This window comes from Anolis sagrei, chromosome 2 (genome assembly GCF_037176765.1).
Source record: "Anolis sagrei isolate rAnoSag1 chromosome 2, rAnoSag1.mat, whole genome shotgun sequence".
NCBI classification, from domain to species: Eukaryota; Metazoa; Chordata; class Lepidosauria; order Squamata; family Dactyloidae; genus Anolis; species Anolis sagrei.
The window spans coordinates 111708657-111823368 of NC_090022.1; the positions used below are offsets into that span (position 1 = coordinate 111708657).

At 42.7% G+C, this 114712-nt stretch overlaps 5 protein-coding genes across 7 annotated transcripts; 2 read left to right on the plus strand and 3 right to left on the minus strand.

The window, feature by feature from the left end:
- The first annotated feature begins 4794 nt into the window (after positions 1–4794).
- On the plus strand, positions 4795–39706 carry HOOK2 (hook microtubule tethering protein 2). Its single transcript, XM_060764939.2, has 22 exons — positions 4795–4902; positions 13013–13098; positions 13511–13583; positions 16184–16234; positions 17172–17304; positions 17796–17863; positions 18135–18197; positions 18410–18490; positions 20413–20570; positions 20684–20824; positions 22367–22568; positions 23033–23143; positions 24294–24381; positions 25550–25619; positions 26563–26700; positions 29480–29567; positions 32499–32533; positions 34033–34115; positions 34352–34455; positions 34607–34714; positions 36775–36846; positions 38338–39706. Exons 1-22 carry the CDS (start codon positions 4855–4857, stop codon positions 38509–38511), a joined length of 2175 nt encoding a protein of 724 aa, XP_060620922.2. The 5' UTR covers positions 4795–4854; the 3' UTR covers positions 38512–39706.
- A 1118-nt stretch (positions 39707–40824) lies between these two features.
- Positions 40825–66848, minus strand: BEST2 (bestrophin 2). Of its 2 annotated transcripts, none has more exons than XM_060764938.2 (10): positions 66766–66848; positions 53920–54097; positions 51307–51401; positions 49195–49428; positions 46221–46375; positions 45251–45328; positions 43709–43861; positions 43379–43459; positions 42411–42565; positions 40825–42013 (listed from the first exon to the last, which is right to left on the minus strand). In XM_060764938.2, the coding sequence occupies exons 2-10, from the start codon at positions 54069–54071 to the stop codon at positions 41428–41430; spliced, it is 1689 nt and encodes a 562-aa protein (XP_060620921.2). In that variant the 5' UTR covers positions 54072–54097; positions 66766–66848; the 3' UTR covers positions 40825–41427. The 2 variants fall into 2 exon arrangements, with proteins under 2 accessions (XP_060620921.2, XP_060620920.2); XM_060764937.2 differs by lacking the exon at positions 66766–66848 and adding an exon at positions 60614–60852.
- Positions 66849–75766: 8918 nt separating this feature from the next.
- On the minus strand, positions 75767–91114 carry GET3 (guided entry of tail-anchored proteins factor 3, ATPase). The gene is made up of 7 exons (XM_060764934.2): positions 90664–91114; positions 88975–89122; positions 85648–85796; positions 83935–84085; positions 83599–83706; positions 79166–79363; positions 75767–78109 (listed from the first exon to the last, which is right to left on the minus strand). The coding sequence occupies exons 1-7, from the start codon at positions 90840–90842 to the stop codon at positions 77978–77980; spliced, it is 1065 nt and encodes a 354-aa protein (XP_060620917.2). The 5' UTR covers positions 90843–91114; the 3' UTR covers positions 75767–77977.
- A 210-nt stretch (positions 91115–91324) lies between these two features.
- Positions 91325–98716, plus strand: TRIR (telomerase RNA component interacting RNase). Of its 2 annotated transcripts, none has more exons than XM_067463737.1 (3): positions 91325–91619; positions 95109–95232; positions 96552–96640. In XM_067463737.1, the coding sequence occupies exons 1-2, from the start codon at positions 91362–91364 to the stop codon at positions 95229–95231; spliced, it is 381 nt and encodes a 126-aa protein (XP_067319838.1). In that variant the 5' UTR covers positions 91325–91361; the 3' UTR covers position 95232; positions 96552–96640. The 2 variants fall into 2 exon arrangements, with proteins under 2 accessions (XP_067319838.1, XP_060620919.2); XM_060764936.2 differs by having other exon boundaries at positions 91331–91619; positions 95155–95232; positions 96552–98716.
- A 1331-nt stretch (positions 98717–100047) lies between these two features.
- Positions 100048–109735, minus strand: LOC132768745 (RING finger protein 11-like). Its single transcript, XM_060764933.2, has 3 exons — positions 109531–109735; positions 102514–102683; positions 100048–101698 (listed from the first exon to the last, which is right to left on the minus strand). The coding sequence occupies exons 1-3, from the start codon at positions 109669–109671 to the stop codon at positions 101527–101529; spliced, it is 483 nt and encodes a 160-aa protein (XP_060620916.1). The 5' UTR covers positions 109672–109735; the 3' UTR covers positions 100048–101526.
- Positions 109736–114712: the final 4977 nt, after the last annotated feature.

Sequence of the window (114712 nt, forward strand, 5' to 3'; positions counted from 1 at the left end):
GTAGCCCTAACACTGAAAGAGGTGTCAAACTGCATTAATTAACAGTGTAGATCAGGTATAGGCAAACTTGGACCCTCCAAGTGTTTTGGACTTCAACTCCCACAATTCCTAACAGCCCCAGGCCCTTTCCTTTTCCCCCTCAGCCGCTTAAGCTTGAGGGGGAAAAGGAAAGGGCCTGAGGCTGTTAGGAATTGTGGGAGTTGAAGTCCAAAACACTTGGAGGGTCCAAATTTGCCCATGCCTGGTGTAGACGCACGCCTAGTCACTATCTCTCAGCTCTGTCATGTTTATACACCCAGTTCTATGCAGGAGCGAATCCCAATAAATGCGACGGGATTTGATCTTAATTGCGAATAGGATAACAGGCTTATGTGTCTGTAGACTGAGGCTCAGATCAAGTAAACAACTTAGATGTCAAGCGGCTGTAACCTAGCACTGAGACAAGCCAGAAAAACAAAACCCTCACAGCTGACAGAACGTGGATTTTGGCATCCCAAAAGCTATTTAACCAATTAATATTCCTGATCCAAAGCAGCCCAGCAGGCCCTAAGGAGCAAGAGGCAGTGTGGAAAGGGACTAAAGGGCAATCAACATGAGACCATTTGTGATCTGTCTCCTAGGCTCCATTGAGTCTGAAGAATGGAGATGTTGGATATGCTATATGCTCGTATAAAACACTGGATTCATCTAGAACTAATACAGCTTGGCACCATTTTAATTGCCCTGGAATGCTATGGAATCCTGGGAGTTATAGTTTTCTCAAGGTACTGACTTAGCCTTCTCTGCCAGAGTGCTGATGCCTCCCTAAACTACAACTCCCAGGATTCAGTGGCATTAAACATTAGAGTGGGGTCAAACTGCACTAATTCTACAGTGATACCAGGCGTGGGGATTATTCCTTGACTGTAGACACGAAGAAAAGCTTGACAAACTACAACTTCTCCCATGGAAGAGCTGAACAGTTTCCTGACTCTCCAGCAGAGATTAGCCTCACTTCAAGGCGCTTTGCTGCCCTCTGGCGGGGATCCGTCTCCCTGCAGCGCCACAAGGGTTTGTTTCTCCACAGCGCCCCCTTGAGGAGAACTAGAGCGGCGCGGTGGCTTGAGCTGTACATTAGAACTCCAAAAAGCCAAGTCACACACTCTCAGCCTCAGAAAAAGGCCGCCACCACCACCACCACCACCACCAACAACAACAACAACAACAACATAATAAACTTTATTTATACCCCGCTACCATCTCCCCAAGGGGACTCGGGGCAGCTTACATGAGGCCAAGCCCAACAATACAGCAATCCAATTAAACACATAGGAATACAACAGTAAAATATAAAGAAAAAATAAATAAAATACAAGAAACAATATAAATAAGCACAACAAACAATATAAAATCGCAATAATTGAGCACAAAAAAAATGATCACAGTGGGCAGGGCCGGTTGCAAATATTAAAAGTTTAAAAACACTGGGTGAGAGAGCAATGTAATGTATCTGGACAGGGGATCCAGGGGACGAAAATAGGGTTTAATTGCACTAGTAGGTAAAATAAAGGACATTTTTGCAGGATTTGATCAGGTCAGGGATTCTTGTTCATTTAGTCATTGAAGGCACACTGGAACAACCAAGTGTTCAAGCTCTTCCTAAAGACTGCCAGGGTGGGAGCTTGCCTAATTTCTCTGGGGAGCAAGTTCCAGAGCTGAGGGGCCACCACAGAGAAGGCCCTCTCCCTCGTCCCCACAAGTTGCACTTGCAATGCACCTCTCCGGAAGGCCAAGCCCCCAAACCCCTTTATAACATTGGTTACCAAGAAAACCCTGTGACAAGTTTTCTTTAAGGTAAAAAACAAAACAAAACAACCGCCTAGCTAATATTAGAAACCAAAATTATAACAGCAGAGTTTGCTTAAATGTTGCACTTTGATTTTAGTGTCTAGCGACTCCCAAAAAGTGAAAATAGAACAATTATGCCGTGTGTGCCTCTGAGCATGTCGAGTGTATCTGCCCTCCCCATGCATTGCAGAATAAGAAACAGGGTGGTTGGCGTGCCTCTCAGGTTGACTTGTCTAAAAACTGGGGGGAAGGGGGGGGTTATAAACATGATTTGGCAGATGTTGATTAAAGAAGCACAATTAATTGAATTTAAGCAAGCCCTAATTGTACATTTGACAACTTGATGGGGAGAGATCATCAATACTTGGTTTTGAAGAATAGTAGATGTTATATACAAGTAGAACAATGTAGAAAATTAAAGGAAGATAGATAAGGGATTAACTATTACCATAAACTACCATATATACTGGTGTATAAGACTACTTTTTAACCCAAGAAAATCTTCTTGAAAGTCAGGGGTCGTCTTATATGCAGGAGTAGTCTTGTACATGGGAGTAGTCTTATACGCGGGGGTAGTCTTATACACGTGAGTCGTCTTATAGAGCGGGTGCTGAAACTTCCAAGCTCAAAAATGGCAGTGGTAGTGTCCCTGCCGTATGCAGCGACTGTATGAAAGCATTAAGGGCAACGCTGTACAAGTACAGTATAAGAAAATCCATTCATCAGGATTCGTGGACTTAATGCGATCCCAATGGTGAGGTGAGGGGTGCCTCACCGGGAAGGTGTAAGTGAAGGGTGGAACAAGCTGCAGGCTTCTGGGGAATCCGGGGTATGGAAAAAAAGAGATAGAGTGGCTCTGGGCCCAGACAAACACACCTCTTTTACCTGTCTGGCCCACCCTTGTATCCTATTACCATACCTCCTCCTCTGCCTCTCAGATCTCGCTCCTGAGGACTGCAGTGAAGTGGTGCAGGTGCGCATGTGCGGGATCTGAGAGGCAGAGAAGGAGGTACAGTAATAGGAAAATTACCATATTGAAATCAAATCTGATGCTTTTAAAAAAAATTATATGGTGTGCGTTGGAAGAGGGGTAGTCTTATATGGCGAATATATCCCAAACTCTATATTTTAACTGGAAAAGTTGGGGGTCGTCTTATACGCCCAGCCGTCTTATATGCCGGAATATACGGTAGATAGTTAGTTGAAACTTGTCTCTTTACTCCAATTTTTGTTATTATTTTTTCCTGGAATGACTTTTTTTTAGCTTTATATTATGTAGTTTGTAAGTATGCATTTTTCCTTATATGTAACATTTTAATTGTTTAATAAAGATAAAAAGGTAAAGGTTTCCCTTGACATTAAGTCTAGTTGTGTCCGACTCTGGAGAGTGGTGCTCATCTCCATTTCTAAGCGGAAGAGCCGGCGTTGTCCATAAACACCTCTAAGATCATGTGGCCAGCATGACCTATTGATCTACTCACATTCACATGTTTTCAAACTGCTAGGTTGGCAGAAGATGGGCCTAACAGCTCACCCTGCTCCCAACCGCTGACCTTTTGGTCAGCAAGTAAAGCAGCTCAGCAGTTTAACCTGCTGCACCACCGGGTGCTCCTTTAATAAAGATACAGTACTTCAATAAAGGGAAGGCTGAGCGAAGGAAGATAGATGCTTTTGAGCTGTGGTGCTCGTGGAAAGTGCTGAGAGTGCCTTGGACTGCGAGAAGATCCAACCAGTCCATTCTCCAGGAAATAAAGCCCGACTGCTCATTGGAGGAAAGGATACTAGAGACAAAGTTGAAATACTTTGGCCACATCATGAGGAGACAGCAAAGCCTGGAGAAGACAATTATGCTGGGGAAAGTGGAAGGTAAAAGGAAGAGGGGCCGACCAAGGGCAAGATGGATGGATGGCATCCTTGAGGTGACTGGACTGACTTTGAAGGAGCTGGAGGTGGTGACGGCTGACAGGGAGCTCTGGCGTGGGCTGGTCCGTGAGGTCACGAAGAGTCGGAGACGACTGAACGAATGAACAACACTTCAATAAAAAGGGGGTGGGAATCATGCAACTTTGGAAAGCCAAAGTCCACTTGCAGTCACTTTTGGAGGGTGCATCTGCACTGTTGAATTCATGCAGTTTGATACCACTTTCCTTAGATGATCCCTTGTAGCCCAAGGATGATGGTCCTCTAAGTGTAGTGGAGGTGGTGGATATGTAGGTGTCGGTGGATACGAAGGTGACTGTGGAGCCCTATACTTGATCTTCATGTTCTCCTGCAGTGAGGACATTGGTTTCCAGATGGAAGATGCTCCTGGATTGTGTTTTTACAGTATTCCCTCTTTGTCTTTTGCACTTTAAGCAGTTTACTACTATTGACTTCCCTCAATGTTGGTTCTTGACTGCCTTTCACATAATCTGCCAGTGCATGTTTCTCTTCTTCTACTGTTTGTTTCACTTGCAGAAGCCCTCTGCCTCCTGATTTTCTGGGCAGGTAAAGTCTGTCAACATCACTACGCGGGTGTAATGCGTAGTGGATTGTCATCAGTTTTCTTATTTATTATTATTATTATTTTTATTATTCAGCGAAGGTGTTCAAAGTGGCTTGTAGATCTTCTGAATGAGCACAAGCTACATTATCATCAGCATATTGGAGTTCTATAATAGAGGGATTGGCTGGTGACTGCTGGAAGAGCACTTTGGCTTTCTCCATGTAGAACATCGGTATTCTCTTGAACCCCCATGACTCAAGGCCCAAAAGGGTTGAGGCCTCACCCAGGTACATCGCTTTCATAGCATTGGGCCACGGAGATTAGGGAAGTGTGACTGTCAAGAGGGAGGCACCCTTAGTGGTAAGACTCAATGAGATGTAGCCCGCCTTCCTCTTCGCCCTTCTTCCGCCCGGCTTACAAATGGCGGAGAGGGGAGACCCGGGCGCCACTGAGGCTGCGCGAGTGCCGCGTTGGGCCGCTAGGGGGCGTGGCGAGCGCGAGGCGCTGAAGACGCCGTGGGTACCACCGCCACCGCCGCAGCTATGAGCGCGAGGGGCCCGCGCGAGCGTTGCGGGGCGCTCCTCACTTGGGTAACGTTCGCTGGGCCTGGGCCTAGCCATGGCCGCCCCCTTCCCTTCTCTCCCTTTCCTCTCCTGCCCGCCTTCCCCCTTTCCGTGCCTGGGAAGACCCCACCCCGGGCTGCAACAGGTGCCGCCCTCCTCCCCCTTCGCCTGTGGCCCCGCTGAGGGGCAGCGAGGGCAAAGGGGCAAGGCCCTGGTAGGCCTCTCCGGGCCACGTCAGCTCTGGCGGAGAGGAAGGCCAGGGAGGGGGAGGTGGCTGTGCCAGACTTCAGGTCAGCCCTGGCCAGGCCTTGGCGAGGGGGCTCTGGGGGCATTCACACCCTGGAATTGGTGCGGTTTCGACCCCACTTTGGCTGCCCTGGCTGAGTGCTGTGGAATCCTGGGATTCTCTTTGGCAGAGAAGGCTGAATCAAGGCCTATGGGAACTGTCTCCTGGGATTCCGCAGCAGTCAAAGTGGGGTCAAAGTGTATTCATTCCACAGCGTAGAACTTTGGCTTTTCAAGTGTTTTGGACTTCAAGTCCCACAATTCCTACCTCAGGCCCTTTCCTTTTCCCCTTCAGCCGCTTAAGCGGCTGAAGGGGAAAAGAAAAGGGCCTGAGGGTAGGAATTGTGGGATTTGAAGTCCAAAACACCCGAAGAACCAAAGTTTGCCCATGCCTGATCTACACTGTACATACACCCTATTTTGGAATATTTGCCTATACATAATAAGGTATTTCTTGAGGTGGGGCAGGGAATTCATGTATATTTTGTATTCATCTAGCCTGAAGGTCCTTTTATGCACAGTGTGGCAGAAGAGGTACTCCTATCACAACCTATTTTTCATACTTTTTTCATATTTTTCAGTATCATGTCCCAAATGCACTTTACCAGAGATTTAAGATTGCCTGCACATTGCACCTACCCTAAAATCCTTACATTTCACCTGTCATGTCCAGCACTTTTAATTTATTCATTACATTTGGCCCGGCCCTAGTTTTAAATGTGTCATGATGTATTGTTTTGATGTTTTACTGTTATTGCTTTAATGTTTATTGGTTTGCTTTATGAGTTTTATTGTTGTATTTGTTATGCTGTTGTTTTATTGAGGGCCTTGGCCTTTGTAAGCCTCACCGAGTACTTCGGGAGATGTTAGTGGGGTACAAATAAAGTTAATAATAATAATAATAATAATAATAATACTTTTTGTACATAAAACAAAGAAGGCAGTGTACATAGAGCTAGCAGAAAGCAAAGGTGTCACTACATCAGCTGCACATGTGGACAGTTTTATACTTTGGAGAATATTTCTATTTCAGTTATCCAGATAAGGTATGGTCCACCAGCTTTTTTGTGTGTCAGGAGCAATTTGAGAAACTGGTGTGAGAGAATTGGCTGTCTGCAAGTTACCCAGGGGACTCCCAGATGTTTGATGTTTTACCACCCTGTGGGAGGCTTCTCTCATGTCCCTGCATAAGAAGCTAGAGCTCAACAGACGGGAGTTTACCCCGCTCCCCAGATACAAACCACCAACCTTTCGGTCAACCAGTTCAGCCGGCATAAGGGTTCAACCCATTGCACCACCGGGGGCTCCTTGCTCAACCAGTTGTGGGTTTTTTCCATATCAGGAGCAACTTGAGAAACTGAAAGTCACTTCTGGTGTAAGAGAATTGGCCAACTGCAAGGACGTTGCCCAGGGGACGCCCAGATGTTTGATGTTTTACCATCGTTGTGGGAGGCTTCTCTCATGTCCCTGCATGGGTGATAAAAATGCTCTGTTAGGAGAAAGTGTGTCTAAACTCTGTTTCTCTCACTTCCACACATGATGTGAATTGTATACACTAAGGACTTTGTCAGACGAAGCTGGGGAAAGCGGGGGAAATAATCTTTGCATGAGATTCCATCTTTAAAGAAAATGAAGACATTACCCCCATCACACAGAATTGCTTCCTTCTGCCTCTAGCTGAACCATCCATAGAGGTAGCAGAAGGCATTGTTCTTAAGGCAGACACCATTTCTTTCCATGGGCTCCTTTTCTTTCCCTCCCAATTTTCTTACCCTCAATCGTGGAAGTCCGAAACCTACTAGGCACTGCAATTCGACATGGGCAAATTTGACAGATTCCACCTGATGTGTTTTTCCTGTTTAGTCCCATTTCCACACAAATCATGAGCTCAGAAGATGCTTTCTAGCTAGCTCCAGGAACCCCCCCCCCCCCCCCATGAAACAGCATGGGCGAGAGGCAGAAGTTCTTTTGTGTCATATTATTGGATCCGTGTCATATGATTTAGAGCTGCAGTCGCGCAGTGGGTTAAACCCTTGTGCCAGCTGAACTGCAGACCTGAAAGTCGGTGGTTTGAATCCGGGGAGCGGGGTAAGCTCCCGTCTGTCAAGCTCTAGATTCTCTTGTGGGGACATGAGAGAAGCCTCCCACATGATGGTAACACAACTGGGCGTCCCCTGGTCAATGTCTTTGTAGACAGCCAATTCTCTCACACCAGAAGCAACTTGCAGTATATTCTCAATTCACTTCTGACACGATAAAAAAATCAAGGGATCTATGTTTCTTTGTCTATGAACTGTTTTAGTATTGTGTAGAAAGCCCGACTGCTCACTGGAGGGAAAGATACTAGAGACAAAGTTGAAGTGCCACATCATGAGGAGACAGCAAAGCCTAGAGAAGACAATTATGCTGGGGAAAGTGGAAGGCAAAAGGAAGAGGGGCCGACCAAGGGCAAGATGGATGGATGGCATCCTTGAAGTGACTGGACTGACCTTGAGGGAGCTGGGGGTGGTAACGGCCGACAGGGAGCTCTGGCGTGGGCTGGTCCATGAGGTCACGAAGAGTCGGAGACGACTGAACGAATGAACAACAACAAGAAAGGGGGAGAGGGGGGCGGAGGACGGAATCTTGTGTGTCATGAAGTTGAAAAAGACTGGTATCATGAGATAGTGTATATACACTTTCTCATTTTCCCCCTCCCTCCCACTCACCCAAGATCTTTTCAAACAATCTTCACTATAACTAAATATGTTGGCCCTCTTCCCACAAGCCATAACGATTGTGTTTTCCCATGCCACAGTTTACTCTGACCTGGCATCGTTTTCGCAAGACTTGCACCTCCTCTTTTGCCCTCGCTGCTGTGACCCTGGGCTGTGCATCCACTCCCAAAGCCTCTTAAAGGTCTCCCAAAGTGGCATGCCTGCATTAAAATGTCGGGCTATTTTTATAAGGCTCAACTTGGCACATCGTGACTCTGCATTTATATCACTTTTCCTGTCTCTGTGGGTGATCTTTGTTTCCTCCCACATACACCTACTTTCCCTTAAAAGAGCTAAATTCTTTCCTTTTTTGGGGAGGGGGGAGCCTTTCCTCCATTTGACAGAATTGGGGGGAGTGGCTGCCTCTGACAATTTGTTTGTTGAATTCCTGAGGTTGCCATATGTTGACAAAGAACTTAAGTGCACATATACATGCTTTGTGGAAGGGCAGCACAAACTCACTTAATAAATTCAGTAATAGGAACTAACATGAAAATTAAATTATGAATTATTTTAGAAAGTTGCCAGTGAAAAGTGGCAATCAATTTTTAATTATTGTCTTCAGTTGGGAATTTCAGCATTAACATTTCCCCACAATTAAGACACATTAGTAAATTAATTGCTCAAATATGCTAAAATGCCAGTGCTTTTGACATTGCTTAGTTCATGCTTCACTCAAAGTCTGGCTTTCTTAGATTTTTGCAAAACTACTTGCTATTCTTGAATTGCTCAGAATTAGGATTCACAATTAATAAGAGCAGCTTGAAAGCAAGGCAGTCTTTGTGCCTCCTGATTTCTACCTTGAACACTGCTTAACGAATCCTATTCAGTGTTTTTAACCTTTGGACTGTTTTCTGAGATCCATCAGTTGATTTACTGAGATCAGTAAACTAAAGAAACTCTTGGGGATTGTTATAAAGCGGAGGGGAGAAAGGGGGAGAAAAGGAAAGCAAGAGAAGGGTTTGCATGGAATAGTGAGAAATATGATTTTCATTGTCAGCATATTCACTGTAGTGGACGCTTGGGTTTTGTTTTAGAACTCTTTGTTGATACCATAGTAAAATGGCATTCCTTGTAAAAAGATAGCAATATCAAGTTTGCTTTTGGGGGGAAATTGAGTATCTTCAAGGAGTGATTTAATCCAGGAGACCAGAACTCATGGATATGGAGAATCAACTGTACTCTTGAACAGAGCTCCTTAGACTTTAAACAGTTTAAGAAGCACTGCTCTAGGATATAATTTTGTTTTAATCCCAGCCTGATGGAATTCTGAGTTTTCAACTGACCTTCGAACTATGTACCAGTATTCATTGGCTATGTCTTACATGGTATGGGGCAGAAAAATTCTTCAATTGTTTCAATCTCTCCAAAACACAATTCAAGCACAAAGGGGTTATGAAGCAAAATAATGGATGATACCTTCAGGCTGTGTGTACTGTCTAAAGGTTGTATGAAACATGTTGTTGTTCATTCATTCAGTCGTCTCCGACTCTTCGTGACCTCATGGACCAGCCTACGCCAGAGCTCCCTGTCGGCCGTTACCACCCCCAGCTCCCTCAAGGTCAGTCCAGTCACTTCAAGGATGCCATCCATCCATCTTGCCCTTGGTCGACCCCTCTTCCTTTTGCCTTCCACTTTCCCCAGCATAATTGTCTTCTCTAGGCTTTCCTGTCTCCTCATGATGTGGCCAAAGTACTTCAGCTTTGTCTCTAGTATCTTTCCCTCCAGTGAGCAGTCGGGCTTTATTTCCTGGAGGATGGACTGGTTGGATCTTCTCACAGTCCAAGGCACTCTCAGAACTTTCCTCCAACACCACAGCTCAAAAGCATCGATCTTCCTTCGCTCAGTTTCACTTATGTATGAAACATAAGTGAATTTAATGTTTATACTTGGGTCTCATCTTCATGATGTCTCATTATATATGTATAGTATATGCAAATACAGGTATTCCAAAATGTGAAAAAAAAATCCCAAACACTTCTTTTAGATAGGGGATACTCAGCCTGTAATTACATTACTATCTTAATCCTTTTTTCAGTGATTTTCTCAATCTCTGAATTTATTGTTGTCTCCATGTCTTGACATTCTAATGCAAAAAAATGGGAAAGTTATATGTGGGGGCTCTCTGGCATTAGTTACCAAAATAACTTGGCTGTACTGTATTTGGGTACTATTTACCTTGTTGTGGATGCTTGTTATTTTGCTCCAGGCTCAAATTTATTTATTTGTTTATTTACTTTATTTGTATACCGCTCTTCTCAGCCCTTAGGCGACTCAGAGCGGTTTACAACAGTTTCGGTATACACAATACAAAATCATTAGGCATTTAAAAGCAATAGCATCACAAATCATTAGACATCAGCAGCAATACATCAGTACATCAATATAACAAATCCATCAGGTCTCATCAATGAAATCAGAATCCAAACTCGTTATCCATTATTCCGTGTTCCGATAATCAGTCAATCAATCACACTGCTTAGTCGAATGCCTGTTCAAACAGCCAGGTCTTCACTCTCCTCCGGAATGCCAGCAAGGAGGGGGTCAATCTGATATCTGCAGGAAGTGCGTTCCACAGCCGAGGGGCCACCACTGAGAAGGTCTTGTCTCTCGTCCCCGCCAGGCGTGCTTGTGAAGCTGGCGGGATCGAGAGCAGGGCCTCCCCAGACGATCTTAATGTCTTGGGAAAGTACCAGTGCTCGTAAAAGTAATGCCCCCCCCCCCCCGGCTTACAAAGTAGAGGCTGTACTGCCAAACATCTCTCTTCTGTATATAAGTGGTAAACATCCAGGAATCCAATTCCATCTGACTCTAGCAAGGCTAATAGGGTTTGTTAGTAATAGTCCTGTGATTGGTTGGAAGCTGTAAGCTAGCAGGAAAGGATTTCTCTTTAAGGGATTTGGATATTCAGGAAAAATATTTCCAATTGCAAAATCTCTGGTACTTCTGCCAGACCCAGAGTGGGATTGTTCCTACCAGGATAGTTTCTGCTGTGAGAAGTAGACATGTTGTTGGACCTGTGTGAAAAAGCTCGCAGTGATAACTAAAACACTTCTGAAGGGAAGGAGAGTGCCTGTCCATGGGATGTCCTAGATTGTCTTAGGCTCCCTGACAGTTCACTTGTGCAATGTTTTCTTGTATCAAGGCTTGTTAAGACTGCCCCCAGTTTTAGAATGACCTTTCAATTCATAGATATGCTTAGGTGACATGTGGAAAGTGGAGGCCATCTGTCTATTCTAATTTTATTGTGTCTTAGCATAGAGATTGATGCATTCTCTCTTAGAGTGACAGAAATTAATACAGATGGAGGAAAAGCAAGTGAAGAGGGAACAGGCAAATTCTGTTTCCCAAAGCTTGGATATGCTTGGCCTAGACCACTGGTTTCCAAACTTGGGCCCCCAGCATGTTGAACTACAGTGCCCATCATCACTGACTAGCTGCAGGCAATGGGATCTAAAACCCAATAGCATCCAGGGACCAAGTGTTGGGAACCACTGCATTGATTGCCATGTATAAAAAAACTTTTTACTATATCCACCAGTCCAAAAGGAAGACTGATCTTTTCCCTTATATAATTTGTCAAAGATATGGAATGTGATGACAAAAAATACATTAATTATGAAGGATAGTCCTACCTAAAGTAAATTTACCGCCATTTTAAGCAAGATAAATATCTGGCTTAATTCTTTTATAACTAGAAAATGCAAAATGCTGAGTTTGAATAGTATCGAATAATTTTGATTCCTTTAGTGTTATTTTAAGTTTTTAATTAATGAAGAACCTAGCATTTTGTTAATTGTTTTGCAAGTCATGGAAAAATAAGAAGTGGGAACTATAACTATTTGCAGGAGAGACTCCAGATCACTCCCTGGAAGTCTTGTACAGCATGAAGAAACTAGAAAGTCTGGTGTTCAGGGTGTCCCATTAGGAATCGGAAGACCTGTTCTTCAAGAGCCCAGATCCTCTGGGTGTAAAACCCTGTATTTGCTCTCTAGGCATCTTCTCCCTTTAGAAGGGGCCTGTGTGCCATTATAATCAGAGATGCTGTGAGCATCTAACTGTGAGCGTGACAGTTAGGCTGCCTCTTCTTAGTGATTCACCCTGTGTATAAGTGCCATGCCAGGCATGTGGGAGTACTCGTGTTTTGTTCCCTTTGTGGGTATGTATGACAGTGTTGTCTTGCTGTAGATTACTCTGTTGACTTTGATTTCTTAATGGAATTTAGTGGTCTGCAAAGTTAATAGAGCTGTCATGAGCCTAACAATTGGAGGCTGCCAATTAGCTTCCGAGCACAATTCAAAGTGCTGGTGTTGACCTATAAAGGCCTAAACGACTCCGGCCCTGTTTACCTCTCGAACGTATTCTCCCCTACGAACCATCAAGATTATTAAGATCATCTGGAGAGACCCTGCTCTCGGTCCCACCGGCCTCGCAAGCGCGTCTGGTGGGGTCGAGGGACAGGGCCTTCTCGGTGGTGGCCCCGTGACTGGAACTCTCTCCCACCGGAGGTCAGAACCGCCCCGTCTATCCTGACATTTAGGAAACGGGTGAAGACGTGGCTGTGGAGTCAGACTTTCGATGAATGAGACAACACCCTAGGATTCTGGATGGAAGATGATGTAGATCTTATTTTAATACGACAACTGACCACCATAGTTTTATATATAATGTTATTTTAAGTCTGTTACTGTAATAGTGATATATGATATTTTAATGAGTGTATGTGTTTTTATGGTTGGAAACCGGGCTGAGTCCCTCACTGAGGTTGAGAAGCTCGGTATAGAAAACTCTGAAATAAATAAAATAACCATTGGCATTAATCCCATATAGCTCTGTTTGGAATTGTTCCCTTAGACAGCATAGATAAATAAATTGTGTAATGTTAGAATTTTAACACTTGTGTGTGTACCTCCATCAAATGGGAATTATCCAGGAAAGGGTGTGTAGCTTTTCCTGGGATCAACATTCTGGAATCACACCCCCTGTAGGATGTCAAATAAAGCCACAACTCTTGATTTGTTTCTGAATGGGCTTCCCCTTTTCTCATGGGAGAAATTCACTCTCTTTTACCTATTGATTTGGCTTCTTTCTTTCAGATGCAAACATTCCACGTTCCATCTCCATGCATCAAGGAGGAGGATTTGGCCAGCGGGGTTACAATTGCCCAAGTGCTGCACAAGATGTGAGTGTCATGGGACTAAAGCCAATGATGGAGATTTTGTAAATGGTTCTCATAGAGTTAGTTTTGGGACAGTTGGACAAAAAATATCTCTGTATCTCTCCCCTCTTCTTCCCAACCCTGGTTAACAACTCAGATTATGTGGTGCAAGATATTAGACTTATTTTCCTTCTTGATAGTTATCTTGTAGCTTGGCTGCTTGTGGAAAAAGCTGAACACAAGGATAGGCAACAGTGGTGGGGAAGAGAGTGTTTTGGTAGTTTTCATCAAATTTCATCAAATTAAGACCACTCAAATGTAGTTTCCATTTGTGAGGTCCAGAGTGGGCAGAGCAAACTGCTATAGAACATGTCACTTTCTGTGGGAAATTTTTAGATGAAACCAAGGACAACAGTGCCACATTTTTCTTTTCCAGTGACCCTTCTTGGTTCAATGAAACATGGCTACTACGAATTAAAGATGATACCGGTGACAATTGGAGGCTGAAGGTATGATGTGGAATGTGCCAAGATGTATAGGAACCTCACCACATGACGATAAAACATTGTGTTGTGAATATTGCATGTTTGTATTGAGGTTTGACTACTTTTTATGTTTGGGGATTAGGCTCTTATGGAATATGTATCTTGTAAAAATTTGCCTTAAATATATAATACACCGGAGCACCCAGTGGTGCAGCGGGTTAAACCATTGAGTTGCTAAACTTCCTGACTGGAATGTTGGCCATTCGAATCCAGGGAACAGGATGAGCTTCCACTGTTAGTCCCAGTTTCTGCCACCTAACAGTTTGAAAACATGCAAATGTGAGTAGATCAATAGGTACTGCTTTGGTGGGAAGGTAACACCGCTCCATGCAGTCATGCTGGTGTCTACAGACAGTGCCAGCTCTTCGACTTAGAAATGGAGGTGAGCACCACCACCCCAGAGTTGGACACGACTATGTCAAAGGGAAACCTTTACCTTTATATAATACACCAGGGGAGCCATCCTCAATGTAACTCTTGTCTTCAATCTGTTATAAGAGAACTACCTATCTGTCCAGAAAAGTTGATCTAAAACTAACAGCTTTTAACTGAAACACATGAAACCAAGCATGTATGACCAGTCTTGTTAATTGTGGGTTTGGGAGTGCTCTTGTAAGCTACCTGCAGGAAGGCAGTGAAATAATTTGAGCTTTTCCAAAGATTATAATACAGCAGTTAAATGGCTATCTTTCAGACTTTCCAGATAATTAGATAGAGAAGAAAGTTGAGAATGTGTTGGTTACGTGCTTGTCTTTGACGTTAGAAGGAGGAGGAACTACAGTTGGAGAAAACAGGAAAATAGATAGCCTAACACAGGGAGAAGAGGAATAACCACCTTTCCCGGTTCTGCTTGAATGCAGCAGAAGAGCCGTAATGTTCTGTGCCAGTGAGCACTGGTTTGGAGCTTTCAGACATAGGAAGATTGAGATTTACAGTTGAAGAGAATTCAAGAGGAGGCAAGCATTAGCTTATATTGTGATGTGCTGAGGTGGTTCTCAACCTGGGGTCCCCAGATACTTTTGACCTTCAACTCCCAGAAATCCTAATAGTTGGTAAACTGGCTGGGATTTCTGGGAGATGTAGGCCAAAAACATAGGGGGACCTCAGGTTGAGAACCACTGTGCTAGAACCACGGGAGATTTGACTGGCCTTCAGGGTACACAAAGATTGTCTTGAACATTTACTTCCAGGTGTAACCAATGAGAACTATTGTCTCATTTCTCCTTCACAGATGAGTGGGATGTACTTACGGTAGAGAATGTTTTTTCTTTGAAGCTTTTGCAGCCAGTCCTGTTAGGAATGCAGTGAAGCTTGATGGTAACACAACAGACAGGAGATTGGCTGTGTACAAATCCTGCATTTAACACATAGTTGCTTCTGGTTTCTCATGTCGCTCCTGACTCACAGACACACACACACAAAACACCTGGTGGGCAGAATTGCTTCCTTATTGATGTTAGTAAAGTTTTCATTAGAATATGTTAACTTAATAAACAATTGTCATCTTTGGCTCTGCATAACTTTAATTTTCCAAGCTAAACAAAATGGAAATGTTTTGAGCCAAGATTATCTTTGGGGTGACACGTGAAATAGTGACAGTGCTTTGTTTTCTTCATAAAAGTAGAGTTTATTTATTTACTATATTTGTACCCCGCCCTTCTTACCCCGAAGAGGACTCAAGGCAGCTTTACATATAGGCAACAATTCAATGCCATAAAACAACAAGCAATTAAAATAGACACTTAAATTAAAACTGTAAATTAAAGCATTTAAATATTACATTGACTGTAAAAACCACACCATCCACAGTTATAATCTGGGCAATTCCAGCAGTCATTGCAAATATTCCATATCCATTTATTGCACTACAATTATTATCCAAAGGCTTGGTCCCAAAGCCACACTTTCACTTTCTTTCTGAAGGCCAGGAGGAAGGGGGCTGATCTAATATCACTGAGGAAGGATTTCCACAGATGAGGAACCACCACTGAGAAGGTCCTGTCTCTTGTCCCAACCAACCACACTTGCAAAGGAGGTGAGACAGAGAGCAGGACCTCTCCAGACAATCTTGGCCTCCAAGGTGGTTCATAGAGAGAGAGATATTTGGACAGGTAAACTAGGCTGGAAACATTTAGGGCTTTATAGGCTAAAGCCAGCACTTTGAATTGTACTTCCAATTGAGTTCTACAGTCTTTGAATTGAGATAGGATGTCCCTCTTTAGTGTTAGCTGATCTGAGGTATTTGACTTTGTACTGAGACAGTTTGATATTTTGAGAGTAGGGCTTAGTGGTGAGGCATGTCTGCCCCCCTTCCCCCACTATATGAGGTCTCTCCTGTTCTAACACTAGTTTTGCTGCTTGTTGAACTATCTGGACGTTTCTACTGTCAGTTTTGAAGCCTGCTATGGAAGCAGATCAATGGTTCTTCTCTTTACATCACAGCATAAGATGTGTTAAGTTCTGTCTCAGTGGCTGTAAATGATGCTAAAGTTGGCCTTGAAGTGGGAGCAGTAACTAAACAGATTGGCTGATTTTCCTTTTCCATTTCTCCACCTTGTCCCTAGGTGAGCAACCTGAAGAAGGTCCTGCAGAGTGTGGTTGAATACTCTCAGGATGTGAGTAATTTCATTGAGTTGGATTTTCTTGGATGGAGGAAAAGGGTTCCCTGCATTGTTGGCTGTAGCATAAGTAAGCCTCCTATAAAAGTTGGAACAACAAATAATAAAGGGAAGGTGAGGCCCACCAAGCCAGATAATAGGAAAATCTGAAATTCCTACCTGGCCTTATTAAAGTCAGCATGGAACATAAATGTTTAATGAATTGAGCCAGTATTCCTTATTTTCTCTCAAAAGTTTTAATGAAATAATCTTGTTCCAAAAAAGCTGGGTATTTTAATAGTTTTCTGTGGAGGTACCTTCTCCATCTTTCTCCTTCTGAAGAGAGTTAAGATGGTATAGTAGTAGAAATAGTAGACTCATGCTAGAAGATTCAAATGGAGTGAATTAAAATCTTTGCCAGTCCAAAAGCAACCTTAATGGTGACCTTTGATAAGCTACTTGGCCTACCCCTATTTCATAGTGTGGTTGTAAAAATGCTATGGCATGAAATGTCATGCCATGACCTCTGATCACATTGGAGGGAAGGGTAGAATAGAAATGTAAAAAAAAAAGTAGTAGTAGATGCTTCCAGGTAAAGGCGAGCTTACAAATGTGTTGTAAAAATGCTAGCCTTCAAGTGTTTCTTAGTCTCACTTGTCTGTCTCCACAGTTTCCTCATTTTTCTTACCCTATTAGCACCCTGAAATTTTCTGATACATCCTCATATAGTAACCTGGAAGCAGTTTCTGCTTGTCACACTATCCTGAGTAAATGGCTTTAACTCAAACCTGTTAGATACTTAAGCTTTGCATCTCTCGTACAAACCACCTTTGCCCTCTCCTTTGTCTCGTCATTGGCGTTGCTACAACACGCTACGAGCTGGGGGTGCAAGTGGTAGTAGGTAGGAAGAACATTGGGACGTTCTTATCTCCTCCTTGCTCTGCATGTGTTACAGGTCCTAGGCCACCAAGTCCCAGAGCAGCTTCTTCCTGATGTAGCCCTTGTTGGAGAGCTCTCTGACACAGCTGAGCTGGGCAAGTTACTGCAGTTGGTACTCGGCTGTGCTATCGGCTGTGAGAGGAAGCAAGGTATGTGTCTGCAAGTAGATAGTACAGTCAGGGAATGTGGCCATGGAACCACAGGGGAACCTGTGCCAAGAGAATATTTCTGTGGGGAATGCTTTGGTTACTCAGCAGGTGGGAATTAGTACATGTGCCCCCATTAGTTGTGTTGTTGATAACCTGCTAGCAGGAACTTAGTATTGTTTTTTGTTAGTTTTCAGCCTTGGTGACATCTGTCTCATCTCGCCCGTTGAGTCCTCTTGTGTTTCCTTTGGTCTAGTTCAAGCTGTTTGAAGTGAAGGGGATTTTTGTGTGTGATGTGGTATCTGGCATTTTGCTTCCTCCAGAAAAGTCCATCCATTATCTGACTTCCGGCCCCACTCTTGGAGGCTGTGCGCCCACACCACACTCCTCATAACTTCATGAATCAAGTGAAAGGGAAGGAGTGCGGAAGTGGGAAGGGAAGGTAGTTAGGAACTAGTCAGGTATAATGAGTGTACAACCTCATATGTTTACAGATCACATCCAGCAGATCATGACCCTGGAAGAGTCTGTACAGCATGTTGTCATGACAGCAATACAGGAGGTGAGTATAGTTACAGGCAAGAAACAATTGGGCTCTGGAAATAGATACTTGGCTAGCTATTGACCATTTTTGGGGTCTTGTATTGACCACCCCCCAAGCTGGTGGTTTCTTCTCTCCTGTATAAACTGAAATAGTGTCCCTCTGCCATACTAGCCCTGGTCCTCAGTAAAGGGAAGCTCCATAAAGTGTGCTCGTCAGGCTTCCATCATTTCTGCTTACAAGTCATTTGTATGTAGGCAGAAATGAAACTGTTTCTTCTTTTGTCTTGCAGTTGTTGAACAAAGACTCATCAGATACGCTGAGCTCAGAGACTTATGGGAACTTTGACAGCCAGGTACTCATGACTGAATATATATTGTGGGTGGATGGCTGGATAGGTGGCATAAACCTGATGGTGCAAGTGAAGTAGGATGATGCTGACATGTACATTTTTTGTGGGGAGAGAAGAGGGTTGGTCAGATGGGTAATGGCCTGAACCTGTGGAGACGTAGGCTTCTGATGACTTGGTGCCCTTTTTCGTCACTACTGATCTCTTTTGTGTTGTAGTCACGGAAATACTACTTCCTCAGCGATGACTTAGAGGAAACAGATGACATGCGGCAACGCTGCCATGATCTAGAGCAACAGGTGGGTGCTTTGGAGAAAACAGGAGGCCCTACAGATGACAACCAATTTTGCTTGCTCTTAACTTACAAGGCACTTCCTGATGGGCTTCTGGTGGTGGCAACAAGGCAGTTCTTCAATGTTTGGCCAGTGGGAATGGCTGGGCAGCTTGAGGTGTCAGCTGTGGATGATGCATTCTGGAATTTGATTGTCCATGAAATGTAAATATTTGGCTGGATTTTCACAGGTGCCTTCACAGGGCCATTTTCAAAATGTTAATTTATACAGCATCCCCCCAAATTCTCAATCCACTGGAGGAATCTTAGAGCTAAAGGTCCAAAATACATTTTTTCACAAGCTTTACCTTCTGGGTTATATTCTGCACCTCTCCCAGCCAGTGTTCAGGGTTTGCAGAGCCAGTCCTACCCCACACATTGATATCAAAGTGATCCCCTCATGCACCTTTTTCCCTAAAAAGGTACAATTCTTTGAGAATGGTGTGGACTTGCTGGGCAGCATGGGATCAGCTGGGCTTGCCTGCTTTGTTGTGTGGTGTGCAAGGACTGCCTCCATCTTGGGATATGCAAGTGTTCTCTCCTTTGCCCCTATTATTTTGAAGAACTTTGAATGGAAAACAAGCCCCATTTTGTATTTTGGGTTTGGTCCTTGTTCTTTCAGATGACCCTGGGCCTCTCCCTTGTTTTATCTTACTAGTACTGGGAAGAAGATCCAGTTTAGCAGGTGGGCTAAACTAAAATACGTGACTGTTTACCTGTGATACCTTTGTGACATGCAATTAAAAGGAGGCTGAGTGGGGAGGGATCTGTGGAGGGATCTGCTGATTGCTCTCCCTTAAACCCCTCCCCCCTTTACTCCTCCAAGGTGCTAAAGTGCCCCTAGGGATGCAGCCCCTTCCAAAAAAAGGTGAGTGCCCTCACTCTGTCTCGTTCCCGCCCAGCTCTTGCCTGTGATAACAAAGCTGTTCACCAGCAGATATGCCCCATGCCTGGTGAAGCTGACTTAACCTCCTCTGCATGCGTATGAGCAGTGCTGACAACTTAACAGCTGCTTTAAAGTGCCAGAAAGGATTGCTTGCATCAGGTACAGAAGTGATCGTGTCTCTGGCATGAGTTACGAGCACCTTCTGACTCCTGTTACTAATACTGCTATGAATACACATTTCCTCACCTAGGTTCTCAATTATTTACAGGAATTTTTGGTTCATTTAGACAGGAGACTACCTGTCTAAATGCTACCTAAATTGTAGGAGTCTAGGACTCTTGCAACAGGCAGGCATTGCAGTGTCTTAAGGAAGGGAACATAAGCTTTGGGATGAGCCTGTTGAAACCGCAGAGTGGGTGAGTGGTCCTACCTGCCAGCACTTCCCTGCAACAGTTCATACACATTTGCACAGCTCTAGTGTGGATATTCAGATCCTTCCTCAGAAGACAGCTGATGCAAAAAGTAGGTCTCAATAGGGCTAGTTTAAGGAGCTGTTAACCTAGGATAGGAGTGCATATTTGGATGCTGCCATAGGTGTTGACACAAATGCCTACATATCCCACTTTGTTACCAACTGCATGGCTTCCTTGTTCATTAAAATCTAGTAATTTAGGGCCTGGATATAAACTGTTATTGTGGGAAGCCACTTGTGGATATATACAGCAGTCAAATAGCATATAAAAGGCCAGCATTCATTTCCTTTTGCTTTTAAAGCAAAGGGGTCAATGGTAAAAGCTTCTGGAGCTCTGCCCTGACCTCTTGCTTTTAAATGCATTTGCAGAATGAAGTTAACCCTACCAGACTGCTGGGCTTCCAGAATATTTGATAAGGTGCCGATTGCACTTAACAGGGTCTAGGCAGGATTTGCAGTAGTTGAAACTCTGTGATCCAGCTGCCTCCTGTAGCACCTCATTCTCATTCTCTCCCCCCGGCCCCCTTTTCAGATCTCCATCCTGGTGGATGAGAAAAATACATTGGTGTTGGAAAACAAGACCCTTCGGGAGCAGAAAAGTGCTCTTGAATCAGATACTGCTGGGCTTACTGGCAAGAAGCTCCTTCTTCTTCAGAGTCAGATAGAGCAGCTGCAAGAAGAAAACTTTCGGTAAGGCAGGCACTCGGAGGGAAGGGGTCAGGGAACAGACTGTCTGGGGTAGATGTCAAAGCTGGCCCCAGCATATTTGAACCAGAGGTTTGACTAACCACCTCTCTCTTCAGACTGGAAAATGGAAGAGATGATTTCCGTGTGCGCTGTGAAGACCTTGAGAGGGAGATGCAAGAGTTGCAGCATCGCAATGAGGAGCTGACCAGCTTGGCTGAGGAAGCACAAGCCCTCAAAGATGAGATGGATGTCTTGCGGTGAGTGCATCCTGGCTATAATACTGCTTTTTTGTGCCTGTGCAACTTGATAGCTTAGGAAGTGCCTCAAAGTCTAACCTGGACCTGCTATGTATCGGACTTTGCTCCTCTGTGAGTTCTTGCTCTCCATTAGCAAGGTGACAACTATGTTGGAATGGCATGACTGTAGCATCAATTTGGGGTTTGGAAGATGAGGTTTGACTGCTCTGTCCACTCAGAACCATCCTCCTTCCTGGCATCCAATGCTAGATAGTTTTCTCAGTAGTTCATCTCTTTGTTAATATGCAAACAAAGAGTTAAAGAGAAGAACTGCGTAAGAAGAAATAGTTGCCACTTGTGTGCTTCATATGTTCCTGGGGTTTGTGCTCTCTTTACTGCACTTGGATTGCTAACTCAAAGCAGTTGAGTTCTGAGCTGCTGCTACAGAGGAAACATTCTCACTGAGGAAAAGACCAAGACTTTGTGGACATGCCCCCATGATCTGGAGCATTAGTGAGTAATGTCTCTTTCCAGTTGTATAAGAAAATAGCTTTTATGGTAGAATGCAGGTTTTGGTAAATCACTGAAATTATGCTGTCTTAGGTTGAAAAAAGGGACTACAAAATTGATGGCCTTTAGTTTTGTTGGAAGAGCCAGGAAAGTTGTTGATGGCTTTTTCTTCTTCAGTTATTTGAATTATTTGGAATGTCTTGGTTGTTGTAGGTTTTTCGGGCTATATGGCCATGTTCTAGAACATGGCCATATAGCCCGAAAAACCTACAACCACTCAGTGATTCCAGCCATGGAAGCCTTTGACAATACATTATTTGGAATGTTTAATCATTCTTGGGAGGTGGACATCTCTACTGGAACAGTTTCTGTTATCATTCATAGCCCATTTTCTAGAGATTGAAAACAGTACTTTTTTGAAGTCAGAGAAGGAATTAGAAGTTGTATTTTAAATGTCTAACTACTACTACTCCTCATTTCTATTGTTACTATTATTATTATTATTATTATTATTATTATTATCGGTCACTCCACATAGATCTGCCACTGTCTCCTGTCATATTGTTAGGATCAATTTTTATGTGTTTGAGTTTTCACGCCATTCAAAACATAAATTCAAGTAACATGTCCAATTTAGTTCAGTTACAAATGTAAAACATATATTCTTCGCTGCTTTTGGACTGAACACATCAATCTTTTGTACAGGAGAATCCAAGAGTGAGGTCACCACAAACTTTTTTTGAACTCTCAAGCCAGTTCTGTGAACAGTGACTCCTGAACGCAAAATGGGTGGCTGAGTGCCCACTTTGGCTAGAGAAATAGCAGTTAACTTCAGTTTGAGAGCTGGAGCACAGGGCATTTGGTTTAAGAAGAATGGAGCACTTGTTTCTTATCCACTGTTGTTTCAGAATTTGCTGAACTGTGACCTTGTTGTAACAAGTCTTGATGCTTTGTATAGTCAGTCAAAATACTTTGATAGGTTAAAAATGGAGGAGGGATAGATGAGAGCTGAAGTTGATTTGATGTGAAAAAGTCCCAATATCTTCACTGCAGCCACTCATCAGACAGAGTTGGGCGGCTGGAGGCCATGGTGGATTCCTACAAGAAGAAGCTGGAAGATCTGGGAGACCTACGACGGCAAGTCCGGCTACTTGAGGAACGAAACACTGTCTATATGCAGCGCACTTGTGAGCTGGAGGAAGAGCTGCGGCGCGCCAATGCTGTGCGTTCACAGCTGGAGGCACACAAAAGACAGGTGAACTCGGGGTGCAGGCTATACCTGACTAAATAAAGACCCATCCAAGTGGATAAGAGCAGGCAGGGCACTTGCAAAAGGACAGTATTGTAAGCTGATTTTAAGGTGCCCAAAAGACAGGTTAGAGTTAGACTAAAGCATCAGTGGACTTGGGTAACTGGTACTGCTGTTGATATGTGGACATAACCCACAGCTTCAGTCAAAAATTATACACTTGGCCACAGCAGAACTGGCAGTGGTATTTATGTTCTGGCCAGGCAAAATAATTGTTTTGAATAATCTTGTGGTCAGCCTCATTTTGGCCTGAAGGAATAGCCTGTAATAAAGCCAGGGTACCTGTTATCAGGAAAAGGGTTACTGATAGATGCAGAGCAGGAAGGTAGGAGAAAGGAGCAGAAAAGGAGGCTGGTGGGAGAGCCAATAAATCGAAAGTGCATCTAGAAACCTCTATACCTTCCCTTCAGGTGCAAGAGCTCCACAGTAAGCATGCGGAGGAATCCTTAAAGTCGGAAAAGTGGCAGTTTGAGTTCAAGAACCTCAAGGAGAAGTTCGATGCATTGGTGAAAGAAAAAGAGGTAAAATAGATGTCCTGTTCAAGATGCGTGCCTCCCCCCCCCCCCCCCCCCCCCCCCCCCCAGGCTTGTGGTCTAGTAGTGTGAACAGGGAAATCTAGACAGTGTGCAAAGAGAGAGATGGATTGGTCTTTTTTGCTTTGGCAGTGAAGTACAGTAATGGATTCCATTATGGGCTGCATCTTTATTCAGGGATGTGTCAGGGCCGTTGTGGCCTGTTTGGGATCCAAGTCCAGCTTACAAGATTCTTCACCTGTTGCCTTCAATCAGTGATCAGAGATAAGCCTAGGAAACTTCTGCACAGAACTGAGGTCTGCTTTGCTGCTTGGTATCCAGATGTCTTAAGGTCTAGAACTCCCTGGAACTCCCTTCTGGAAGAAATAAAATGCCTCCCATCCTTCTTTCTTACAAAAAGCTACTAAAAATGTACCTTTGCACTCTGGCATATGGGAAGGAGGACGACTAGAGCACTTTAGTAATGCCATTGAGAAACAAACTGTCCTATCTGTACTTCGTGGCCATTATGGTACAGTTAAGAACAGCTAACAGCCAAAGGCTTACCCAATTTTTATCTGTGCTGATTATGCTAGATGTTTTAATGGTTAACCATGCTTTTAAATGTATTTGTTTAGTGATTAGTTGTTTTATGTTTTTATCTTGATATTTAATTTTATTTGATTAGTACAGTCCTGTTATTATTCTGTATTATGTTTTATTGTTGTAATATTTTGGTACACGATATGTTGGACATTGGATGTTTGCCTTTGTATGTGTAAATCGCCCTGAGTCCCCCCGGAGAGACAAAGAAAGTCTAAAAATAAAGATTATTATTATTATTATTATTGATTAGATATTAATGGAAATTAGCTGCACATTGTATGCTTGGGCCGAAAATGTCTTGCCTGACTACGTTGTTACAGTCTTCTCCCCATGCTCTTAGTTCTAAGCCGCTCTGTGTCCCCTTCGGGGTGAGAAGGGTGGCATAAAAATGTCATAAATAAATAAAATAAATATTAGAAATGGTCCTAGAATCTCTTCCCAATTTAGAATGTAGACCCTATGATGAAAAAGATTCCCCACCCTGTGTTAAGAATTTTATGAGTGTGAATACAGGGGGTGGGGTTCTAGACATAATGACTGGTTCTTTTTGCAGAGGCTGATAGAAGAACGAGATGTCCTTCGGGAGGCTAACGAAGAACTGCGTTGTGCTCAGGTGCAGCAGAAGTTTCTTAACCAAGCAGGTAAGCTGAGCAAAGTTTTTCCATTCTTGCTCTGGAAGACTTTGATGGACTTTGGGTGCAGGGAGGGAGAGCATATTCCAGAGAAACCCAAGTAACACTTGAGGAGCCACAGGAAAGGCAGGAAATGTGGTATTCGCCAGAGATGGTCAGGGCCAGCTCTGTTGTGGTACCTTGACAATAGGGTGCCATCTTTCCCAAAGGGTAGCTGTTTTCTGAATGTTTAGATGTCAAATTCAGACACACTTCTTGATTTGTTTTTCTGATTAATTTGAGTATTCCATTTTATTTATTGGAATCCTTATTATGCTGGTTAGCTGCACAGAATGTTCCATTTGTAAGCATGCAATATTAATGTTTTTATGCATTTCTTTTTTGTATTTTATACATTTTTTGTATTCATTTTCTCCAGCTATGGGCAGAGATCTTGAGAACTTTAATCCTTTGTTGAGGGAGCTATAAGAAAAGGATTTTAAGAGTTCTAAGTGATTACAGTGTTATCTTATCTCCAAAAAGGTTGTACATGTAGCAGCACTGGGAAACTACTGGCCCCTAAATGGTTTGAACTAAAACTTTGCTTTTGGAAAGACTGGTTGAGATGTTGGGAAACTGAAGGCCAGAGGTGTATATATTGGTTATTATTGGTTTCATGTTGTCGAATTTCATTTTATGTGTAATGTATCTTATGTATGGCATCTTGGTGTGCTATTTTGTGATCTGCCCGAGTCCCTTGTTTTTCTTGTTATTATTATTATTTCTTCCTTTATCATTAAATGTTCTGAATTTATAAATCAGCCACTGCATTAACTGATGTATTACTCACAGGCTATTAATATAAAATGGGTTGTCTTTCCCAGGCTACATTCCTGCCTTGCCTAGATTCTTCCTCTTGGCATGATGGAAAACAGCTGGCCTTAACCACAAAACATAAAACTTAATATAGCACAATTCATAAAACTTCGTTTTTAGATTGAAGCTGCCCAGTCCTTCCTGGGATGTGTGACTTGAAAAGCTTTAGTAATTGCTTCTTGGAGGGTTGCACTTCTAGCAATACAGTATTTGGGGACCATAGACACTCACCCTTCCTATGCCTGCAATAACAGTACCACCTTTGAGCAAGAAGGCTGGGAAAAAACAGTAATCTCCTGTTCTCTCCCTCTCCCCATTATAGATACCATGTTAGAAGAAATTCCTTCTCCTGTGGATAACTTAGCAGCTGAGATCATGCCAGCAGAACTCAAGTAACATTTCATTTATTGAGCATTCTGTACTATAAGTGGGAAGGCAAAATGTTGTAATACCTAACCTGGATCAGTGGCTTACTGTCCTTCATGTTTATATTTGCCTGCATCCATCAGTGAAAGGCTTAAGTTAACATGCCCAAAAGATTCAAACTAGGAGGGCTGCAAAGTGATAAGGGTTCCAACCGATTCCCAATGTTTTCAATTCATATTCAGACAGGTGTTCCAGGTTTCCCTCCTCCGATCCTATAGACAGAAAAAATGTCTGTCCCAAGATATCTTAACTTGTTTTCCTATGCATGTAACCACAGCCTTCCCTTACTTTTTGCCAGTAAGGGCTGGTGTTCTCCCTAGTCAAGTTCAGAAGTGTATGTTCCATACAATTGTTGTTTGGAGAAGATTACTCTAAAGGAGATACCATATATCCAATCAATCAATTCTTTATTGATTAGTCAATTTTGACCATATCAAAACATACAAAACATACACATACAGTGAGGGCAATCTGGCTGCGACATCTGTCACCCCATTGATCGCCAGGGTTGATTCGGCTGATCTGGCTGGCTAGGCGGGTGTCCCCTTCCTCCCTCACCGCTCCATGTGCGTCCCTCCCGAAGCTGCGCGCTCGGTGGAAGAGGACGACGTCCCAGGTATAGAAGGAGTGTACCGAGGTCTCCAGTCTTCGGTCCCGGGTTTACGATAGCTGCGCTCCCCTGCTAGAACCACCATATATCCAAATGCACACTGGCCTGTTTCCCTAGGAGTGTGATCTCAATGCAAATAGCTAGTTTCTAGAGTCTAAGAACAATTCTGCCTTTTAAATTCAGCTTTGAGGGAGAGGAGAGTTGCGCAAAATACTGTCTGCCCTGATCCATAGCATCAGATGATACTGCTTTACCTTTGCCTTTCCTGACAATCCCAATGTTCTGCTTCTTGTTTCCAGGGAGACCATTGTGCGACTGCAGCATGAGAACAAGATGTTATGTGCCCAGGAACAGTCATATCGCCAGCAGCAGACTGAGTTACAAGAGTTGCTGGAGGAATCGAACCGCACCAAAAGCCAGTTAGAGGCACAGCAAAGGTATCCAGCTGAAATCAGTTGCTCTTTGTGATCGTTGAGATTAAAAGACATGATCTTTCTGTTCTAGGGCCTGAAAAAGAAAGGAAATAGAATCGGAAGCAAAAATGCCAGATAGTTATATTGGCATAACATTGAAGTCAATAAATTGGATACTTCTTCCCCAAAATGTTTTCATTTCTGCTTAAAATGAATGTACCAACTCTAGACTCCTTGATCATAGAGTGAAATCATGTTCATATCTTTAGATTTAGCATAAGCTCACTTTGATCTAATATCAACTTAAAAGTAAATAGGACACTGCATTTTCTTCTAACCTCCCCTTTTCTAATTAGAGGTGAGTGAGTCCCATCCACCTGACTGGATTGGCCTCAGGAGTGTGGCAAAGGCTTTTTACACACGAAATGGGAACCAAAAATTGGTCTGTTTTGGAGAACATTCAGTGTCATAACTCCCTACACTGAATGAAGGAAAAATTGTTTGCACTTGAATATAATGGACTCCAAATAGCATCTCCTCAGTTGTGGAGTCATTTGCAGCTTGTGTTTGTTCTTGTGATTTCCCAGGGGATACTTTGGGCTTCTTTTAATATAAAGAAATTCACCAGAGTTCCAGTACCTCTACTGCTGCTTTGAGTTTTGTGTGAACAGGAGAAGCTCTGCAGGTGCTTGGCAGCTAACAATTGGTGAGGCTTGGAAGCCCCCCGCTATACTTGACTCTACATGTGTTTTTCACCCAGGAGAGATCTCAAAGAAAGATAGAAAGCTCCTTGTGTCTGGGATGCAGAATTAAGACTGAAAATTGGGTTTTTGAACATCTTATTGGAGATTTTGGAGTATGCAGCTTAGTGCTTTGACTCCTTGAAGACTAAATGCAAACTCCTCAAGTTTTTGTAGCATCTCTTAATTTTGTTAGCCATTTCTTCTTTGGATCCCTAGGTTGATTGTGCAATGATAATGTATAGTAATTACTGTTTAGAAATTCATTTCATGCTTCACATCATACAGAACTTTTTACACACCTTGTGTTTCCACCTGCATATCAAAAACAAAAGTTGCAAACAAGGCCAAGCCTAACATTACCTGCAAAGGTGTCGAGCTGGCCTCTTTCTCTATGTATTTAAAATAAGAGATGTCTGGGAATTAGTGAATTGTTTGACAGTGCAGCTTTTTACATACCTTCCCAGATGTAAATCTTACTGTGTTCAGTGGGCATATTTGCAGTTGTCTTAAGATAATAATTGTTATTAATATATTTATTTATACCTGTTTTATCTCTCCTGCAGGAGACTCAAAGCGGCTTAACATAAAAGCATCAGCATACAATTTAAAATATACAAACATTAAAACAGGATTAAATATAAACAATATTTAAAAATTCCAAGTTAAAAACCATTAAAACATATTCAAAGTTGAAAACTAGAGTACCCCCTGACTTGATCTTAAAAACCTTCACCTTTAAAAGCTTGCCTGAATAAAAAGGTTTTAGCCTGACACCAGAAGACAGCAGGGAGGTGTTCATTCTGGCTTCACTGGGAAGAAGGGAGTTCCAGAGGGGCAGTCACCAAGAAGGAAGGCCCACTCTCCTCTCTCGGTCCCACCAATCAAGCTTGAGATGGAGGTGGGACTGAGAGAAGGGCCTCTCCTGAAGATCTCAGGCCCCAGGCAAGTTTGTAACAGGGAATGTGGTCAGCCAAATAACCTGGACCTGAATCATCAAGGGCTTCAAAGGTCATAACCAGTACTTTAAATTGTGCCCAGAAAAAGACTGACAGCCAGTATTGCTACTGCTACAGGGAGGTTGTCCTCTCCCTGTCACCATCCCCAGTGAGCAACCTGGCTGCAGCTCTTTGGACCATCTGAAGTTTCTGAGCACTCTTCAGAAGCAGCCCCACATAGAGCATGTTACAATAATCCAGATGGGATTAACTAAGGTGTGTACCATTGTGGCCAGATCTGACTTCCCAAGGAACAGGCACAATTGTCGCACAAGTTTTAATTGTGCAAAGACTCTCTTGGCCACCTCCGACACCTGGCCTCCAAGTTCAGCGCTGAGTCCAGGAGTACCCACAAAATGTGGACCTGTGTCTTCAGGGGGAGTGTGACCCCATTCAGCATAGGCTGGATCCCCATTCCCTGATCTGCCTTACGACTGGCCAGGAACACCTCTGTCTTGTCTGGGTTAAGTTTCAATTTGTTTGTCCTCATCCAGTCCATTACTGATGATAAACACTGCTTTAGGGTCAGGACAGCTTCTTTGGCATTAGGTGGAAAGGAGTAGTAGAGTTTTGTGCCTTCTGCATACAGGTTGCACCATACTCGAAAACTCCAGATGACCACTCCCAGCAGTTCTATTATTATAATTATTATTATTTATAAAAAAAATTTACCCGCCTCTCCTCGAGGTTCCTCATGGCTCGAGGTAGGTTTCAGCATAATTAAAACACTTAAGCATTGTAAAAAATCTATAAATATACATATTTCTATAAAACATATATTAAAATACACAGAACAGAGATCAAACACAAGAGACAAGTTTAAAACGCATGTTTAAAATTAGCTGGGTGCACTCTTAATGCCTACTTTGTTAGAAGTAAGCACTGCTGAATGAAACGGAAGAAACTTCTAAATATACATGCATAAGATTATTCTGTTTGTTGTCATCTCTACCCATATTTTATTGCTAGATATAATTATACTTACAACATGAGGGTGAGAGTGGCTGATTATTAGTGGGTGGGAGTGTCTCTTCTTTGTTTAATTGATTGAATTTCTTTATCTAGGCTGAGCCAGCAACAGATCTCTGAGCTTAAAGCCCAAGTGGAAGAGCTCCAGCGGGCCCTCCAGGAGCAAGGAAGCAAGGCAGAAGACGTGAGTCTCTCTAAAAATGAGCTTTAGAGTTTCTAATGGTTTTGGAGGCAGGTGTCAAAGGAAACTTTTTTTATAGAAGCAAGTAACACCGCCTCTGTCTTAAAGCTGACCTCTATATAGAAAGACAGTAATAGGATTTGTAACCCATCTTCCAGTTGTATAGTAGATACTTAATGAGAAAAACCCAGCCTGTGCATGGATGCTTGATATTTCTGTGTTGCACCCATTTCACTCGGGATTGTATGTTCTGAGAAGCTCAAAGCAAGAGAACAGAATGAAGTAAGCCATGTGTACTGCTTTACAAAATGCTTATAAAGTTGATGGTAAATATTCTTTAAGATGATGAGACAATAATGGCAAACGGCTTAGAAAACTGGGGAGCTGCTGAGCCTCACTTTGGAGCAGCCATGCTGTTCAACTAGAGCAGTGGTTCTCAACCTGTGGATCCCCAGGTGTTTTGGCCTACAACTCCCAGACATTGCAACCAGTTTACCAGCTGTTAGGATTTCTGTGAGTCGAAGGCCAAAACATCTGGGGACACATTGGTTGAGAACCACTGTGCTAAACAGTGACACTGCAGATCCTAGATGGCTTCTCCAAATGTAACTTTGTATCAATGTTGGAAAACATGGGAAATAAGATGGCATCTATTGATATTCCCATATTATATAAATATTTGTATTTATCTTTTGAGATTCCCATATCATATACGTAAATATTATAGTCAAGCAACAGCCCCACAGTACCACCTTCTGGAACTGGTGCTCCAAGAAAAGTAGAACAGTCAAAACCAACATGCCTACCACCTCCAACTCAGGAAAGCCTGTCCAGAAAGACCCACAGATTGAAAATCACTGAACTAGAGTATTATTTGTTCAGAGTCTGAATGTAGTGTGATTTTGGTGGAGACTCTTGTGCCGCCTTCTTCAGCTTGCTCTGAAATTCTCCATGGTCCCCTGACATCTTGTCTCCTACTCCCTCCTAATCTCACTTTGCTAACAGCCATCTCTCTCTCCCCTTTGACTTGCTGCTGTCCTGTCCAGGCCATTGTAAGTATCTTCACATTCTGTGTCACTTTGTCCATCAGCCCTGCTCTGTTACAAACACACTGTTGCATCTCTTTTCTCTCTGTTTGTTGTATCTAGTACAGACAGTCCCGAAGTTATGAACAAAATAGGCTCTGTATGTTTGTTCCTAAGTTGAATTTGTTTGTAAGTCAGCTTTTCATGGCCCAGGGAAGGGCAAAACACCCCTGTGGTGTTTGCTTTGCTGTCTGTGCCCCTGTTCAGAAGATTTCACCTTACTTTCTGTCCCTTTGATTTTGAAAAAAAATGGCTTGTTGTAAAAACAAGGATTGGTGAGAAAGCTTCAGTGGAGACACCTTTCCCCCATGATTACTCTGTCAGGAGTGAATTTCTCTTCCTGGGAGGGGTAGATTTTTCTCACTTCCAGTTGTCTCATCCTTGTTCTTAACTGTGAGTCATTTGTAAGTCAGAGGTTTGTAACTCATGGACTGCCTATACATCAAGGAAGGCTGGCCACTCTGAGTCCCCAGGAACATATCTGAAATACAGAGTAGCAAAAGGCATTTGGCATGTGTACCATTTCCTGGTTGAAACTTAGAGCCGCCGCAAACTCTGTTCTTGCGGGAGCAAACCTTGCTAGCACGTCCCTGATGTCATGAGCCTGCGCCTCTCGCCCCGCCCCTTTCTCTGCCCCTTTCTCTTTGCCAGCGTGGTTTTTCCTTTGCTAGGGCAGCATTGCCCGCATTTTCTCTCAGTTGAATTCTGCCAACTGAGAGAGTATGCTGGCAATGCTGCCCTAGCAAAGGAAAAACCACTCTGGCACGGAGAAAGAGGCTGAGAAAGGGGCGGGGCGAGAAGTGGAGTCTCATGACGTCAGGGACATGCTAGCAAGGTTTGCTCCCACAGCAACAGAGTTTGCGACGGGTCTTATGTTAATGGAAATACCTGAAGATCTCAATAGCCATATTGAAGCTGAGGCTAATGCCCCATAACTAGCTGAAGTATTGACTGTATGTGACAAGCAAAATACAGTTAAAAGAGAAAAATTCTGCTTTTCCTAGTGCAGGATTTTGATTTCTCTGTGTACTGTTGCCTGTTTTTAGATTTAGGTAGATGAGAAATGAGGAAGGCCGTATCTTCAAAATGGGAGAGAGAAGGAATGAGTTCATGGAGTCTTCATTCTTGTATATTGTATGACTGCTATGATGTTGTATAAACAATTTTGTCATGACAAATTCTGAACAGTTGTTGTACATCTGATAAAGGCTCCAGTAAATTGTCACTCCAAAAGGCATGCTTTGGATTGCCTGATTATCTCATCATCCCTTAGATGTCAAAGCGAGAATGATTTTGGAATATGGGAAATGATTCCATCTTTTGATAGAAGTGGGTTTTGAAAGAGCAAGGGAATATTAAGTGCTGTAGACTTGCCATTTTTGTTTTAGGGTTGCAACTTCAACCTCTGACATAGGCTTTTGCTTTCGATTTCCTCATAAGTTTGATTCACATACATTCTGGCTGTTGCCTTTTGTAGTAGCTATACACCCAGCATTCCCTACCCAAGGATTCTGCATACACAGGTTCAATCAATTGAGATAGATAGATAGATAGATAGATAGATAGATAGATAGATAGATAGATAGATATCTCGCCCAAAAGACAGCATTAATTTTGCCATTTTATATAAAGGGATGTCATTGTATATAATGGGACTTGAGCATCCATTGATATCTACAGAGGCCCCTGAAACCAAACCTCAGTGGATACCAAGGACTCACTGTATAAATAATAATACCCACAGTGGATTGTTGCTTTCTACCTTAACTAATGGATTAACAAGCAGCATAAGCTGGTAATACAGCAGAGGAGTTGAATAAACACTAAGCAGGCATTTTTCTCTTTTCAGTCATCTCTGCTGAAAAAGAAGTTGGAGGAGCACCTGTAAGTAATTCTGTCCAATATCTGGGGCATAGTTTATTTATTTATTTCGAACATTTTTACCCCGCCCTTCTCAACTCCTAGGGAGACTCAGGGCGGCTGGAATGTGGCTGCTGCAAACCAAAAATACAAGAGGGGTGTCTTGTCGTACTGAACAGAAACACCATCTTTTGTGCATTCTAGCTGTGATATTTCAGCTGCATCTGTTTTTTCGTATCTCTGTTCCAGGGCTTTTGCCCTTACCCTTTGAGTCCCGCCCTTATTCAAACCAGCAGAAAAAGGAGACTGGTCTCCACATACTTTTTGATGGTCTGCATTTATTATTTAAAAAGTCCAATGAGGTTTGTCTTGTCTGTAAAGTGACTGGCCTTCTTCATGGTCTACAATATAGATATACATATGCATACACACACACACTTTTTTTAAAGGATAGCATAAGAATATAATATTATAAATACTAGTTTAGTGTAAGATTACATACCTGCTACTAATTAATTCAGTATCAGAAATTTCAGGGCTTACAAACATGCTCTCTCCATTAGCTGGACTAAAAAGCAGTGAAAGAAGTTGATCTCAAATGTGTGAATGTATAATACATTTCAGCAGATGATCAGAGATAAAGAAGAGCCTAGATTCAGAATATGATGTAACCAGTTTCAAGAATATCTGACGCAATCTGGCTGAAGAATTACCGTTTTTTTATGAAGGGGTTGAGTGGCCTTGCAACAATGAAGGGAAAGCTACATCTTCATTGAGCCTGATGTGGTCAAGGATTTCACCTTTAAAACCTTTTACACTTATTTTCCCATCAGAGCCTTTTCACCACCTAAGATCTGATGCAGGGTGTTTAGCTCCTCAAAATCACTAACTCAAGGGAGCAACCATTCCTATGTTCCTTAAATTAGAGATGTTTCCCTGTTTGTTTTCTTAGGGGCCTTGATGTACTCCCCATGTACTGAGTGGCATATATTTGAAAACTGCTACCAAAAATGCTGAAGTGGCCAAAGATGTATCTCTGTTGGGCATTATGATTTATAAAATCAGTCTTTTTGGAAATTTATGTGAAATATATGCAATGTACATAGGGGTTGTGTCCTGTGGGTCTAATTGCATCAATTGCAGTATTTTATATTGGTGTTTGTTTAGCTCTCTGAAATGAGTATTTACCACAATGTCTCTGTTGTTTCTTGGGGTTTTTTAAAAGGGGATCTGTGACTTTTCCTTATACCGTGGAATGTTTTTCTGTTGTAAATCAATGTTTTTGATGAACTCTTGTATATTTTGTGCATTGTGATTGAATGTAACACAGCAGTGGAGACAGTTGGTCTGTGCTGTTTTTGTAACAATTATGAATGGGATGTAACAGCTGCCTTAGCAAATCCCTTGGATATGGTATCTGCTGAATCCGCTGGTTCACAACACGTGCTTTTCAGTATCTGTTCTTGCTCTTGATTCAAGCCAGCTGAATGCCTCACTCCCCTTTTCTTTCATTCTCCGGCCAGAGAGAAATTGCACGAGGCCCATGCAGAGCTTCAAAAGAAGAAGGAGTGCCTTGATGAGCTGGAGCCCAAAGTAGACAGTACCAGTACGTAGTTAGACACCTGGTCCCTTGCTTTGCATTCCCACTGCCTGGTCTTTCCTATCCACTTACTGAAAGGAGAACGGCCTGGTGCCAGAATGGGGCTCTAGGCTAGACTCCCTCTATAAATCCAGAGACTTCATTGATTCTGTGAATGATTAGTCTTATTTCCACCTCACCCCCTTTCTCACCCATCCAAATTTGGGATTTTGTGCAACTGACATCCCTGCATTTTTCAACAGCTGCCAAGAAAATTGATGAATTACAGCAGTCTTTGAAGAAGAAGGATGAAGACATGAGAGCAATGGAGGAACGATACAAGCGCTATATGGACAAGGCCTGCACCGTAAGCAGATTCTTTTATGTTGCATTGTGTTGTTGGGCGTATTTGCACATTAGCTTTATAGAGCAGAGGTCCTCTCCTGAGCTCAATGTGATTCAGTCAGGAATTATCATGTGTTCTGGTAATTACTGAAATGGTCTATGATTTTAAACAGGTCATCAAAAAGCTAGATCCCAAGCAGCAGCCTCATGTCGTTCCTTTGGAGATCCAGGCTTTGAAAAACCAACTGCAGGAGAAAGATAAGAAAATAAGTCACCTTGAGGTGAGGTTCTCTATTAAGAGCAAGGGTTATGTCTGGTCTTGAACTTTGGAGGTCTCCTTGGGTGAAGCCTGACACCAGGGTGTTTCTTTAGTGGCTAGGATGGCTGATAAATTGGGTGCCTGGCCTTGTAATAAGCCAAAGTAATTACTGTGTTTTATGTGGCCTGGCTGTGGATCACCTAATGTTCTGATCTTTTCATGGGACCTCGTCATACTGAGGCCACATAAGTTACTATGGAATGGGATGAGCAATAGCCATTGCTGAGAGCTGGATCTCCCAAGTTCTCCAAATTAACATAGGTGTATGCAGTGTAACCCGATATAATTTTTTTGCATAATTGTCTTTATTTGAATTTCCAAATTGTCCTATTTGCAGCCCTTTCAGGTTAGGTCTGTTGTTGTCAATGTTGTTTTCACTTGGGATTATCTACTTTATGGGGCAGGTGCAGCCTGTAGTCCTTGTGAACGCCGCCCCCCCCCCTCAAGTTTCAGGCCCCCCACTTAACCATGGAAACTCACTGCAAGTCACATAACCTCATAAGAGGAGAACAAAGGCAACTCCCTCTCAACAAATCTTGCCAAGAATCCCATTATAGGGTTTCCTTAGGGTCATTATAAGTCCAGAACAACTTGAAAATGTGACGTATGCTGATAATCGCAAAGATGTGGATAAAACAAGTATTTATAGTAGTAATATTTTTGTTCGTAAACTCTTGGCAGAGTTTTGTTTTTCAGTGCACACGGTATTGCAGAATTTGGAATAAGACTGTCTTTCCTATTTTACTAATTTCTGATAGTAATAACTTTCCACTGTACCTTCTTGGCTTTTTAGCATTTTTTTAAACAAACAGTTTAGAGGAATATTAATTTTAACGTGTAAAATCATTTCACATCTAGAAGTATAAATTGCTTTTTCTATATCTTAGACATATTTTTCAGAAATAAAGCTATATGACATCTGTATAGAAAGTAATGTTAACTTAGAGTATAATATTTGGATGTCATGTGGTTAGAATAGGTGGTAGCAGATTAATTGTGCCTCAATTAAGAGTGGAAAAAATGATCAATTACCCATTACTAGGCTTCTTGGTAGTTATGCTGAATTCATGGCTTTAGCCGATGCTATTGATTGATATGTCATATTAAATATTTCAGTCTTACGTCTCTAGAAACAAAAGCAGGGTAATAGATTCTGTTGTCTGAATTAATAGACATTAATTTTATGTTAACTTGCCTGTATTTTTTAATAAATGTTTTTGTATAGATGTGTATATTTTACTAAGTGTGCAATTAAATTTAGCTACTAAAATAATAATAGTAATAATAATGACTTTATTTTTATACCCCGCCTCCATCTCCCCAAAGGGACTCGGGGTGACTTGCATTAGGAACAAACCTGAAACAAACATGGTTAAAAATACACATGCGATTATAAAATACAACAACACAAAACAGAGTAAAGCAACAACATTGTATATAAAAGCAACCATCAAACCAACAACCAATGAACCTGCAATAATAAACACTAGCAATTATTTTCGGATACCATAAATTTTAGCAGTGAGCAAATGTATTTAGCAGGTATCTGCCTTCTGTAGAAATCAATACTGTTTTGACCCACTACTAACTATTGAGAATGAACCTTGCCCAAAACTGAGATCACAATCTACTCCAAAATTTGAAAAGTACTATCGCTAAAACTTCTAATCCTAAGGACTTTATTCCCTACAATGGTTCAGTTTAAGATTGACTGCCCTCCTCTGTTGATTCACATTTCTTTATACAGGGTTAGTCAAAATGCATAGGCCAATAAGCCATTCAATTGAATGGCTTATTGGCCTATGCATTTTGACTAACCCTGTACTTCACAACAAATTTTGGCAGTTGAAAAAGTCTTTACTTTTCCATTTGCTATACTCAGTGTGATAAATACATAATAAAATAAAAATGCCTCATAATAATTAATTCCTCCATTTAAATCTTCATCTCTGTTTTTAATAGATCTGATTTTCTTTTTGGTAATATAGTTATTTTTCCATTATTGCTTTGTTATTGCTTTAGTCCGATTTTGAGAAGACGAAAACTCAGCAGGAGCAGGAAGAAAAGCTGATCATTACTGCCTGGTATAATATGGTGAGTTGGAACTTGGCTTGCAATCACTGGAGGGAAAGTGGGCACACTACTTACTAACAGCAGAAGTCAGGCTACAAAGGTGTATTAGCAATCTGCTTTGGACAGATAAACAGCCTTGCAGTATCTAAAGATTTAAACATACTAAGAATTTCACTCTTCTTGAGTACCTGATTCTAGCTATGGTGGTTGACATATATTTTCAAACATAAGGTATCCAAGGGCTTGGCCCTATAGTTTGTATCCACATGGTCAGTGGCAAGGGATTGTGGCCACTGGGGCCCAAACCCTCTGGAGAGCCAAAGGTCTCTCTTTCTCAGAGGATTGTTCAGAGTGAGACATCAGGGGTTCCTTTGCAGGACATCGACTGCTGAAAAACCAGGACTTGTATCAACTGGACACTGTCCTTCCTAGTCTGGGCAAAAAAAGCACATATGCCTTTTATATATTTTCAACATAGCCTTATGTATTGTATTACACACTGCTCTAAGTAGCACCAAATAGTGCAGAGGACCAAATATTAGTTTCACATTTTTTCCCTTTGGATCTGGAGGCAATAAGCTGTTGAGTGGTTTAAAGATCAAGAAAGACATTTATTGGAGAAGCAGGTATTATAATAGAGTCATAGAAAAGAAATACAAACCAAGCAAGTTTCTTCAATCAGTTGGTGGGAGCCAGCGAGACAGCAATGAGAAAGATCCCAGTTCTGGCCAGCATGCAACCCCTTTATCCTGCATCAAGGGTCCATTTTTAAGCTGATATATGAAGGTTTTTTTATCTTGCCAAGTGAAGGTGCTCCATGCTGCCCAGGACAACCTCTTAATCACACTTGTTTGCCTCAGCTGTTTTGACTGTTGAGTAATTTCAAAAAGGAAAAGCATTTAAAATGTAAATCAGCAACAACAGTAGCAGCAGTTTTAGCAAACCAGAAGCTTCTTGAGCTAGTAGTAGAGCAAATGAGCTTCAGCAATTCAGGAACATGTTCACAGAGAAGAGCAAAATGAAGGACTCAGGGCCTTTCCATGTGGCCCGGAAAGCTTTGAACAAAAAGAGGCCTGTCCCTGAGAAGTCAGTAACAGGACATGACAGGAGAGAAAGCAGGAGAATAACAGGCAAAGAGGGCAATGGGAGAAGGACTTTCCCTGCCAGCTAACTCATCTGCTTATTTCCTTGATGAGGACTATAAACTTGTGCTGGATGTGGTTGAGTTCCATCATGGTGATGGCTTCCCGTTTCTCCCAAGATAAACCAATGCCATATTATCTCAATTAGTTCTCGGACTTGAAAGTATGCATACCAGACCTATCTCTTCATTATTACAATAGTCTTTCACAAGTTTCGCCTACACATCACATTTCTCTTCATTCAAAATGTTCTATCTTTGGTCACATGGTATGTATAGCCATGGCTAGAGCCTCATAGAAAAGATGGTGAAGTATAGTTATTTCCAAACCGGAGGGCCCCAGTCAAACCCCTTGCTTGTCTCCTCCTCAGGGCCTGGCGTTGCACCAACGGGCCAGTGAGGAGCGGTCGTCCACCCCGGCCACAGTGCAGTCCTTCTTGGCCCAGCAAAGACTAGCCACCAACACACGACGAGGCCACCACACCCGAGCCCAGCCTCTTCTGCTTCGATATGTTGGAGCAGACAAGCCTTCCCAGTTGTCATGATCTGGAAAATGCCTGCTGGGTGCAGTGTATCTAAGGGAAGTGAAACCTTACCTCCTGCTTTCCCTGCAATGGTACCTCTTTTTTGGAACTCTAGTTTCCATCTGTGGTGTTGACATTAATTTTTCAATTGCACAAGGTTCTTTCAATGCCAAGGCTACAGTTCTCTTGTTTTACTAAAAGGAGTTGGATCTTCTCTTATGAATGTAGACTTGTCTGTTTCGTTTTCCAACACAGCTGGGGCCTGGCGCAGAGGTGGAGATCCTGTTTACACGTCCCTTTTAAATTCTGGTGTTTATGTGGCTTCTGCATCATCCTGTTCATGCCAAGTTAAAATGCTCCCCACCCCCAGAGTCCTTACCTTGATATAAGTTGGGGCCTTTTTCTTCCACTGCCATTTGTATTTCCCCTGTTGGAGCTGTGTTACTCTCCTTCTGGATTATTTTGGCAGGGCTTGGAAATGCTAACTTTTGTGGATTGCAACTCCTTGCACAGCCACTGGGAGATGCTGAGAGTTGTAGTCCAAGAATAGCTTTTCCCAGCCCTGTTTTGTGGTGCTGAATGTAGAAGGATGAGTTGGCTGCTATCATCTTGGTCTTGTGTTTGGAGAGTGACTCCCTTAAGCAAAGTCGACTGCTCTGCCTGAACCATCTGTTCATGGCACCACTGACATGGCTTTGTGGAGTGGCTTGTGGCTCCCTTCTGAGAAGGGGCATGTCTTCAGTGCAAATACAAAGACATCAAAAACCTCTCTGCTTGGCACTGTCTGAACACTAAAAACTAGCTTTAAATTTAAGGGAGTGGGAAAGGGCCTGCAGTCCTGTCCATTATCAATTGGTGTGCACAGCATTACTGTCTTCACAGCAATAGTTGGTCTGGTGCTTTGAAAAAGTGCTACTGGGTTTTTATTCCCCATTAATAACAATTTGTTTCCTCTTTATCAGTTATCTTCCCATTCTGGGAGGAATTAAAGATGCAGTATCGTTTTAAGAAGAAACTGTTCTTTAAAGTTTGGTTTTTAGTAAATATTTTAGTTTTAATGCTGTAAATGATCTGTTTTGTAAAGCTTTCTTGTTCATCCAGGCAGGTGTCTCTGCCACTTTATTTTTCTATTGGACAGAAACCTGGCATGAAGCGATGCAGGGAGATATGTCTGTAGAATCAACACTACAAATAAAATACTTTAACATTTTTTATAGTCACTAGTCATTTGATTTTTCTGATGATACTGCTTGCTCTAAGCTTACAGAAGTTTTTTACTCTGGCTTTTGTAAAAAGTGGAAATTACGTTTTCATGTTTTGAGGTGGGATTTCTCTCCCATCACCGCTTAAGTACACATCTATGGGCACCTGATACCATTTTTCAGAATTTCAACCTGCAGCTACCAGTTACTCATGTCACCAATAGTTTTCTTTCCTAGGTGGCCAAACACAACACTTCCTTGTAATGACTTTTTGACTGGCTACTAGCTTTTAGATTTGATGATCCAGTCATGAAGAATATCCTCTAGTAGTTGAAACTGCTAGCTAAATATAAAGATTGCTAACTCATTCAAATGAAATTTGCAACAAAATCAGATCTACAACTAAAGTTATAAGTACTCAGATCCTGCCCCCAAATTGGAATATAAATGCCCTCCATGGGGAGCATATTTCACAAGGAGCAAACACTAACTTCAGTTTGGGTTTTCATTTTAATAGCACGTGTCAATTTGACAAGTACATTTAGAGAAAGTGCCTAAAGCAGGCATGGGCAAACTTTGGTCTTCCAGGTGTTTTGGACTTCAACTCCCACAATTCCAAATTGTGAGAGTTTAAGTCCAAAACACCTGGCGGGCCGAAGTTTGCCCATGCCTGGCGTAGGGGTTTGACTATCAAAGAGTTAGTGGGTTTGGAGTAAAAGGGGGAAATAAAGGAATTCTTCTTTGCTTTTATCCAGCACTAGGCAATTTAAGTAAAAATAATCATTAGGAAAAATCGCTTGTTTTGAAGAGACCTGGCTTTAAGGCACAAATCAGTACTAACCCTTTGTGTGGGAGGTTTTTCATTCCTACTATAATGAGATTTGTGTTCCCATGGTGCTGCAAAATTTGTGTAACTATTGTAGGCAGCTAGCGCTGAGGCGCTCAAGCAAAGAGTGGATGCCACCAGGAGTGCTCTGCAGTGATCCCACTGCTTTCAAGTGTGATGGAGGATATTGCTGTCTTGTCACTCATGGCTGGTCATTACATCATTTGCACATAGAATTGATTGTTCTAAAATCTAGTTTTATGAAAAAGAAGAAGCTACATTTTATTTAAAAGTAAAATTAGCACTTTTAATAGTTTAAGAGGCTTGGAGAGTAGCATTGTGCCAAGACACATACACTGCCCACAAAATCATTCTTGTGTTTCAAATACTGTTTCATAAAATTAAATGAATGACTTTTAGGAAAAAGGTTCTCAATTTTCCCCAATATTTCCTCCTGCTCATGATTCAATGAGAGTATACGATGAAGAAATGAAAGACAATGACCGCCAATAGCTGTGAGTAGGCTTGAAGCGGGATATCTGCAAAAACAGTTTGGTGTTCATTTCTACTTCTCTGCGCACATTTAGTGTCTTCAGAAAAACAAATTAATAATAGTGTTTTTAGTCAAGATGGCTGTTCATTTCACTCCTTACTTGGTGAGTGAGATACACAACACATCATTAAAGTCAGATGTTCATCAGGAGAGTCATTTTTCAAAAAAGACCTTTGCCCAATGGCAGCAGTAAAGACAGTGCTTACAAGGTCTTGTTTTCAAATTTCCCCAAACAGCACCTATTCCACCAGTCTGATTTCTTCTGCCCACCCATTTCAGACCCTGCATCAAAGAGTACCACTAGGGAAGACCACTCCTTGCAATAGCTGCACCCCAACCTATAGAGGTTGAAGTCCTCACGCCACATTTTCCTCTTCAATGGGACTCTGTAGCCAGGGAGGGTAACCTGCTGGTGGAAGACATCCTTTGCTGGTAGTCTCCTTTGAGCTGTGAAGGAGGGAAGAATCTGAAGAGCCATGTTCCAGGAGAGGCTGAGACATGTCATCGGCTGATTCAGAAGTAGATATATCTGCAAGAGACACACCATCCTGAGAATGAGTTGCAGTGTCCTCGTGAGGCGGATCACTCAGCCCATCTGCCTGGGCCTCGGTGTTCGTGTCAGTTCCTAAGCCAGTGGCGTTGTGGTTTTGGTTTTCTTCCACCTCAGAGCTGAAGTGAACGCTGTTGGGGAAGTGCTGCACTGGAGAGCCACAATTGCAGTCAGTGGGGTGCGTGTCCTGACAGAGGCAGCTGTAGGTAGTGGACGCTTCTGAAACACAGCTATTCTTGCGCCTCAGGAGAGAGAGTCGGCGACCAAAGCCTCCAGGAGCAGGGCCTGAGAAAAGCAGGCGGTTCAAGAGATGGGCTGGGACATTGCGTCCATGTTCAAGGCCTTCCGAAATGTCCTCGAGAGGCTGGAACTGCATGTCTTCCTTGGGCAAGCTAGAAATCAAGGCAGAGTTGTTAAAGAAAGCAACAGATTGCCCAAGAAGAGCTTCAACACAGCCCTCTGCCACCCATACCCTGTCATTTTCACTGGAAAGAATATTGGTTTTATTGGGTACCATTTAGCCAGCAGTCAAGAGAGATTTCATGACCTGACTCCTTCCCAAACAAGGATGGAAGTGAGGTCAATATGAAAGAGTAGACACTGGGTGGGCAAAACACCTCCACAGTACATTGTATTTCTTCCATGTGTGTTAGCCATCCTGAGTCCCTCTGCGGAGGTTGAGAAGGGACGGGATATAAAAGCCCTAAATAAATAAATAAATAAATAAATAATGCCCATACTCAAGCAGGGAAACTGTATTCCTTGCTCTACAACAAAGGCAATCCTTACGTCATGTCAAAAGTGGAGCCCTGGAAGGATGGCTGTTGCAACTGGAAAACAGTGGCTGCTGTGTATGGAGCCCGAGGGTTTGAAGCATCCCAATATTGATCCTTCTCCAGGAGAGGCAGGTCGCCATACATCTCATCCACAGCCATCATTGAGACCTGGAAAAGAACGGAAGAACTCCAAAGCTGGAAAATACAGCTGGGGGAGGGGGGCAGAGATTGAGTGCTCATATACATCAAGGTTGGAGTGGTATGGGAATTTAGGTCTTGAATTTGCAATTGACAGGTCATTACATTATCTCACACATTGGATAATTTTGAAGAGGTGGGTCCTCCAGAGGTGACATCAGGGGTGTAACTATATCGGAACAGTAATTGGGTGAGTACTGCAGAGGTGACATATGGAGTGCAGATATTTCAGGCCAATGGCATCCAGAGTTCTTGGCTTAACCCCTGATCCCAGGCGGAGCTTCTCCATAACCCTGACCCTTTTTCATCTTGCAAAGGAGTAGAAACAAAGCCTGGCAGCGTAATCTACTATGTTCCTCCTTCCTCTTTCTAGTGCCTTCCACTAAGTGGTCAGAGATACTGGAGTTAGAGATGCCATTCTGACTAGCCCCTGAGGTAGGAAGTTGGGGAAGGGCTCATGGGGGAGATGGGACTCACCTGGGGGCCTTCAACACAGCCATGCAACCCAGAATATCAAGGCAGAAAATCCCACAATATCTGATTTAAAGTGGGTTATCTGAGTCCATACTGCTATATATTTCCACTTCAAAGCAGAAAATGTGGGATTTTATTCAGCTGTGTGGAAGGGGCCCTGGAGATTTCTAGGAGCCAGATGGGAAGTTTCTAGGGACCAGATTAAGTCCACAAACTAGAAGGTCCCCTCCCCTTCCTGTTCAGAAAAGGGCCTATCTATTTAACAAGTATCACTTTGAGTAGTCCACCACTGGGAGGGAGGAGAGTTACCTGGAAATTCCTGTCAATCAGTAGATTGGTTTCAAAGTCGTCGTCATCTTCCCCGAAAGGGTTAATGAGCTGCTCAGCCACCTGCAGAGTGTATAGAGCAAAAGTAAGCAGGAGGGGCACTCGTTTTGCAAATTGCCTTTTCATTTGTTGCCAGTGGCAGAATAGATAACAGAAAAAGGAAGTGGACTCTGTCGCTCTTGCAGTTTTCAGGACCCCTCTTGAATCATTCGATAATAATCAATAAATATCTATCTCTCACTCTCCTCCCTGGTTACTTCCATGTCATTCCAAAACCATAACATGCCATGACATACCTCCCAGCTGTCATACCTTGAGCCATCCGACATAAAAGAAGAACTGGAGCAGGGTAAAAACAGGGACCCATAGATCCAAGTCGTGTCCCTTATAGTTCTGGCTTGGGTCAAGAAACTGCCGTCCAATGAGACAAGAAACAAAGTAGCTGTACACAGCGATAGTAACCACCTGTTAGGGCAAGACAAGAAACAGACAAAGAAACTAAGGCACCAGACACAGCAACTAGGAGCCCTGGCCTCTAAGGAGCAGCTTAAAGCTTCAACTAAGCCAGAGGTATAGTGAATCCATGCGAGATTTTATTTTAGATCTCAAGCGAGCTTTCCAAGGTATTGAACCCCTCCACCAACCAGACTCAGGACTTTAAATATATCCTTTAACAGTTGTAATAAAAACTAGAGTGGCTTCACTGCCCAACTAATGGAAAGAAATCTCTGCTTGCCCCTGCCACTTGTCCCTAGAGATTAGCAATTCAGCCAGGGCTATTAGCAATGATCTTTTTTACTCAAAGTGGAGGTTACTGCTGAACAAGTAATAAAATAGGTTTTCCACACTATTCTTTCTAGTAAATCTCCTTACAGGAAAGATAATGACTGTAAACATGAATGCCCAGAGTTACAAGCCTGTAAATCCAGCTTATGATCTGGTGGAGCCATATATTAAAATCTTTTTAGGGGTATACATATACCCCTTACTTCATAGATTTCCAAAACCTACCTTTCAGCCACACAGCAGTCCCCAAATGTGAGGTTTCTGGAGTGCTACCAATCAGGGCACTATGAAATGGTGTCTACCACAAGGTTAATGGATTGAGACCTGAAGGTACAGCAGAACCCCATGGATTCTGACAAGCTGCCTGTTCTCCATGCGTCCTGTGACCAAAAGAGTGCTACAGCCATCTTTTCCCTGCAGCCCAGTATCTCAGAAACTCTTCATTTAGGGTGCTGCCTGACTGAAACTACCAACATTTGCAGGGGGGGGGGTGTAAGACATTGCCAAATACAGCTACAAAGATATAATTCAATTGTTGTTTTTAGTAATCAATCATCTGATAGATCTTTTTAGTTAATTTATGAACCACTACCTCTCCTCAGTTGGACTCTGAGGATGTAAGGCTGGATGGCAGAGGACTGTAGCAATAGGTTAGTCCAAGGGCAGTTGTGATGGTGGAAGAGCTGCATAAATGGAGGGTTAAACACCACTGCCTTCCACCAAAGGTTCCTTTCATACACACCCCGCACGCCCCTTATTGAACTACAAAATCTTTCATTTCTCATCATGGGCAACACTACCTTGGGATACTTGGACATGCATTCCAATAACATCTGGAAAGCCCCATGATTCCAACCCCTGGCCTAATATTTGTGGGCAACAACTGCCATAGTCAGCTAGTATTAGCCATTGGACTTGGATGTCTCACTCATTACATCTGGATGGCCAAGTTCAGCATAAACTTATATGTGTCCTCCAGTTTGACCCATGTTAGTAGGAAACAATATAGAAACCTAAACGAAGTTCACAAGATGAACAAAATTCATTCACACGTGGAATGTGGCTCACCTGGGTGTAAACTAGTGGTACACTGATCCAGTCATAGTGATAGAGCATGCTACACTTGCCACGAAAGACATTCAGCTCCTGCAATAGAAGAATGGCCATTGCTAAATATCTGCTTGGCTAAAATGCTTCAGTCTGGCTTTAAGCTTATTTTTGGCAAAGACTGGAATCTTGACTCCATGGGGGGGGGGGGGGGGGAGAGAGAGACATGAAACCCAGCTGATTTTCTATGCCACTCAGTAGCATGTGATGCCCTTCAACCATGTATCTTTCTGGAGGTGGGAGGTTGGTTTTGACTGTTCTACTTTTTTTGGAGGACCAGTTCCAGAAGGTGGTACTGTGGGACTGTTGCTTGACTATAATATTTACGTATATGATATGGGAATTTCAAAAGATAAATACAAATATTTATATAATATGGGAATATCAATAGATGCCATCTTATTTCCCATGTTTTCCAACATTGATACAAAGTTACATCTGGAGAAGCCATCAAGGATCTGCAGTGTCACTGTTTAGCACAGTGGTTCTCAACCAATGGGTCCCCAGATGTTTTGGCCTTCAACTCACAGAAATCCTAACAGCTGGTAAACTAACTGGGATTTCTGGGAGTTGTAGGCCAAAACACCTGGGGACCCACAGGTTGAGAACCACTGGTTTAGCAGATGACACCCAGCTTTTACTTCTGATTTTCAACTGAGTCAGATGAGGAAGTGAAAGTGCTGAATTCATGCCTGGGCTCAATAAAGGGCTGAATGAGGGTCAAAAGACATGAAACTTCATTCTGACCAATTGGAGGTGCTCTGAATAAGTGGTCCAAGGAGATACTATTTGACTTGTTCTATACAGAGTTGGCCTTTACTTCAAGGATCAAGAACACAACCTAGAGTCAGACTCTGTCCCTGCATTTCTGGGTAGAAAATGCAGTTATATTTGAAATCTTTAGTCCAAAAACAGTAATTTCCATGCTCACCTCCATGAGCAACTTAAGAGCGCAGTTATCACGTATGCGACCTTCTTTACATGCTTGTGCAGCTAAATTGGTAAACCAAACACAAGGGATCCAATATCTGTTATAGGAAGTGTTAAAATTTTCAAATTTCTTGCGTTCTTCTCTAGTCATGAACCCTGGAAATAGAAACAGAGAATAATGTTGATGATACGGCTTCCAATATTATTTCATAGAGTCATAGATTCCTAGAGTTGGAAGAGTCCTCGTTGGCCATCCAGTCCAACCCCCTGCCAAGAAGCAGGAAAATTGCATTCAAAGCACCCCCGAGAGATGGCCATCCATCCTCTGCTTAAAAGGAGCCTCCACCACACTCTGGGGCAGAGAGTTCCACAGTTGAACAGCTCTCACAGTCAGGAAGTTCTTCCTAATGTTCAGGTGGAATCTCCTTTCTTGTAGTTTGAAGCCATTGTTCCATGTCCTAGTCTCCAGGGCAGCAGAAAACAAGCTTGCTCCCTCCTCCCTATGACTTCCTCTCACATATTTATGCATGGCTATCATGTCTCCTCTCAGCCTTCTCTTCTGCAGGCTAAACATGCCTAGCTCTTTGCGCCTCTCCTCATAGGGTTTGTTCTCCAGTCCCTTGATAATTTTAGTCACCCTCCTGGATACATTCCAGCTTGTCAACATCTCCCTTCAATTGTGGTGCCCAGAATTGGACACAATATTCCAGGTGTGGTGTAACCAAGGCAGAATAGAGGGGTAGCATGACTTCCCTGGATCTAGACAATAAACTCCTATTGATGCAGGCCAAAATCCTGTTGGCTTTTTTTTTTTTTTTTGCCACCTCATCACATGCTGCCCATGAGGACTCCAAGATTTTTTCCACATGTACTACTCTCTATTAGTTCCTCTCCGTGGTCCCTGTGAAATGCACACATATGGGTCTCCTGCACAATAGTTTCGGAAACTACTGCGCAGGAGACCCATATGTGTGCATTTTACAAGTGACCACTGGAGGAAACATGGTTACAGGTAAGCAACCCATTCTTATTCAGATCCAGGTTCTCATTATATTTAACTTATATAGTTGGGGAATACCTAATGCTGCCTGGTACCTTCTAACATCCTCACCCAACATAGCTGAGAGGCACTCCCTAGCATTACGTTAAACATTTTGGATTCACCATAGTCCCCAACAAGGAAATATATTTACTCTGCACTTATTTCCCACCATCTACCATATTTACGCAAGTCTCAAACCCACCTTTTTTGGCTAAATTGCATTGCTAAAATTGAGATGCACATTAGAGTCAATGGCTTGTTAGAGTGACACACCTAAACCCTCCTGCTCTGTCGGGCAAGAGATCATCCCAGCTGGGGACAGAGTAAGAAGAGGCAGCAATGGCCATGAAAAGGCTGGTGGGGAGACCTGACAGTGGGATGCAGCTTCCTGCCAACCTTTTTGTGGACACCACTGCCTCGCACTAAATTTGACAGCCAATCCTTTATTTGTAATGCACACCTTCAAAACAGAGTTAGTCATTATATTCGATGGCACATTGTACTTTAATAAATATTGGTAGATATCTCTTGGTCTTTTTTCATATATTATTCCCACAGGTTTATGCAGTTTGATACTTTTTAATTGTAAAGCACCTTGAGTCCCAGTTTTAATAAATGATTGTGATGAGTAGGGATGAGGGTATCATGCTTAATGACATTATCAGAGACAGTCCCATGATATCACCAGGGGTCATCCCCGATGTAATATTTGCATTAGATCCATCCCTTGGAATGGTTACATTTATTAGAACATCATAGATCCCCCCCCCCCCCCCCCCAGATTTGCCTTGAACAAGTCTAGAACAGTTTGCCACAGAGAAGGAAGAAGCTGCAGACCAACAAAGCCTGCATCTTTGAAGTATCTGAGGAACCTACATTCTTACATCTAAGAGAAATCCAGTCTCCTAAACACAACACCTGTGTTTTGCGTTTGGGCCCTAAGATTGCAAGACAGGATAGTCCTGACCTAGCACCCCTACTGAGAGAAGATAGCAACATTTTAATATTAGAGGGGAGCACATGCCAGCAATGGCTATGTCCAATTGGGTAATGAATTTCTCAATTGCTGGTATGAGGCCCCAATATATTGGTCAATTCAGTCTTCAAGGAAGAATGTTTATATCACAGACCTTACATTAATTTTTTGCATTTTGCATGTAGAACTGGTTTGCAAGAATTTCTTGTTTTCTAGTGATACTCTTCTGCTTATTATCCTGCATAATAGTAGCATTCAGAGACAAATTATTCATTCCAAACTTATTTGTTTACCGCATTTTTATCCCGCCCTTTTTAGCCCAAAGGTGACTCAGGGTGGCGTACAGATTGGCAACAATTAAATGCCACAACATACATACATACATATCAATTAAAAACAGTTAATATCACGTAAGATTGGAAGATACCTAGAATTTTGTGGAACTGAAAAACCTCCAACAACCCTACAAAGGGAGAAACACCGCCTTTTCCCTCAGCCCTTGACCCACTGGGAAGAAAGGACTGCAAGAAATCAGTTAATGTGTGTGTGTCAACTGTAAAATAAAATGCATTAAACCGATTGGTCAGGCAGTGACCGGGGAGCAGGTTGAGCCTGAGACTTTTGGATACTGTTACATTTTTGGTCAGGCTTGAGCTATGCAGGCGCAGAAGCAGAGAGAGAGACAGAATTTGGAGTGTGCACATGCTTCATGAGCTGCCGAAGGAGTTTATTCACATGGACAAAGAAAGACCATTTTAAATATCTCATAAAAGGACATTGTGTGAGTTGATGCAACTGATCATATGGTACATATGTTGTTCTGAACTACGAAGAGTAAACAACTTGTCCTTTACTGTTCACCTACGTGGCATATTTTCTTTCTCTGGCAACACAGTGTGGGGGGCGATCAAACGTGAACTACATGTGGTTTATTTTACATTACACCACAGCACTCACCTGCCTCTACCACATGGTCCATTGTGGGGAAGCGCTTGAACACTGCAGTGCTGACTGAACGCAGGATTAGTACTGCAGAAAGGATGCAGTATCGCATGAGCGTGCGCCGGTAAAGCCGGCCTTTCTCGTCAGAGCCGTGCACGTTCCCAGAGATGGCACACATCAGGCGGTCTGGCATAGGCATGCTGGTATACTGGCTCCACCAGCGGTTCACCACCAGCGTCACATAGAAACCTGAAAACACCCAAAAAATCAGATTTAGTTAAGAGTCAGACAGTCTCACACTGTGCTAAACCAGGATTACAGCTAGAATGTGTTCAGAATGCTAGAGCTCTGGAATCTGAAGCCAGTTTTAAGAGCTGGAACAAAATGTTGTAGTGTAGACTGCTTCTATTCCGTGCTTCTTTTAGCCACTGCTTTTCTACTTTTTTCTCCACAACAGCCAGCCAGCCTAACAACCCATTCAGAAAGTTCAGCCTTTACTAGGTTTGCCCCTCACCCGTGGTTCATCACCCGCTTTTTTATTTCTGAGGACAACTTGCGTATTCCTTATTCAAAATATCTGGAACAAGAAGCTTTTTTAAAATTTCTTTCAGACTTAAGTCTTAACACAAAATGTATTGATGTTTCCTATACATTTTATACACATAGCCCAGTGGTAATTTTATAAACAATATTTTAAATTATTTTGCGCATGAAACTTCATTTATGAATGTTAAATCATCAAGAAAGCAAAGGTGTCACTATCTCAGCCAACCCTGTGCACAATTTCAGATTTTGAAGTATTCTGGATTTCCAGATAAGGGATACTCAAAGTGTATTTCTGCAAGACTGCAGAAAATTTATTGGTTTCATATACATGGGTAGTACCATTTTGACTACATAACAATCCCCACTTGTGAGGATATGTGACAATTATCTGAGGCTTTTTCGAGTGCTCCCTCCACCCCAACCCACCATTTCTGAGAAACTGCAGCAAAAGTCAATTTCTTTTGCTGTGGATTCATAGAATCCTAGAGTTGGAAGAGACCTCCTGGCCATCCAGTCCAACCCCCTGCCAAGAAGCAGGGCAATCGTGTTCCCGACAGATTGCCATCCAGCCTCTGTTTAAAAGCCTCCATAGAAGGAGCCTCCACCACACTCTGGAGCAGAGAGTTCCACTGCTGAACAGCTCTCTTACAGGACTGTGCAACTTTATATCCAGGAAGACTTGAGTTCCGAATGTTCTCTTTATAAAGTTGCTACAATATACACAAATTACCCATAGAGCTCAGCAAAATTCCTTTTATGGACGGCAACCAAGGCTGCACTGAAGTAACCAATGTTGATTATAACAGAAACACCAGGAGACTCTGGGAGTGATTCGAAAAGAGAGGAAGCTGACTTAATCTCATTCCTCTAGCACTGTATGTATGGAGCAATTGCCTTTAGTAATCTGGCCCTGGCTACTCAAAAAACGCAGCAACAAAATAAACTTTCAGTTGCTGTGAGTTTTCTGGGCTGTACGGCCATGTTCCAGAAGCATTCTCTCCTGATGTTTTGCCCACATCTATGGCAGGCATTCCCAGAGGTGTAAGGTCTTTTGGAAACTAGGCAAGTGGGGTTTATATATCTGTGGAATAATGTCCAGGGCAGGACAAAGAACTCTTGTTTACTGGAGGCAAGTGTGAATGTTTCAATTGGCCACTTTGATAAGCACTGAATGGCCTTGCAGCTTCAAAGCCTGACTGCTTCCTGTCTGGGGGAATCCTTTGTTGGGAGGAGTTAGCTGGCCCTGATTGTTTCCTGTCTAGAATTCCCCTGTTTTTGTGTGTTGTTCTTTACATACTGTTCTGATTTTAGAGTTTTTTAATACTGGTAGCCAGATTTTGACACCATAACAGAAACTTTGCTGAGTTCTGTAGATCCACTCTGCCCAACAGTTTCTTGAGCTCTCTTTGGATTTGTGTTTTGAAAACAACCTTACACTGCCCACCAGATTCTCAGCAGACAAAGGACTAGCGAAAAATGGGTCTAGCCATCCTTAGGGAAAAGGTCTAGCTCTAGCAGCCCAGTTACCAGAATGGCAAACCCATCGTTTAACGTGTGTCAGGTGGGGTTCAAGCATCTCACCCAGAACAAAGGAGACAGGAATGAGGTTGGCGTAGTTGTCACAGTAAATAACCACTCTTTCGAAGGTTCGTTTCCGCTCCTCATCTAAGACAAAGCTAGAAGTAGGAATAAGAAGAAGAGCAGGAATAAGAAAGAGGAATATTTGGCACAGGTTGGGGCACTTGGACTTGCAAAGGGAGAGCGCCAGACAGCCTAACGAAAGGCTCCATGGTCCAATTACGATTAGACTTCCAGGCTACAGTCCAGGACCCCATGATTCTGAAGGGAGGTGTGGCATTACTACCCAGGGAGCAGTGGGTCATAGGGACGGCAAGAAACAGGACTGGCATCAACCCCTGGCCCAGCATGGCACATAACACTCCCTCGGGCTGATGCTAGGGGCACAGCAGTGTCACCTCCCTCCATCTCCCTTGTATTTTTAAAGATATTTTATTGTTACACGTATTTTTCTACCATTCTTTTGCATTTAAAAAAGCATGCACATGGTTAGAGGTAGTCATCCAATTTGGTCCCCCCCCCCCCCTCAAAATCAACAAACCATTTAATGTGTCTTATTTTCCCTGTAACATAGCAGGAATGTAAACACAATTTTAATCTATGGAACGGTTGGCCTAAAGGGCCAATGTCAATTGCGGGAGTTTTAATTGAAGAGCTGCTAGCTGCTGTTTAAAGCAGTATTGGGGAATGGGACTGCAGACCTTACGTTCAGTCTAAAGCAGTGGTTCCCAACCTGTGGGTCCCCGGGTGTTTTGGTCTGCAACTCCCAGAAATCCCAGCCAGTTTACCACCTGTTGGGATTTCTGAGAGTTGAAGGCCAAAACATCTGGGGACCCACAGGTTGGGAACCACTGATAAAGCAAGGAGGGGCTTGTGTTGCCCACTACATTTTGTTGGAGTGTATCTCCCAGCATTTATCTCCAGTGATTATTCTGGCTGGGACTGATGACAGGGTTAGGTCTTTGAATACTGCTACTGATGCCAATAATTACATTATTAACCCCCATCACATGACCTGTTACATTGCTTGTAATGCATTACTTCTCAGCTGTACTGCAAAGTGCATGAATACACACACATGCCAAGAGCTGAGGGTGGCTGTCATGCCAAATCATACAACAAAAAACTAGATTGAATCATGTAAAGAGATATGTGCATATTCCCTCCTCCTTTACATACATGTACTAAAGAAGTGGTGCACAAGGAACGAGAATTGTGATGTTGTCAAGATAATAACATAGTATGCAAAACTAATCTTGTCTCTCAACAGATACTAGATGAATTATCTTGATTTCAGATTGAAACCTGGAGCAGTGCAATTCAAGATCAAAGATCCATACAGCTTGCAGAATATAGAAACACTGTAGATGCTTCCACACATTATTCCTCATTGCCTCCATTGACATGCCGCAAGTTCCAAGATAGTGCATTGAGTTAGAGATCAAAGTCAGGCATTTATACAAAGTAGTCCTTTGTGAGGTTTCAAACCACTTTGAGTCCCCCCAGGGGTGAGAAAGGCAGTATATAAATACTGTAAACAAACAAACAAACAAACAAACAAACCCTATTCTTTGAAAAATGTTTTAAAATATGTTTATTTCTTATTGTAAATTTGTTTTTATAGGTTATTGTTTTACATATGCATATTGTTTTGCATAGTCTTTTATATAATATTGTAAGCCACTTTGGTTCCCATTTAGGGAGAAAAGTGGGATATAAATAAAGATTATTATTATTATTATTATTATTATATTAAAAAGTTCCAGTTCTATGGCTTTATATGCATAGGTTTCTTGCACTAGCAGGGGTGCTTCTGGTAATGAATTCCTTCCAGCGTTATGACTCTTAGGATTGCCAGTAAGATAGATAATTACTGCTTTGCAAAATGAGGTGAGGCTGGGCATTGCCATATCATGGCATCCAACTGTCCCAATTCTTAATCTACTTTTCGTCCTACTTTTCCCAGCTGCTTTTAAAATGTCACAGTTCATCTCCTCCTGCTTTTCCCCTTCACCCTCAACTTACTTTAGTTCAGTGGTTCTCATCCTGTGGGTCCCCAGATGTTTTGGCCTTCAACTCCCAGAAATCCTAACAGCTGGTAAACTAACACCTGGGGACCCACAGGTTGGGAACCACTGCTTTACTTGCTGCAAATTCAATTCAAAATATAAAAATAGTTTACAATCAGCTAACTCGGCAGGGGAGAGAAGCGGGCAGAACTGTGCCCTTTCCCAGTAGGCTCAGGCAAAAACAATCTGCCACAGTCTCTCCTAGTTTGTATATTCTTCCACATTAATAACTCTTGCCATGTAGACTTCATTGTGATGTTCCTTGGCCATGCATGTCCCATTTTTCATATGCGAAATGTTGCAAAGTATGCCATATTTATACCTATTTCCCCATTTTATTCTAGTGTTGTGTTACAAGTTTAGTTTTCCTACATTGATTGACACATTGCTTCAGAAAACCAGATTACAAATGTATTCCAAAAATCAGCAAAAGGTTTTCAAAAGCCCGAAATAGGGAGAGGGGATAACCAGAACTGCCTGTTCTCTTTACGTGGGCCAACGTTTTCCAGAGATACAAGGGTGCTTCCTCACTCATGTTGCTGTTTACCGATAGGTAAAGCTGAGTCCCATGTAAATGGCGGAGAAGACCAGGAACTCCTTGTAGAGCAGCTTGTAGATGCTTCCACGCCAAAGGACCAGCAGCTTGTAGAAGCCGCCAAAGCGGGCGTTGGCCACACGGGCCGTGTAGGTGACAGTCATGGCTTTTCAGAAAAACTTCAGCAGCTCTGCAGGACACGGAGAAGAGAGATCAAGACTACAAAATAATAAACATTTCCCAAATAGCAGTCCATCTCTGCATCACACAAAATAACTCATGGCTGAGAAAACTTTCAGCTACCTCCACAGCCATTGCATATTATCTAAGAACTTATATCCTGGTTTACTCCCAGGGACTGAAGGGCATTTCAAATATAATGCAGCAGTCTCCAATTTTAATATTTTGCTTTAAACTATGGACAAATGTAGCTCTCCAGATGTTTTTGGACTGCATCTCCCACAGTCCAACACCACTAGTTAGCTAGGACTGATGGGGGCTACAATCCAGTATCTGGAAGAGCACAAATTATCCATCCCTAGGATAAGATTCACAATTATTTTGGGAAATATCTAAGGAAGAACCTTTTCCATCCCCAAAGAGAGGTCCATTCTTCTATGTCAACTGTCTTGGGATTCTCCCTTCCCTCTTCTTGTTAAAGAATACAACATTATACCATTATAAATAAAATTACACAGATCTATTAGTATACATAAAATGAATTCTTAGTGAGATAAAGTTGTGTGTTATAACAAATAGAGGTAGTCAATTACCTGTTTCCTATGATGGGAGTACAAAAAATTGTAAAAGGGTGGCGCAGCAGGTTAAACCACTGAGCTGCTGAACTTGCTGACCAAAAAGTTAGCTGTTCAAATCTGGAGAGCGGAATGAGCTTCCACTGTTAGCCCCAGCTTCTGCCAACCCAGCAGTTCAAAAACATGCAAGTATGAGTAGATCAATAGGTACTGCTTCTGCAGGAAGATAATGGTGCTCCATGCAGTCTTGCCAGCCATATGACCTTGGAGGTGTCTATGGACAATGCCGGCTCTTTGGCTTGAAATGAGCACCACCCCCCAGAGTCAGACATGACCAGACTTAATGTCAAAGGGAAACCTTTATCTTTACTATCACATATAGTAGTTTGAGTGCTGGACTCTGCAAGTCCTGGGTTCAGCCATAGAAACAAATTCAGTGATCTTGGGTCAAACTGCACTCTCTCAGGCTAAGATGAAGGCAAAGGCAAAACCTCCCCAAAATATTTTTTTGGTGGACGGGAACCAAACTACTCTATGATAAGGGTCATCATAAGTCAAAATTGACTGGAAGGCAAATAAAACAGCAGGAACTGTGCAACATATTTTAGAACCAGGGTGGTGTAACTATGTGATGGACATAAGACTTTAGGAAACCAGCATTCAAATCCTTGCTCAGCCATGAAAACCCATTGGGTGACTTTGGGCAAATTGCACACTCTCAGCCTCAGAGAAAGGCAATAGCAAACCTCTTCTGAATCAACCTTGCCAAGAAAATCCTAGAATAAAGTAACCATAGGTTTGAGGCAAGGTGAAGGCACATAACAAAATGAAAAACCAATAAATGTAAATAGCAGTTATAGACAATTTACAGATGTATAAAACTAAATACAGTAGAGTCTCACTTATCCAACATAAACAGGCTGGCAGAACGTTGGATAAGCAAAAATGTTGGATAATAAGACGGGATTAAGGAAAAGCCCATTAAACATCAAATTACATTATAATTTTACAAATTAAGCACCAAATCAACAGAAAAAGCAGTTCAATACACGGTAATGTTACGTAGTAATGACTATATTTACGAATTTAGCACCAAAACATTGCAATGTATTGAAACGGCTGTGGATCTGGGCAAGAGACAGACTGTGCTGGATAATACAGAACACTGGATGAGCGAAGGTTGGATAAGTGAGACTCTACTGCAGCTGAAAGAAGTACGGGATGAGCAGAAGCAGGTAATTTTGACTTAGTAAAATGATATGGGCAAGAACAGGATGCACACTAGGCCCGCAATACCACCTTGGTGCTGGAATGGCCCTGGAATCTCAATCTCTCATACAGGAAGGTATTTATAATTGAAGAAGATAACAGATTTATCAAATAACACATCCAAAGCACAGTATTGTTGTAGAGACAAACCTGTTGGTTGAGTTCTGAGCAAAGTGGGGCCACTAGATAAAATAATTACATTTGAAACTTTATCACCTTTCCAAGCCCTAACTTAACCTGTAAACAACTAGGCTTAATTGTATACAATAAAAAGTAATGTTTATCCTGTCTTAATTTCCCTCACTTTCCTTCGTTGTTTCGCCTTTGGCGGTTTTTGATTGTACCCTTCTCAGGGCAGAGATCTGTTTTTACACACTGTTGGTACAATATCAATAATAATACCTTTACCACTAGAAGAGTGTGTTGTGTGGGCTGATTCCAAAGGGAAGTTGCAAATGCCTCTGGAGCAGGCATGGGCAAACTTTGGCCCTGATGTTTTACCATTCTGTGGGAGGCTTGTCTCATGTCACCGCATGAGAAGTTGGAGCTGACAGATGGGAGCTCACCCTACTCCCCAGATTCGAACCACTCACCTTTCGGTCAGCTGTCCTGCTGGCACAAGAGTTTAACCCATTGTGCCACTGGGGTCTCCTAGGATTGTGCTGTCAGAGTAACTTGCCTTCTAATTACTGTACTTTTAAAGTTTCACCCTTTCTCAGCAGAAATTCAGAGTGGTTAAGGTTTCCCTAGTTTATCTTCTTAGCAACCCTGCAGGGCACATCAGCTTGTAGGTGAGGTACAAACCCAAGGTCATCCACTGATTTTCACATCTGGATTGGGATGTGTATTTAGATCTTTCTGAATTTAGCCCAGAAACTGCAACACACTGATTTTCATCAGACACAATAGCCTAAAGTGGTGGCTCTCAATCTTCACTTTCAAGTTGATTTGTACCTTCAGAATATCTGCCCCATTATACATGCTGGCTAGGGCAAATGGGAGTTAAATTCCAGAATAACAAATGTTAGCAACCTGGATACCCTAAGGCACTAGATGCTATTTGATCTTGGACACTAAGCAGAGTGAGCTCTGGTTAGCATTTGGATGAGAGACTGTCAACAAATGCTTAGTGCTGTAGACATATTTCGGAGGAAGGAAGTGGCAAAACCACCTTTGAAGAGTCCTTCCTTGAGAAAGCCTTATGAAAATAATGGGGTCACTGTAAGTCTACAGGCAGCTTAAAGGCATGTAAATGCAGGGAGTAATCAAGAGAAAAGGAGAAACAATATTTTCCTTGTGTACAAACACCAAAAGTTACAATTCCTATTGTAAAGAAAAACAAAATGTTTGCAATGGGCTCCAAAGACATAGATGTAGAACATTAATTTCAATTTATAATGACACTGTTTGAAATACAAGTTTGGGGAAAGTATCCACAAATCAGGGTAATTACTTTGTGGCAAGCTTCTCCAAACAGCAGTTTCTCACACCCTTAATTGCACAATTTTTTACTATCTGGAAAAAGCAGGAAGCAGTGCAAACAAAAATGCAGAAACATCTATGCAAAATTAGATGATGATTTGCAAAACAACTCAGTGTTTGGACTACGGCAACCTTGCCAATCTCTCCATTTTTCATTTAAAGCTGCAGGGATCCCATGTGTGGGTGGTGGACCAGTGTGCCAAATGCAAATAAATCGCTTGGCAAGATTGTAACATCATTACTGACTTGTTGCAGCAGATTTTCCTGACAAAACCTCTATCTTGGGCAGAGTAAAGTAGTCATGTACGAATCTGGAAAATCTACTCTTGAGGACAACCTCCCAAAAGCTGCTATGCTGGGAGTTGTCATCCAAGCAACAATTTTCCCAAGATGTGGTCTGCAAGAGATCATCACATGAGAAACCTTTCAGTTACATTATCTCCAAGTTGCGTTTGCTTGCTGAGGTGTTTTTAACTGTTTTTGAATGGGAACGGAGGCATCAGAGGAATGTTACGCTGGAAGGGCGATCCTTGTATTTGGGGACGAACTAATTGCTCTTTGCACAAGAACCGGCTCAAGTTGTTCAAGGGTTGCAAGGTGTACTTTGACAGGGTCAGTCTCCAGGAGGGGGAATCAAACAGCTCAGCATGTAGTCTGGCTGTCCACAGTCAGCAAGGGATCCCAACCTAGTAATGCTTTTTCCCCTCCCAAATCTGGTACATTCCATTGAGAGATTCTTTTCTCCTGCTTGTTTTTCCAAAGGGAATTGAGAAATCAGATTCCTCCCACTGTGCCAGCTGCAATCAAAACCCTTCGAGTTTAACAATAGTAGGCAAGGGCTTTTGAAGGAGGCCCACTTCCCAGGCTATCTAAATGAGCTCTTTCATTAATGAGTAATGTGGGGAGCCCATGTCTCCCTCCCCCAAAGACCTTAGGTTGCTTTATTGTAGGAACCAGAACTGACAAAATCCCAAAGCCGCTGTTTATCTTTCCTTTCAGAGCAACTATGAGATGGGGAGGCCGGGTGCAGAGTGAAAGGGCAGAAGGGACAGTGAAAGAGGACTTAACTCTCTGTCTGGAAAAGTGTCTCTGAGCCAAAATTACTTTTTGATGAGATGGCTATTAACTGTGAGGGTTTACAGCTGATAGGAGAGCAACCTGGTCCACCCACCTGTGCTGCTCTGCTGCTTTAAAAAAATGGGCTTTCTCAAAATCAGAGATTACAGATTGTTTTTGGGACTCCCCATTTTACCATGCTTCTGACTTATGGTGATTCTGGTATTGTGTTCTTGTTTTTGCAAGATTTGTTCAGAGGGCCTTTGCCTTTCTCTGAGGCTGAGAGAAAATGACTTGCCTAAGGTCACCCAATGGCTTCAATGGCAGAGCGGGGATTTGAACCTTTGTCTCCTGAATCATAAATAGAAGCCCCCGGTGGTGCAATGGGTTAAACCCTTGTGCGGCCGGACTGAAGACTGACAGGTCAGAGGTTCGAATCCGGGGAGAGCTCGGATGAGCTCCCTCTGTCAGCTTCAACTCCCCATGCAGGAACATGAGAGAAGCCTCCCACAAGAATGGTAAAACATCAAAACATCTGGGTGTCCCCTGGGCAACGTCTTTGAAGACGGCCAATTCTCTCATACCAGAAATGACTTGCAGTTTCTCAAGTTGTTCCTGACATGGAAAAAAAAAACAAAACAAGGATGAAATGACTATGCCATGCTGGCCCTCAGACCTCTGCACCCTTCACCAAAAGATGGGATATCTGGATGGAAAGATGCACAAAAAGAAGATGACCCTGCAAGCACAGTATAATATTATAACGTGGACTGCTGAAATAATTAGTACTCAAAACACATAGCTGCACACCCTTGTCAAGCAACTTTTGTGTATATTTTCTCTAAAGTCAGCAGTAGAAAACATTCATTAGAACAATTAATTAAGGAGGAAGGTCTGATCTTCTAGTTTCAAGGACATTCAAATTGTTTTCAGCATGGCTATCATATCATGTACAAAATAGTAACAAAAACATCTCTTCCAGCTTCAGTATATAGTCTGTATTTCAAAGGTCAGTTTACTTGGGATAAAAATATTGGTGTTTCTATACAAGTGTTGCAGTGGTATAAAGCCCTTTTTATTTATTTGGTGCACAACACCTTAACACTAAAAAGGAGCAAAGAAAATACATTTGTGTAAATTAATTAGAACATAGGTTTTGTTGTGTTTTGCTATGCAACACAAACAGGGCTCTCTGGATGGCTTGCTCTCATTTAATAGAACAATTGAAATGTGGGGGAGTTGTGTTACTATGTTGTAGTAACACACTATGTTGTATGTTGTAGTAACACACTGTAAAGTGCCACAGAATTGACTAGGTAAAACACAAACACAATATTTGATCATATTCGATTTAGCTTATTTTTTCCCTCTTGTCTGTTCAGAAGCGTTAGGGAATGTATAATTTTTAATTCAAATGGAAATTAGCCCCCCCCCCCCATTTCTCTCTCTCTTACACATACACATTCTCACACACAAAAATACACAGGAGTTTTTGATAAAATAAATGTACTGTCTTTAATTAGATGCTGCCTGCGCCTTTCTTTGAATGGCTATCAGCATTATATTCATACCTTCTTCAAAGTATCTCAGGGCCATTCCACACAGCCATATATCCCAGAATATCAATGCAGAAAATCCCACAACATCTGCTTTAAATTGGGTTATCTGAGTCCACACTGCCATATATTCCAGCTCAAAGCAGATAATATGGGGTTTAATTCAGCTGTGTGGAAGGGGCCTCAGATACTGCAAACTAAATCTAAGAGAGGAGTGACTCTCATATCTGTCCTGCATCTATTGATAAAATTGGTATTTTGGTTGAAAATGCTATCTATTAACTGTATAATAAGGGGCACTTACTATTGCTAAGTTTATTTGGGGGAATTCTCTTCGGTTTTTTGTATGACCCTCACCCACACCCAAATAAAGAAGAGAGAAAGTGCCCAAGATTCAAACTCATGCATGCAGACAAATAACACCATCCAGCAAATCTTGCTGGTAAACATACTTACTTATACATCTAACAAAAAATAGCAGCCATGAAGCCCACAGTGCTGTAACAACATTTGTGGGAACCAAAGCCTGAAAAATAGCAAGCCAAGTTCCATGCAGGACTGGGTCACAGGAACTGGTTTATCACTCACCTGCGTGCGCAAGGTTATCGGTTGCTTTGGCTTCACCCTCAATCAGGACAGCTGGAGAAAGAGAGCAGTCCAAAGAGCACAAATTCCCTTGACAATTGCTCCCAAATCCAAACTCCACCTGGGAAACCCAGGACCAGTTTCCAACATGGGTAGAAGACACACACTCCTTGACATCATCCAGCCCAGACAGCCTTGCAGGCTTTTAACTGCCTAGAAGCCCAGCCCTCTGCATCCCCACTGCTCTTCTCACACCTCTCCCACAGGTAGGCTCTTGGACCGCTTGGCATTGGAAACAGGAGGGGAGGGGAGGGGAGGGGAGGGGAGGGGAGGGGAGGGGAGGGGAGGGGAGGGGAGGGGAGGGGAGGGGAGGGGAGGGGAGGGGAGGGGAGGGGAGGGGAGGGAGGAAAGGCTGCAGAGTCTGCCAGGGTGTCACAGGCATGAAAGATGCTGACTCTTTTCATACACTAGTTCAGCAGTTCTCAACCCTCCTAATGCCGCAACCCCTTAAGAAAGTTCCTCATGTTGTGGTGACCCCCAACCATAAAACTATTTTTGTTGCTACTTCATAACTGTAATTTTGCTACTGTCATGAATCGCAATGCAAATATCTGATATGCAGGATATATTTTCATTCACTGGACCAAATTTGGCACAAATACCCGATACGCCCACATTTGAATATTGGTGTGGTTGAGGGGAGATTGATTTTGTCATTTGGGAATTGTAGTTGCTGGGATGTATAGTTTACCTACAATCAAAGAGCATCCTGGACTCCACCAATGATGGAATTGAACCAAACTTGGCACACAGAACTCCCATGAAAATACTGGAAGGGTTGGTGTGCATTGACGTTGAGTTTTGGAGTCATAGTTCACCTATTTCCAGAGAGCTCTGTGGACTCAAACAATAATGGATCTGGATCAAACTTGGCACGAGTACTCAATATGCCCAAATGTAAACACTAGTGGAGTTTGTGGGAAATCGACCTTAACATTTGGGAGTTGTAGTTGCTGGGATTTATAGTTCACCTACAATCAAAGAGCACTCTGAACCTCATCAACTATAAAATTGGGCCAAACTTCCCACACAGAACCCACATGACCAACAGAAAATACTGAGTTTTCTGATGGTCATTGGTGACCCCTCTGACACCACCTCACAACCCACCCAGGGGTCTTGACCCCCAGGTTGAGAAATGCTGCTCTAGTTGGCAGAATCAGGAAGGCATTCAGACATCAGAATGGGAGTTCATAGGACAGGAGAGAGACACTTCTGAGGGTGATGTCAAAGCAGGTCCAGAAGGTCCAAGATGAAAGAATAGAAGATGCAAGTAAATATGACATGTAGATGCAGGGAGGTACCATTGCAATCCCACTGTTCATCCTGTACAATCTGTCCATGACTACTCAGAAGATCAATAAAACTTATACTCAAGTATGTGTGTATTTCATCAATATGACAAAGCAGACGAGGAATCAAAATCTCATGCATCTCTATGAGGAGAAAGGTGGCTTGTTTCAGCATTGAACCAATGGTGGAGAAGCAAACACAAGCAATATTATGATGTAGGAATTCCATTCTAATTTCTGGTTTGCACGTTATATTAGTTCTTACTTTTCTATCCTGCCTTTCCACCAATGAGCTGAAGACCATCATGGTTTTGCCTCTTGACCTTCCCTCCTTGCTACCTACAACTTCTCTGTGAGGTGGGTCAGGAGAGACCATGAATGACCTGTTGTTAGAGTAGACCCAATGAATCAGTAGGATTTATCTACATGTTCATTCCCCATTCTACAGTTGATTTAATGGGTCTACTCGAGCTGGGATTAAGCAACAGTACTTCAGTCACTGTGTGGTCTGCTAAAGTCACCCAGTGAGTTTCATAGTTCAATGGATGTGGATCTGCCAAACCTCAACTTAAAACAATAACCATTGTACGGTCTCATCATTCTAGAGGTTTACTAGACTACATATTAAGTATTTGTCATTAATTCTGTGTATACTTTTAGGCTTTTCCCTCTAACAGAGGCCTTCAAAGCCACATAAAAAGTAAAATAAAGAAAATTAGAGTAAAATAATCAAGTGCTATATTTATGTGCCTTGTTTGAGCCATCTGTCAGCTTATAGAGATCCCATCAATTTTACAAAGTTTTCTCAGGCAAGGAATACTCAGAAGTAGTTTTCCCAGTTGTTTCCTCTGAAACATAGCCAACGGCACCTGGCATTCACTGGTGATCTCCCATCCATACATAGGAGCCCCCAGTGGCGCAATCGGTTAAATCCTTGTGCCAGCAGGACTGCTGACTGACAGGTTGGCAGTTCAAATCCAGGGAGTGGGGTGACATGAGAGAAGTCTCCCACAGGATGGTAAAACATTAAACATCCAAACATCCCCTGGGCAACATTCTTGCAGACAGCCAATTCTTTCACACCAGAAGTGATTTGCAGTTTCTCAAGTCACTCCTGACATGGAAACAAAAATCTATGTATTAAACCCGGATAGATCTTTTTTAGATTCTAAGATCAGACTTGATCACATGCCTTTAGGATATTTAGGTCCCATTCAAGTGCCACTAAGCTATAAATCAATAGATACAAGGGGAACAAACACAAATCTTAGGAGGAGGACCAACATACCCCTGAGTGAACAACCAGCACAGTCATTCTTTATAGCACAGAGGCAGAATATATTTCGACGCTATATTGTTTGCTACTATTACAGCTCTAAAACCCAACAAACCAGATTGTAGCTGAATGAGAAAAGAGCTATGAGGCAGGGGACAAATGCGTGTCCCGAGGGCATCCCTAGGCCTAAGTGCCACTACTGAAAAGACCTTGTTGCTGCTGACTGGCAGCAGGATGTGGGCCAGGGTTATCTGCAAAGGTTATCAATGGATGAGCAGATTTATGAGGGAGCAAACAATCCATGCAAGACCTTGGTTCCCAAATCTAAAGTAACTAGCATTTTGCATTCTCCTAAAAAAATAAATGACAGAGAATATTGCTGCCAGATAAGAACAAAGCCGAGGTTCGATTTCAATTGAAGAGGAGGAGGCTGGCTTTTAAGAAGACTCACAGCTGAATATTTCTTTGGATATCTAACCTACTCAAGAGCTCTAAACAAGTTACACTATTAAGACATGCACATACACACAGAGAGATAATATAAGTGGAGTGGCCATGCTGACCACAGGATTCTGGAACTAATAGCAGTAGTCCAATGCAGGAACTATTCGAATCTTTCTCCAAAGCTGGGATTAATGGTCAAGGCTCTAATTATGAGCCTCTCACATGAATTGGATCTCTTCTCTTGGCCCACCTTTTATTCCCCTCTCCTCTAAGTTGCACGTCCCATGCATCTCTAGAGCACAGAAGGTGGACAACGGCATCCCTACAGATATTGCTGAGCCACAGATCCCATCAGCTCAAGCCAGCCAAACAATGATGAGAAATGCTGGTAGTTGTAGTCCAATGATATGTGAAAAAGCCAGGGCCCTTCCACACAGCCCTATATCCCAGAATGTCAAGGCATAAAATCACACATTATCTGAGTGTGGACTCAGAGAACCCAGTTCAAAGCAGATAATGTGGGATTTTCTGTCTTGATGTTCTGGGATATAGGGCTATATGGAAGGGCCCCCAGTTTTCCCTGTTCCTGTCCTGGGATCTGCTTATGCTTATTCAATTTATGTGTGTGTGTATGTGCCTTCACATCACCTATTAACTTCTGGAGACCCCATTCATTTTGCATGATGTTCCTTAGGCAAGAGATAGTCAGATGTAGTTGATAGTCTCCCATCCAAGTATTAACCAGGGCTGACCCTGCATAGATTCCAAGATAAGGGGAGATTTGGTGCCTTTAGAGTATTTATCACTCTTAACTCACTCTCCTCGGGTAACCTGATGAAACTGCCCTCTCCACTGGGTCTTGTTCTTTTCCTGTGTTTGACCAGTCAATACCCGCAAGGGTTTGGCTCTGGAACGGAGACAAACTGAGCAAACAACCACACTGCAAGGAAAGCTTGTTCAGAGAAGAAAACAAGAGGAGGAAAGGCTTAACTTCTCCCTACAAACAGAAAAAGAGAGAACGACTTGGTCTGTATGGGGCAGGTGGTCAACAACAGAGGTCCAGGGGCCACTTTCATGTCTCAGGACTCTCCAGGAACCACATAGATGATGACAAATTAAAAGCTCCAGAACTGCTGGAAGTCCACTTCTGGTTATTAAAAATTGAGTTGCCTTGTAACCAGGCATATAGTCGGGAGGGGGGGGGGGGCTTGAGGGGCTTCACCCCCCCCCCCCCTGAAATTCTCAGGGTGGTCAGTGAGAAGGCCTTACTGGTACATTCTTTAAATTGTTATATTTATTCATATCATTATCTGATCACCATGCTCCATATATCCCATATGCATGGGGGTATGGGGATAATGATACAAAAGGTTTGCTAGGGTAGATCCTCCCCCTCCCCCCCCCCCCAAAAAAAAATCAAAATCCTGGCTATAGGCCCGCTTTTAACCAATTCAAAGGGTAAATTATTGTGCACGGAGGCATTCTGGAACAATAATCAATATTTTCCCCTCCTCCCTTTTATTTTGTGTTGGGGCCAGAAAAATCAATGAGATTGGGAATTCTGGAAGCACATAAGCCATATAAACCTCATACTGTATTCCTAGCCCAGTGGTGCTGTGATCCAAATTGAAAGAAGAATAAACCACCCTGCTTGTGTTCCAGTAGACTAACTGCTATGTTAACAATGCTAGAGCCAATCAAAGCCTCTTTGTCACTGTGTATCAAATCTGATACATTTAAGTGTCATTTCAGAAACTCTTCCACACAACCATATGACCCAGAATATCAGGGCAGAAAATCCTACAATATCTGCTTTGAACTGGGTTATCTGAGTCCACACTGCCATATATTCCAGTTCAAAGCAGAAAATGTGGGATTTTATTCAGATGTGTGGAAGGGGCCTCAGGGTGCATCAACACTGTAGAATTAATGCAGTTTTGACACCACTTTAACTGCCATGGGTCAATGCTATGGACTCCTGGGATTTGTAATGTGGTGAGACCTCAGCAATATTTGGCAGAGAAGACTAAAAACCTTGTAAAACTACAACTGTCATGATTTGATAGCATTAGGCCAGGCAGTTAAAGTGGTGTCAAAAACTGCATTAATTCTACAATGTAGATACACTCAAACACGGATCCCATGACAGTAAACAAGGAGCCTGTGTTCTTAGGTATGTAACATAGTCACACCACCACCCAACCATACTGCCCACAAAGAAGCCCCTTGAGAGGTTTGAGTGCAATGGGGGAGTCCTCTGCAACAAGAGCAGCCAAAGAGGAGTCTTCTGGGCCAGAAAGGTCCTGTGCACTGAAAGGCAATGGGCTTATATATATATATATATATATATATATATATATCAGTATTGGAGCCTCCAGTGGCGCAGCGACTTAAACTGCTGAGCTGCTGGACTTGCAGACCGAAAGGTTGGTGGTTCACATTTGGGGAGCTGGGTGAGTCCCCACTGTTAGCCCCAGCTTCTGCCAATCTAGCAGTTCTAAAACATGCAGATGTGAGTAGACTAATAGGAATGACTCCAGTTGGAAGGTATCAGCACTCCATGCAGTCATGCTGGCCACATGACCTAGGAGGCATCTATGGATAACGCCGGCTCTTTGGCTTAGAAATGGAGATGAGCACCAGCTCCCAGAGTCAAACATGACTAGACTTAATGTCATGAGAAACCTCATGACATTACCTTATATCTATATCTAATTCTACTGAGCACTTGATAATGCATCCTCCCTTTCTCTTGTACATTCAGTCTAAACTAGCTACTTGACATTTTAATAAACCCATGGAATAATAATTTGGGGTGGAGAAAGGGAGAATGTCCAGATGTTTTTGGACTTTAGCTCCAATCAGCCATTTCCAGCCATTGTTGAAGCAAGATGGAAGTTGCAGCCTATGCAGATAGCCGTAAGTTCCCCATTACTAATCTAGACCCACTATTCCAGATGAGTGCTGGAAGCCTTCAGCATCAATGCCCCTCTAGGCAAAAGCACAGCACAGCAAAACGCTACCTATGCTACCCTGCTAGCTCCTTTTCAACCCCTTGGCACAACCCCAGTGCCCATCCAAACCTTTCAGAAACACCTTGAGAGGAATCGTCTTCACGTATCCACTCTTGCTTTCAGCCTGTTGCAAGAAACTTGACTGCTCCAACTGGATGTACCATAAGATGAGCAGATAGATGAGAGAGCCCAACCCATGCAGCTGAACGCATACCAAAATCCAGATAAGTTAGTCTTTAAGCGATCAAGCCATCTGAACATGTGACTTGTGATTCTGAAACTAGGATACAGCTTTTAAAACAACAACAGCAAAAGCTGCAATAATAATAATAATAATGACACTGTATTTATATTCTGCCGAAGGGAACTCAGGGCAGATCACAGTACATATACACAGACAGACAGAACAGAAGGAGGTGGTTTGTTTTGATTCAGTGTCCAGCTGTTTTTGGTGCCATGGAAGGTTGGGCTTGAGTCCAGGGGATGAAGAGCTCTAAGGACATCCTCCTTCCTTTTGATAGCCCAGCATTTTCTGATCTTCTTTCTTTATGGTGTCGTAAAACACCTCCCCCGCTTTTAGCGGTACTTAAAGCTGTTTTTGAATTGCTTGGGTAAACAATGAGCTAGGCTGACAGTCGGCAGCTCACGCCGACCCAGGGCTTCAAACCTGCAACCTTTCGAACTTGCAACCATATTGAAAAGGTATGTATTTGCTTACCACAAAGATCTCCAACCCAGTTAGAATTGTGCTGTGGGAAAATATACTAAGGAGGCAGGAAACTGGCAAGAGTTAATAGATTTCAGAGACAAAAAGGAGTATAATTGATTGTGTATTTCTGCATTGTAGGGAGTTAGACTGGGTGGCCTTCATGGACTCTTTCAGCTCGAAGATTTGATCAATATTTTGAGATCAGTAGGTTACACTAGTATTGACAGACACCTAACTGTCATTACTTACCCTTTAAATAGATAGAAAAATATATTTGTCAATGTATGTGTTTATGAGCCACGAGAATGTAATGGGTGGTTTACACGTTTGCAGTCCTTTCCACATAAACAAGCACTCCATCTTTGGCAGAGGACACTACTAAACCCTTACAGCAGAGCTGTGGCCCATCAGGTATTGCTGATCCTATAGTCCCCTGTAGTCTAGCACATGCTGAAGGATGATAGGACTAATCATGAATCAGAGCCTGAAAGGGCACAATTTTCCTACCCATGACTTGTTGCTTGGCTTCTGTAAAAGCTGCCCATGCCGACCCATCTTTGGCTCTTTTCAACTAACCTTTGCAACTGGGCCCAGGAAGCCTGGCTCCTGGCTGCCTGCTCAAACTTGTCAACCGCTCTTTCTTTCTCCTCCCCTATTAAAATGTTATCAGACACTTATTTCAAAACATGATGCTTCGTCTTGTCATCACCATCTCCTTGAAAATGCACACGACATGTTCTTGGACATAAAATTAAGGAAATTTACAACATATCAACAGTAAATGTTTGTGTGTACTGCACATGGCTCTGTGAGGAAACATCTATGGGTGGGTATGGCTATCTGTATGTGGAATTTTTGTGTGAGTACTAATTTCAAAATACCTTGGCAGCTACCGAAGCCAACTCCTTGGAGTTGAAAGCCCAATAGAGACAACTTTTTAAAGTCTTATTTATATCCCCTCAATAATAGACTGTCCCTTACCCTGACAAAGAATTATAGTGCAGTTCCAAGACCTCAAATAGTAAAACTTAATATTAATGTGCAAAGTGATATTTACTAGTCAATTATTGTATGTGATGTGTGTGGGTCTCCAAGTCACCTGCTGACTTAGGGTGAGCCCATGAATTTTATCAGATCTGGTCCGCATTTAGGTTCCCTTTGATTAAACAATAGGTGCTTGTGTCTGTAAGCCTAAATACCCTGAGGGCACCAGATCCCATTTGATCTCTAAAGCTAAACATGATCAGTCCCAATTAGTATTTGGATGGGAGACTGCCCAGGAATCCCAGGTGCTATAGGGTAAATGGCAGAGGAAGGCAATGCCAACCCCTTCTATTATTTGTTTGTTTGTTTGTTTATGACATTTCTCACTCCGGGGAGGACTCAAGGCAACTTTACACACAGGCAATGATTTGATGCCTTAAAACACAATGTACACTTAAATAAATATTAAAATAGAATTAAAAAGTACAGTAAAACAATTAAAACATTTAAAGTTAAACACATAATCTGCAAGTTTAATCATGGCCATTCCAATAATTATTGCACATTGTTCCAAGTCTATCTATTGCAAAAGTTTTCTAAAGGCTCGGCCACAAAGCCACGTTTTCACTCTCTTGTGGAAGGTCAGAAGGGAGGGGGCTTATCTAATATCCCTGGGAAGGGAGTTCTACAGCTGAGGGGACACCACTGAGAAGGCCCTGTCTCTCGTCTCCTTCAATTGCACCTGCAAGGGAGGCAGGACCGAGAGCAGGGCCTCCTCAGATGATCTTAAGCTCCAAGATGGTTCATAGGGAGAGACCCATTTGGACTGGTAATCTAGGCCAGAACCAGCTTGATAGGCTAAAGCCCATACTTTGAATTGTGCTTGGTAGCAGATTGGCAGCCAGTGGAGCCAACGTAACAGGGGGAGCCCTAACTCTAAGCACTCCTTGCCTAAGCAAGCTCAATGAAATCAGTGTGTTAATTAGAAGTGGACTTGAATGTGCGTGCACACACACTGTTCAAGCTAATCATCACTATCTGGTGACTGCTTCTTGCTTTGCATTTTATATAGTACTTAGATTACCATTCCCCCTTTAATACAGTACTTGCCATGCCTCTTGAGATAAGGTAGGGTTCCAGCCTGTTTTGCCTTTTAACATATGGATTAGTTTTCTTGTGCTAATCCCAGAAGGCAAGAGGAACTTTAAGCAAGTGTCTGGAAGCAATGCTAGGAAGCATGGGAATAAAGACACACATTTCAGAGATGCCAAAGTATTTGTGTCCTGATTATGGGCTTCCCATGGGCAAATGTTTGGCTCAATGCAGATGGCTGGTGTATATGTCCCTTTGGTTCAATTCTGGCTATAACTGTATAACATGAAAGAGCCCAATGTTGATTTGGAGGATTGCATCTCCGAAAAATGGGCTTTGCTATTACTGGAGCACGTACTTAGTCTCAATGTTATCTATGTAAGTGCACTTATGCTTAGAAGTGAAGTGTCATAGGCTAGTTGGCTACGTGCAACTCGATCTGACCTGGCCTCGGTCATGTGGGCCATGGTTCAACCCAGACTAATACTCCTTTGTTATTAAAGATATCATAAGTGTCGATTCTAAGGAAATAAAATCTAAATCCACTTGGATTAATTAGGAGCTTACTGGCATGGGCATACACATGCACGTGCCAGATCAGGCTAGCAGATCTGAGGCTATTGTGTCAGAAACGATCAAAGTTGGTTTTGGAATGTGTAAACAACACAAGTGGGTTTGTTATCTACCCCCTTTGCATATCACTCTGGAGGAGAAGTATCTGAATTCGCAAATTTGCAGGAACATGTTTATCACCTTTGAGTTTTCCAGGTTGCGGAGCACTATTATCTGTACTAAAAATAATGTTTAAAATATGAATCAGATATAAGGGCTTGACCCCACTGATAGCATTCATTATAGACTGTAAGCCAGCCTTCCTCCTCCAAAGCTGTGGTTCGGAGTCAGAAGGGCTCTGGTTTCATTGGACTTCAACTCCCAGAATTCTGTGACTATTAGCCATAATGTCTGAGCACATGAGGGCCTTTTCCGTGGCGGCCCCCCATCTCTGGAACACTCTCCCCAAAGATCTTAGACAGGCCCCTACATTGGCAGTCTTCAGAAAGAATTTGAAGACCTGGCTGTTCCGATGTGCCTTCCCCGATTAGGAAATCTCCAATACCAAGTCCCAGAAGCACTTTATTAGAATTTAAGACTGCCACACACTGCACACTGCACTTGCCCTATAATATCACCTGTCACATCAGCACTTTTTAATCCTGTACCCTTTACTCTGGCCTGGCCCAGTTTTATCTTGTTGATGTATTGTTTATTGCTTGTGGTTTTGTTGTTTTAATGCTGCTTTAATTGTTTTTAATTTGCTTTGAGTGTATTGTTGTGTTGTGTATTGAGGCCTTGGCCTTTGTAAGCCGCATCGAGTCCTTCGGGAGATGCTAGCGGGGTACAAATAAGTTTAATAATAATAATAATAAGAAGAAGAAGAATTGAAGTCCACGCTCCAAGTTGACAACACATATCCCAAAGTTTGAGATTGTAACATTATTTCAATTTTATCCTCATAACATACCTGTGAAGAAACTAGGTGGAGATAAAGTGAGTCCCTAATGAAGTGTCATCAGTGTTAAAGGAACATCTCCATTCTTTCACATATTTGGAGATCAACAAACATTGTATTGCTCCACGTAGGTTAGTTTGTTTAGAGGACAATTTAGGTTAGGAGATGAGCCAGCATGATGTAGTGTTTGGAGTGTTGCACTAAGGAAAATGGGATAAGAATTCCTGCTCAGTCATGGAAACCCACTGAGTGACATTGGGCAAGCCTAGAGGAGGGCAATGGGAGTTTTCCCTTGAATGAACCTTAGCAAGAAAACCCTATGTTCAGCCTCTGTAAGTCAGAGTCAGCTTTAAAGCTTTTCTTTTTTATGTCAGGAGTGACTTGAGAAACTGCAAGTCACTTCTCGTGTGAGAGAATTGGCTGTCTGCAAGGACGTTGCCCAGGTGCTGCCCCTGCTCTCCCCAGATTCGAACCACTGACCTATCGGTCAGCAGTCCTGCCAATACAAGGGTTTAACTCAGTGTTTCTCAATGTTCCTAATGCCACAACTCCTTAATACAGTTCCTCATGTTGCAGTGACCCCCAGCCATAACATTATTTTTGTTGCTACTTCATAACTGTAATTTTGCTACTGTTGTGAATCATAATGTAAGTGTATTTTCATTCACTGGACCAAATCTGGCACAAATACCCAACATGCCCAAATTTGAATACTGGTGGGGTTGGGGGGGGGGGGGGTTGATTTTGTCATTTGGGAGTTGTAGTAACTCGGATTTATAGTTCACCTACAATCAAAGAGCATTCTGAAATCCACAAAACTTGGCATGCAGAACTCCCATGACCAACAGAAAATACGAGAAGGGTTTGATGGGCATTGACCTTGAGTTTTGTAGTTGTAGTTCACTTACATCCAGAGAGTACTGTGGGCACAAACAATGTTGGATCTGGACCAAACTTGGCATGGATACACAATATGCCCAAATGTTAACACTGGTGGAATTTGGGGAAAATAGACTTTGACATTTAGGAGTTGTAGTTGCTGGGATCATTGGAGGGAAGGATACAAGAGACAAAGTTGAAGTACTTTGGCCACATCATGAGGCGACAGCAAAGTCTAGAAAAGACAATTATGCTGGGGAAAGTGGAAGGTAAAAGGAAGAGAGGCCGACCAAGGGCAAGATGGATGGATGGCATCCTCGAAGTGACTGGCTTGACCTTGAAGGAGCTCGGGGTGGTGACAGCCGACAGGGAGCTCTGGCGTGGGCCGGTCCATGAGGTCACGAAGAGTCGGAGACGACTGAACGAATGAACAACAAAGTTGCTGGGATTTATAGTTCATCTCCAATCAAAGAGCATTCTTAACCCCACTAATGATAGAATTGGGCCACATTTCCCACACAGAACCCCCATGACCAACAGAAAATACTGTGCTTTCTAATGGTCTTTGGTGTCCCCTCTGACACCCCCTCGCAACCTCTCCAGGGGTCCCGACCCCCAAGTTGAGAAACACTGGTTTAACCCATTGTGCCACATGGGGCTCCAGCTTTAAAGCTAATAATAACAAACAGGTTGAGAAAGTTATGCATTACCCCCATGTGTACAACCAAAACAATAAATCTCCTTCCAGGGAATACCTTTATTGTCTATATTAACAGTTAATGAAAAAGCATATAGCTTCAGTTCTAATCCATGGTGACACTCTGGAACCTCGTGCCTCAGGCTTCGAAGTCAACATGTTTGCGGCACTGCAGCCAATGCTCTCCCCCCCCCTCCCCGTTTTGTTATGATCAAATCTGGGTCGTTGTTTTGGCTGAAGAGAGGGGCTGCATTTCCCCCTGCTAAGAGCACAGCTGTGGCCTCTGGCCCCATGGCGCTGGCTTGGCCGGGTCACTGGTGCTAATGAGCTCCACCACCTCTTGCGGAGGAGGCAGACTCTGAGTGCCAGACAGCGCCAAAGCACGGCTTACATAATGCCACTGCCACCACCACCCCGGGCATCCGTCTGAGCTGAACAACACACATCTAGAGCCGCACACACCTCCAGGATGCGGTGTTTCATAATCATACAAGCTCACATGCCAACAGCAACCAGTTCCAGGAGACAGGGGAGAACAGGGCTCAGCTGGCGCATTGCACCCAGGGAAGAAACAAGCCAGCAGCTGCTGCCAAGCAGAAACATTACTCATGAGGAGCGCAAAGCTTGGCTCTTACCTAGAAGGTTAAAAAAGGTCAAAAAATGTCTTTGTTCACTTACTGATGCATACTACCTGGCACATGAAAGATAAATTCAAGCAATGATACCTAAATCTATCTGAGAAAATAACAAAATGCAATCTCTTCCAAAATAAATTGAATTCCTGGCCATTCCAATTTTACACTATAAATGAATTTACATTCACTTTAAGGCCCCTCTAAAAAGTATGACCTTTTGAAACATTTAATGAAATGTAGTTTAGTAACTTCTGTATTTTTAGAGTTTCAAAATTTGGTACATTGTCTGAAAAAACCCCCACAACCTAGCTCCTGCTAGGAAGGGGATAAGAACTGGAACTAGTCAAATAATGCCCATTTGCAAAATATATCCACCGTGACTTTAGAACCTTTTGGAAACCTGAAATACAGTGGGGAGGCTATGAATGGAGGTTGCTATCCCTTCTGATATTGGCAGGAAATCATCTTTTTGTTCAGTGTTAGTACTGACTCACCCATTTTTAGGACTTGATCTTTGGGAGGCATGTTCCTTTGACTCTGAGCATGTCTAAATTACTTTGAAAAGCACAGTGATTCCGAGACCCACTTCTTTAACCAGACCCTAAAACTGGAGTGCCCCTTGCCCAAGGAAGCAACACAGTGGCTTCCAGGTGGGCCAGTTCAGCACCCACACTTCCTGCAGCCAAACTGCCTCTCATTGCCCCCGGTGGAGCAATGGGTTAAACCCTTGTGCTGGCAAGACTGGTGACTGAAAGGTCCGTGGTTTAAAACTGAGGAGTGGGGTGAGCTTTCATCTGTCAGCTCCAGCTTCTCATTCAGGGACATGAGAGAAGCCTCCCATAGGATGGGAAACACCTGGGTGTCCCCTGGGCAACATCCTTGCAGACAGCCAATTCTTTCATGCCAGAAGCGACTTGCAGTTTCTCAAGTCACTCCTGAAATGAAAAAAAAAGCCCTATACAAACTAACATTTGATTTTATTGTAAAATGTTTGACTATGGATTCTTTAGCAACCATTTAAACAGTGAGGAAAAAAGGAAAACGGAGTACTTAGTATATAAATGGAACATAGGAATCTTTATGTGTGGATTTTCTTTATAGATCCAAATGAGGAGATGGTCAAAAAAGGGGGCATAATTCAGGTCAGAAAGGCCAAGATCCTCAAGTAAGTGTCCCAAGGAGGATTATCAATCTTCTCAAGTGACTGCTGTTGGGCAAAACAATTTCAATGAGGGACTGAAAAGGGATACAATATAATTGGAATCCCAATCTGTCAGTAGAGGTTTGAACAGAAATAATGGATGCTTAGCACACGCTGGTTTTCTTTACAGTTGTATATGCAACAGATATCCTCAAAACATTTCTCTGCTTTCAGGAGAACCAACTTTCCTACCAGCATTATGCATTTCCTTCTAACCTCAGAGACAATTAAAAGCCTAGCAATTGAGTGTACCTGACCATTAGCTTGCAGAGGTCAGTTATGCTAAACCAGGGCTTTCAAGGTTTATGGCGTTTTAAGTGTCTTTTTCTGTATCTCCAGATCATCATTGCTGCATGTTTTATGGCACTGGATGGACAACTTTTCACAGCTGTAATTTTGTATCCACCTCAGCTGAGTGCATCCATAGGGCATCTCTGCCTTTTGACTTGTCTTAAACATTATCTGTAGAATACATATATCTACCTGCTCATCAATGTTTGGCTGTATTAGTAACCCACCGATGTTTTTTATAACAACAATTAAAAAAGACCTGCAGTTGTCACTCCCACCATCATATCAGCACCTTTTTCATTTCTATTAAGCACTTCATCACACTAGGGAATGAATCCACTTTAAATCTGGTTTCTGCCTCCTGCAGAATTTTGGGGTTTGTAGTGTAGTGCGGCTGTTAAAGGCTCCTCCCTAAACTACAAACCCCAGAATTCTGCCAGAAGCAGCAACTGGATTTAAAGTGGATTCATTCTTTAGTGTGATGAGGTAGTCAGTTTCATATCCTTCAATGTTTATCCAGGGGACAACTTCCTCTCAAAAGGCTGTAATCTGTGAAATCTTATACTCAAATTGTTGATCTTCAAAAGTGCCACCAGAGAATTTCCTCCTTTTTAATACTGAAAATGAATAAATATAGCTTTGGAAAATGCTCAGAGTAGAGACCCTGAGTTAGAGAGATCATGATTCTAGCCTTAACTCAGGAAGGGGAATTCCTTTGCCATAAGCTTAAAAACGGGGCTACATGTTTGATTAGAGAACCAATTTTTGCCTAAAGCTGGGAAGTTGAGATCAAGATTTGTTACTCCATTTTTGTTCTCCCCAAAAACCTTGGGCTCAAATGGAAGTTCAGTTGGCAAGATCAGAAGTGAACTGGAGGTCCTTTTAAAATATATTGCAGGGCCCTTGGCATGTCAATCATGCTTTCTGTCATGTTTTCTTGTTTGGATGGGACAAGAATCTTCATAATATAAATAATGATTATTTGGACATGAGTTAACTGGAGTTTAGAGAATATAAACACAGCTCAATTACCATAAATGACCTTCCCACCAAGAAATTTTAATTTGCTAGATTGTTTGAGGAAGGTTTTATTTTACAAGATTTACTTCTCGTGGAAGATTTACCCGCTGCCAGAGCATTCTGTCCTGGAACAGACGACCAAAACGTCATGCTTTACATATCCAATGTTAAGCAATTGCTTATCTTCTTCCCTACCCATTGTGATTTTCCAGAAACTTAGTCTGCTTTTAGTGCTTTGCCAATGAGCTGTGCTGCACTTGCAAGCACAGCTCTGCTTAAATATATGTTATTTTTGAAAAGACAAAGTTGCCTCCTCCCACTGGAAATACTAAATAAAATATATTACATTGTACAGTACATGCTTCTAACACACTGGCTTACATACAAAATATATTAACTTCACAAAAAACATGTCATACAGCCCCCAAGAAATATTCAGAATTGCAATTCATTAGTGTGTTGATTTTTACAACTTGCATTACAGTCAAATTGTAAGGGTGCCTTAGGAGGGCTCTAACCGTAAGAGCAACTTGTTGGACTTGCTAAGGAACCACCCAAAAGACTGACAGTTTGTGAGTAACTCTAATTCTCCTTTTTACAATCTTTTTTAAAGATGCAACAAATTATTTGTTCTGCAACTGTTAAAATTGTAAGAGAGAAGGAAAGGGGCTTCACTGCATTTGCCCCTGGAACGGGCAAAGGAATGGAAGTAGAGAGAACCAGAGCTGCTCAGGTTGGGCAAAACTCTGGCCATGGCCCTGGCCTTTCTGGGATACAGTTTAAAGCCTTTTTATGGTAAGCCATGCGAAGGAGGAGGCTAAGCTATGCAGTGTGAAGGAAGCACGTTTCCCCAATCAAAAACCACTGCTGGCAGAACTATTGTGCCAATGGCTACCCATATTGTGCCCCCATAAGATGTTCTTTCACTCTTTTTAGCTATTGCCTCACCTAGTCTGCCCTAAAACAGACTAGTTTTTCAAATACTAGATCACACAGAGACACTGGCAAAATCCAGTTACTGACCCTATATGCAGTAGTTCCAGTTCTGCCACAGACTACTGCACTGGAACCACATCTTCAATGCATCTTTTCCCAGTAGTCTCTTTTGCGACCGGATGTTTCTATGCACACGTCAGATTTTGCATGCTATGAAATGTTAATACTGTTATCCCTTGCAAAAAGGGTGCAGACTCCAAGGCATTAGAAAAATTATATATGTACACCTCCAAAAGTCTTAGGGACCTGTGTTTTTCCTTCCAATATTGATACCTCTATACAAGCCCATACCTCTACTTTCCAGTGTGAAAAGCTGACCAGCAGCATGAGGTAGCCTCATTCCTAATCTTTCCATAACTTTAAATCAGGACTGGGAAACTTGGGAGAGGGGGTTGAATCCCTCCTCCCCCAAATAAACACTAGTGCCTACAACCCCACTCTCAGAATTGCGAGGGTAGCAGTGGCAAAACAACTTGCACATCTCTTTTATTAAATAGCATTGCACTTCTAGAAGTGGGCTCCTATATTTGAATAAGGTACATGACTCCAGTCGAGTTGGTGGTTATGCTGGTGAGGGCTGCAAAAATTCCTGAGGGAAGCTGCATGCGTGGAGTTGATAGATCTTCCAAACCTGCTACAAACCAAGTAATCTTTAAAGCAGGTAACACCTTTCCTAGAGGTTTTATTTTTCTGTGTTGGCAAAGACCACCCCAGTAGAACTTCTAAGTGTTCTTCCAACCACTACAGAAATTTCTGGTACAAATGAAACGAGTCTGGTTAGACAAGCGGCAGCTAACTTAATTCCCTTGTACTTTATTTACATACTTCCCATTAGTAGTGATGGCCTTAGTGTTGTAAGTGGACTGACAGTCTCTGTGTTATTGAAGCACCTGATTGGGATTTCAGCCGCAACAGCATCAGCCCCAAGAGACATGATCCAGGAAGATATCAGTGGCAGAAATTTAGAAAAGAGATGGACCCAAGTTTAAATTAGCTAGTTGGTTAATTGAGGGGGCGGGGGGATGGATTCAACACTGTGGCTGGCTGGGGTGGGGTGGGGAGAGGTCCCAAGGAGTAAGGTATACAGAACTAAGTATGAACGACACATGCTGCCTCTTCCAACCCCACCACAAGCCTGTCAACCACACACTTTAGAAAGATGAGAGGCCCCTGGAAGGGCAGAGCTCCAGCAGAGAAGAGGCAGGGAAGGGCTGGCGTGGAATGGAAAGGCGGAGAGGGTGGGGCAGGGAAACCAGTCTGTGGGGCTTCATTTTGCACTGGGGGGCTTGTACGGCTCCAACAGCAGACTTGAGAAGGTGTTCACTTTGTCAGCCCCTCGGACTTCGTGGGGCAAAAGGGGCAGCTTTACAATGTGAAAGTCTTCATAGAGGTCTTCCATCTGGAAGGAGAAGGAAAGAGCACAACATCACTCAAAGGAGAACCTAACACTCACAAACGCTTTCATAGGAGCCCAGCCAAAAGAATCAAAAACAGCTTTCACTGACACATTTTGTGCCTTGTTGGTTGGAAAATCTACCACATGCAACACTGAGAATGCTTTCTGAACAGCATTATTAGAGGAAGCCCTCTCATGATTCTAACCCAATGGCAGATCTAAAGTCTATAATCAAATTCACAGAAGCCATGAACATGTACATGTGTATTCTATGTAAGTACTGATTCCTGATCCCCTCCTATTGATCTAAAATTATCGATTAAAAATGGTGGTTGAATAAAATCAGAATCAAGCATTAAGGAAAAAAAGAATTTCCACATCAAATGGAACAAACAAAGCACTAAACCCCACAAACAGCAGCATAAACAGGAAAAGAAATCTGCTTCTTGCCGCCTTCAGCTACCCAGTTGCCACGTCCAGTTTTAGATACATGGATTTTTGCAGTGACAATAAATTAGCCATGACACTAGGATTGGGAATGTTTTGGGAAAGGAATCTACAGGATGAAGGCAAAAATAAAATAAGAATGACCCTAACTTGATCAAAATGCAATTCAATGGAAAAAGTAATGTGGGCACAGCTCAGGTCATGCAACAGACTGCAAGTTTAATTACCAGAAGTCAATCTCTTGGCAATTCCACTCACAAAGGGATAGCAGATCTTAAAAGGGTTGTATCAGAGAACTGTTGCTTGATTTGAGTAGACCACACACAGGTAGCTGGACCTGTGCTTTAGATTCTTTTAAATTTTATTTTTACTACTACATCCTAAGCATAAAAAAACCAATAACTACAAACAATCTATGTTATCTAATCTAAAGGCATTACATTTTCTCTCTGGTGGTTATATCCTCTCAGTTTTCTGCACTCATTTAGTCAAAATGAACCATTGGTACATCCTTTCTCACATAATAACACCCTTCTTTCAATCTAAAGTAGTTTAACCCTGCTCCGTCCCCATAAATGGATGGTAGGAAATTAGAACTGCCCCCAATCATACCTGGTCAAGATATTTGGACTGGATTTTGTGCCGTGCCTCACACATCTTGCAGGGCTTCTCGGGGTCAGGGAAGACCAACTGATTGACTATAATGTTGTGCGTGTCAATTTTGCACTTGGCCAGCTCCTGGATGAGCCGTTCTGTTTCATACAGAGATAGGAACTCAGCAATGCAGACACAGATAAATGTGGTTTGCTCCTGAGGAGGAGAAACAGGAAGATTAATTCAGAGTTATAAGTGAGATCACATAGAATCACCATCTGTCTGTCTATTATTTTCCTCCCTTGATTTTACCTCCTTTTCAGGGGCAGAAAACAAAACTATGGGCCATATAGCAGACGTGTTTCCTCTCCTCTCCTGTTCTACAATTACTTACCACCTGTCTCTCCAGTCTATTTTCTTTACAAGTGTCCCCTCTATCTGAAGAATGGGGAAATATATTGTGGAAGAAATTTGGGAGTGTATAGGAGGCTGAGAAACTGTACACAATGTGTACATACTCCATGGTTGTCTCTGTATCCCCCTGTTTAAAAGATTGGCTGAAAAATTAACAGTATGGCACTGTCTCATCACCAGAGGTGCAGAGAAGGAGGCGCTCAAGCTAGACCCATGGCTATTCTTCCCTGCATTTTAAATCAGAGATAAAGCACAGCATGTAGGCAGCTTCTAGTCCCTGTAACATCCCTCTCATTTTATTTGCAGGAAGGAAAGGGGAGAGAAAAAAGGCAGGACCAGGAATAGATGGCCTAAATACCTCAAAGGCACCAGATTCCATCTGATCTTGGAAGCTAAATGGAGTCATTCCTGATTAGTACTTGGATAGCAGACCATCATTGAAAAAAAGGTGCTGTAGGCTATTTTTCAGAAGATATAACAGGCAAAACCATCTATGAAAAAGCCCTATGAAATTCATGGGATAGTGCTAAGTGGAAAGGTCAACTGAAGGTACATAAAAACATATGACCCAAAGCTACCTTTTTCTTCCAGCCGTGAAGATTTCATTTTAAGGGCGAATAGGAGTTTAGATCCCCATAACAAAATCTAGAGACTCATTTGGTCACCTGTGGTAATTAGTTAATCACCAAAGGTATTAGGCAATGGACTGCCTGCAAATTACTTAGCTCTCCTCATTTAAGATAGATTCACTTAATGCTAATTTCTAATTCAAATAAATCAGTTTTGCCATTTTTATAATTACTATTCCCAGAATCGTCCAGCACTGACCAAGCTGATCAGGGAATCCTGGGTCCTGTATTGCAAAAAAGTAACCAACCAGAGCTCTCATATGAATATAGTGCTTTAACTGTAAGACATGCAGTTGCATATTAAGCACCAACCCATTAATAAATGGCAGATTTTGCAGCCCATGCAAGACCTTACAACCACATATATTGTGGAGGAGGATTTGATGGTGCACCTTCTTTCCTTTAAAGTCCTTTCCATCTTTATGAGGAAAAATCCAAATAATTAATCAGCCAGGTCACAATCTCATGCATGCAGGTGTAGGTGACAATCCTCTTTCAGAATAAAGAACACTTCTATTAAAAGATAGTTCACAACCTAGAAGCAAAATATTAAGTTCCAGAGAGCTTTCCTACAAAAGATACCGTAAATGCCTTTGTTGCAACAGCATGGGGGCCTACTGCTTTTCTGTAACATACTTCTATGGGGAAATATGTGCTAAAACAGTGGTCCGGGAGATGCATTTCAGATTATAAAAAAGAGAAAGAAGCTACTATTCTCAAGGAAAGAATATTCATGAAGATTTAAAAAGTTTGCAGCATTTTCCAAAGAGAAGCCTAACAGACTTTTGAAGCTGATTGGTTTGCAGATGGCCCATTCTAGCTGAGGCACTGCTACAAGCATGGCCAGGAGGCATGCAATCCCAAAGTCCTGCTCCTTTGCCTTGCAAATGTCAGCTCCCACAGCAGCCTTGGAGCACTTTGGTTAGAAAAGAATGTGCAAGAACCAGTACAGTTGCCTTGGATGTGCATCAGATTTTACAATTAGATTCAAAGACTGCCCAAAAGGCTGAAGCTTTATCTTCCCTCCCTCCAGGTGAGGGCTGAGCATATGTAGCCTCCAAGTGCTATTGGTCTGATTCTCCCATCAGCCCTGAAGAGCCCAACCAAAAGTGGAGGACGATGGAGGCTGCAGTAGAAGAATATCTGGAGGGGCACCCATCTTCTAATTTGTGGGCCCAACTCCAGCAAAATTCAAACATCAGATGTCCAAACCAGCTGCTAGAGGACAAAGACGCCCCCCCACCCCACCCCACAGAGGGCCAAAGTGACCAGAATTGATATACTGTGTTATACAGCCCCTCCCCCGCCCCCGGTGGTGCAGCAGGTTAAGCCACTGAGCTGCTGAATTTGCTGACCAAAAGATTGTTGGTTTGAATCTGGGAAGCACGGTGAGCTCCCGCTGTTAGCCCCAGCTTCTGGCAACCTAGCAGTTTGAAAATATATAAATGTGAGTAGATCAATAGGTATTGCTATGGTGGGAAGGTAATGGTGCTTCATACAGTCATGCTAGCCACATGACCTTGGAGGTGTCTACGGACAATGCCAGCTCTTCGTCTTAGAAATGGAGATGAGCACCCTCGCCCTGCTCCAGAGTTGGACTTAATGTCAGGGGAAACCTTTACTTTTACATTTTTACTATATGGGTAAAAAAATTTTTTTTACTGTCATGTATTAACTGATTTTATAAAAGGAGCTACTATGAATGGATAGCCCAACTAACATTTATAATGCAAACTCACTGGTACTTTGGACAGGCATAGTTTAGTCTTTTCCTTGTGTTTCATGCCATTATAAATTGTAAGCCTGAGAACAGGAAATTGGCGAATTAACAACCTATGAGGTGCTTTGGAAGAATGTTTGGATGAAGGGCAGGGTAAAAATGCTTTAAATAAGGATATCTTCTTGAAGCATGGAGACAAGTTTGGCAGGTCCGGGCGGAAAGTGTACCTCACAGGGATCCACCACATGCCACATTTTTCAGAACTAGCCGATTTCCCCAAAATAAGCCCTGAGTCTAACTCCCAGGGGAATTTTCAAGGGCTTCCAGGAGCAGCAATTCATATTTTGGACCAAAGATTTGGAATGGGGGACATTCCTTTTGAACCTGCCAAATCTATTTTGAACATCACACCCCACATAGAGCTTGTGTGATTCTTGCCCATCTCATAAGGATCTTGACCTAGTCCCTAATAATCCAAAACCAGAACTGTTCATTCGAGGTCTCATTTCTTCTGAGGCATAACAGCCTCATTTTTATTGGAGGATTCTGTTTGCAGCTAGACTGCTACTACAGTTTGAGAAGGTCAGGTAAAACACTCAAATAAATATGTAATGGTTTATGAATTAAACCTAAAAAATAGTATTTACTTGCAGCCATCTATTGTCTCCCCCTACTGTCACAAATCTATTTTACACCATTGCTGGACCAGTTTCAGTCCCTGGCAAGTTTCTATGAAAGAAACAATTGTAACATGTACAAGTATGGTATCAACCCTGAGCACATTGAGGGAGAAATTGCCTCCCACATCAGACCGTCAGAGAAATAATGACCTACACTTTTAGATAAAGGTATTCTTTTTTTTTTTTAAATGTGATGCTGTAAAGTACCATGCATGGTGTGGTAGTCTGACCACAAAATAACAACTCTACATATTAGTGTTTGAAGCCCCTTCTCTGCTGTGGAAAACTGAACAGACAACCTTAGCCTAGTCACACACTCTCAGCTTCAGAATAAGGCAAAGGCAACGCCTGTCTCAAATATTTTCCCCTTGTATTATAGTAACCATAAATCAGAAAGAATACCACAGCAAAGAACAATACATATTAACACAAGTAAAGGTTTTTAAAGCAGTTATCTTTTAGAATTTGGGTGGAACATTACTGCTGTTTAGTTAAGCAAAAGCCTCTGTGAAGCAGTTGTTACACAGGAGGGAAAAAGCCACAACACCAGGGCTTCACTAAGCACAAGATTTCCTCTAATTTGGGCTCTAGCATTGGAGCTGGTACTCAGTCCTGTGATAATTCCCTGTATACAGGCATACAGTAACAGATGCAGTGTTCCCAATGGACTGGATGTAGCGGAAGCCTCCAATGGATGAAAGGCTATTGACATAACATTTTTAGAAGCTCATTTAAGGGACTTGTGCAAAAGTAAACAGAAAAGATAGAAAATATATAAAAACTACCCTTAGTCCCTTTCGGGAGATAGGGAGAGATAGAAATAAAGTTCATTGTTATTGTTGTTGTTGTTATTATTATTATTAGTTTATTATATAGCAACCTTATGTTTAACTGATGCTCAACCCGATAAAATGACGAGATTGAAAAACATTTTTCCATTTTATACTGTGGTGCTGTACAGCTTGAGTCCACCTTCATCCAACCCTTCCTACTTGGCAGTATACTTGCCGGGTCTTTGAACTGCTCACTGACTGAGCGGATGACAGGAAGGGTCTCCTCCAGCTTGGATGCCAGCTGGTCAGCATTCATGTCTCCCAGGCCAAGCATGTTACACATCTAATAAAGAACAAAAAAAAGAAAAAAGAAAAAAGGATCCACAATGAAGTCTATTTTCCATCAGAAAGCAGATCACAAATCTATGTTTAATGTACAACACTGCAGGTAAAAGAGCCTAGGCAGGAGCCTCAACGTGATAAAAGATGAAGCGTTTAAAAAAATAAATAAAAAGACAACACGGCATTATTAACAGGGAAACTCTTGTTGTTTGCTCTTCTCCCCTTTTACCTGGGATATGAAGGGACTGATCTGATTCTTAATCTGCATCAGGCGGCCCAGTCCTCTCTCCACGATGGTGGGAAAGTTGAGTAGCCTGAGCGTGTGCCCAGTGGGCGCTGTGTCAAACACCACCACAGAAAAATTCATCCCTTTCACCAACCTATATAGGCCAAAGAGAGAAAAGAAAAACACATCATTAACAGCCTCGGAAATCTGATAAACAAAGAAGGGCCTACCTATGCCTATTATTCCTAATGGCACAGCCGTTTATGGAGCTCCATCTGCAACTCTTCATCTTACAAAGCAAATGTTTTAGAAAGGATTCCCGAGAGTGTGAAACAGAAATTCTTTATGGCATAACCCTTGCAGTTTTTGTGAGCCTTCAATTCATGTCCAACTTATGGCAAACTTAAAATGAACCTATTACGGGGATTTCTTGGTAGGTTTTGCCTTTGTTTTCCTCCAAGGTTGAGAAAAAGTGACATACCCAAGGAAACCTAGTAGCTGAGTGATGTTTCAAGTCCTGGTTTCCAGAGTCATAGTCCAATGCACAAATCACTACACTTTTCACTATTTGTGTATTATAAATGAAGTGATACTACACACAGTAAAGATCTTGTCCCATCCTTAGGTTTTTCTCTACTTCTCTATAGCTGCTATGTTTGATGAGTGCTAGTGGTTGCTTAGGTCTGTGAGGAAAAATTTATGTGGATTTCATATTGGACACAACAAAATCTATGTTGTGAATTTATGTTGTGATAGATTAAGGGGGGACATGATAAACCAGGTTTAAAAATCTGAAAGGATGTCACACTGCGGAGGGAGCAATCTTGTTTTCTTCTGATCCAGAAACTAGGGCCCCTTCTACACTGCCATATAATCCAGATTATCTAAACAGATAATCCACATTATCTTATTTGAACTGATTATATGGGTTTACACTGCCATATAATCCAGTTCAAAGCAGATAGTCTGGATTTTATATGACAGTGTAGAAGAGGCCTAGGTCATAAAGTAATGGATTCAAACTACAGGAAAAAGGGATTCCACATACGCACTAGGAAAATGTCCTGATAATAAGAGTGTTTGATAGTGGTACATGCTGCCTCAAGAGTATGGTGGAGTATGTTGGAAATAGCAACCTTCTACAAGCCTCCTATACTAGTATTTGGTATGAATATAATTGTGATTGCTTACTATATTGTATGTATATAGTGGTATGCAGTTTCCCCCTTAACTCTATGTTGTTTGAGGTTGTGGGAGGGACCTCAGACCATGTGACCAGAACTGGGACTATTCAGACTGAGTCTCCATTTTGGAAGCCATTTTTACCTCAGAGTCACTAAGTATATTTTACCTCAGAAGCAGTACAGTTTAGAAATCAGTCAGTGTCAGTATGCTGCAGTGGATAGTTAGTCTTTACTTAATCAATGTTCAGTAATTATTAGACTAAAGAGAATGCTTGTCTGTATGTAACAAAGAAAAGACTAAAACAGAATGTTTTAGAGAACAGATTGATAAACTTTGAACCAATAAGCAATGTACTTGTATGCTGAATACATGATGTTTGTGAGTAAATCAACTATGTTACCTTTTAACGAAGTCTACTGATGTTTTGGTCTCTTGAGAGCATGATTTAAAATAAATATATTTTATGTTTTGCTCTCCAAAACAAACAAGCCGGGGAGGGGGGAGGGCACCACAGATCACTGTTCTTCTCACCTCATCACTTCAGCATAGCTCATGGCTTCATCAATCCCAGGAAAAGCACTCATTGCCTCTTGCATCATTTTCTTGCCCATGCTCAGCATGTTATCCTCTTCAAAGAACTCATCAGGAAGTTCAGCCACACCTAAGCTGGGATCAATCTCCTAAGGAACAAGTACAGCCACAAGGTTTCAGCAACACATTGGCAAAAGAAAAGTAGAGGTTTTGGTGTCAGTAAGAGGGAGGAATCAAAATTTTGGCATTGTGAAAAAATACCAAGAATTAGGTTGCCGTGTTTTCCGGGCTGTATTGCCCTTACAACCTCTGAGGATGCCTGCCATAGATGTGAGCAAAATGTCAGGAGAGAATGCTTCTGGAACATGGCCATACAGTCTGGAAAACTCACGGCAACCTAGTGATTCCGGCCATGAAGCCTTCGACAATACTAAGAATTCCTCAGATGCACACACACTGAAAGTTTAATTCTCACGTTTCTTATGAGAAATTCAGTGCTTGAATTTCTTGAACTTGGTTTCTTGATTTTGCAAATCAGTACCTTTAAAATACACAATAATTATGTAATCTCTCAAAAAGTTACCACAAAAGAAACCCACAACATGGACAGAGTTATTCATGTAATTTCCCATAAGCATTTTTATACATTTATCAAGATAAGAGAAAAAAACATATATTGAACTCCCATATTAACATTAACAATACTTAGATGTATTTAACAATTGGCTGAATCTTACCCTATTTTATTAATTAATTAAAATAGTTATATCCTGGCCTATCTCAGATGATCTCGGGGTGGTTTTTAAATAAATTTAAAACAATAAATAGTAACAATAGTTTTAAAACATTAACATACAGTAAATACTTTTTAGCAATTAAAAACAGATTACTCAAAGTAATTTCAAATAATATAACAATAACGCAAGTTGTAACACACAGGTGTAGTTACATGTGAAGACCCTCTGTGTGGATGAAGATGAGGGCCGAGGGGAACCAGGTTGCATGTGCTGAGTTCCTGAAAGCAACACCCTTCCCAGATGCCAAATCTATTGGGAAGCCTGGCTTATACCCGAGCTGCACACCTCTCTCAGCAGATGAAGGAGATGAATTATTTTCTTGGAGGGGAGAGGTTTATGGCTTTGCACAGCTAGGTTCCCCACTGGGTTTAGCACTCAGAAAGGGGGCTGCTTTCAAGAGCTGAGTACAGGTAGCCTGTTTCTTAATTTGTGAGTTTCCCTTTGGCTGCACCCTCCGTAGGGTAGCTGGTAAGCGGAGGTATTTTGACTATACTGTATCTTCAGCTTTCAGCAGCATGCCAGCTGGGGAGAAGACCAGATCAGTTCAAATTCTCTCTGATCAGAGATCCTTCACGTCATACACGGTCTACTGTCACCTGACTGGAAAATTACCGGTACATGAACTACTGTGGCTAATTTAAAAAAAAACACAGAAAAAAAATTAAGTGACATTCATATTTAAATTTAATTGTTTTAGTGAATAAGAGTATGCAGTTTAAAAGTATGCAGTTCCTAGCCAGTACAGCCAGTTTTAAAAACATAAAAATTAAGCTGAATCAAACTAAATATCAAACTAAACATCTATCTAGCATTATTTTAGAGTGGCCAACAATAGGCCTATGGGAAACCCATAGTTAGGAAGCAAGTGTTATCACACCCATATAGCTGTACTTTAGAGACACAGTGCCCTGATACTGAAAATAATAGCCATCCTGATTAGCAGAACAATGTACGAGGGTGGGAGGCAAAACTTTTAGACCCACCCTCATATTTAGTTCCCATTAAATATCCAATGCCATTTTAAGACCAACTGTGTGTGAACATCACTATCTCTAAATTACATGCTCTATGAAGATGTCAACTGTTCCGAATCTCCCAATGTTTGAGTTAATTTTATGGCACTGGCTCTGGCATTTTTAAAGGGAAAATAATTTCTCCTATATCGATTTCTCCACTTCATGAGCACGTTTTTTCCTCCACCTCCAAGGTGTACTGGGGTTTGAGTGTTGGACTATTAAACTGGGGACCAGGGTTTGAATTGCAGCTCAGACATGGAAACCCACCATGTGACCTTAGGTGTGTAACACTCTCTCGGCCTCAAAGGGAGGCAAGTCAAACCTCACTGTGAACAAATCTTGCCAAGAAAACTCTTATGGTAGGTTACTTAGTGTTGCAATAAATCAGAAACAGCTTGAAGGCACACAACCCCTTTCCTCGAACAGCCTAAGCACTACTAGTCTTTCCTCACAGACAACTTATCCTAGCTTCAACTCATAAAAGTTAATTTTACGGTACTCATGTTTTTCTTCTTTCTGGTCCACAGTCTTAACTCACTAAAAGATATTCATACAGCCCAAGATTATATTCAATGTTAATTCTGTGCCATAATCTCCTTTGTCCTGGAAAAATAGCATCAGTCCTGAGACAAGGTTTGTATATAGACTTTTGATAACAAGAAGAAATGTACTCTTTACAGACTCTTCTATTAATCTGAGTATTTTGTCTTAGACATCAGGTTGTCACTGAGGAAATACGGTTTTATATCCCCTCCATCCCGATTCTGTAAGTGAGTAGTACTATGAGTTGGGGACAGCAACTAAAAATCATGTTTCCAGTCTTTTAAAACACTGTCCCTGTTACTTAATTCCACTCATTTACTTTGTTGAAGCAGTTCCTATCTAATCTCCTTCTTAACCTCACATCCCCTGCATTAATCTTATTAGACCAAAAGGAGCTATTTTCTAATATAGTGCCTGGATATTTAAGAAGCTATATTGAATACTGCTTTAGTTGGCAAAGAAATAAATTATCTAGCAAAGTTTTCTTCAATTCATTTGTATCATCAGGCTGCTGTTAAAATTCAATACTGAAGATAGGTACTGGCAACTTTATTTCAGGTCATGTACAAAAAAGGAGCCCCCTGTGGCGCAGCAGGTTAAACTGCTGAGCTGCAGAACTTGCTGAACAAAAGGTCAGCAGTTGGAATCTAGGGAGTGGAGTGAGTTCCTGCTATTTACCCCAGCCAACCTAGCAGTTTGAAAACATGCAAATGTGAGTAGATCAACTTTGGCAAGAAGGTAACGGCACTCCATGTGGTCATGCTGGCCATATGACCTTGGAGGTGTCTACAGAAAACACTGGCTCGTCAGCTTAAAAACAGAGATGCACACCACACCCAAGAGTCAGACACGACTAGACTTAATGTCAAGGGGAAACCTTTATCTCTACCTTACAGAAAAAGGACTGAAGCACAAATTTTTACACAAAAACAATTGCTTTGCCTGCCTGGTTCCCTCCGGGTCACACTCACCATGGCAAAAAGGTTGTCATAGCCCTTAACTTTGGTGGGAACCTTGGAGAATTTCTGATCAAAAGCATCTGAGATGTTATGAGCAGGATCAGTGGAGATGATGAGGACACTCTCTCGCACTTTGGACAACTGCACAGCCAAGCTGCAGCTGGATCCAGAAAATGAAACAAGATGTAGTTACTGATATGGTACAGAGAAAAAACCCAACCAAACAAAAATCTGCATTGATCCTTCTACTGCCATAGCATTACCATTCTAGACAGTTTTGATCTATTCACTCTTAATAATCATAACTTCCAATATGGTTTCTTGATTTAGGAGAAACCAGGGTGCATTGAAGGTTACAATAACATGAGAAAAAACTATACCTTTCATGGCTTGTCTATCTCTATGTTAGCCTTTTGAATATGTTCAAAGAATTATCAGGAAACAAAATATTCTAGTGGCTCACACTCCCCCCATGAACACCAAAATTAGCCACTGCAGCTGACATGAATAGCCCAAAAAGGCAAATTTTAAAACGTAGCGTTTCTTAAAACACATTAATACTTTTTCTTGTCATTGGAATCAGATATTCACAAATGGCTCTATTTGTCTTTATTCTCGGTGGTAACTTACTGTAATTCCACATCTAATAATATAGTAATATATGCGATATGGTAATATATATACCAGGCCTTTGGACTGTGTGTGTTTAAGTAATCATTTAAGTGATAAGTTTTAATTATGTGATTTTAAAGTTTATGCTGTTATTTTTATGTGTATCAAGGCACTGAATTGTGCCTCTCTTGTGAGCCATGCCAGGTCCCATTTGGGGTGAGAAGGGCGAGATATAAATGTAGTAAATAAAAAATATAGAAAAAAGATCTCCCTCAATATACTAAAATTGGCTTTGAGACAACATATGCAAGATTGTAATTTCCATCTTTAGGCTACAATCTTACGCTCTACAATCTAGATCAGAGTAGACATTAATAGGGATGTGCTAAACAGCAGCCCCTTTGGACTGCTGTACTTGAGCTCACAGCAGTGGCCAATTTTGGTGTTAGAGGGATCTATCTCATTTGAAAAGGCAGAGTGAAATGATAGTGCAAACACAATCTTGTGGCAAACATACACTGAAGAATGGACGCAGTTTGACATACCTTTGTCTCCATAATAATAATAACTTTATTTGTATACCCCACCTCTATCTCCCTGGGTAGTTTACACGGGGCCAACCCAAGAGAACCGTTAAAACATAATACATTAAAACGCATATCAACAAGGTGCTAACAAAAACAATATAACAAAATAAACAACATTAAACAGTATAAGCACAGCTGAACATCCGTGTCTTTAAGCCCATGGCTCAATGCTACGGAATTATGGGAACTGTAGTCTTATGAGGCCTTCAGCCTTCTCTGCCCTGGAGTGCTGATACCTAACTAAAACCGCAACTCCCACAAAATGAAACATGGCAGTCAAAGTGGTGTGGAACAGCATGAATCTGAAGGGCGGCCCATGACATGGAGCAGCGACTGGGGCCCCTGGGAGCTGAATTCCCAACCCCCGGAGGGCCCAAGGCCGGGAAGCCCCGCGTGTGGCCTTGGCCGACGGGCAGCGCCTTGGCGGCAGGGCCCGCTCTCTGTCCTGGTGCCCGAGGAGCAGCTCCGCCCGCCCGGCCGCCCGCTTTGGGAGGGGGCTGACCTGCAGGTGGTCTTGCCGACGCCGCCCTTCCCGCCCACGAAGATCCACTTCAGGCTGCGCTGCTCGATGATGTTGCTCAGCGTCGGCTCCAGCGGCTCCACGTCGGGCGCATCCTCGAACTCGTCCGCCTCGGCCGCCGAGGGACCAGGCGCCGAACTAGACGCCGCCGCCGCCGCCATCTTGGAGAGAAGTCACGTGTCCGGGCGCCGGGCTAGACCATTTTGAAGGGGAAAGCGGGCGTCAGGAGGGGGCGCGCCTTCCTTCACGAGGCCGAGAGGGGAGCGCCCTCAGCCCTTCCTGGCGACGTGCGATGCGCGCGTCATAAAGGGACCGGCGACGCAACAAAGCACACCCCTACCGATCCGGCGGCTGTGGTCTCGCCTAGAACGCGTCTTCTTTGAGCGGATTGGCCCGCCGCGCCCTCTTCTCCCGATTGGCTTTCAGGCCAGCGGACGTAGCAGAAAAGGCACACACCCGATTGGCAGAAGGCGTGTCCCTTCAATCACTGAGTGTTGTGATTGGTTCTGCCAAGCTGTCAGTTTTCTGCGGCCAAAGCAAACGCTGTCATTTTCCACGCCTGAGCCTTAGCGCCGGCTTTTTGGGGCCCTGCTTTATCCCGTCGTGCCTTGCGGCGGCTGTCCTCCCGTCATCCCCTGCGGCGCCCCGCTCAGGCAGGGAGGGAGGGAGGGCGGCGCAAAATGGCGGCGGCGAAGGGGAAAGGAGTGCCCGGCGGAGAGGCGTCCGGGCCTGGCGGAGGGGTGAACGTGTTCGCCAACGACGGCTCTTTCCTGGAGCTCTTCAAGCGGCGCATGGAAGAGGCCTCCTCGGCGGCAGCGAGGAGCGGCCCGGAAGCGGGCGGGCGAGAGGGCGCCGGGGCGCCGAGGGAGGCGGAGCCGCCCGGGGAGCAGGAGCCGGAGCCTCCCGGGAAGAAGCGGACCGGAAGCGCCCTCAGCTTCGTAAGGGACCCGGGCCCTGGCCCTCCCTCCTCCTCCTCCTCCCTCTGCTTCTCTTCCCGCCTCTGACCCTTCCCTCCCCACCCCGGGCCGCGCTCCGCCTTCCGGGCCAAAGTTTGTAGGAACGTGGCAGGCAAGAACCCGCTTCCCTTCAGGGTAGAGGTGCCCCCCACGCCACTGATAAGACATCGGCCATTGCAGGGCTTACTACACAGGCCGGTTTCCCTTTTTGTGGACTATAGCTCAAGCATCTTCTGCACAGCAACTGTAAACACTGCACGTTGTTGCTAACAGGTTTCTCTAGATGGGTGGCGTTCAGGAACCTTTGGCTGTTGCCCCATTTTTATGTCCCCAACATTGAACAAAGGGGATCCTATTTTGGGTCCGGACCCCATAGTTCAAGAAAGAATGATTTAAAAGACTAGGACCTTTTTTTGACACTATAAACCAGGCATGGGCAAACCTGGGCCCTCCAGATGTTTTGGACTTCAACTCCCATAATTCCTGGCAGCCTCGGCCCCTTCCTTTCCCCCCTCAGCCACTTGGGTGTTTTGGACTTCAACTCCCATAATTCCTGGCAGCCTCGGCCCCTTCCTTTCCCCCCTCAGCCACTTGGGTGTTTTGGACTTCAACTCCCATAATTCCTGGCAGCCTCAGCCCCTTCCTTTCCCCCTTCAGCCACTTAGGTGTTTTGGACTTGAACTCCCATAATTCCTGGCAGCCTCAGGCCCCTTCCTTTTCCCCCCTCAGCCGCTTAAGTGGCTGAGGGGGAAAAGGAAGGGGCCTGAGGCTGCCAGGAATTATGGGAGTTCAAGTCCAAAACACCTGGAAGGCCCAAGTTTGCCCATGCCTGCTATAAGCTGAGCATCTTTTATCCAAGATACCCCCAAATTCAAAATTGTGCAGGTAGGTGACGGAGAAAGCGACATCTTTACTTTCTGGTAGTTCAGCGAAACTTTGTTTCATGCACAAAACTATAGTTTCTAAAATCACCTTCACGCCATGTGTATAGAATTATAGAATGAAAGAGAACCCCCTGCCATCAAAGCAGCCCCAACAGATGTCCATCCAGCCTCTACTTAAAGGAGACTCCACAGCACTCCCAGGCAGCATCATATTCCACTGCTGAATGTTCTTACTGTCAGGGAGTTCTTCCTAATGTTTAGGTGGAATATCTTCTCCCACCATTTGAATCCATTGCTCTCTGTCCTGGTCTCCAGAGCAGTAGAAAACACACTTGCCCCTTCTTCAATATGGCATCTTTTAAAATAGTTAAACGTGGTTATCATGTCCCATTCTCTCAGTCTTCTTTTCTCCAGGCTAAACATCCCCAGCTCCTGCAGCTGCTTGTCATTGGATCTGGTTTCCAAACCTTAGATCAGTGGTTCTCAGCCTTTGGCTCTCCAGTTGTTTTGTACTTCCATTCCCAGAAATCCTGGCCAATTTAACACCTGTTAGGAATTGTGGGAGCTGAAGTCCAATACATCTGGAGGACCAAAAGTTAAGAACCACTGCCTAAGATTATATTGGTTGCCCTCCTAAGGACACATTCCAGCTTGTCAATATCTTCTTGAATTTTGGAGCCCAGAATCAGACACTGTCTTCCTTGTCCAAATTACCAATTCCTTGTCCATTTCCCCCCCTCTAAAATAAAGAACTGTGTGAGAACTAAACGTCTTAAATCAATGTTGTGTGATAGTATGTTCAACACCAGCCACAATTGTAGAAATCACTGTTGTTCTGAATTTGTTCACCATGATATGAGTGTACAGGGGCCTGGCAAATAGAAGCTCGGACATGCTCCTCTAAGCATTGAGCCTGATAGGCCTAGACCATAATGTGAGTCTTAAAAAATGTTGTCCTCCAATCCTAAGTATGTTTGTTCAAAAGTTACTTCTGTTAATCTTCATGCGTTTAATTTGCAATGATTGTATTCTTATATCGCAAGTTAATTGGCTGCTGTTGTTTGTTTCAGTAAGTCACAGTTATTCAGAAGTCAGAGCAAAAACATTCTAATTTATAAGGCTCTTTCTGTTGTTTCCTGTGTGTCAGTTCAACTGACAGGTAAATGTGGTGTGTAGTATGTCTATTATGAGTTTGAAGAAAGGTGACTTTTTTCATCTGAGGATAAAAATTTGCCAGTGTAGTATGACATGCAGAATGATATATGTATTCAGATTGGATTCAGGATATGGATCTCTGAAGTATATACTGCAACACCATGTTTTGCTTTAGCTGTCTGTTTCTGTGAGTGCCTGTAGCACTCACAGAAACAATATTATGACAGCACTGAGAATCTGAGATAAATTCTAGTAGTAAGGTGTTATTTTCCAATATAGATAGTTGTGCCCACTCTGTTGCAGTTTAAGATCTCTTATAGCTTCCTTGAGAAACATAAACACGTTTTTGCACATAGTTTTAACATCTTCAGCTATAAAGCCTAATTTTTTTGAAACTAAAATGTGCTTCTCTAATTGTTCTTACTGCTGAAAAACTGTATTAATCTTATGTATAGTTGCCAGGGAGGAGTTGAAGTATGGCTGAATTTTATTATCTAATGATAAAAATAATAGTAGAAGAAAGGAGTCTGTTCAGGATTTTAGTGGAATGATTACATAATTGTGTGTTTGCCTACTTGATTACGATTGGAACCCAACTTTTTTTCTCTGTCTTTAACACAGGGAAGATGTGGCTTGTGATTTGCAGGCAGCACCCCTAATCCTTTTGTGTGTGCGTGCCGTTACCTCCATAAAGCTTTTTTCTATGGAGTGCATAAAATTGCCCCAAAACTTGAAATGCTATTTGTCAAGATTTCCAAAAGTGGCAGATTAAAAAGTATACATCAAAATAAAAGCCAGATGCGATGTCCAGTCAAGTTTGTTCAGCCAGTTTTGCAATTACTAGACATTCCATTTATCTCTGGTGTTGAAAATGGTTCACTGTGGGAATTCCTCACCCTTGATTTAACAGAAACTTCACAAGCATCCTCTTCATTGCTTTAAGGATTGGGAATTTTCTTTTTCAATACAATACTTGAAATTTCTTCCAGGTTTTCAGGCATTGTTGGCAAAAGAGGTCATGCAGTTTTCTAGGATGACATTATTATGCACAGTAATCCCCATGGCAGTGTCAGGTTGGATTTTCTAATTTGATCTATTTAGAAGAAGATTCATCTAATTAATGAATATTCCATACCACAATGTTTAAGGGAAGTGTGGATTACAGTTTAGTGAGAGTCCTAACAGACAACAAGACTTGGAATAATTGAGAATATTTATCTTTCTTGATACTTGTTATGTTTTTCTAATGTTTGGGCATAATTGTACAGCTGTTTTGGAGAACACTGCTAAGGTGCCCTTTTACCCTCCTAGCACAACGGTGTAGGTAACGCTCGGCAGCTCTGTACTGACTGACAGGTGTGATGGCGAGCTAAGATGATCTAATTGAAGGACTCCCTATACCGTTATATAGTGGGCAACATTCCCCTTGCAGCTCCCAGGCTCGTGTAACGGTTGCAGTCTTCTATCCCTTCACCCAGGTGGGCAAGCGGAGAGGGGGCAGCAAGCTAGCCCTGAAGACAGGAGTGGTAGCCAAGAAACAAAAGACAGAGGATGAGGTAAGTTGATGTGAGCTTCATGGTATGCATATGGAATGACTAGCTGATAGGGTTGTAACATGTTCAAGTGAAAGCAGCAGTGCCTTGGCGTCCATTCCAGCAAAATTTAGAAGGTGAAGCTGTCTAGGCTTGACATTTTTGTCACTGCTTGATTTGTTTTCCTAAGTCAGCCCTCCACATTCGCTGGGGTTAGGGATACAGAACCCTGTGAAACTGAAAAACCCTGAATAAATAATCTGCTTTTTTTTTTTACTTGAGAAAGTACTTAAGAATGTTTTGGTCTTTCAACACAACAGTGTGGTCAGTGTTGGCTGGAAGCTGAAAATAGAATCACATTTGAGGACCTAGAAATTCCTAGAGAGGCGTTCTGCATAGAAATGTCTAGGTCCCCCAGCATGACTGGAGTAAGCTGACCATAGAGTAACACTGAGGATCAAAGTTTCCTGGAGATAACATTTTAAATCAAATTCCGTGAATAATTAAATCCACAAAAGTCAAATTCACACATGTGGAGAGATGACTATATCAGCATCTTTTGTGGGGACTTCGATTACTTTGTCAGTTTAAGCTTGTTCAACCCTGTGTCTGGAACTGGTGTCAGAGGAACATAATACAAAGGATTTTGGATTGCTCCTCTGCACCATCCAGGCAATGTGTGTTCCTCCAGGTATTGTTGAACTGCAAGTTCCATCAGTATTTGACAACATAACCAATGGCTGATCTGATGGAAATTCCTCTTCAACAGTTTCTGGAGAGCTATGTGTTTCCTACCCTGGAGAGATGGGGGAGTTAGGGAGCACAATTATGTCACTTAAATTTCCTCCCTCCTTTGGATTACCAAGTAATGCTGTAATGAATCATTACTTCCTACTCTTCCCTATTCAAAGTTTTTCAGATTAGAACTACTACATGAGTCTGCAAGTCTAACAGAGACATATTTGTTTTTATTTCACCTGTTCAAGTTGCAACCAAGAGGCTAGGTCACATATTCTGTTTTTTACAAATAAGGGGCCAAGCTATCAGGGGACTGAAGAATTTGATGTCTTCCCTATTTGTAAAATATATTTAGGGAGGTTAAAGCAGCAACATACATGACATGGTTTTTGTCTTTACAACTACCTAGTTTAGTAGGTTGGGCTGATATATGGTAATACAATAAAACAATCTCTGTCCTAGAATTCGCTGGGTTTTTTTAATTGATGTCTGGGAGAGTTGATGTGCTGAGTATGGTATTCTTCTGAATACAGATATTCTCCACATGTATCCAGGTCTTCCTCATATGTAACCTTTCGTACTTCCTCCCCTTTCTTCTTTTGTAGGTTTTGACAAGTAAAGGAGATGCATGGGCCAAGTATATGGCTGAAGTGAAAAAATACAAAGCCCACCAGTGCAGTGACGATGATAAAACCCGCCCGTTGGTGAAATAACTTTCCTCTCCAACCTGGACTGTCTCTGATGTACATAATTATTTAAAACGTCAAAGGAGAATAGCTCTTTCCCATTGACTGAATGCTGCATGGCAGCAAGTGACTTGCCATACTTTTATATTTGGGGATTTAGAGCCTCCTTCGCTGGTTCATTTGTTGTTTTCTTATTCTTTCTTCTGAGAACAAGACTTTGGCCTAGTTACAAGATTTGATTTTTGTATCTGTAACCCCCCTCCCTCTCAAAATAGTGGAATTGGTCTGATGTATTTTCCCCCGAATCACCAGACAATGTACCTTGCTCTTTTTTTGCAAGTGTGTTGTCAATTGACGTTCAAAGGTGAACTTAACATGGTCCCAACTAGCCAATCTGCACTGCAGGCAGTAGTCATCCCTGAGCACTTTGTTACAGTCACCTGTCCATGATGAAAGATTAGTGGCACTGGTGCTTTCTGATGTGCTTTGTATCTTGCAGTTCTGTGACTGCGGTTTTTCCTACGTCCTTTTGTCTTTGCCCTGTTTTATTATATATTGCAGTTGGTTATGTGGTTTCATCCTCAGTTCCAGTTTCTGTTGCTTAAACCTGGCCTCCAGCTGTGCATGTTCTAATCTAAAATGAGTTGATTTTGCCAATCTGCTAGCAAAGAAACTAGTAACTTGGTCAATACCAAAACCAAGTGTTGGAGAAATTGCCTAAAATTACTACAGTAAAAATATGCCCTGAAATGACTACAACCCCAGATGTCATGATACTTGTTCCTCTTTTTGATTTCTAAAATTTGTGGCTTAATTTCTTGGGCTGTCAAACCCAAGTGGAGTTCATGGCCACTGGTTTGAAAGTGTGCTTGCTGCATGCATGGGATCTCTCTTCCCCTTTACTTTCCAGTCTTCTTTCTTTCTTGCCTTCCTTTCCCTTTTGTTTCATTCTTTCAGTATATCCCAATTTGATTCCTCAGTTTCTACGACACAGAACTGAAATTTAAACCCTTGTTGCAAGTTATATTAATTTAGTCATGGAGAGTAACTAAGTTTGACAACTTCATAAAAAGGTCTCAGTACATTCCTAGCAATTGGACTGAAATGAAGGAATGAGACTACTATTGAGATCATAACGTAGCATTATTTGGCTTCTGATCTTTGTGCCGAAAAACAATTACAGTTCAGATCGAAATCTTTTCCTATTTGTGCAAACTCCTTTTAGTGAGAGAAGCTGTTTGTAGTCTGGAAGAATGCAGATAAAATACTAGTACCTGACTCTAGAGCTATATTCAATATGTGATAGTCCTAGGGAATCATTGTACACTGAAGGAAGGCCTGCCGAGGTTTTATTTTACCATCTGAGGTGCCTAAATTAACATTAAATAAGTGTTTATCCGTGCAAGCCAGATATTTATGTAATATTCCTTCTTTCTGAAAGTCACAGCTTTCTACAAATTAGAACAATTTTGGTACTTATGTAGGATACTTAAAGATTCTTGAGGCAAAGACAACAGTGCTCTTTAATTGAATCCTGGGATTTCTTCCAGTGTAAGCTCTCCTCAGAACCTTCCTTTCGAATGTGTGGGAAGCAGTATGATCTGCCTGAAATCACGTATTCAGTAGGAAATATTGGAACGGATTTCTGTGTATGCAAGTCTAAAGGCATGTGGGCACATCAGCAAGTTTGGAAGCCTTGACCATCTGGCACAATCTTTTGCATGTCTAACTGTGTGCATGCAAGCACCTATTTCCGACATTCTTGCTAAGTGCATGTTGGGGCTTGATGAAATCATCACATATCTACCCCTGCAGTGTATTTATACTGAGGTAATGTCTGAAAGGGGCTCAGAGTTGTCATATGAGAGACTGCTTGCCATTGGAAACCCAAAGCAGCTCCAAAGATTTAAACGTTTCACTGGTATCTGGTTTCTAGCCAGCTTTAAAAGGTGGTGGTTTGCTTCCTTGTTCTATGTTTGATCAAGCTCCCTTCTATATTGTTTTTGGCCACCACAGTCCAGCTTAAGAGTTCTGATAAATCATTCTTAATACTAACTTTTTAAAATAAATTTTTGTTGTGGATACTGCTTTTGTCAACCATCTTTTTTCTTGTATGTTAGAGATAGCCTTTCCTGCTGCTCAGAAGTGTCTTAGAATTGTTAATTATTGATGTAAATATTACATCCAAAAATCCTAGGCAAGTATATTTTTGTGTGTGGCAGGGATGGGAGTTACATGGTACTCCAGATGCTGTTGAACTGCCACTTCTTGCATCTCCCACCTCGCTCTGTGCTGGCTGGGTCCTGATGAGACTTGCAGTTAATCAGCTTGAGGGCAACAGACTTCCTACCACTGCTTTATGGAGTAAAGAGAATTACTTCACATAAAATATTGTGTTAATCAGTTTGAAACAGACAGATATGGGATTTTTTCCCATTTAGGCTTGTACAGTTTTATGGAAAAATATTTACCTTTTAATCTACACAAGCTACCTAGTCAATGTTGATTTAAGTGCTCAAATGTTAAAAGTATAACTGCACTCTGGTTAGACAATTCTAAAATCATTATTGTGTGGCTCTCAGGATAAAAGTTAATTACACTTTTATAGTCCATTTACTGTGCTGGAAATGGGTATTATCAAAAGTAATCCATTTCCAGCATGATAAATGGATTATTTCTGATCACATGTGGAATATGAAAACAGTTCCTTTCATAGCGATTAAACTCAGACTTGGAATAATTACTTCGAAATACAATACATTACTTAATTATTTTTACAAGAAATGTGTTACTGATTATTAACATAATACACTATTGTATTCATGCTTGAAGAAGAGCAAACACTTATGTAGTAGTACTTATGAAGTGCTTCTACTAGTGTTAGGGAGTGGCGGGAGGACTCCAATCAGTTGCCTTTTGACTGAAAATAATAAAATGTTGAAAATCTAATTGTTTGAAAAAGTATAAAATTGTGTAAATTCTTCATATTCAATTTCTAGTACGACACAAGTTCAGAGTCCTGCTCTACATACTAAACTCTACTAAGCTGAGGTCATAGCAACTGCTTTTTTGGTACATTAGTTTTTGGCTGCTAGAGGGCTTTTTTGAAACTTAAATAAGGTCTTTATCTAGCTGTTCCTCTTGTCCACCTTGTGCATTTCCCTGTCCTGTAACAATAAGCAAAATGGCTAGAAATATAAATATGTAATTGTTACCAATAGACCACATGACTCATTGGAAGAATTTCATCACTTTTGGTGACTGAATTACCAAAGGAAAAAGTGTAACTTCCATCAAGCATTCCAGGTATTGAGCACCTTACTTGGGTTACAATGATAGTTAGGAGCATCCTGTAAATTCAGCAGTTGCTTCACCACCACCCCCGGCCCCACAAACATATATATATACCAAGGGATTGTAAGCAATCTGTTTTATTTCCATTTGTATTCCATCAGTTTTGTTTTCAAGTGCTAGATCCTTGTTAAGGACAATACATAATCAGAAAAGCACTTCCACGCCTCTCCACTTGCAAGGCAATAAACAGAGCATGACTAAGAGAAGCCATCCCAAAGAGTGGGCCAGCCGCATGGCACTAACTAGTACACTGCACTAGCAGTTTCCTATGGGACAAGAGTCTTCACTTCAATTTGTGTAAGGCGAACAGAGTAAATGGTGGGTAACAAATAAGAATTCCTTCACCCTTTGAAAAAGTGTAATCATATGCCTTTAGCCATAGTCAGTCTTATAGAAGGCGGTTTCATTGTACTGAAGAAACAACTTTCTATAAAAAAATGTTATTTACAATTCGCTTGTCCACCTCTCACCTTACAAGCATGCCAAGAAATGGTTTTAGAAGTATCAATACCGTGGTTGTGAAGAGTGTTACCAAGAGGTAGAAAATGATTGTGAGAAACTTCCCCCAAAATTGAGTTAACTGCAATTATATCAGAATTGAGAGTGGGAAAGTACTCTGTTCCCTCTAAATCTCATTCATGTGACCAGATATAACATACTGATGCTGTGGATTGGTATAAACTTCAGTACATGAGCAGGGAATCTGCTTGTGCCATAAAATCTTCAGAAGTGCCAAGCTGCACTTCCTCAGAATGGATAAAAATTCCCCCTCTAATTGAGAAAAAATAATTAAAAGCAGAAGAGAGCAAAGGAAGAGTGTATCCTTCACTCTTAGCTGAAATGCCAACCTCTAAACAGAAGCACTCTGCCTCCAAAACAACAGGATCAAATCAGCTTCTTGCCCCAATCATATCCCTGTTTCATGCTGCCCCACAAAGGAGGAGAGGAGCTAGTTTTTTCCACTTCAACATGGCTGCTCCTGAAAGAATCCCCAGAGTGAACAGGATCTAACAAACCAACTGCCTGATTTCAATGAAGCACTAATCTTGGTGGGATGAAAAGGAGAATGCTTTCAAAAAACTCTGCCAACTATAATACCTCACCCCATTCTGCCACAACCCCCTTTAGATGTTTCCAGCGAGATTTCATTTGTCCTCACCAGGTGTGGGGGGTGGGAAAGTGAAAAATCCCATGCAGCTCCCTAGGAAAAACGTACTTGCAGATTCCATGGAGATTTAGAAAAGTGGGGCAGGGGAACAGCTTCAAAGAACAATCTTAAAAATCCAAAAATGATGGGTGGAATAGAAGGACAACTCCAGCCTTCACCCCACTCACCCTCCTCATACAAAGCGCAAATATGATACGTCAGCCTTTATCACAGCCAGCGGAACCCGAATGGCTGCGTGTTGTCCTTGGGCCTGGGAGCAGATTCTTTGCCGTAGGATTCTTTGGTGTATCCCAGAATGTGCAAATAATAGTGTGCCGCCTCCCCCACAGCCACAGCCTGGAAGCATTAACATGAGCAGGGCACGCAGCCACCTCAGTTAGTTTCATAGGAGGACAGCAGAGCAGCGTCAACTGGCTCCATGCAGGAGGGACACGTGAAGGATCGCATCAGCCAGTCGTCAATGCAATGTACGTGGTAGATGTGCAGGCAGGGCAGGAACCGGATGGGGTCGCCATATACAAAATCCAACATGCAGATCACACACCTGGAGTCAGGAAGACACAAATAAAATGGCCTCATTAATATAGAAAACTTACAATGGCTTTTTAAACCTTCCCTGCCACCTTTACATCTCCAGCTACAACATGTACTGCTGTGCCAATATAGAATAAGCCAGGTACCATCCTAGTCTATACTTCTTTTAGGAATTGTTGGACTGCAAGTCCCAGCAGCCTTGCTAGTGCAACCAATGGTGTAGATCTACCTGAGCCACGGGTCACTGACATCTGAAAGACTACATAATTTCTGCCCCTGCTCTTTAGTATAACACAATTAGTAAATACAAATAAATGTAAAGCATAAGTCTGTTTTTAAAACATTTTAGTATATTCAAACTAGCAAAGTGCCTTAGAAAAGGTGTGGTTTTAATTTAGGCTAAAAATATGTTTTCTGCAGAAATGGGTTAGGCAATACATTTCTGTAATTTTTTCAAAGGCAAACTGCTGCTCATCATCAAGCCAGTGAGGTACCCATGTTTTTCATGCACCAATTAGCTAATACAATGTGATCTCTGTATATGCAGAGGAGGGGCATTCCAAAGATCCCCGTCACCCAAAAATCTAAAACCTTGTATAATAATTAATTCTATATTTTGATTATCTTTGGCTGGATCCATACCATGAAACTGCACTGGTGGACCTAGAGAGGCCCACAAACGCTTCTAAGAAGAAATATTTTTTGGCATGTGAGCAAAAGAATCCATGGACATTGAATCTGTAGATAAAGGAGTCGTACTGCAATTAATGTTTGGGTCTGCAGGACCTCAGAATAAAGGCAGTGCATTGCATGAGGAAAACATACTCTTTGATTTTCTTTTCTGATGGCTCTGAGCCCGGATCAAAGATCCCTTTGGGAAGATGTTGAATTAGCCCAATCCTCTGAGCGATACGGATCTGCTCCTCTTCAGTTAGCTGGGTAGCAAGACGCGTCTGGCTGGGTGTTGGGTGATACACAGGGATAGGTGCATGTTCCTGCAAAGACAGAAAAGCAAGCGGATGACTGCATGCTGGTCTTGTCACCAGCCAGGAATCAAATTGAGTTATTCACAAATAGTAATCTAACAAAAAATAATGTCATTTCTTAGCAGATTAACATAGCATTTCAAAAGATATAATTCAATCAGAGTATTCATACTCATCAGGAAGCAACTGATTTACATGTGAATTATAAGCTCGTTTGTTTTCTATATGCTCAGATTTTAAGATCCCTGAAGGAACAATTAACTCAGGTCTTCCACACACATCTTCCAATGGGGGATATAGCTGGACAAATAATGGGTTGGGAGGTTCAGTAATATATATTTATCATGCTGAGATTATATCCCAGTTCTTTTCACACAGCAATATGTCTTTCACTTCTGGATTCATTCTTGGGCCCCTTCCACACAGCTGTATAAAATCCAATTTGAACCGGATTACATAGCAGTGTGGACTCATAATTCAGTTCAAAGCAGATATTGTGGAGTATCTGTCTTGATATTCTGGGTTACATGGCTGTGTGTAAGGACCGTTGGTCCCTTAAATGGCCAGTGATACCAAAGAGTACTCCCCAAGAAGAGGTCAAAATTAAAGAAACATAACACTGGTTGGAAATGGTGCTCTATTGAGTTCACTATTTCATCTGAGAATGGCCAGCTGAAAGCTGCAAGACGTTCAAAAGCAGAGCATGAGAGTAATATCACCTCCCCATTTTTTGGCATCCAATATTATCTGACATTCTGTCTTATGTAGTTTTTAAACAGGCAGTCACACCACACAAAGCTGCCTTTGTGTGTATAGTAGGCCCTCCACTTTTGTGGGGGTTGGGGATATACAATCTCTGTGAGAGTAGAAAAAACAAATAATAAAAAATCAACACTTTTCTTAACCAGAGAGAACACCTCTCTCTAAGACCTCCACCCAATTTCTGCTGGAAGCTGACCATAGAATTGCACCGAAGGGCCTACAAATGCCTAGAAAAATATCTTCTGTAGGAATCTCTAAGTCCTCCAGTGTGATTTTATTGCACACATCCAGTGGAAGTTGAGCATAGAATTGTGATAGAGGAGCTAGAGATTCCTAGAGTGAACATATTAATCAAATCCACAAATAATCAAATTTGCAAAAGGCAAACTTACAAATATGGAGGTTCAATTGTAATTCTAATCTTGAAAAGAAAAGCAAGCTATTGGATTTCATGGTACACTGAAGCAATTATTTAAATGGAGTATTTTAAATTTTTTACTAATCTGTTGCCTATCAATTTCAGCTGCTAATTTTAATTATTTTATAGTTACTGCGAATAATCTCTTCTGTCTTTTGTAGGGTCCACTCTGGTACTTTAAGGAGGGTGGAAATGTATTATTTCATTCCAGTCCCTTATGTTAGTGTAACTGATATACCATCTGCATTGCTCATTCCTCCCATAAGGTTTCAAAGAAGGCTACGGCAATGCATAGAAACAATCAAGGCCAGTTAACACCTCCCAACAAAGGATTCCCCCAGGCAGGAAGCAGCCAGTCTTTGAAGCTGCAAGACCATTCAGTGCTAATCAAGGTGTCCAAATGCAACATTCACACCTGCCTCAAACAGACAAGAGTTCTTTCTCCCACCCTGGACATTCCAGATATATAAATCTCACTTGCCTAGTTTCCAACAGACCTCATCATCTCTGCCATAGATGAAGGTGAAACATCAGGAGAGAATGCTTCTGGAACATGCCCAGAAAATTCACAGCGACCCATAGCTCTTTTACTTTAATCTTCCCAGCCTCATCTTATTTCTTACATTGGTGTCTCCACTTTGAAGAATGCTGCCTTTCAAGTAAGGCAACATGAACAGAAACATGGCAGTGCTCCAGAAATAGTCCCAGGAATCAAAAATCACAGGTCAGAGGGACATAAGACAACTGTTTGAGACCAAAAGATCTACAATATTTAGGGTATCTACTTCCTTGAATGCCACAGGCTGGGCTCAGTGTATTCTTCGGATCCACAAGGAAAGGTACAAGCACATCAGATACAAAGAGAGAACGTGGAGCCTAAGACTTAACCCCCATCTAAAAATCATGAGGCAGGGCATACAACCTTCCCAGCAAAGCATAAAGCTCCCTTCACAAGCTTCTTCCAGAAGGGTTTGTACAGCTTTCCTTCTGCCCGCTTTTCAAACTGCAGGTCTTGAAGCTCTACTAGACCCACCCATTTTCTTCCAAATTTACGCTGTCCTTTCACTGCGTTGTAGGTTTTTCGGGCTGTATGGCCATGTTCTAGAAGCATTCTCTCCTGACGTTTCGCCTGCATCTATGGCAAGCATCCTCAGAGGTTGCGAGGTCTGTAGGAAACTAGGAAAATTGGGTTTATATATCTGTGGAAGGTCCAGGGTGGGAGAAAGAATTCTTGTCTGTTGGAGCTAGGTGTGAATGTTTCAACTGACCACCTTGACTAGCATTTGATGGCCTGACAGTTTTTAGGTGTGGCTTGTTACTGCCTGGGGGAATCCTTTATTGAGAGGTGATTAGGTGTTCCTGATTGTTTCTTGTCTGGAGTTCCCCTGTGTTTGAGTTTTGTTCTTTATTTACTGTTATAATTTTAGAGGTTTTTTAAAATACTGGTAGCCAGAACATGGCCATACAGCCTGAAAAACCTACAACAACCCAGTGAGTCTGGCCATGAAAGTCTTCGACAATACATTGTCCTTTCACTTTTTGTCTGCAGCCAAAGGAGCACCTGTTACCTTTGAAATGCTATGGCCGTTTCTGCATTTGAAACTATTTTATTATATTTCAACCTTGCCCTTTGCTTTTATAATCAATCTGTTATATAAGCCAAACTGACGGAAGCTTGTTCAGTGCTGTCTGGTGAGAGACATTTCCCACTTTAACCCAGATTGACTGCAGGCAACCATGACTCTAACAACGTAGACACGTACAACCCCTTGCTCCCTGCTTAGAACTACAGATAGAACAATTCACAGCTAATGAGGGATTTAGATATAGGGCTCTGCACACCCAGTGTTTCCAACCAAACTAATAGATTTATCATAGGCTATCACTTGTGGCCAAGTATGATTGCCTTCCAAGTGTAGAGCCTTGGCAGTGGGTCCATAGGTAACTGTAGAAATCTATTCTGGATGTGCATATTATTTTGCCGTGAGAACATCAATTTCTAGATGGAAAGCGGTCCCGACAAGGGTTGGCTTTTCACACCTTCCTCTTGACACATTTATCCTTTTCTCCCTCTAGTTGTGCTTCTTCAAATTCCACAGCACTGTTGTAACATCTGGCTTCCAGTGAGAACACTTCCCAGTTCTCGGTGTCTATGCCATCGTTTTTAAGGTTAGCTGTCCACCAACACCCCACTTTCTGTTCTTGAGTTGAGAATAGAGTAACTGTTTTGGGAGACAGTGATTAGGCATTTGGACATATATATGGTGGTCTTTGTGTCTTCCAGAATGCTGACATTTGTCTGCCTCTCTTCCCAAGAGATTTGCAGGATTTTTTTGGAGGCAATGCTGATGGAATCGTTCCAGAAGTTGAGAGTTACGTTTGTATACATTCCACGGTTTGCAAGCATATAACTGAGTTGGGAGGGCAATCTATATGTATGTATACGTATATATATATATATGAAAACACAATCTATATATGATGTCACTCAAAATGAACAGAGCATATATATATGTATGTATATATATAGAGAGAGAGCGAGAGAAAGAGGGAGAGAGAGAGATGCTTTTTTCGTTTTGAGTGACACCAAAACGAAATTTGCCAAATTTGGCCACAAGACACCTACGAACTCAAGAAGTGACCATCAGTTAAAAAATTGATCTTGTCATTTGGGAGCTGTAGTTGCTGGCATTTATAGTTAACCTACAATCAAAGAGCATTCTGAATTACACCAGCGATGGAATTGAACCAAACTTGGCACACAGAACTCCCATGACCAACAGAAGATACTGGAAGGGTTTGGTGGGCATTGACCTTGAATTTTGGAGTTGCAGTTCACCTACATCCAGAGAACACTGTGGACTGAAACACTGAAGGCTCTAGACCAGAGGTCCTCAAACTAAGGCCCGAGGGCCGGATATGGCCCTCCAAGGTCATTTACCCGGCCCTCGCTGAGAGTCAACCTAAGTCTGAAACGACTTGACAGCACACAACAACAACAATCCTGTCTCATTAGCCAAAAGCAGGCCCACAGTTCCCATTGAAATACTAGTAAGTTTATATTTGTTAACACTGTTCTTCATTTTAATTGTTGTATTGTTTTTAAGTGTTAGTTGTTGTTTTTTTGCACTACAAATAAGACATGGGCAGTGTGCATAGGAATTCATTCATGTTTTTTTCAAATTATAATCCGGCCCTCCAACAGTTTAAACGACTGTGATCTGTCCCTCTGTTTAAAAAGTTTGAGGATCCCTGCTCTAGACCAAACTTGGCACAAATACTCCACATGTCCAAATATAAACACAGATGGAGTTTGGGAGAAATAGACCTTGATATTTGGGAAATGTAGTTGCTGGGATTTATAGTTCACCTACAATCAAAGAGCATTCTGAACCCCACCAATTATAGAACCGGGCCAAACTTCCCACGCAGAACCTCCGTGACCAACACAAAATACTGTGTATTGTTGAGTGTTTTCATGGCTGGAATCACTGAGTGGTTGTAGGTTTTTCGGGCTATAGAACATGCCATATAGCCTGAAAAACCTACAACAACCCAGAAAATACTGTGTTTCCAGGTGGTCTTTGGCGATATTTCAGACACACATACCCTGCAGGGGTCCTAAGCCCCAGGTTGAGAAAGGTTGCCTTGAAGGCCATCCAGTCCAACTCCCTTCACCAAGGCAAGAAAACATAATCAAAGCCCTCCGACAAAGAGCCATCCAGCCATAGATACAGATATAATTCACACACACATATGCAGATGACAGATATAGTATCACAGATTTGAAAGGGACCCCCAAAGAAGGACAATTATATGTTGCATGTTCCAGAGTAGGCAAACCAGACAATCTCTACGTCAAAACTGACAAAGAAACAACAGGAAATATGTTTACCCACAAGCCTAAAGAAATTACGTATCTTAGAAACCAACAATTTGCATTTTCCAGACTGGGCTACAGCAATGCATGGCAGGGGAGGGCTAGTAGCTTTATAAGCAAGCATCTTGGTACCTCTACAAATGTCCCAATCTTCAAACACTTTGGGTGTTTCATTAAAAATGCTGCAGTCACAGAGCTTAGATCAGTGGTTCGCAACCTGTGGACCCCCAGGTTCGCCTTGGTGTCTTCGTTTTTAGGCCTGTTCCTGGGGTTATTTGGGGTGCTGATTCAGTAAAACTGTATTGGATAGACCACATCAGCTCTAGATGATTAAATATAGTTTTCTGTGGGCAAGCAGATGGCAACTACTGGATAGCATGTGTTCTGTATCAGAAACTAGAGCTGATGTGGTCTATCCAATGCAGCACCCCAAATAACTAAACCGAATCTAAAGTTGGCCAAAAACTGATTCATAACCATTTTGGTACTAATGTTGGAGAATGGTCCCTGGTCAAAGTGGTTCCTGGTTTAAAAAAAAAAGGTTGGGAAGCACCTCCCTGTGTGTTCTCATTGTCTCAATCTTCCTTCTTGCCACAACAACAAACCAATAAATACATCTGTTCAGGAGCAAATAATGTATATGTGCAATGATTTTCGGTTTGGTAGTAAAATGGCCACCTGCTTAAGAAAGCACTGTGCCAACTTTCAGTTTCCTAGACTTTTGAATAAGGTGGGATCCAGCTGACATTAGAGAAGGGATAGGGTTTGACGCCACTTTAACTGCGTTTAAAGGCTATGGAATCATGGGATCTGTAGTTTGCTCACCCTTTGGCAGGAAAAATGACTTTGTGCAATGATAACTCCAGTGGTTCCACAGCCTTGAACTTAGACAGTGGTGTTTGCATTACATGCAGGCATGGGCAAACTTCGGCCCTCCGGGTGTTTTGGACTCTAACTTCCACCATTCCTAACAGCCTAGCGGCTGTTAGGAATGGTGGGAGTTGGAGTCCAAAACACCCGGAGGACCGAAGTTTGCCCATACCTGCTTTAGAATCATAGAGTTGGAAGAGACCTCATGGGCCATCCAGTCCAACCCTCTGCCAAGAAGAAGGAAAATTGCATTCAAAGCACCCCTGACTGATGGCCATCCAGCCTCTGTTTAAAATCCTCCAAAGAAGGAGCCTTCACAACACTCTGGGGCAGAGAGTTCCACTGCTGAACAGCTCTCACAGTCAGGAAGTTCTTCCTAATGTTCAGGTGGAATCTCCTTTCTTGTAGTTTGAAGCCATTGCTCCAAGTCCTAGTCTCCAGGGTAGCAGAAAACAAGCTTGCTCCCTCCTCTCACATATTGATACATAGCCCTCATCATGTCTCCTCTCAGCCTTCTCTTCTTGAGGCTAAACATGCCCAGCTCTTTAAGCCGCTCCTCATAGGGCTTGTTCTCCAGACCCTTGATCATTAGAGCCACTGGAGAGTAGTGTCACTTTATGATGCAGCTGCTCCTTTTCCTCTTCCTGAACACACTTTTATTGTTCTGCAGAGAAGGAAACAAGGTTCCCCCCTGAAAGCCCACCAAGAGGTGGCAGGAGGACAGGCAGCACGCGCATCATCCTCATCATCCTCATCACAAGGCGCGCCTCCTTCCAGCCGCAAGGGGACCCCCGGGGCTCCTCAGCCTCCACTGCAGGCCCCCAAGGGAAGGGAGGAAGGGAGGAAGGGGGACACTCTACCCCAGGGCCCCTCCCTCCCTCCCTCCTCCTTCCCTCCCGCACCCTCTTCCTGCTGCTGCTGCCTACCTGGTAGGGGGGCGGCGGGGCAGGGAAGGGCGGCGGGGCCATCGGCGGAGGGTCCCCGGGCCCCAGGCTGGCCCCGTCGCCCGTGGAGTCGTTGAGCAGCGACAGGTCATCCGCCGCCTGCGAGGAGAGGCAGCCCCCCATGCCCGCCCCAGCCCCAGCCCCAGCCCCCGCCCGGGGTCCGGGCCACCTTCCTCGGCCAGCGCCGGAATGGAGGAGGAGGAGGCGGCGGGGGAGGAGGAGGAGCAGCAGCAGCAGCAGGGGCGCCCGCGCGGCATGCCGGGAAGCGTAGTCCCGGCACCCAAGGACTCCGCGCTTGCGCACTGCGAGGAGACGCTTGGCCCAAGGTGGGGAGACGTTTAGAGAGGGAAGGCGCAGAGAGCGCCGTGTTCTTCGCCCTGAGCTCCAGGGTCACAGTCCAGTGCAGAAGGCACTCAGCCACGCCAGCTCCTTTGAAATCTATTTATTTATTTATTACTAGCTTATTTATGTATTCATTTACCTTATTTATATACCGCTGTTCTCAGCCCGAAGGCGACTCACAGCGGTTCACAACAAATACGAACAGCAAAAATTCAGTGCTACAGTATAAAAACAGTTAACAACCTAACATACACAATTAATAACAGTCACTACAATACCCATTCACTGTCGTCTCATCATCAAAAACATGTTCCAGATTCATCATCCATTGTTCCATTCCAGTGTTCATTAACCAATCATTGCACTAATTATTGGAACGCCTGCTCAAACAGCCAGGTCTTCACTTTTTGCGGAATACCATTAGAGATGGTGCTAGTCTAATGTCCGTAGGAAGGGCGTTCCACAGCCGAGGAGCCACCACCGAGAAGGCCCTATCTCTTGTCCCCGCCAGCCGTGCTTGAGAAGCAGGCGGGATCGAGAGCAGGGCCTCAAAGTCCTGGTGGGTTCATAGGCCGAGATGCGGTCGGATAGGTAGCTTGGGCCGGAACCGTTTAGGGCTTTAAAGGCCAACGGCAGCACTTTGAATTGAGCCCGGTAGCAGATCGGTAGCCAGTGGAGTTGGCGCAGCAGGGGGGTTGTATGCTCCCTGTGCTCCGCTCCTGTTAAAATCATGGCTGCCGAGCGTTGGACTAGTTGGAGCTTCCGAGCCGTCTTCAAAGGCAACCCCACGTAGAGAGCGTTGCAGTAGTCTAAATGGTCCGTCCTCGAAACCGCACCAGAATATTGAGTTGGCCATGGGGGTTCTCTGTGCCAAGTTTGGTCTTTATTGGTAATTGGAGGAGTGTTGCTATGGTCTCAGGAAGAGAGTGAAGGTACTGCAAGTCCCATCATCCATGGTCTATCCTCCTCCAAACTGCACCAGGATGTAGAGTGGGTCATGGGGGCTCCGTCTGTAATCCAAGTTTAGTTAGATCTAATGTTGACTGGGTTCAGTGGGTGCGGTTAAACTACTACTCCCATATGTAAGTCCCATCATCCATGGTCCATCATCCCACAGACGGTAGCAGGATGTAGAGTGCATCATGGGGACTATGTGTGCCATGTTTGGTCTTGATCTGTCACTGGTGTGGGTCACAGTGGTCTCTGGAAGTGAGTGAAGGTACTGTAAGTCTCATCATCCATGGTCCTGCCTCCTCCAAACCACACCAGGATGTGGATCATGAAAGGTTCTGTGTGCCAAGTTTAACCCAGTCATTTGTGGGCATCACAATAGTGTGTGGGAGGTATATTGGATGCATATACTGCAAATCCCATAATCCGTGGTTGGGATTCCCACCAAACTGCACCAGGACATTAAGTGGGCCACATTGGGTCTGTGTGCTAAGTTTAATCCAGGCTCATCATTCATGGGGGTTGTAGTGATCTCTGGAAGTAAGTGAAGGTACTGCAAATCCCATCATCCATGGCCCATCCTCTCCCAAACCACACCAGGATGTAAAGTGGGTCATGGGGGTTCTGTGTGCCAAGTTCAGTCCAGTTCCATCATTGGTGGGCATCACAGTGGTCTGTGGGAGCCAAAACAAATTGAAAGTACTGCAAATCCCATAATCCGTGGTCCATCCTCCCCCAAACCACACCAGGGGGTCATGGGGATTATGTATGCCAAGTTTGGTCCAGGTTAGTTATTTGTGGAGGTTGCAGCAGCCTGTGGAAGTGGCAGCCAATCAGAAAGCTGCCAAATACACCACCCACCACACACATACAAACACTGAATTTTATTATATACATATATTTATTATTTATTTCAAACATTTGTACCCCGTCCTTCTCAACCCCCAAGAGGGGACTCAGGGCGGCTTACAATTGGCAGCAATTAGATGCCAACATATACACCATAACAATATAACACAGATTCAATGTGTTAACATTAATTAAAACATTAAATTATAAAATACACATTTAAAACATTATTACAATAACAACTTGCGTTCAATTGAGAGACCCAGTCCAAAGCCTGTGCATTATCAATTCAAATACAACATTGCAAGTGCTGTTAAGCCAGCTGCCCAAACGCCTGGTCCCAAAACCATGTTTTGAGCTTTTCCCGAAGGAAAGGGGAGATGGAGTAAATCACATTTCCCTGGGGAGTGTGTTCTAATACATGGCATTTATCTATCATTTCTACAGGACCTGATGCACTGTACTGTTCATATTAATGTTACTAGAATACTAACTGGATGTCAGCTGTGACCAGCAGTGTTGCAGAATTCAAAGAAGCACGAATGGAGGGTGAAAGGGAGAAACGTGCCAAGTGGAAGGTGTGTCAAGCCAACCCTGACTGGGACCGCCTACCATCTGGAAATCGATGTCCTCACTGCAGGAGAACATGTGGATCAAGAATATGTTCCACAGCCACCTACGGACCCACTGCCAAGACACCACATCTGGAATACCATCTTCCTTAAGCTACGAGGGATTGCCTAACAACAACAACTAGAATAGTGAAAAAGGCAGCACCCTCAAACCCGTTCTCCACAGAAGGGAAGCAACATATTTGCAGTTGAAAGATAGCTTGTATTGCTTTAACACAGGCATAGGCAAACTTTGGCCCTCTGGGTGTTTTGGACTCCAACTCCCGCAATTCCTAACAGCCTACCGGCCAAAGTTTGCCATGCCTGCTTTAAAATCAAGGGAGAGTATCTTGGATTTCAACTCCCACAATTCCTAACAGCCTATGAGAATGATGCTGGGGAAAATGGAAGGAATAAGGAAGAGGGGCCGACCAAGGGCAAGATGGATGGTATCCTTGAAGTGACTAGCTTGACCTTAAAGGAGCTGGGGGTGGTGACGGCCGACAAGGAGCTCTGGTGTGGGCTGATCCATGAGGTCATGAAGAGTTGGAAGCGACTGAATGAATGAACAACGTATTCCCCAAATACATACTCCTACATGACTTCTCTACAGGATAAACTAGAAAAATAATAACAATAATACATTTTATTAATTATCTGCCTCTCCTGATGGCTCAAGGCAGGGTACAATAAATTGAAAAACAAATCAACATAAAATAAATTACATATATAAACACACACACATGAAAACTTATACCAAACACAGCTACAGAATTGCCATATAGTGGTAACAGAATGCAGATCAAAATTCATGGTTGAAAGTTAACTGGTTAGGAAGAGATGGGTCTTCAATTGCGTCAGGGGTCAGGAACCTTCGGCCCTCCAGGTGTGGTGGACTTCAACTCCCACAATTCCTTGAGGCTCGGTAAGCCTTTGGGGCAAATGCCGAGCCTCAAGGAATTGTGGGAGTTGAAGTCCACCACACCTGGAGGGCCGAAGGTTCCCCATGCCTGAATTGCGTGTTAAATTCCAACACTGTTTAGCTGTTTGAAGAGTTGGAAGAGACTACAAGGGCCACCCAGCCCAATCCCCTGCCATGCAGGAAAAATCACTAAAGAACTCCTGACAGATGTCCATTCAGAATCTTACGTATGCATGTATGCAGGCAGAACATTGCCTCTGACTGACCAAGGGGATCAAGTTCCCACAGCAAGATGGCCAGTTTTGCACAGGACACTTGAGGCATGATCCTTCAAACAAGGTAGCTTGAAGGGGGCAGATCTGTCCAGCTGTTTCCAAATCTTCTTCCGACTCTTTTGCTTCAGGAGCCAAGCAGGGCACAAATATCTGACATTGAAACCCATCTAACCTGTTCATATTGTATCACAACCATGTTTTTTCTAAAAAGAAGGAAAAGCTATACCTTTAAGGTCAAATTTTTGCTATTATCTTTATTTTTTGTAATCTTGTGGATTTGAGCTCCATTTGGACCTTACATCCACACTTTTGGGATGGGCCCCTGACCATTGCATTTGTTTCCCAGGACAGCTTTCCAAATTGTGTGTCAGGACACATTGTGTCAGCTGTTATTGTGCTATTTGTAAAAATGTAAATGAAAGGTTTTCATTAGGTATGTTGTGTCTCTATTCCTTCTTTGCTACAATTTATACGTGCATTCATCTCTCCTATAAAGGGTTGCCTGAACCTCTGCTTGGTTAGTACAACTGAATTACTGTGTCGCAAAATAATATATATCTAACAAATGAGAGCTGGACCAAAGGGAAGGCTGAGCGAAGGAAGACAGATGCTTTTGAACTGTGGTGCTGGAGCAAAGTTCTGAGAGTGCCTTGGACCGTGAGAAGATCCAACCAGTCCATACTTCAGGAAATAAAGCCCGACTGCTCATTGGAGGGAAGGATAGTAGAGGCCAAGATGAAGTATTTTGTCCACATAATGAGAAGACAGGAAAGCTTAGAGAAGACAATGATGCTGGGGAAAAAGGAAGGAAAAAGGAAGAGGAGCTGACCAAGGGCAAGGTGGATGGATGGCATCTTTGAAGTGACTGGCTTGACTCTGAAGGAGCTGGGGGAGGTGACGGCCGACAGGAAGCTCTGGCGTGGGCTGGTCCATGGGGTCATGAAGAGTCGGAAATGACTAAACGAATGAACATGTGTCACTAACGTGAAATGTGTTATCGAAGGCGTTAATGGCCGAAATCACTAAGTTGCTTTTAGTTTTCTGGGCTGTATGGCCACATTCCACATGCATTTTCTCCTGACGTTTCGCCCACATCTATGGCAGGCGTCCTCAAAGGTTGTGAGGTCACAACCTCTGAGGATGCCTGCCACAGATATGGGCGAAACGTCAGGAGAGAATGCTTCTGGAACATGTCCATACAGGCCGGAAAACTT

Excerpts from the sequence above, each read along its gene's own strand:
- HOOK2 (XM_060764939.2), top strand. The coding sequence starts at position 4,855 with ATGAGCGCGAGGGGCCCGCGCGAGCGTTGCGGGGCGCTCCTCACTTGG. Across the intron at positions 13,099-13,510 it reads GCCCAAGTGCTGCACAAGAT|TGACCCTTCTTGGTTCAATG; the intron begins GTGAGTGTCATG and ends TTTCTTTTCCAG. Across the intron at positions 36,847-38,337 it reads TTACTGCCTGGTATAATATG|GGCCTGGCGTTGCACCAACG; the intron begins GTGAGTTGGAAC and ends TCTCCTCCTCAG.
- BEST2 (XM_060764938.2), bottom strand. The coding sequence starts at position 54,071 with ATGACTGTCACCTACACGGCCCGTGTGGCCAACGCCCGCTTTGGCGGC. Across the intron at positions 49,429-51,306 it reads TCCTGTCTCCTTTGTTCTGG|GTTTCTATGTGACGCTGGTG; the intron begins GTGAGATGCTTG and ends GGGTGTTTTCAG. Across the intron at positions 45,329-46,220 it reads CTCTTAAGTTGCTCATGGAG|GAGCTGAATGTCTTTCGTGG; the intron begins GTGAGCATGGAA and ends CTTCTATTGCAG.
- GET3 (XM_060764934.2), bottom strand. The coding sequence starts at position 90,842 with ATGGCGGCGGCGGCGGCGTCTAGTTCGGCGCCTGGTCCCTCGGCGGCC. Across the intron at positions 85,797-88,974 it reads ATGACAACCTTTTTGCCATG|GAGATTGATCCCAGCTTAGG; the intron begins GTGAGTGTGACC and ends CTTGTTCCTTAG. Across the intron at positions 79,364-83,598 it reads GTGAGCAGTTCAAAGACCCG|GAGCAAACCACATTTATCTG; the intron begins GCAAGTATACTG and ends TCTCCTCCTCAG.
- TRIR (XM_060764936.2), top strand. The coding sequence starts at position 91,362 with ATGGCGGCGGCGAAGGGGAAAGGAGTGCCCGGCGGAGAGGCGTCCGGG. Across the intron at positions 91,620-95,154 it reads CCGGAAGCGCCCTCAGCTTC|GTGGGCAAGCGGAGAGGGGG; the intron begins GTAAGGGACCCG and ends CCCTTCACCCAG. Across the intron at positions 95,233-96,551 it reads AACAAAAGACAGAGGATGAG|GTTTTGACAAGTAAAGGAGA; the intron begins GTAAGTTGATGT and ends CTTCTTTTGTAG.
- LOC132768745 (XM_060764933.2), bottom strand. The coding sequence starts at position 109,671 with ATGGGGGGCTGCCTCTCCTCGCAGGCGGCGGATGACCTGTCGCTGCTC. Across the intron at positions 102,684-109,530 it reads CCCCGCCGCCCCCCTACCAG|GAACATGCACCTATCCCTGT; the intron begins GTAGGCAGCAGC and ends CTGTCTTTGCAG. Across the intron at positions 101,699-102,513 it reads TCAGAAAAGAAAATCAAAGA|GTGTGTGATCTGCATGTTGG; the intron begins GTATGTTTTCCT and ends TCCTGACTCCAG.